Source organism: Citrus sinensis, chromosome 3 (assembly GCF_022201045.2).
Source record: "Citrus sinensis cultivar Valencia sweet orange chromosome 3, DVS_A1.0, whole genome shotgun sequence".
NCBI lineage: Eukaryota > Viridiplantae > Streptophyta > Magnoliopsida > Sapindales > Rutaceae > Citrus > Citrus sinensis.
In genome coordinates, this window is record NC_068558.1 from 47,969,386 (window position 1) to 48,108,722 (window position 139,337).

At 34.6% G+C, this 139,337-nt stretch overlaps 19 protein-coding genes, 2 non-coding genes and 1 pseudogene across 41 annotated transcripts in view; 15 read left to right on the plus strand and 7 right to left on the minus strand.

Moving 5' to 3' along the window:
• LOC102628492 (ethylene-responsive transcription factor ERF023) overlaps positions 1-174 on the minus strand; it is a 977-nt gene extending 803 nt beyond the window's left edge. Inside the window, exon 1 of the mRNA XM_006491416.4 lies at positions 1-174. This exon is cut by the window's left edge and continues 803 nt beyond it. Coding sequence (XP_006491479.2) covers positions 1-120 — 120 coding nt within the window. The 5' untranslated portion in view covers positions 121-174.
• An 11,392-nt stretch (positions 175-11,566) lies between these two features.
• LOC102626453 (transcription factor MTB1) lies at positions 11,567-14,341 on the plus strand. Its single transcript, XM_006491230.4, has one exon. It carries the CDS (start codon positions 12,207-12,209, stop codon positions 14,046-14,048), a length of 1,842 nt encoding a protein of 613 aa, XP_006491293.2. The 5' UTR covers positions 11,567-12,206; the 3' UTR covers positions 14,049-14,341.
• A 3,253-nt stretch (positions 14,342-17,594) lies between these two features.
• On the minus strand, positions 17,595-20,269 carry LOC102626154 (hypothetical protein). Its single transcript, XM_006491229.4, has 4 exons — positions 19,811-20,269; positions 19,592-19,697; positions 19,071-19,161; positions 17,595-18,848 (listed from the first exon to the last, which is right to left on the minus strand). The coding sequence occupies exons 1-4, from the start codon at positions 20,099-20,101 to the stop codon at positions 17,984-17,986; spliced, it is 1,353 nt and encodes a 450-aa protein (XP_006491292.2). The 5' UTR covers positions 20,102-20,269; the 3' UTR covers positions 17,595-17,983.
• A 40-nt stretch (positions 20,270-20,309) lies between these two features.
• Positions 20,310-20,381, minus strand: TRNAQ-CUG (transfer RNA glutamine (anticodon CUG)). Its single transcript has one exon. It is a non-coding gene; the product is annotated as a tRNA-Gln (tRNA).
• A 338-nt stretch (positions 20,382-20,719) lies between these two features.
• LOC127901300 (cytochrome P450 703A2) lies at positions 20,720-22,895 on the plus strand. The gene is made up of 2 exons (XM_052438319.1): positions 20,720-21,764; positions 22,000-22,895. Exons 1-2 carry the CDS (start codon positions 20,838-20,840, stop codon positions 22,636-22,638), a joined length of 1,566 nt encoding a protein of 521 aa, XP_052294279.1. The 5' UTR covers positions 20,720-20,837; the 3' UTR covers positions 22,639-22,895.
• A 922-nt stretch (positions 22,896-23,817) lies between these two features.
• On the plus strand, positions 23,818-25,939 carry LOC102624839 (cyclic pyranopterin monophosphate synthase, mitochondrial). 6 transcript variants are annotated; one of them, XM_025092583.2, is made up of 4 exons: positions 23,883-23,957; positions 24,070-24,134; positions 24,623-24,732; positions 25,131-25,939. In XM_025092583.2, exons 3-4 carry the CDS (start codon positions 24,631-24,633, stop codon positions 25,722-25,724), a joined length of 696 nt encoding a protein of 231 aa, XP_024948351.2. In that variant the 5' UTR covers positions 23,883-23,957; positions 24,070-24,134; positions 24,623-24,630; the 3' UTR covers positions 25,725-25,939. The 6 variants fall into 6 exon arrangements, with proteins under 6 accessions (XP_006491290.2, XP_024948351.2, XP_006491287.2 ...); XM_052438735.1 differs by lacking the exons at positions 23,883-23,957; positions 24,070-24,134 and adding exons at positions 24,141-24,310; positions 24,439-24,473; XM_006491227.4 differs by lacking the exon at positions 24,070-24,134 and having other exon boundaries at positions 23,818-23,957.
• Positions 25,940-37,508: 11,569 nt separating this feature from the next.
• On the plus strand, positions 37,509-39,339 carry LOC102624558 (aspartyl protease family protein 2). Its single transcript, XM_006491222.4, has one exon. The coding sequence runs from the start codon at positions 37,684-37,686 to the stop codon at positions 39,124-39,126; it is 1,443 nt and encodes a 480-aa protein (XP_006491285.2). The 5' UTR covers positions 37,509-37,683; the 3' UTR covers positions 39,127-39,339.
• Positions 39,340-45,095: 5,756 nt separating this feature from the next.
• Positions 45,096-47,969, plus strand: LOC102624271 (UV-stimulated scaffold protein A homolog). The gene is made up of 2 exons (XM_006491221.4): positions 45,096-45,561; positions 45,838-47,969. The coding sequence occupies exons 1-2, from the start codon at positions 45,385-45,387 to the stop codon at positions 47,626-47,628; spliced, it is 1,968 nt and encodes a 655-aa protein (XP_006491284.1). The 5' UTR covers positions 45,096-45,384; the 3' UTR covers positions 47,629-47,969.
• Positions 47,970-51,687: 3,718 nt separating this feature from the next.
• On the plus strand, positions 51,688-55,004 carry LOC102623798 (E3 ubiquitin-protein ligase SINAT3). Of its 2 annotated transcripts, none has more exons than XM_006491219.3 (3): positions 51,688-52,346; positions 53,410-53,796; positions 54,465-55,004. In XM_006491219.3, exons 1-3 carry the CDS (start codon positions 52,122-52,124, stop codon positions 54,825-54,827), a joined length of 975 nt encoding a protein of 324 aa, XP_006491282.1. In that variant the 5' UTR covers positions 51,688-52,121; the 3' UTR covers positions 54,828-55,004. The 2 variants fall into 2 exon arrangements, with proteins under 2 accessions (XP_006491282.1, XP_006491283.1); XM_006491220.4 differs by lacking the exon at positions 51,688-52,346 and adding an exon at positions 52,443-52,663.
• A 715-nt stretch (positions 55,005-55,719) lies between these two features.
• On the plus strand, positions 55,720-61,005 carry LOC102623508 (uncharacterized). Its single transcript, XM_006491218.4, has 5 exons — positions 55,720-58,166; positions 58,440-59,077; positions 59,392-59,601; positions 59,894-60,111; positions 60,283-61,005. The coding sequence occupies exons 1-5, from the start codon at positions 55,841-55,843 to the stop codon at positions 60,323-60,325; spliced, it is 3,435 nt and encodes a 1,144-aa protein (XP_006491281.2). The 5' UTR covers positions 55,720-55,840; the 3' UTR covers positions 60,326-61,005.
• Positions 60,145-63,895, minus strand: LOC102622631 (hypothetical protein). Of its 6 annotated transcripts, none has more exons than XR_008052783.1 (4): positions 62,993-63,895; positions 62,703-62,739; positions 61,649-61,760; positions 60,145-61,268 (listed from the first exon to the last, which is right to left on the minus strand). XR_008052783.1 is itself a non-coding variant. In XM_052436271.1 (3 exons), exons 1-3 carry the CDS (start codon positions 63,734-63,736, stop codon positions 61,153-61,155), a joined length of 972 nt encoding a protein of 323 aa, XP_052292231.1. In that variant the 5' UTR covers positions 63,737-63,895; the 3' UTR covers positions 60,145-61,152. The 6 variants fall into 6 exon arrangements, 4 of the variants coding, with proteins under 4 accessions (XP_052292231.1, XP_052292230.1, XP_052292232.1 ...); XR_008052782.1 differs by having other exon boundaries at positions 60,145-61,271; XM_052436271.1 differs by lacking the exon at positions 62,703-62,739.
• A 324-nt stretch (positions 63,896-64,219) lies between these two features.
• On the plus strand, positions 64,220-73,033 carry LOC102622328 (phragmoplastin DRP1B). Its single transcript, XM_006491213.4, has 16 exons — positions 64,220-64,754; positions 65,561-65,624; positions 65,724-65,828; positions 65,996-66,097; positions 66,462-66,512; positions 66,653-66,714; positions 66,999-67,089; positions 67,634-67,698; positions 68,453-68,647; positions 69,659-69,778; positions 70,011-70,081; positions 70,203-70,428; positions 70,929-70,979; positions 71,607-71,835; positions 72,307-72,446; positions 72,582-73,033. Exons 1-16 carry the CDS (start codon positions 64,626-64,628, stop codon positions 72,708-72,710), a joined length of 1,830 nt encoding a protein of 609 aa, XP_006491276.2. The 5' UTR covers positions 64,220-64,625; the 3' UTR covers positions 72,711-73,033.
• A 489-nt stretch (positions 73,034-73,522) lies between these two features.
• TRNAA-CGC (transfer RNA alanine (anticodon CGC)) lies at positions 73,523-73,595 on the plus strand. Its single transcript has one exon. It is a non-coding gene; the product is annotated as a tRNA-Ala (tRNA).
• Positions 73,596-76,877: 3,282 nt separating this feature from the next.
• Positions 76,878-81,806, plus strand: LOC102628199 (wax ester synthase/diacylglycerol acyltransferase 11). The gene is made up of 7 exons (XM_025092492.2): positions 76,878-77,276; positions 79,366-79,953; positions 80,119-80,185; positions 80,534-80,631; positions 80,810-81,019; positions 81,165-81,302; positions 81,413-81,806. The coding sequence occupies exons 1-7, from the start codon at positions 76,992-76,994 to the stop codon at positions 81,581-81,583; spliced, it is 1,557 nt and encodes a 518-aa protein (XP_024948260.1). The 5' UTR covers positions 76,878-76,991; the 3' UTR covers positions 81,584-81,806.
• A 742-nt stretch (positions 81,807-82,548) lies between these two features.
• Positions 82,549-84,243, plus strand: LOC102627907 (hypothetical protein). Its single transcript, XM_025092602.2, has 2 exons — positions 82,549-82,602; positions 82,958-84,243. Exons 1-2 carry the CDS (start codon positions 82,549-82,551, stop codon positions 83,624-83,626), a joined length of 723 nt encoding a protein of 240 aa, XP_024948370.2. The 3' UTR covers positions 83,627-84,243.
• Positions 84,244-84,582: 339 nt separating this feature from the next.
• On the plus strand, positions 84,583-87,004 carry LOC102622025 (cytochrome b561 and DOMON domain-containing protein At3g61750). Its single transcript, XM_006491212.4, has 4 exons — positions 84,583-85,177; positions 85,285-85,681; positions 85,808-86,100; positions 86,185-87,004. The coding sequence occupies exons 1-4, from the start codon at positions 84,866-84,868 to the stop codon at positions 86,464-86,466; spliced, it is 1,284 nt and encodes a 427-aa protein (XP_006491275.1). The 5' UTR covers positions 84,583-84,865; the 3' UTR covers positions 86,467-87,004.
• A 93-nt stretch (positions 87,005-87,097) lies between these two features.
• On the minus strand, positions 87,098-101,339 carry LOC102621342 (protein REDUCED CHLOROPLAST COVERAGE 1). 5 transcript variants are annotated; one of them, XM_025092553.2, is made up of 26 exons: positions 100,986-101,339; positions 100,643-100,729; positions 100,478-100,539; positions 99,817-99,909; positions 99,477-99,549; positions 99,049-99,360; positions 98,882-98,949; positions 98,488-98,619; positions 98,007-98,048; positions 97,306-97,827; positions 97,036-97,190; positions 95,862-96,417; positions 95,712-95,774; positions 95,468-95,569; positions 94,432-94,749; positions 93,903-93,995; positions 93,693-93,794; positions 93,066-93,170; positions 92,701-92,834; positions 91,947-92,130; positions 91,449-91,580; positions 90,926-91,038; positions 90,686-90,776; positions 87,949-90,266; positions 87,733-87,802; positions 87,098-87,378 (listed from the first exon to the last, which is right to left on the minus strand). In XM_025092553.2, the coding sequence occupies exons 2-24, from the start codon at positions 100,701-100,703 to the stop codon at positions 88,113-88,115; spliced, it is 5,667 nt and encodes a 1,888-aa protein (XP_024948321.1). In that variant the 5' UTR covers positions 100,704-100,729; positions 100,986-101,339; the 3' UTR covers positions 87,098-87,378; positions 87,733-87,802; positions 87,949-88,112. The 5 variants fall into 5 exon arrangements, with proteins under 5 accessions (XP_024948321.1, XP_024948320.1, XP_006491272.1 ...); XM_025092552.2 differs by having other exon boundaries at positions 100,643-100,735; XM_006491209.4 differs by having other exon boundaries at positions 100,643-100,749.
• A 6,121-nt stretch (positions 101,340-107,460) lies between these two features.
• LOC102620874 (histone-lysine N-methyltransferase ATX3-like) lies at positions 107,461-116,366 on the minus strand (annotated as a pseudogene).
• Positions 116,367-119,473: 3,107 nt separating this feature from the next.
• LOC127901092 (histone-lysine N-methyltransferase ATX3-like) lies at positions 119,474-129,031 on the plus strand. 5 transcript variants are annotated; one of them, XM_052437190.1, is made up of 23 exons: positions 119,475-120,747; positions 120,848-120,903; positions 120,986-121,181; positions 122,080-122,199; positions 122,321-122,389; positions 122,488-122,556; positions 122,655-122,746; positions 122,857-122,949; positions 123,289-123,424; positions 123,906-123,978; positions 124,213-124,312; positions 124,477-124,601; positions 125,170-125,315; positions 125,554-125,658; positions 125,867-125,931; positions 126,087-126,300; positions 126,469-126,555; positions 126,665-126,721; positions 126,826-126,915; positions 127,070-127,156; positions 127,451-127,509; positions 127,697-127,771; positions 128,477-128,577. In XM_052437190.1, the coding sequence occupies exons 1-22, from the start codon at positions 119,887-119,889 to the stop codon at positions 127,722-127,724; spliced, it is 2,928 nt and encodes a 975-aa protein (XP_052293150.1). In that variant the 5' UTR covers positions 119,475-119,886; the 3' UTR covers positions 127,725-127,771; positions 128,477-128,577. The 5 variants fall into 5 exon arrangements, with proteins under 5 accessions (XP_052293151.1, XP_052293150.1, XP_052293148.1 ...); XM_052437187.1 differs by lacking the exon at positions 127,451-127,509 and adding an exon at positions 128,676-129,031 and having other exon boundaries at positions 119,479-120,747; XM_052437191.1 differs by lacking the exon at positions 126,826-126,915 and having other exon boundaries at positions 119,474-120,747.
• Positions 129,032-132,267: 3,236 nt separating this feature from the next.
• On the plus strand, positions 132,268-134,414 carry LOC127901094 (probable F-box protein At3g61730). Of its 2 annotated transcripts, XM_052437194.1 has the most exons (4): positions 132,268-132,366; positions 132,794-132,964; positions 133,681-133,788; positions 134,023-134,414. In XM_052437194.1, exons 1-4 carry the CDS (start codon positions 132,300-132,302, stop codon positions 134,103-134,105), a joined length of 429 nt encoding a protein of 142 aa, XP_052293154.1. In that variant the 5' UTR covers positions 132,268-132,299; the 3' UTR covers positions 134,106-134,414. The 2 variants fall into 2 exon arrangements, with proteins under 2 accessions (XP_052293154.1, XP_052293153.1); XM_052437193.1 differs by having other exon boundaries at positions 133,681-134,414.
• A 177-nt stretch (positions 134,415-134,591) lies between these two features.
• LOC102619949 (putative RING-H2 finger protein ATL21A) lies at positions 134,592-137,435 on the plus strand. Its single transcript, XM_006491205.4, has 2 exons — positions 134,592-135,405; positions 136,910-137,435. Exons 1-2 carry the CDS (start codon positions 134,733-134,735, stop codon positions 137,344-137,346), a joined length of 1,110 nt encoding a protein of 369 aa, XP_006491268.1. The 5' UTR covers positions 134,592-134,732; the 3' UTR covers positions 137,347-137,435.
• Positions 137,436-138,403: 968 nt separating this feature from the next.
• Positions 138,404-139,337, minus strand: part of LOC127901093 (uncharacterized) — a 2,518-nt gene continuing 1,584 nt past the window's right edge. Inside the window, exons 2-3 of the mRNA XM_052437192.1 lie at positions 139,091-139,337; positions 138,404-138,813 (exon numbers count right to left, since the gene is read on the minus strand). The exon at positions 139,091-139,337 is cut by the window's right edge and continues 381 nt beyond it. Coding sequence (XP_052293152.1) covers positions 138,667-138,813; positions 139,091-139,337 — 394 coding nt within the window. The 3' untranslated portion in view covers positions 138,404-138,666. The remainder of the gene's footprint in view (positions 138,814-139,090) is intronic.

The window sequence follows — 139,337 nt, forward strand, 5'->3', positions numbered from 1 at the left end:
ATAGACAGGGTGTCGCGTGCCGCCTGTTTGTGAGCTGGATTTACGGTGAATTGCGGTGGCTGTAGCGGTGGCACTGTCAGTCAATTCATGTTCAGTGTATGTGTATGGTTGTTGCTCCATTTACATTTTACATTTAAGAGCTGCTGGCTTTGAGTGCATGTCAAAGACTCAAAGACAATTTATATTGTACAATGACGTTGTAACGGTGACTGCAATTACTATACTACCCATGTCTAATCTATCATTGTCAAAATTAAAAAAAAAAAAAAAACAAAAGAAGCATACAGGAGCCTAGCCTTAGCACATCTCACGCGCACTTCTCTTCCACGTGGAGAATGTCTGGAAATAGTGCGGTGTTAAACAATAATAAAAAGAGCACCACTTGTGGAAAAAAAGTTGAAAGCGCGTGGAGGTGTAGAGGGGCTGAGGGGTTGTGTTTCCTACCAGGATTGGTGGAGCATTGACACATTGGCACAATAATGACCGAGCAACCTTTTCAAGAAAGCTCGCTATCCAACTTCTTAAGACGACTATAGCTTTTGGTCGAGTAGAGAGTTCACATGACTGAGGGTAACACGAGAATTTAGTGATTAACTTTTGTGTCTTTTTTTTTTTTTTTTTTTTTTTGTGTGTGATTTTTTTTCATGATATTTTATACATTTTGTAGCGAGGAAGCTGCCTTGATTATGATACAAATAAATGTGTAGAGACATCCATTATTATTATTACATGTATAATATACGTCAACTAATTAATATTTTTGTCTTATTTCTTGGCCATACGAGACACCCTGTTTTCAAGGTCATGAACTTGCATAGATAGTGACTTGATAGGGACCGTGTATGATTACAAAAGCTCTCCGGGATTTCTAATCAACTTCATTATGCACTAAGCATGCGTAATGGCACAAATCAGTATTGAACATTTTGGTCGGTATGCATGTTTTGTAATTTTGAAGCGACACGAGAGAAGTTGAACTAAATTAACCGGGAAAGTGAAGTAAGAGATAACTAAGCGTAGAGCAAGATATAGTTATAATGCTTTGAGTGCCTGATGATGAGTTAGGGCTAATGACCGATGAAATAGACTAACCCTTGATCCTTATATATATTCAAAATACAGCTGGCTTCCTGTGATTTTATAAGGCAGCAGCTTCACTGGTTAAGCAATAAAAGTGGTACTTTTGATTGGCTAACCAAAGAGCAGAAGATCAGAGAAGTAGCTGTGCGGGCTCGACCAAATAATGATTTAGTTTCTTCGTAAAGAAGAAAGGAAAATACGTACTAATAAAACCAAAGACCTTCAACCACACTATTTACCCTAAAGAAAAGAACAGTAGATCTCGAATACGGAGTGAGAAATTCTCTTTTTCTGTTTCGGGAATGACCGCAATTTATATAATTTAATTTATCTTTTCCTCGTCAAAAATGGGCACCTACCATTCACCAATTGGAAGCTACCCACCAATAAAATCTTATCTTCTCTTCTCTTCTCTTCTCTGTAGAGATAATATGGCAATATCCTCACCTCACACTGAAGTCACATTTGCGTACATCCTTTATCCCTTTTCTTTAGTGTAATTGGGTAATTGCGTCCACTTCTTTTTGTCCTTAATCAGAGGCACCTACTGACTTTGTTCGTAAAAATTTCTCTTTAAACACATGCCATTATATTATACAGACTGTGACAGCTTTTAAGCTTCGACCACCTGTAACATTAATGAGATTAAAAATTTGAACTTTACTATAAATATACTTGACTTATAATACTCTCAATAAGTTTGTGATTGTAAATATAATATACATATCAATTTTTAAAAAAACAAACCTTGGCAGTTGGCATGGCGGGGATGATTGCACTTTGCTGTCCCGCTAGTACAATAACTTTACTCCGAAGGTTGCCACGTAGTTGTTAAATGTCTGCTTGGGATTGGCAGGGCGGGAATAATCCAACAACAAATGGGGTAGAGGACACTGTTAACGCGTTGTATAATTATTACAAAGAAAAAGACAGTATTTCTCAGCTCTCAAGTGCTTGCCCTGATTTTCCATTTAACATAATGCACGCATTCTGGAAATGCCTCTCTATCTTAAAACACAAATTGCTTGGCGGTTGGTAGAGACTAAAGTATATGTATATTAGTTATTTTGACGTAGAAATTTCATCACCAGAACCCTATAGCTCCTGGTCCTGGCTTGCCTTACCTGCATGATACAATTTCTTTCCTGATAAAGGATTTGTTTATTAGTCTTTGATAAGATTTATTAAGATTGATGATCGTTTGGGGTAGGGATTTCACCAAGCCACGCGTTATAAGGATTAACTCCCTCTCAATTGAAATAACAAATGAGGTTAGACTTGATTGAAAATTTGAATTTAGTAACCTACGATCTGCCTGATTCCATTATGTGATCTAAATAGTAAAATTCAAAAACATATTTAGGAGCTGATAAGGCCTATATAAGCTCCTATTGTAATTTTGACTATGACTATAGTTTAGTTGACTAGTAAATTTGGGTCTAAACAATAATGACACATGCTATGAACAATGGTGTGGGAGCATATTACACTACTAAATAATGAAGAGTCAATATTAATGTAGGATTATTATAGCCAAAAATATGTGATTAGGAAAAAAGTGAGAAACCAATATTATTGAAATTGTGTTTGGAAACTGTTAAAGAAAATGCTTCTCAAAATGAATTTGAAAATATTTTTTAGAAGAAATTTAAAAATATTTTCTTTGAAATTATTTTGGACAAAGTAATTAAAAAAAATGGTTTGAAAATGCTCTTAACTCTCTTCAATTCTCTCTTGGTTTTACTTGGCTCAGGGGAAAACAAAAAAATGAAGCCTTTGCTCTTCAATGCGAGCCTCTATTATATCCGAAATGCTGACTTCAATTTCAACAATTTCGGCTTATTGGAGAGCCAGACGGAGAAATAAATTCATTACTGCTGCGTTTACTTTTTGGATTGGAGTGAGAATCCTTGGATTAGGAGTGTGGAGTTGGAGTGGGAGTATGGTGTTTACTTAGACTAAATGATAGTATGGATTGTCAATCAGAATCTTAATTATTTGTTTACTTTGTCTTGGATTGAGAGTAAATTATTTTAAATTACTATTTTATCCTTATGTACATAATTATAATTTGTAATTAAAAAATTAATAAAAAATATATTTGGAAAATAAAATAAATATTTTATTATATTTATAAATTAATAATAATTACTAATATTCTTAATTATGTAAATCATAATTTTTTTATTAATTTAAATTTAAATTATGTGAATAAAAATTATTAATAATAGCAACACAAATGAAATATTATTATTGATAATATAGTACAAAATTAATATTTTTTTAGAATAAAATATTTATTATTATTAATTAAATAATTAATTAATATTTTATTAAAATTAATGTTTAATATTATTAATTTAAATATAATATTTATTTATTTTTATTTTATTAAATTTAATAAAATAAATATGATATAATTATTATTTTTAATAAATATGATATTATTTATTTTATTAAATATGATATTATTTATTTATTCATTTTTATAAGGATAAAATGGGAAGAGGGGGGAGTGGGAATCCCACTCCCCACTCCAAAATTGGGTGGGACCCACAGATTCCCACTCCCACTCCCTCATTTTTTAAGCTAAGTAAACACTGGAGTGGGAGGAATCCACACTCCACACTCCCACTCCAGAAAGTAAACACTGCCTACATGCATTTATTTCCATTCGTGCTTGCATTAAATCTTACGCATACTTTTCCATACATTAAGTTCTTCAGTGAGCATGCATTTAATAATGATACATGCTTATCAAAATGAGCCTCTTTAGCTTCTAATCCTTTATTTGTAGTTACTATATCCTTAAATTTTAATTAAAAATAAATAAAATAAATATTCAATGTATGTGAATCAGTAATGTATGTATGCATATTAGGATTTAGTGTTTTAGACTCGACTCATCTTTTAGAATGATTGGTACTCTACTAACTTGTTTCACAAAACATTGAATTGTTGGCTAAAGTCTCCTAAGTAGGCCTAGCTAGCTAAGAATTCAATGCAAATTGAGCCGTACTTTAGTGTATTTATATTTTCTAAACCATAGTCCACAATGATTTTCCTAACACAATGGCTTGGGTCTACCATGAAATATGTTCCTTATTGGTTGATTGGACTTTTTGATTAATAAATGTAATTTATAAAATAATATAATATTATTATTTAAATAAATATAATTTTATTTATTTTATTTAATTGAATATAATATAATATTATTTATTTTATGTTATTAAATATAAGGGTAAAAAGTGAAGAGAGATGAGTGGATTCCCACTATGGATGGCAATGGGGTGGGGTGGGGGTAGGAAGACCTATCTCATTCCCCACCCCATTTAAAATTTCGCCTCAATTCCTCACTTCATTACTCATTTATTTATTTTATAGTAGATATAGATTTATGATTTTAATAAACTAAAAATTAAAGACTCAAATAAAATCATTTCTATATTATAAAGTATTTAAATTATTTTAAAAGAATCTCTAAATGTTTGAAATAATATTAAAATTGAAAAATGTTTATAGGAGAGCAGTATTTTAAGAGAGAAAAGAAAACACAACAATGTTTTAGGTTGAATAAAAATTATATTATAATGTTTTCTTTTAGTTATAGCTCATTTATGTCAAGTAAAAATAAAATAAAATCTATTAACTAACATTGTAATTCATAAAATAAAAATTATTAAATAAAAATTAAAAAAATATTTATATATAATGGAGATTGAGGTTGGGGTGTGGTGGAGAGTACAAAATCAATCCTCACCCCATTAAGAATTTGAAAATTATTTTTTCCATATCCCCCTCCTCATTCTCCAAAAATTATTTAAAATTCACCCCATTTGGGGTGGAGCCCCATAAGACCCCAAACCCATGGAGAATTTTGCCATCCCTAATTCTCACTCCCACCTCTCTCATGGGAGTGAGAATCCAACTCTCCACTCCAAAATTATGTGGGGTCCACGGAGTGAGATTCCCACTCTCTCCTTAAAATTTATAAGTAAATACCGGAATGTGAGGAATCCACACTTCATAAAGTAAACACAACATTAATTAAATATAGGAGGTTGGAAAATTGCGCTTGCGTCCATGCATGATTTGTGAAACTACAAAAGTGCATGATTGATAAATGTTAATGTTTATTGCTCTTTTCAATTTATTATTCCAACTTCTTAATAATATATAATTAATTTACAAAAGAAATAATAATATGTATTAAGGCCTAAGATATATATAAACTATAAAAAGTTTAAGATGAAATAAATTTATTTTTCTAAATTTGTTTAGAACAATAGTTTATTCTTTAAACTTTCAATAATAAAATAAATTTGTCAATAATAATATGTACTTTTTGGTAATTTTAATGTACACCATATAATTAAGCATAATTTACCAAAACATGTATATCAAATTATTTGATAATGATTTCTTAAGAATTTAAATTTAGTAAACATATAATCAAATTATTAATCTATGTTAAAAGTGACTTTTTGGGAATATGAAGCAAACCCCAAAAATAGTCTAAACCAAGCTGCTAGTGTCGATACTGAAATTGCCAATTATTAATTAGAAGTATGAGCTGCATAAAGAGTTATCCTAGCATTTGAAGAAACATCAAAATTTTAAAATCAGAGTGTGGAGTAAAAACTTTTTTGCATCAATGACACAGTATTTCACACATTTGTATTCACATCTCAAATGTAACTAATTCAGAAGTTATAATAGGTGTGATTATTTGCAGTAATTTGCTTTTATTGAATATGAAATCAATAATTTGACTGCATAAACATTAGTGCAAATCGTATTAAGTTGGGTTTTGAAATTGATCCAATGATAATAATCTTTTGTGATTAAAGTAGTTGAAGCAGTACCACAGATGATAAATGGCAATAAGCCTAAAAAATTCATCCTTAAACTACTAGCCATAAACGAATGGTGTCGATATATTACGAAGTACACCGCACACGTGTATGGAACGGTCAAGTTTCTTTAAGCTAAATGCTGCGAGAACAAAACTACGAGAGTTTTGTTACCTTACATAATAAGCTAAATGCTGCGAGAACAAAACTACGAGAGTTTTGTTACCTTACATAATAACTTACATAATAAAGTAACAAACATCAATAAATAACAAGCGTTAGATTTCAATCTAACGGCTATAAAAATATTAGGTAACAGTAATAAAAGTGACGAGGAAGTAGGAATGCTTGCCAAGTCTACGATGTTTGTTATCTTATAATATAAGGTAATAACGGCCAAACTATAAATGCATCATCCATTTATGCTTCCTTCAAATATCACGAACAAAAAGGTGTGTAGTATTAATTTTTATTTATTTAATATTTAAAAAATTTGTATTGAACCTTCTCTTTAGGCGAATTAATCCATTCATCCTTCAAACAAGATCACAACAGAGAATCGCAGACTTGCACTGTTAAAACTCAAGGCCCAAATCCAATCCACAAAAACCTAATGGGCCTCTGGCACGAGTGGTTCGGCTTCTGGCATAAATTAGTAGTACGTGTGGATCTGTTCACACCCCATTCAAGGTCTTAAAAAACTCCTTTATCTGCAAGATTTCTATTTTAACGTTGGTTTGGCTCTGACTGGATTAAAACTTTAAAAACGAAAGGAAAAAGAAGACGAAGAAGATGAATAAGAAGAGGAGAGGGTTGAGATTTATTGGAACTAATACACGACTTTCTCTTTACGGGAAACCTATCATTAATGGGGTTCATTTAGAAGTTTGTTTATGGAACCTTAATAGTTATATTTAAAAAAAAAGGGGTTTCTTAAGATAAATTAAGGGGCAGCAACGCAACACCAGTCTCAAAGAAAAGATAAATTATTGTAGTTAATGATTGAGCATTTCTATTAATACTAAATTCTTATTTATACACACTAGTAGCCTCGTGAAGTTTAAAAGTCACTTTCATGCCACAGATAAAATCGTCAGCAGACGAATTCAAATGAGTATATTTATAATTAGAGAGCTATTGGGACCAATTATATCATTTTTTTTTTGTTATAGTGCAGCTCATAATTCTATTCTATGATTGACGTGTATCATGTTTTAATACCACAAGAGAAATACCAAGAGATTAGTTAAAAGGGTATAGACAATAAGATCGAGTTGACTTAAAAATGTAACATGTGTCGTATGTCTCTTGAATTTGCTGGCTTTTGAATGGCTCAAAAGATAGAGCCGGGCGTAATACTTTAATCACAACTCCCTTATTACAGCTAAAGCTTATAATTATTAATTTTTTTTTTTACACTTTAATTTTCTACAATCTCACTGAAAATAAGATAAAATCCCGAGAGACGAAAGTTATGTCTTTGGAACAATCGACAAATGTTTTGAAAACGAAACGACATCTCTTGACTCTTGCACACATGTGAACTAAAGGAAAAAGAAAAAAAAAAACACATGCTAAACATAGCATAGTAGATAGAGATGGATCAACCAGATGCAAAGGTTGTTGTTTGTGGATGGAAGAAAAAACTTAGAAAAATAAATAAATAAATAAGAGAAAATCCCTAACAATTGTTATTTTTTTGACTAATAATCAACGATTATTAAGTTATTTTACGGATAGCGAACGCCTTCCCAACCAACCCATTTCTTTAAGAATGCCACAGCCCGTTTCTTTAAGAATGCTACAACACAAACAATAGGAATCTGAAATAATTCAAATAATGTTTTTTTAGTGCTCTTAAAAAGTGTACAAAGTTTAAATAATGTGTGTACATAATTTTTTTTTATTAAAAAAAACTAATATAAATTGTAACACTGGGGTGTCCGTACACCACCCTCTTCTTTTTAATGCATGAAGTTTAGAGACCAAACGGCGGGTTGAGAGTAGAGACAAGTAAACCGAACAGAATTAGTATTTAAAATCATTTTATTTAATTATTGGAGCACAATTTGTTTAATGATTCCTTGATTACGTCACAGATTTTATCACTTGACATTGTGGGAACCGACTTGACTGTGTCTGGTTGCTTTGAATTAAAATCGCTTCGAATCTTGTTGACGGTGGCAAACCGTGTTGGACTATCGGACACCACACGGAACATGTTTTCAATTCTCAAATCGCAACCAGAATCACGCCGCCCGCGTGTAAAGCCTCAGAGACCAGACAATAGCACGTGAATTTGTGGACTTCTCTCTATAATCTATTCTTTGCTCACACTGATCAAATCTTGCCCTTAAGTTTTGTCAATATTTTCGTTTTCAAAAGAAAAATAAATTTTGATGCCGTCATGAATACAAAGGCTTGAAACTCATAACGAAAAGTGTTGTAATGTGTACTCCCCCCGACTAATTAAAGGAGTGTTTTTTTTTTTCTACGGTCTGGTAAAAATCAGATTCTTGAATTTTCCACATTTTATTTAAATAAAAACCGGTCTTATTTAATTTATAATCTGCTCTCAGTGCTTCCTCAGTGAACCGTCCAGATTATTTTCATATATTGAACTTTGATGTCACAAATAGCACGCAGAAAGCCTCTCTGGTACGTTCTACGGACGGTTTCTAGCATGTGAGTGACAGCATGTTACGCTAATTTATGTACACCATTTCACTTGTGCTGTCAAAAATTTCAGTTTGCAGGTGCAGCACAGAACTCGTGTATGCTGAGATATAATGGTGCTTTTAATTTCACATTAGGAAATCGAAAATCCGACGTCATAATAATGAATAGCGTTTATTTGTCAAAACGTAGGTGCCAAAATGTGAGTGAAATATATACAATCTACAAGTTTTTAGGATTAAGAAAGATTAACGTAATTTTCATACGAATAGGGAATTAAACTTTCATTCCTTAAATTTTCTATTTTATACTATCTAAATTTAATAATTTGTTGTTAATAATAACAACAACAACAACAACACCACCGCCGCCAACAACAATAACAATAATAATAATCTTATTATTATTGTTATTAACAATAATTATTTTGAATAATAATAATAATTATAATAATTATAATAAATAATGATAATATTTAGTAGCTTGAATCCCAAAATAACATAATTACATCACTAGTAATACTGCTTATTCTAATTTTGATTTATACTCCGAAATAAACAATTTATTTCAATTACTCGCATCATAAATGTTATGCATTTCAAGAGGAAAAGGACAAAATGTGGGAGAACAAATCATCAGCTTCCACGTAATACATTGAGGCAAAATTAACGTGGAAATATCAAATACAGGGCACACACCAAACACGTTACTCCCAAATTTTACGAAGCTCACTATTGAATGCTCATCACGTCCTTCTCAATTCTCATAACTCACCCTCGGTTCACGTTACTATCACGTGCTCTTCACGAGATGTAACAGTTGTCTTATTGTGGTGTTTACTTTTTTTTATGACTGTATTTTATTTTAGTAAGTTTATCGGTCGTTCGATTTGATCGAGGATGGATTGGATTTGGATGGCGAAAACGTGTTAAAAGTTTACTGTGGTGGACACGTGGCCTCGATTACTGTAATAAACGTGTATCATTTGCAGAGGTGTGAAACAGCCGCCCAAAACGCGTGTCCAAGAGCTGGATCGCGTAATGATTCTCATTGGACGGTCGTATTCACGCCAGCATTACCACATGTAAGGCGTTTTTGATGTTAAATAAAAGTTCTACTTCAGGGACCATTGGAGGGTGCCTTACACGCGCCATTTACTGTTTGGGACTTTCAAAGATTTAATTTATGGATGTTTCACGTTGCATCACGTTGATAATTTGTTTTACAATCTAAACCGTTAATCTCATGGTTAGTTTTGTCAATGCTCGGACCCACATCATTAATCAGAGGGAGGAAGATGTTAAATTATTTTATTTTACTTTTTTTTTTTAAATTATCATTTTATATTTTATAAATATATAATTTTTGTTATCACTTTCGATTTTTGTTTGCCTTAGATTCTACTCAATCTGGGGACCACGTTGTTCTATTATATTGCATTATGGCTCCTCAAAAATAAGTAATAATAATAATAACTATTCGGATTATAATATTTGATTAGCTTTCTAACCTCAAGCTTATCAAAAGTAATTGTAATGTCGTAGGAATTCTTTTTGTTTTTTTTTTTAACTTTCAACATCTCATGATAAAAAATTTCAAAAAAAAAAAAATGATGATGATCAACGGATGGAACAAAATCGAATGGTTAATAATGCGTAATCGTGTTTCCTTTAATTAATCCAACGTGCTTGGCTTATGGGTAGGACCCATTCTTGCTCTACTGAACCCTCGTTTTACCCTTTTTCCTTTTTTTTTTCGCATACCTCACAAATTTACCAACTAAATTTACAATCTAAAACACACGATACATGGTACGATGGAATATGTAATAGGCTATTGGGTGGCTTGTATGTTAAGAAATAATTTGAAATTAAAAACGGATCCAATGCCCTATCAAACATTTCCATCAAACATGTATTTCATCTCTCATAAATTTTTTTTAATGTAATTCTTTCCAAGAAAAAAGGATTCTAAGAGTGGGTTTAGAATTGAGGTTGGTCAGTTGTATTTTAAAAGTTACAGCACTAGAATTATATTGATATGAATTTTTATAGTGAAAAATCTATTATATCTTTAATAATTTTATTAAAATTATTATTTAAAATTTATATTTACTACATATTATTAATTTATATTTTATAATTATATATTTTTTATAATAATTGTACCTTAAAAATTACAGCACTTTAATTTTTTTAAAAAAATCTAAATAAAAAATCAAACATGTCAGGAGGAGCATATTAGATTTAAGCAAAAATTGGAGTTGTGTTTAGTTTCGGGACATAACATTTATTACTATTTCAAATAGCCATCTGCACAACACCTTACCATATACCCCAACACAGTGTGCAGTGTGCAGCCTATTTAACACTCTTGGGTTATTTTTAATTTTTGGTTATAATCAAAGATCTATAATCACTTTTAATTAACTATTAAAGACATGTAATAGACACCAATAGTTTCGGGACATAACATTTATTACTATTTCAAATAGCCATCTGCACAACACCTTACCATATACCCCAACACAGTGTGCAGTGTGCAGCCTATTTAACACTCTTGGGTTATTTTTAATTTTTGGTTATAATCAAAGATCTATAATCACTTTTAATTAACTATTAAAGACATGTAACGTATTAAATAAAATAAAAATAAGTGGAGTCACAAGGACTACGTGCATTCGAACTTAATGCGTGCCACTGTGAGACATGAGAATCACGCAAATTGATGATGGTCTTACTTTTCATTAAAATCATCAAATTTCTTATGGGAAAAAACAGTTGCTTTTAAAAGTCCCATGAATATGATAAGCGATCAAAGATGATGGGCAAGTGTAACGAACAGTGGACTCTCAAGCGTGTGAAAAAAGCCTCTTTTTTAAGTCATTAAAACATTTGAAAATCAACCAAAACAAAAACGTTGCCGACTGGTACCTCAACCTCCAACCATTGAGTTTGAGTTAACTCAAATGTCTTAACCATGGTTACTTTTTTAACTCTTTAGTCTACTTACTTAACCACGGTCCAATTATGCAGTGATGTAGAGAGAGCGAGCGAAAACAAAACAAAACAAAACGAAATCACCTGCATTTCTCTCTGGCACGCCCCTCTATTTCTCTCTCTTTCTGTTACCTTTTTCTTTTTCTTCATTTGGGAAAAAAATTCTTTAACCGATTGTGTGTTTGTTCTCCGGGAAAACTTGTTTCCGAAATTGAACTGTTAATTTTTTTCCGGGAAAATTTACAACTTCCTCAAGTCTCACCGCTCAGCTCTGCCTTTTGCTGTCTATCACTATCCCAAATTGCTTCCCTTGACCGGTGTGTATAAGCTTTTACTCTTTCGATTGATTTTAGTGTATTTCCTTATTTGGGTTTTATTTATTACTTAGCTCTTATATATAGCTTGTGAGATCTGAAATCATAGGGATATCCTCTCATGTAACAATAGCCATGTGGGGTTTTCTTATTTATTTGAATGTGTCAAATTTCAGTGTATAGGTATTGGTTTGTTGGGTTTTAGAGTAGATTTGATCTGGGTTTTTGAAAATTGTTTAGCATTAAATTGTTTTGGGGCCTTTTTTTTTTAAGGTTTAGATATGAAAATAGAGTTTAATATGGGAGGTAATTTGTGGAATGATGAGGATAAGGCTATGGGAGCAGCTGTTTTGGGAACAAGAGCTTTTGATTACTTACTGACGAGCTCAATTTCGAATGAGAACCTTTTAATGGCTGTTGGCAGTGATGAAGATTTACAAAATAAGCTTTCTGATCTCGTGGACAGGCCTAACGCGTCAAATTTTAGCTGGAATTATGCTATCTTTTGGCAAATTTCGCGGTCTAAGTCAGGTGATTGGGTTTTAGGATGGGGAGATGGGTCTTGTAGAGAGCCTAAAGAAGGTGAAGAATCAGAAGCTACGAGAATTCCTAATATCAGGCTTGAAGATGAAACTCAACAGAGGATGAGAAAAAGGGTTTTGCAGAAACTGCATACTTTATTTGGTGGATCAGATGAGGATAATTATGCTTTGGGATTGGATAGGGTTACTGATACTGAGATGTTCTTTTTGGCATCTATGTATTTCTCCTTTCCTCGTGGAGAAGGTGGCCCAGGCAAGTGTTTTGCCTCTGGGAAGCATGTGTGGTTATTGGATGCCTTGAAGTTGAGTTCTGATTACTGCGTGAGGTCTTTTCTTGCAAAGTCTGCCAGAATTCAGACCATCGTTTTGATCTCGACTGATGCTGGGGTTGTTGAATTGGGCTCTGTCAGATCAGTACCAGAAAGCTTGGAATTGGTGCACTCAATTAGGGCTACCTTTTCTTCAAACTCTTCTTTAGCCAGGGTTAAGCCAATGGCTGTTGCATTACCAGTTACAAGTGAGAAGAAAGATGAGAATGGTCTGTTTCCTAATTTGGGCATTTTGGACAGAGTTGAAGGAGTTCCAAAGATTTTTGGTCAGGAATTGAACAACTCGGGCCATGTTCATACCCATTTTAGTAGGGAGAAACTTGCTGTTAGAAAGATGGAAGAAAGGCCTTCATGGGAAGCTTACACAAATGGAAATAGGACTGCATTTCCGGGTATTCGAAATGGTGTTCATGGTTTTAGTTGGGGAAATGTTCAAGGAGTGAAACAAGGGATCGCAACTGAAATCTTTGGTTCGCAAACTAACAATTTGCAAGAGCTGGTTAATGGGGTTAGGGAAGATTTTCGGATTAACCACTATCAGTCACAAAAGCCAATGCAAATGCAGATTGATTTCTCTGGGGCTACTTCGAGGCCTAATGTGATCGCCAGACCACTGAATGCTGATTCTGAGCATTCTGACGTGGAAGCTTCTTGCAGGGATGAGCGTACAGGCACAGTTGAGGAGAGAAGGCCTCGGAAAAGAGGTAGAAAGCCCGCAAATGGAAGAGAAGAGCCTCTCAACCACGTGGAGGCGGAGAGGCAACGGCGTGAGAAGCTAAACCAACGGTTCTATGCATTACGAGCTGTGGTACCTAACATATCCAAGATGGATAAAGCATCGTTGCTGGGAGATGCCATTGCTTACATCAATGAGCTTCAAGCAAAGCTAAAGGTCATGGAAGCAGAGAGGGAGAACCTAAGTGGCAACTCCAGAGACTTGTCTGCCTTTGAGTCGAATCCTAATGTGGAAAGTCAGAACCGAGCCCCTGATGTTGATATTCAAGCTGCCCATGATGAGGTGGTTGTAAGAGTGAGCTGTCCTCTTGATTCACATCCTGCATCAAGAGTCATCCAAGCTTTTAAAGACGCACAAATCACAGTTGTGGAGTCAAAACTTTCTACTGGAAATGATATGGTATTTCACACATTTGTAATCAAATCTCAGGGATCGGAGCAGTTGACAAAAGAGAAGTTGATTGCAGCATTTTCCTGCGAATCAAGCTCAATACAGCCATTATCATCAGTTGGGTAGCGGCAGTAGCAGTAAGAATGGCATTTAACTTAGTGATAGCATAAAATGTAGAGAAGAACAATTCAAAAGTTTCTTCTTCGGTTTTGTTATACGGCAAAGGATTCTGAGTGGAAACAGCAGGTCCAGTTAGAATTAGAAAATAACTACTTATTGACATTTAGGGCAGCAATTTTTCTGTGAATGTTTATATTATACATATTTTGTCATAAGGAAGTTTTTTGCAAGATGAATTAAATTTGTAAGTTTAACCAACTCTATCATCGTTGGTTATTAAGAAACTGATATTACTATTATTGTTTTTTTTTTAATGCATATTGCTCCTGTATTTTGTTCTTTGCCAATTAATGTGCATTATCGGTAATTCATTGATGAATTTGATGTAATTTGAGTTCTGTTTTTCATCTAAGGATAAAGTGCTTTAGGATTTTTCACTAGTTTGCTTCAGTAATTGTCAGATTGAAGATGATAAAATAATTGATACCTTTGGAAATATACAGTTATTGCGTTTGCCTTAAAAATCTTTTCTATCTATTCCCTATTGATTGACTCACCCACTAAATGGGTAATTGGTTGCTGGCTTGTTCCAAATTTCGGATCATCAGCTTCATGATTTATTTGTTAAGTTTCCAGAAATGTATCAACAGTTGGAATCAACAGGAGAAAGCAATTGGAGGGAGGCAAAAAATGGTGAGAAAGTTTTAGATATAGCGCATCTCTTGAACTGTACTTTCCAATGATGCGCGTCCCATGATTTTTTTTTTTTTTGGTTTGTGTAAGACGTCATTAGACATAAACTTGGGACTGTTTGGCACACTTACCAATGATTTCTCTTCTGAAATGTTGGTAACACAAATCTTTCCTAATGGAAAGGGATGGAGGTGCTTCATTTGATCATTTGACCTCAATAATGGAGCTAATTCATGCATGAAAATGGGTCATTGATTGTGCTTCGGGGTCGAATATTCTATTTGGTTGTGAGGAATTGCTGGATCTTTATTTGATTCTCAAGAGATCGAAAACCCCCGTTGGATAAAAATGTATAAAAGTTTCTGGCAAACAAACAAACAAACAAACAAGCAAGCAAGCAAGCAATAATAGAGTAAGATTCTCAAATCAAGTTCTTTAGCTTTTTCTGTCTCAGTAACCAACGGAAAACGCCTTGAGAATTTAGATGCACATGGAAATGCGAAGGGAACCATTTTGTTGTTAAAATCTAAGCCATCCCTTTAAATTTCTCCTTTCTATAAAGAGGATTTGAGGTATCTCCACTCCAATCTCGGCAGAAAAAAAGATTGAAAGTAAAAGGTAAACGAATGAGAAAATCAGAGGGGAAAACCAAATGTGTCCGGAATAGCTTGTATAGCAATCAATGATTATTGATTTGCATAAACAAAATTGAAAACACTAACGAACACAAAAATTATGGTGTGGTCCATTGATCTCCGCGTTGCGCCCGTGAAGATATTTAACCAATGAACTAGCATTGACAAAATGTCATGTGGTACATGTGCAGTCTTCCAGAAAAGCTCTCAAGTCAAAACTTTGAAGAACTACACCTAAATGGGAACGCCATGTTGATTGGTAACCAAACCAAAACCCAAGAAGCCCGTGCCCGCTGCCATGCCACTCAAAAGTCATTGCATGATTATTTCTTTCCTTCCCATACCACAGTTTTAGGATGAATCTTTATCCTCAGTTATTCAATTATAACCACAAACTACTTGTTTATAACCCACAGTCACAGCATGGAAAATGGACAAAGGCTGATGAAAACATGCGGCCAAAACATGGCTCACAAAATTCCATATACTTTCATCTAATGTCCACCGACCCATTAAATCACATCTGGGTCCCCCTTATTTTTATTTTCTCTTCATTTATCTTGTTGAAATTTCTCTCTTTCCCTGAGACCCACATTGAGTTTCATGAGGATTACCAATGTGAGAAGTGAGAACGAGCACAAAGAGGCGCAAGAGCGTGCCATGTGATTGTTTAATTTGGCGCCTACGACTTTTAGTATAAATACAATTCTATCTCTATCCACGTCAAACCTTTAATTTAGTTGTGTGAACGCCTGTACCAGTTTGGTGTCATCTTGACAAATAAGATATTATGAATTTCAAATTTCATGATTATATTATGAATTTCAAATTTCATGATTCACACTTGAAAATATATAATTTATTTATAGCATTGATCATTGTTAGAGATAAGAAAATTTAACATGGCCCGATTGCCTAACATGAACGCAATACGAATAAAATATAATTATTAAATGGATCGGGTCTGAATCAACAAGTTTTTTCATGTTAGGTTAAGGTTAAAGTTCTTATTCCATTTATCCGATTATTATCAATAACATGTTTATATTTTCTATTCTAAATTAATTTAGAGATTTTTTTTATTAAAATTAAAAAAATTGTACATAATTCTCTCTTTTTGTTTTTATTTTTTTTGAGGATGAATATATACGCAGTGTTCCATTTTTAAATTTTTATTTAGATTTAGAACTTCAATAATATAAATATGTAAATTTTGATAGATGTGTATAAATATTAAGCGGGTTATTAGATAATTCACTTATTTTCCGTATTAGGTTAGAGTCCCAATATTTGGACACGATTACTAAATCGTTTGGATTGATATAAATTTGACACGATACAAAGCTAGCGCGACATGAACATGACCCAATGATCCATTTTGGCAGCTCAAGTTAGAGCGAGCTACCAGTATTTTAGTTTATACTAAATATTGTTAATGTCGAGAATATTGAAGAATTTGATTATCTTCTTTTTTATGAGGAACAAGATTCACAAAGGAAACGTTCGGGGAGCACATTTCATTGTGGCAAAACAGATTTAATTTCTAATGTGAAAATCAGTTTGTTTGTGTAGGAATAATTCCAACACCAGGTTCCTCACCATGATAGGTAATATTAAATGTTTAGGCTGCAACTGTTTCTGGATTTTTCAATTTTTACTCCAACTTCAGTTTCAGCTTTGAATTGACCTCTCCATTAATCTCCCACTGAAGAGAAAAAGCGAGAGAGCTCTTTCTGTAAATGATAACTTGATTTACCTGTACACAAGCCACGGAGAATTTGACTATTAAATATTATTTTAATAACTGAATTAAGAAACAAACGAAAAATGAATGTCCAGAAAAAACTCACAGATTGCCGAACACATCTTGGGACCGTTCGGCACTTGACATACAGAAGGCAGAAACAGAGCGTGGACTTCATGGAACTGTTTTCTTTCTTTAATTATAACTAATCATGTTGTTTTGTAACTCTGGTTTGAATATTTACAATAACAACAACAACAATAAAGTGTCGGTGGTAATGATCGGACTTTGGCTTAATTCCATTAATCGGATACAAATGATCATTAAGGTTACATCATTGCATCTTAATCAAATATTCATTGAACTCAATTCTAGCCAGACTAGTTGAGGACGAGCGAGGGTATCAACAGGCAAAAAAAAAAAAAAAAAAATCATGAAAATTTACAAAAAAGACTACGTTAGGCCAGCCAGGGAACAAAGTCAAGAAACCAAGATCCTTAGCAAGAATGATCAAAGCTTGGATAAAGAACAAAAGTATGCAAACCCAAGCCGAATACAATTGACAAAGACCATCCAAGGCTGATAGCTTGTCAAGACAAATAGGTTTGGCCATTGCAGTGGAATCTGCTATACAGTCTATTCATGTTCTTGGGTGAAAATTTTACAAGCAGCATTGCAGGATTTACATAAGATGAACACTTACTGAAAACTAGGGCTCAGCAGTCCAGCAATCTTCCTGTGGAAAATTATCCTGCAAAGCTTTGTACTCCCAACTCTAAATGAAATCAAACAGCTACACTGAGTTGGTTTTAACCTGTTAGTGGAAATCAGCTATTCTCCTACTCTTATCAAACTTGTTAACCTTTGTATCAGCAGGGGCAGTTGTCGTTAATTTCCTGGTGTAGCCTCTTATTGTGACAATGTTTGGCCACATGCCCCTTCTTCCGACAATTGTAGCAGACTACAGTCTTGCTATCCATCTCTGATTCTCGCCTCTTCTTGCTCATCTCTCTCATCCTTGGACCAAAATTTACAGCTGGAGATAACTCTACAAACTTGGAAGGCTCTTCTTGCTTGTTATGGCTACGAGATTCTTCCTCTGCCTTTATATGATCCATCAACATTGTGAAAGTAAGGTATTCCATTCGCATCAACTTAATGCAGAAGTCCTTCCAAGACAGGGGAAGCTTGGAAAGGATGACGCTAACATGAAAATTCTCATAAATCATCATGCCAGCAGCAACAATGGAATCAGCAATCTTATTCAGTTCTAGAGCTTGCTCAAAGACTGATTTCTCATCAAACATCTGAAATTCAATGTACTTCTTAACTTGAGATCTCTTTGTTCCAAATTCCTCATCAAGGTAAACTAATTTCAGCTCTTCCCATAGTTCTTTGGCACTACTGGTTCTTTTTGAGTACTGATAATAAAGGTGATCAGATAGAAAGTTTAAAATGTGGTGGCGACATATGTTGTTGTCATTCAACCACTTTCTTTCAGCAGCCTTGACTCTTGTTACTTCTTCAGAGCTAGCTTGAGGGCATAGAGTAACAATAGGGCATGGGTCAGTGAGGACATATGCAACCTTTAATTGCTTTAAAAGAAGTTCTATCTGTTGCGCCCAGACCCGGTAATTCTTCCCATTGAAACGGTGGAGCTCAGTGGGAAAAAGTTCAAGAGGTGAAGTCACTGAATTTGCCACATCTTTGTTTTGTTCACCACTGGATTCAGATCTACAGTATATCGATTACATGGTTGAAGTCAGAATCATTTTGTTACCTGCTTTATAGGCAGAAAGTGATTATAAAAAAAAAGCCTTTAAAATGAGGACATGCTCAAGTACATACTAGAACATCATTGTGTCCACTTGAATGTTTATTTCCATTTTAAAGCCAAGAAAACCCGCATACTTGATATCAAAAAATGACTTCAAACATCAATGCAGTATCTCTCACCTTAACTTAGATTGCATCTTCACAACAGCTTCATCTATTGCAGGGAGACTTTTACTGAAGGCTCTCCATTGTTCACTAGTCAACGCAATTCCTAATGTAGAGGGAGGAAAAATGCTTTTAGAAGTAAAACGTTAGTGTGATTAAAAAAAAAAAAGGATAGTTGATGATAGGCCCCAATAACTTCAAAGTTTATGACAAAATTAATATTATAAAAGAACGTAAATTGTCGAAGAAATGTACTGTATAGACAGCATACGGAAGGCCTCAAAACTTGAAAAGTATCATTGTAGCAAGGGTTCCAAGCCTGTGAGTGCAAGGTTAAATACAAGCTAACAAAATTTCTCATTCATAACAGGTGACGGGTAATTCTTGGAATACTGAGTACTAGTGGTACGGAGATTGTTAAGGCACCTACATGACAAACTCATAAGCGCACACTTTAAATATAAATGCATCAATAAATTATTTCTCAATGTCGCAGAGTTGTTGCAATTAAATATAACAGGAAATGTATAGTTCACCTTTAGCTGTAGGAACCAGCTTTCCGTCTCTTCGAAAATATTCCCTAATTGATACAAAAGCTCTCCCTTTGAATTCTTGAATTGCAACGGTCCTCTTGTTTGAGAGCTAAAGAAAATTTAAAAGAACAGCATATCTCTAATATATATAAAGGGGGAAAAAGAACCCAAAAAAATTATAAAATATGTCAAATATTTTAATTTTATATATGTTTTGTTTACCTTGCAAATAATCGAATCGCCGTCATCGTTAATGCGTTTCCCGATCTGGGCTCGTTGCTCTTCAACTTCCAAATCCGGTTCTATACGATTGTCTGTGCTTTCGGTGGTGGAGAGCAAAAACGACTCAACAACTCCTCTGATAAACCTCTTGTGATTGGCGTCAGAGAGGTCTATTCCCAGTCGCTCAGAGGCCTCAACACGGACTTTGAACTCAGTCATCTCCTCCATGTCGGAATTTTTCAGTACTTCCATCACTGTTTGTCGGATTCTTCCTTCATTTACTGTTTCCATCTTCCAGCAAGCGAAACGAATAGCTAAAGTAATAGAATTCCTAGTTGTAATTAATGTTTTGAAAGCAATTAGCAGCTAAAAGCAAAATATTAAAGCTAGGCCTGGGGTTTGAATCCCCCCCAATTTTACTTGCTAGGCTGGTTTATCACCCCCATGCAATTAATGTCTTGACTTTTGAGAGTAATTAACATCTAAAAGCAAAATAATAAGGTTCCACCGAGATTTGAACTCGGGTTACTGGATTCAGAGTCCAATGTCCTAACCACTAGACCATGGAACCGATTGTTGGTTAGGCTTTAAAATGTTTTTATCAACTTCTTTCTTGGCCGGGTTAGGATTGCATTTCAAGCGGGCGGGGTCGCGGGGGTATCATGTACTTTGAACTAGGGGTGGGCATAAACATGCAAACGCCATTTCTTTGAAGTTGGAGACCATTAAGTATCACCACTCATTGCATGTTCTACCAACCAATAAAATTTGAATCGATTTTTTACTTTTCTTCTTTTCTTTAATCAACCATTATCTATGGATAAAACACTGCATTTAAAGATTGTGGATGTTAATAATCTATATATATACAGACACTCACACAAACACACACACACACAGGAGCAAATATTTGAGATGAAAATTGTGACATCATGTTAGGCTTCTGACTGAAACACATTTTGCCAATAGATGAATGAACTAGACAAAAATATCTAGTTTTTATTAGCTCAATAAATCGGTAGTAGTCATGGACTTCGCTACATTTGCATTAATTCTTCTATTTTCATCTATCATCGCCGACATTATACGCCGTTTCCAAAACCAGAAGTTCTTTCACCAGACGAAAAGGCTTCCTCCAGGCCCACCAAAATTGCCCATCGTTGGCAACCTTCTCCAGTTGAGCCAACTGCCACACAGAGATTTAGCTTCATTGTGTGACAAATATGGTCCATTGGTCTACCTTCGTCTAGGTAGCGTCGATGCCATCACCACTAACGACCCCGACATCATACGTGAAATACTTCTCCGGCAAGATGAAGTGTTTGCTTCCCGGCCACGGACACTTGCGGCCGTCCATCTCGCCTACGGCTGCGGAGATGTGGCCTTGGCCCCGTTAGGCCCGCATTGGAAGAGGATGCGAAGAATTTGCATGGAGAACCTCTTAACAACCAAGAGACTGGAGTCGTTTGTGACACACCGGGCCGATGAAGCCAAACATCTTGTTCAAGATGTTTGGGGCCGGGCCCAGAGTGGGAAGCCCGTGAATTTGAGGGACGTGTTGGGTGCATTTTCTATGAATAATGTGACCAGAATGCTACTAGGGAAGCAATATTTTGGAGGCGGATCTGCCGGCCCAGAAGAAGCCATGGAGTTCATGCACATAACTCACGAGTTGTTTAGGCTTTTGGGAGTGATTTATTTGGGTGATTATTTGCCAATTTGGAGGTGGGTTGATCCTCATGGATGTGAAAAGAAAATGCGGGAAGTTGAAAAGAGAGTGGATGATTTTCACACCAAGATTATTGAAGAACATAGAAAGGCGAGAAAGGACAAGAGAAATTCAGTTAATGAAGAAGATGGTGAAGCGATGGATTTTGTGGACGTTTTGTTGTCTTTGCCCGGTGAAAATGGAAAAGAGCACATGGATGATGTCGAAATTAAAGCTCTAATTCAGGTCATTTATTTCTTACAACTTCTAATAATGTATATAATTGAGTGGCTTATATATATATAGTCATGATTTTATGCGCACTATTACTTATAGTGTGCAATAAGATCCATGTCGAGAATTTAATAGTAGAATTGTGAGACCGATAAAATATCTCCTACTAATAAATTTTAACACCCATAGTGTATGTTGGCAGATATATATATTTTGAATTATATGTGTAATTGTGTGGCGTTTTTAGGATATGATAGCGGCCGCAACTGACACTTCAGCTGTGACGAATGAGTGGGCAATGGCAGAAGTGATCAAGCACCCACGTATTCTTCGCAAGATTCAGGAAGAGCTTGATTCTGTTGTAGGTCCAAATCGAATGGTCAATGAACAAGACTTGCCCCACCTTAATTACCTACGATGTGTAGTACGTGAAACATTCCGCATGCACCCTGCCGGTCCCTTTCTCATCCTCCACGAATCTTTACGCGCCACAACAATTAACGGCTATCACATTCCAGCTAAGACACGTGTCTTCATCAATACACACGGGCTGGGTCGAAACACCAGGATATGGAACGACATTGAACAGTTTCGGCCCGAGAGGCACTGGTTGGCTGACGGGAGCCGAGTCGAGATAAGCCATGGAGCCGATTTCAAGATACTGCCATTTAGTGCTGGTAAGAGAAAGTGTCCGGGCGCGCCGCTTGGGATTACTTTGGTGCTAATGGCTTTGGCTCGGCTTTTTCACTGTTTTGATTGGACACCCCCGGAGGGTTTGAGGCCTGAAGATATTGATACAAGTGAGGTTTATGGGATGACCATGCCAAAAGCCCAGCCATTATTGGCCCTTCCAAGGCCGCGTTTGGCAGATCACATGTACCACTGATTGGTCCTCCAAATAAATAACACTAGACTTAAAAACCAGATTGGAGGCGATTTCACTTCTTTTGTTTTTTTAGGTCACTGAAGCTCACTTTTGACTTGTAGTTAGATTGCATCGTTATTTCCCTCGAAATTTAAACAAATCAGGACTCAGGAGAGCTTTTCGCGCAAGTGAGTTAAAGGGTGTGTTTGCCAGACAACTCAGAATAATGTATTAGAACCATGTGTAATATATATATATATATATATATTATAATCTCACGTTCGGTTTCCATACACATTGCATAAGTAAAAATTTAATGCAAACCCATATAATCTAAACGGGAATGGGGTCGGGTTTAGTAAAATCAGCATAAAAGTAAACATTTACATAGAAATTATTAAAATGGACTAATGTTATTATTTTGTTACACTAAAAATAATTAGAATTCATTTTAAAGCCAATTATTCAATAAAGGAATAGTTTTATTTTATTTTTTTCAACTTTCTATTTGTATGTTCCATAAATCATTAGCATTAAATACCAATTAAAATTGTTAAGATTTTGTTTAACAGATAAAAGTAGAAAGTCATTGTTCTGTTGTCGTAATCAGTGCTCTTGCCAGTGATCACGCAAGTATATCATCGGATTGGAAATTTAATGATCTACCCAACGGGGTTCATTTCATCGGCATTGGATGGGTGATAGAGGAGCACAAGTCTCTTGAAGAGTACGTGAAACTGTCATTCAATCGTCAAACAGCAGCTGGCACGGTGCACAATTACAGGAGCATTGGTCATCGTTGGCCAATCTATCATAAGAATGTATTGCTGCATCCCAGTTTGCTTCGCCGGCGTTTTGGCGGCCACCAAACTTTGGAGGCGCATGCGTAGCCACTACTTCCCATTTGCCCCTCGTAAAATCATCATTTTGCTGGGCGAAACATTTGGAGTTTGATCATTTGGGGTGTGTCGCAATAAGAACAGTTCATCGGTTGTTGTCATTGCGCCGGAGACAGTGCCGGTTTCCGACGATAATTTTCTTTTCTTTTTTTTTATATTCTGGTTAAATTCAAAAATCAAAATATTACTAAATTTCCTTATTTCAGTCCAGGGGTATATTTGAAAATATATTATTAAGTTGAGGATAATATTGGGATTATGCATTACAAAAATCAAATTGTTAAAAAGCCTAATTTCTAAAAGCAACTCCAATTAACTTTCAACATTTAGTACAAAAAGAGATTATTTGAGAATTAAATTTTTTATTATCTGATAATTTAAAACAATCTCAACCATGCTCTAACTTTGATTATATGAATAAAAATTAATAGAAGCACAGAGGTATGCTTCTCCCCCTCTCTCACTCTTTTTTTTTTTTTAATTAAAAAAAAATCTTTTAGAATATCACATTGTAATTATAATTTTCTTGCACCGGGGCGGGCATGGTTAGCAGCATAACAGCAAAACAAGAAAGGACTTGAAAGAAACATTAGGCTGCTGGCTGATGGTGGTGGAAGTGTGAGATAAAATCTCTCTTTTGTTTGGATGCTTCTTCCTAAATTCTCATGGTTCTGTCGTACGAAAAGTATTTCCTGTCTATGAAACGGCGTCGTACTACTGATTATAATATAGTTGCTTAATTCTCCTCTTAGTTGCTTTGTTTGGTGATGGTGGAGGAATTACAATTTACACAGGTCCTCGAGTCTCAAGCCTTCATCAACCTTCAGCCTCATTGATCGTTTCTTTTATCGTAAAACATTTTTTATAATCGCAATCGAATAACGTTGTTTTTTGCTTTCTCGCTGTTCTTGTAATTTCGTAGGTTGAGCTCCTCGTTTCTGACTCAATGACCTTAAGGTGTTCGCGAAAACGCCTAAATGAAAGCAGAGTTTAAAATGAAAATCTAATTAATACAGCAGCGATTCATCTCTTTCTTTCTTCAAAGTTCGCAGTTGATAACAGAACTTTCTTCGAGAGTAATGATGTTTTTCTCAAATTGCTTGCAGTTGCCATCATGATTCTTCGTCGACTTGCAGCTGCATTTCCTCACTCAAGAAGGTTCTTTAGTAGTAACAGTAACCATGATTTTGCAAGTGCAATTGTGGATCTCAACAAGGTAAGGCACTGTTGTATATTTTATCGAAGTTGATTCACAAAGTTTATTCTCGTAGTTGTTGATATATAATTTGATAAAGGTCATCACGTGCACACATCGCGCCAGCAACTTTGTCGCTGAATAAAAAGCATAATGAATCTTGAAGAGTTCCCTTGTGATTGATTTGAATGAATGATTGAAATATAGGATCCGAGAACTCAATTTGAAAATTAGTTAGTTAGATCCATTTAAGATAACAATAATGTTGGGGATCCCAGCAGCTTTGTCCCAACTTGAGTTCCAACTGTCATGTGTCAAGATTCTTCAAGTTATTATTTTCTTTTATGTATCTCGTTCAATTTCTGAGGTAGATTCTAATGTCAAGACTCTTTGAATTTATATGATAACCGGGGCCTCAGGAGATGGAATCAATCTTTGGTGAACCTCCTACTTCAAATGGGTTTTCTGGTTCTGTAAGTAATGATTTCATGGCTCAAGAAGCTCAGTTGACATCTCAAAAGATTTGTGATAGCACACCTGGCCTGACCCACATTGGCCGGACAGGAGAAGCACAAATGGTGGATGTCTCTCCAAAAGAAAATAGTCAAAGAACTGCCATTGCTAATTGCAAGGTAATTCTGGGCAAAAAGGTGTTTGATCTGGTCTTAGCAAACCAATTGGCCAAGGGGGATGTCCTTAGTGTAGCAAAAATAGCAGGCATTAGTGGAGCAAAGCATACCAGCAGTCTCATCCCACTATGTCACAATATCACCTTAACTCATGTTCGCGTTGATCTTATGCTGAACTCTAAGGATTTTAGTGTAGACATTGAAGGGGAAGCAGTGTCATCAGGGAAAACTGGGGTTGAAATGGAAGCTATGACGGCTGTAACTGTTGCCGGTCTAACAGTCTATGATATGTGCAAGGCTGCTTCAAAGGATATTCAGATTACAGATGTAAGGCTTGATAGAAAAACTGGTGGTAAAAGTGGGGATTGGTGCAGGGAGAAGTAATGATATGTTTGGTGGAAGAATTCAATGTTAATACTGTCAAAAATCATGGATGCCCATACTTATATGAGCTTCTAGGCTTCAGAATCAGAAGTAACATGGTTTATTTTTAATGAACTTTCATGGCAGAATTCATGCTTGAAGTGAATATTTGTTACGGTCAATTTAGTTTCTTCACCTGAAGCAAATATGAAAATTAATGGATTGCCATCCTCTCATTTATGTATCTTAAACTGATCTGATCCATGCTTCAAGATAGGTTTTTCCCACTTGCTTCTCTTTTATACATGTGTTGCCTACACAAGGCATAAGTAAATGATTTATTTTAGCTGGGTTGTATTAATTGAGGTAGAAGGGACTTCATAGTGGTGTAGCTATGATTTGCTTGGGGACTGATGAGCCCCAAATTTGTTTGCTTGAGTATTAACCAATCTACTCCACATTTTACTTCGCTTTACGGTAGATATTGTCTTCTGGATTCTATAGCAGAGAAAATGAGTTAGTTTCTTCCCGTGATAGATTTGTTTTTCAACCACCACATTAGCTTTTTTCTCTCCTATTTTTTTTAATTATATGAGACTAATGCTCATATTACAACTCATATTACATGAAACTATTACTGAGTATATTTACAATTATACAATTCCTGCGATTAGAGCTCAGGTTTTTACCGATTTACAATTAGACAATTCCTGGGCTCTAGAACCTATATTTTTTTACCCATTTACAATTAGATAATTCTTAAGCTCTAGAGTCTAAATTTTTACCCTTTAGTATTTAAGGGACGTTTACTCCACTTTCATTTTGAGAAGGAGAATATTGTTTTCATTCAAATTTTTTGAAAAAAATTTAGTCCCTACAATGCTTTTGTGAGGCTCGAACAACGACTCTAACAATTGTGAGGACTCTGCCACTTGTCCAAAGGTCAAGTCGCTCACCACATTAGCTTTAATACTTAATTGAGGAGGAGTTCTGCTATTTGAACTCCGCGAAGACAAAAGGATGACAGAAAAAATTACCACGTGAATCAACTGAGTTGTTTGCAACTGCTAGAGAGAGGACCTATTTATTTATTACGTTAATGGAAACCAAAAATTGGCACGTGAATCAAGCAGCTTTTGTCCCTTTGTCTATTACTTTTTGAGTTTAAAAAATAAAATAATCAAAAGAAAGGAAAAACTTCTCAGGCACTTTTTGAGTTCTGTAGTCTCTCTCTATTTCTCTCATTTACTTGAGCTCTCTGCGTTCAGGAAGGAAAAACTCAAACGAGTTCTGTCTCTGCATCTCAGAAAAAAAAGGGGCTCGGCGAGAACAAGAAGCGGCCGTCGTCCAGGGGGAGTCCGGTAACGAAGCAAATGGAGGGGGAGTCTGGTAACGAACGAAGCAAATGGAGGGGAGTCTGGTAACGAACGAAGCAAACTCAATGGAGGGGAGTCTGGCAACGAAACAAACTCAATGGAGGGGGAGTAAAATGAGTGGTTGGGGAGAGGGCAGAAATGACCATCGTTTTCTCATTTTTTTTTAATTTCTTGTGGATCCACGCAATATTAAAAAAAGCAGAAATCAACGCTTGAAACGAGTGAAACGGCAATTCAAAGTTGCGTTTCTATCGTCCCTTTGTCTTCATTGAGTTCGTTTATCATTTTCTATTGATGAGAACGTATTACATGGCATCTTCTTCATTATATACATTCCCCAGCCCCCACTTCAAAGTCAAATATCTTTATCAATTTACCATTACAAGCTAGTGAGCAAAACTTCAAACTTTTTGAGTAACTCATTCTACTAATTGATTATCCATGGTTTCTTAGAAGACTGAAAATGCAAGGTTAAACTGTTGAATTCCTTGCCTGATATTTTATGTAGGTACCAGAGATGCTGAGTTGGTTGACGTATTAGGAGTGGTACTAAAATCATATTATATAATTCCGCAAAGCATCATTTAACTTTAAAGCTTTAATCTGGATAAAAGCTTGTTTACTTAGGCACATCTCTCTACTATTTTGTTTTAACTTAAAAGTAAGTCTCAACGCTCATGCTTATTTCTAATGCTCCTTCGGTTGGTGATTCATCTTTTTCTCTGTTGCTCTTTTTTGCTTTCGAGATTCGTTTACCCCACACGGTCGATGAAACAGGCTTCAATTATAATTTTGGTTAACAGGCAAGAAAGTGCACATCTCTTCTGCCAGCGGCCTTTGCGCTGAGCCCACCTTCCAAGGAGACCTCTGTTCTATGAAGTGGAGGCTTTACCCCGCATTTTAAATTTGCCTGTGAGCTTCTATTATCACCTGAAAAAAGAAAAAAAATTAATTCACCCAATTTTTATCTTTAGGGAGCGCTTATAGTGAAAGAATGGTGATGGATAAGGAGACCATGACCAATGGCAGTTCTATTATTATATCCCACACATTTATGTACAACCTAACTCACCTAGAATGTTGGTAATAAATGCGATGGGCTGAGAGGATTATACCTGCAGTTTTGAAGAGTGGTGGTCTATATAAATGCATTGATGAGTAAACTTGCAGTAGATTTTGTGGCCTATTCGGCATGAGAAATTTTACAGTACTTCCAAGTTATAATCTATTGTGGAATCACCCACTAATGGCTGAGAGATATGTGGCACTGTATGTTAAAAAATTTAATATCAGATAAATGTAATATTTTCAGATTTCTAATGTAAAAGATGAGCAATTAGTTAGTGTTCTCTCACTTCATTACTTTTGATTATATTCTTTATCTTTCTCTCAGTTTTCATCCAAATTCTTGCCCACTAATTAATTGCAGTAATGAAGTGAGAGAGCACTAATTAATTGCTTGTCTTTCACACTTAGAAATTTGAAATATTGCGCAAAAGAAAAGTGAGAAATTTAATTTAATTTGATTTAAATTTTTAACTATATTTAATTTGCTTTAAATTTTTTAACATATGCCGTCACATGTCTCTCAATTATTAGTTAGTAGTTCCACATTAGAATATGACATGAAACATCTAATATTCTGTAGAATTTCTTGTTTGGTTTTTACTTTCTTTCTCTTGAGAAATTTTATAATATGTCAAAGATAATCTAATCGACTAATGTATGTATGATGTGTGTAATTAAATTTAATAAAACTATCACTTGTATGGTTATTTTTTAAAATAAATGTACACATATTACAATATTATTTACTTACACTTACATGTATGATGTGTTTAATTAAATTTAATAAAACTACCACTTACATAATTATTTTTTAAAGTAAATACACATATTACAACGTCATAATACCTCATTTGTATCTTAAAATTTCTCATCATTTCTCTTCTCCCTCGCCTATGCCTAACCAAATTATTTTATTGGGCAATGCAATTTAAACGTTGCCTGTTAACTCTTCCCTCTTGTATGACAGTACGACATCAACATTTTTTTTTCATTACCTAATGTTTGATGTTTCTTGAATTGCATGCATCACTGACATTTACCTATTTGTCTCATTTATCTTGCTTTTTAAATCATCAACTCCTAACAATCTTCACCGATGCTTTAATGGTTAAACACATCAAACCAAATGGCGATGCCTGCATTTCCCGTACTTTTAATAATCATCGTGCTAGAAGATGAAAATAGTTGTTCAGATCCACGGTTCAATGCACAAATCAAGCTAGTTGGTTGGGTGAGTGGGTCATCCAATTAGCTATAGTCTCTTAATGATGGGACCTACGAACATGTGCCTCGTGAGCTTTTCTGAAGCAAGGCATGACAAGCATGTGTCGCTTTCTAATGAAAGAAATTTTGACAAATTGGCCATCATGTCATGTTCACAAACCTTATATATCCCTTGAACCATTTCGACGAATGTATTCTTCACGGTCCTTGCTGTACCTACAGCAACAAATATTAATTACCGTATCACTCAACGGCCAGTCCAAAAGCAAAACCATTCTGGCAGTTGTGTGCTTTCTTTTAATGGAAAAGGAAAATAAAGAGTAAAGAAAATGAGGGGAGATTACACGACAGGAATCAGCGGAAGGTCAAGCCAGACCAGCTAGCTGGAGAGAGAGAATCACGAGGAAATTTCAATAATACACAAAGAAAGGCTTCGAAGAACATGAAAAGCATGAAATTACATCTTGGTCTTTCATCGGTGGATCTTACTTTATTAGGGTAATTTTTAAAAACCTCCCCTGAGGTTTGGGCTTGTTGCAAGTAGATGGCGATAATTGATTTATTTGTAAAAAACCCCCTACCGTCAGTTAAGTTTAACATTGACCGTTAGTTGACCATGCAAAGATAATATTACCCTTAACAATAGTTTGTAAACGAAAATAACTAAAAAAAAACTAAAATTATTGGTGCAAAAAGCACAAACCTTATTTTTTGACAATTTTATCCTTGTCAATTCTAAAAATTTACAATATCATAGATAAAGATTATAACTATTTCATTTTTAAATTTTTAATTTTATCTTTCTTGTAGGAATTTTAAGGAAATATCAATAATTTAAAGATGATTTTTTAATTTTTTAATTTTAACTTTTTTATAGGAACTTTAAGAAAATATCAATAATTTAAAAAGAGTAAAATAGCTAATAATTTTGGTTTTTTTTTAGTTATTTTCGTTTATAAACTATTGTTAAGGGTAATATTGTCTTTGCACGGTCAACTAACGGTCAATGTTAAACTTAACTGACGGTAGGGGGTTTTTTACAAATAAATCAATTCTCACCATCTACTTGCAACAAGCCCAAACCTCAGGGGAGGTTTTTAAAAATTACCCTACTTTATTAATTAGAGTTCAATTATGTTGAAACTCTTCCAAATAGGATTACTGTTGGATGATCCTATGATCATACAAACAAATATTAAATATTTATTATTATTGCAATCTAACGATCATTATCAATCAATTCTTTATGGTGAAACGAATCCACCATAGCTGCTACCTATTAATTCTTTTATTCTGTGAAGTCACTGCTATTATCATCAGTGGGAACATGGGAATGTCATTTTGCCATAAAGTAAAAACCAAGTGATGATAGATTAGGCGTTGAAACTTACTGTTACGATCTAACGATCATCATTAATCAATGTTTTACGGTGAAACAGCTCCACCATAGTTACTGCCTATTAATTATTATATACTTTGAAGTCACTGCTATTATCATCAGTGGGAACATGGGAGTATGTTTTGCCATAAAGTCAAAACCAAGCGATGATATATTAGGCATTGAAACTTATGTGCATGTACTTGGCGTTTTAACACTTCTACACTAAGAATGTTATACTTACCTTTTATTCCAACTAATATTACAAATGGTATATTACTATAAGATTAGTTCAAGTGATAGATAATTATTAAATCTTATTATTTTTAATTTAAATAGTAAATTTTTATTGGTAACACATCAATTGAGATACAAACTAAGTATCCTAATTAAGTAAGCATAGCCTTAATCTTCTACGCTACACTTACTAAGATTTCGTTTTCTTTGTTAAATAGCTAACAGTTACGGGTGATCAAGGGCCATCAAATCATGTTTTATTGATAAAGATATTTTACAATTGTCCATGTGTATATTGTATACTATATGTTTTAGGTTTATATATCCGTGGATCTTACTCTAATACATAAATCATGCATTTCCCAATCAACAATCAAATTAGACTAGAATCATAATGAGTTAGAGTGATATATGTTGTATTACTATTGATGTGTTTATTTTGTTTTGAAATCAGAATGGAATAGTTCAAGTTGTTAGAATGTCTTTAGTTAATTGTTGTTGTTGTTGTTATTAGTTTGTATTATGGTAATTGTGATTATTATTGTTAAAAAACTATTGTTTACAATAATAATAACAATCACAATAACAGTAATGATAACGACAACAAATATTACAAAAAATAAAATATATAACAAATTATCAATAATAACAAAACAAAAATGATGATGATGATTGTGATGATATGGCAATCTCCATGGCATGGGAGTCGGCAACAGTAGTAGCACGGGATAGTCAACGACAATAGTGACGAATGGGCAATAGCAGCGATGTCTGCGACAAGTGGCATGTGACACTTACGGTGTGAGGTTAACAAGGTTGATGGCGTGCGACATTCAACAATGTGCTGCACAACGACCTGTGATGCGAATCTGATGGTTTGACAAGATTAATGTTGCTGGTGGTGGTTAGAATTTCTAACGAAAGGAAATTAGGGATTTTTTTATTTTCATTGTTTTTTGAATATTCAAATTCAAGACAAAAGTGGAATTAAAAAATTTTGGTGAGAGTAAAAGAGTTGATCCTAGGAATGGAAACTTGATTCCTAACCCCTCATAGGAATCAAGTTCTCATTTGTCATTTCAATTTCACATGGGCCTTACAATTTCCATTCTACTCTCCTTTCAATTTTTGTAAGTAAATAACATGTATGATTATGATTTTGTTCACATTCCTTAAGTCTATAGGTAAACACACCCAAAGTTTCTAGATATAGTAATAATGGATGATGGAAAGAAGACAAGAGTAAAGACTCAAGAAAGAAAAATGAGTTTGTGATTAAGAGTACCTATAAGCATAATAAATGACTGTTGAACCAGAATGTCGAGAATACTATGGACACATTACATAAATTAATAATCATATGAAATTTCTTGTTGCATGTGCTCGATAATACAAGATGATATAAGTCTAGTAAGCTAACCCACAGTCTTGTGCAAGATAATCACTCTGTAAAATCAAAATGAAACTAATGTTATGATAAAATAAGGAAATCATACTTAACCAGACATATTTTAACAAACGGAATGGATCATTGCTTGCTCTATCCAAAATAGCAGCTAAGCTCAACTCCCCAAAATGTCCACTAGATTGTCTATTCAGATTCAGTATTCGCATAATAACAATACATTTGTATTAATTAACATCAATTAAAATTCAAATATCCAACATATTATTTAACCCTGTCTTTACTTTATTGCATTCGAAAGAATATTTTTGTCATCTCACCCTCTTTCTTTCTTTCACTTTATCCCCAATGAGTAAAATTTAGAAGGTTTAATTCAAATTATCCCATTATGAATTGATTATCTTTAAATTATTTCCTTACTTTTAGAAACTTCAATTTATCCCCTATTTAGTTAAGAAAAAAAAAAAATCAACACACCCTTATTTTTACCTTTAGCTTTTGAACAAAAATGGAGGTAATTTGTAATTTTTAAAAGTAAAGGGGTTAATTTAAATGTAGTCAATTTACAATGAGAATAATCCAAAATTTACCAAATTTAGGGTAAGAACTTGCTAAACCCCGTCACCCCCTACTAGGAAAAATAACCTCTCGTCATGTTGGAAGCTCTCATATGGCGGGAATATTTCCCCTTTTCCTTTCTTTTTGGCTTCCCTTGATTCCTCCTTCCTTAGAGAGGTTTCTCTCTCTTCCCTAGGGATGTCAATGGTCCCCGCCTTGAACCCGATTTCGGAAGCCATCCCCAAACCTACCTCATACCCGAAAAAGTTATAATTAGACAATTCAGGTATGTCTCCCAAAATCTCCGAATTGAGTGGGGTTTAAAGTGGGGAAGCAATCGCCATTTATTTTTTTCCAACAAAATATTAAGTATTGAATATTCGTCTCTTTTTCTCAAAAGAAGAAAAAAAATTAAATTTTAATATATAGATTTAAAAATTTAATTACAAATGATCAAATTTTAACAACCTCCAAAAAGTGAGAATATAATAATTTTAAGTCTTCAATATAATTATAAATGATCAAATTTTACAAAACAAATCAAAATAATGCTATACCTTCAACATAAACTTGCAGTAGCCTCTCAGTAATCATCACCGTTCATGCACATTCTAAAATTCTTCATAAACACACAACAAGATAAAAATAAATATAAATAAAAATATGTTTTAACAATTTTAACTTAACAAATACTTGATAAAATAATATAAATTAAAACGATATACCTTTACAACCTCTACATCTGTTTCATTTCAATTTTTAGATTTCCAAATAAATATAGACTTTTACAAATCATCATTTCAACAGTAGCCTCATGAATACAACCACACCCAAAATTAAGAAAATTTGACCTGCGCAATTAACAAAAAATTACTTTGATTGATCAAATGTCAGGGAAGGCCATGATGGGTGGTTGAGTCCAATGAGAAATGATAGTCCCAGTAAGAAAGGTTTAGCGGCTTACGGCAAGAGAGGAAAGTGACGTTCATAGCGAAGCTTGGTCTTTTTGCGTCAGACGTGACAGCCAGGAAAGGGAAGCTCTGTTGGAGACTTCGAGGTGGTGATGGGTAGAGAGCAGAGTTTTTGAGAGTAAGCTGAGAGTTTAAATCTAGGGTTTTGCTGTTTTGTTAAATTTTTGTAATTATTTAATTAAAATTGAAAATTTATTTTGATTTAAGAAAAATAAAAATATTTTCGGGTCAAGTTTGGGGTCCGATAAAATCTCCGAACCCAAACCTAAAATTTATTTTGTATTTAGACTTAGACCGAGACTATTGGCACCCCTTTAAAATTTTAATGAAACTCCTCTTCTAAAAAAACCTCATTAATTAATTAGAAGAATTCATAATTTATAAGAATATATATGTTCTTCCAAAATTATCCCTAATTCAATCTTTTTCCATCTTCTTTCTTTATGAAAGATGTCTTTTTCAAAAAAGAAAAAAAGTAATGCTGCATTAACACAAAAAATATTACGAGAGAGAACTACAAATTGCATAAGCTCATCCCCTAGCCAAATACACGATTAGCTATCATTTCAAACACCCCAAATTTCTTATCAACCTTTTCCTTAACAAAAGCAATGAGATTAAGTATGTTTCCAGAAGTCGAGTCACCGACATCTACCGAGAAATTGGCATGAACATTTGAAATCTCCTCTAAAATCTTGATGAAATTGAGCATAGGTTGAAAAGATGACTCCCTAATTGGCTGGAGCATCCCCTTAGGAAAAATTTAGTTTTCTTATAATGTTCTTTTTATTTTTTTGATGAATTATTAATTAAAAAAAAGAATTTGTTCGCAAAGAGAAAGAATCGATTTACTGGAATTGATATAGGGGCAATTTTGAAAGAATATAGATATACTTATAAATAATGAATTTTTTCCATCAGTAATGGGGTTCGTTTAAAAGAGAGATTTTATTAGGACATTAGAGGGGTGCCAATAGTCCAACTCTTAGACTTATCCTCAAAATTGACCTATTTTTAATTTTAAAGTTTTTAAGGAGCTTATACCCTACACGAATTAATTAGGTCCCTACTCTTCTTAAGTGGAGGTTATCTTTTCCACCTATTTGGTGGTGGTGGTGCTAGGATTGGTGGGTTTTGATGGTGGTGGTGGACTTGAATCTTGGTGGCCTATGCAAATTTGGTTCACATCTAATTATGGACACGAAAGGGCTCCTTGCTACTACCATTGTTCTTCCCACCCATGCAAGCGGTCGTTGTTCTTTTTTTTTTTTTATGTTGTTAGTGGAGGTGCCAGATTGGTGGATGTGCTTGCAAAATCTTGGTGGATGTTGCAGCTTTGCTGGCGAAAAAGAAATTAGGGGTGAAAATAGTGTTGCTGCTAATCCTGTGACTAGGTGGGCTTGCTGCCCCTATTCTACCCCAGTTTTATTGCTCAACCGCCGTATTTGCTAGGTTTATTGGTGTGGGGGGAGTTGCTATTGCTGTTGTTTTTTGTTTAATATTATGTTGTTTGTGCAATTTTGTATTGTTATGTATAACTAGATATTTTGATTTCTTTTCCCGATTGGTAAGGGATTTCACATACAGTTGTCGGGGGTAAGTATAATTGACCAATTCCATAATTTTCTTCCACTTGATTTTAGTACATTTAATAGGTGCAATATTTCCTCTCTGTCGAAATTAGAAATTTTTAGTGTTTAGTGATTTTTTAATATTTTAATATTTTATTGTTTGAGGCTGCATTAAATTAAGCCAGTCTTAAGTGTTTTATCATATTTGTAGTACTTAAGTCGAATGTAACCTTGTATTCATTGTGCAGTGACGTTTGTCTTGTGGCCTATTTTTATTTCACACCCTGTAGCATTAGTGCTGCCTGACTTTTGGCACCATATCATTTGTGTGCACATTCAATATTACATTTATTAATGATTCATTGTCTCATGTAAGTTTTTCTTAAAATCAAAGAAAATGGACTCAATTTAAAGCGAAGATTCTTTTGCATTATTCTAAATTATATGATTGTTTGTACCATTCAAATACTATAATATTGACAATTATAAATCTATTATAATGTTCTAGATCAATTATTTGATGGCATAATTTGAATATTTCAATTCAAAATAAATCGGCCTATCGTTAAATTAATTCGTCCGATATAAATGAAACTCAAAATCTCTCTCTGGCCACCAATGCCAAGAGAAGAAAAGAAGACTTATTGTTCAGTTATGGTAAATATTCAAAGTAAAAACTTAACATTTAGTGTTTCCCAACTATTGGATTATACAAATCATCAAATGAGAATTTATATCAAAATTTGAAGGAAAACTTTTAGATGCATGCTCCTCAAGCGTATATAAATACATGCTTCTCAAACATATGTAAGTACATGATCAGACTTAGGCACTTAGCATTAGTTTTTTTTTGGTGGGATAGAGGTAGTAAAAATATCCGCCCGGTCCGGACTCGAACCGTATCTGGGCGTTGTGGGTCAGGTATTATCCAACCCGAGTATGAAACCGGATCGGTCTTGGACATCACTTGATAAACTCGGATCGTGTCAAAATAATATATATTATTTTAAATATTTATATTTATTTGACTCATTTATTATACATATATAAAGTTTTAAACACTTAAAATTTATATTTTCATGTCAAATTTTATTGAAATAAATTTAAAACTTATAAAATTAGCAAAAAATAAAAAATATATACACATATAATATTAAAAAATATAAAATTCAGGTATCCAGATTAAAACCCAGCCCGAACCTGGACCTGGACCCAGACCGATTGCATCCGAGCAGGATCTAGTCATTGCAATACTCTAGACATGGCCCAAAGTTTTGCCATCCCGAGGTGGGGGGAGGGGAACAAGCTGAATTTCCATTAAATCAAAGAACGCACGAAACAATCGTGCATTGAGTACATTCATCATACTAGACCAAGTAGAAATAACTTATTACTAGAGATTTTAACGCTATTACGTATTTTACAATAAGAAAAAGAGTCTACTGCTACATTTCCATCATTAATCCATTCTATCGTAAAGAGTAGAGTTAGTAAAAATACCCGCCCCGTCCGGACCCGGACCGTACCCGGGCGTTGTGGGCCGGGTATTACTCGGTCCAGGTATGAAACTGAATCGGTCTTGGACATCACTTGATAAACTCGAAACCCGAATTTTATTAAAAAAATATTATAAAATATATATTATTTTAAATATTTATATTTATTTGACTCATTTATTATGCATATATAAAGTTTTAAACACTTAAAATTTATATTTTCATGTTAAATTTTATTAAAATAAATTTAAAATTTATAAAATTACCAAAAAATAAAAATATATACACATATAATATTAAACAATATAAAATTTGGGTATTCAAATTAAAATCTGGTCCGAACTCGAATCCGGACTAGTTATATCCAGGCAGAATCCGATCATTGCAATATCCGGATCCGGCCCGGGATTTTACCATCCCCAGTAAAGAGAGGGCACCGCACATAATAAATCCAAATGTAAAAAAAAAAAAAAAAAGGTTATTGACCCAAACCCCACCAACGGCCAACGGCCCACCCCTCAAAACGTGATAAGTGATAACGGGACTTTGAATCTTTGATTACCAGTATACCTCCTCCACCACTGTTTCTTTCAACAGTTATAAGTAACAATAATAATATTGTATCACCCTCATCAGTCTCTCTCGCACTCCAAAAGCAAAACACTCTGCTGTCCCTCAACTCTCCCTTCAATTTCAATGGAAGGGAAAGCAAGAAACCATCTTCTCCTTCTCTTCTCCTTCTTCTTCACCGCCGCTGCCTCTCTCCAGTATCAAACCTTCGTCCTTAACTCTCTCCCTACCCAATCCACTCTCTCTTGGCCTGAATCCGTATCCGTTTCCGAATCCGAATCTTCACTCCCTCTACCAGCACCTGACGCAGAATCCTCGCTCTCCCTACGTTTACATCACGTAGACTCTCTGTCCTTCAACAGAACTCCAGAGCACCTCTTCAACCTCCGCATCCAACGCGACGTCTTACGTGTCAAATCCTTAACCGCCTTCGCTGAATCTGCCGTTCGTGTTCCCCCGCGCAACCGCTCCCGCGGGCGTGCCAACGGAGGCTTTAGTAGCTCCGTCATATCAGGGCTCGCACAAGGCAGCGGCGAGTACTTCACGCGCCTCGGAGTTGGCACACCCCCTAGGTATGTCTACATGGTCTTAGACACCGGTAGCGACGTCGTTTGGATACAGTGCGCTCCGTGCAAGAAATGCTACTCTCAAACCGACCCTGTCTTCGACCCTGCCAAGTCCCGCTCGTTTGCTACCGTACCCTGTCGGTCCCCTTTGTGCCGCAAGCTCGACTCTTCTGGCTGTAACCGCAGGAACACGTGTCTTTACCAAGTCTCCTACGGAGACGGTTCTATCACCGTCGGTGATTTTTCCACTGAAACGCTGACGTTTCGTGGCACCAGAGTTGCGCGCGTGGCCCTCGGTTGTGGACACGACAATGAGGGCCTCTTCGTTGCTGCTGCGGGCTTATTGGGGCTCGGTCGTGGGAGGTTGTCATTTCCAACTCAAACCGGTCGCCGGTTCAACCGTAAGTTTTCTTACTGTTTAGTGGACCGATCCACTTCTGCTAAACCTTCATCGATGGTATTCGGTGACTCGGCCGTTTCACGAACCGCCCGGTTCACTCCGTTACTCGCAAACCCTAAGCTCGACACATTCTACTATGTTGAACTAGTTGGAATCAGCGTCGGCGGTGCTCATGTCCGCGGCATCACTGCTTCTTTGTTCAAACTCGATCCGGCCGGTAACGGTGGGGTCATCATAGACTCGGGTACGTCCGTGACCCGTTTGACCCGACCCGCTTACATCGCATTGCGTGATGCTTTCCGAGCTGGAGCATCCTCCTTGAAGCGTGCGCCAGACTTTTCGCTGTTTGATACGTGCTTCGATTTGTCGGGAAAGACGGAAGTGAAGGTGCCCACGGTGGTGTTGCATTTCAGAGGTGCAGATGTGTCGTTGCCGGCGACTAATTATCTAATACCCGTGGATAGTAGCGGAACATTTTGCTTTGCATTTGCAGGAACCATGAGCGGGTTGTCGATAATTGGAAATATTCAGCAACAGGGCTTCCGGGTTGTTTATGACTTGGCCGCTTCACGGATCGGGTTTGCTCCGCGCGGGTGCGCTTGAGGTTGCATTGCGCGTGGGTGTAGTTGTAAGGGAAAAACTCTCTTTTCCTGTTAATTATTCTGTCTCTGCGTGTTTTGTTTTATTTTATTTCTTTTTTTTTTGGGGAATATGAAAAAAATCTTTCCTGGATATGAGTCTGAGAAAGGAGATGGAGAAGAGAAGGGGGAAAAATGATAAAATAATCAGAGTGCAGGTGATCAGGTTTATAATTCACATATTTGTCTCTGTTAAATTATGAAATGCTTTTAATCAGTCTTCTAAAAGAAAAAAAAATCATAACTCTAGTACAAGGGTAAGATGGTTAATTTTAAAAAAAATTGTCAAATTGAACTTTTAATAATAAAATACTATTCACAGTTTTTTTTTTTTTTTTTCCTTTGCTTTGCTTTGATTTGGAAGTGTACACCGTTTATTTGCAATTTAACTGACGTCTAGTTCAGCAATCATCGGAGATTTAACTCCTGAGGATAGGCATTGATATTTGCTGCGTATGCTTTTAGGACGACCCACTACCCCCATTACACTATATATCATTTGGAGGGCAGTCGGTGGTGCCATCGCCACCCGGTCTGGCCGGTTAAATAAACGGCTGGAATGTCATTATATGTTTTCCTCCCCTCCCAGGAAGCAAATGAAATTAGTTGGTCCTTATTCACAGTTACATGGTGGCAAATTTCATTTGCTTTACATGTTTTGAAGTTCATTTGGTTGTGAAGCCTCTGTAAAGGGCCACCGCCCTGTGTTGCCTTCTTAATGATCTATTCAAAATATCAACCAAATTTTGGCAGCCTGAGGAATCTAATGTTGATTTACCATAAACAAATAGCCTTACTGTTGTGGACCTGTCTATCGTACAGATTCTGTAACAAACATCTCCCGTTATCCCACCATCCGATCTTCTATTGTTCAGTTTCTCACTCCACATCCAACCACATCCAACGGCTGATGCTGCAGTCTGTGGCTTACAGATTCTGTAAGCTAGTCAAGTCCTACTGTTGTTACCTGTTAGCCGCAGCCATACAGTTAATGGTCAGGCCGTGTCGGTGGTCCCTACAACTTTCGTTTGATTGTGTATTAATTTGTACTGGTATCGTCCACTTGCTTTTACCTTCTTTAATGCCCAAAGACAAAGCATTTGAGTGCATGCAGATCCAAGGGCCACTGGCTGTGTAACAAAACAGTTTTCCTTCTTTTTTTTTTTACCTTGTTTTTTTCCTTCTTTATGGAAGCAATTGAACAAAATTCAAGTCACACAAGCATCACAATAAAGTATGAAAAACTAGTCCATAAATCACATGCCTTTGCCATTTGCCGCCTTAATGATTTTTCTTAGTGCCCATATGGAACTTCGCAGAAACAAAGTCAAAAGAAGTTAGCGTGCACCGAACTCTCACCTATGTGGCGTTAACAGATGTGATATTGTTAAATAATGTGTTTTTTTTCCCAATTTATGAGTGGTTTAATAATAAGCCTTATGATCAAAGACCGAAGTGGTGCTGCCTTTGGAAAGAGCTGTCGATTGCCCATGTTAGGCATAGTTGGACTCTTAGCTGGTGACCACGGTATAAAAGTGAATGTGAACTACACAGTCACTATAAGATAATGCCCTTCATGTGGCTGTAATTATTGCTGTTGAAGCAGCACTGCTTACAATGAGGTTTTGGATATCACTTTTGATGCGATTTTTCAAAAAATAATTTTCAATACTGTTATCATAATATATTTTGACCAAGTGCAAGTAATGGTAGCGTTTACGTAATTGTAAGCAGCATCAGATTTCATTGTGTTCCTGTTTTTTGGATCTAAATTCTGTAATTTAGCACTTAAATTATCATCGTCGCCAATAATAAAGAGGTTGGATTATTATTATTTAGCAGCTGGTTAGATGTATTTAAATTTATTGAGAGGCTCAGATTTTCTCCAATTAACCTATTTTATTTATTATTTCTTATTTCTTTTTGTTTTTGTTACAAACTATTTGTGTATGTCACATCTTGCATCAAAGTTGGGTTACGTTGGGTTACTATTCATAAAATCAACGCCTACTCTCTCTTTCCATAGTTTGGTTTTCAAAAAGTGAAAAAATGATATGATCATTGGAAACGAAGTCCATTGTTGGTAATTGGCTACTGGAAGAGAACGACGAAAAGGTGATGGCATCGCAATGAGAATCAAGCTGGAAAAAAATGGTTGGATTGATTCCATTGAATGGATGCCGTGCTGGAGAGATCTAAATTTGGTGATGGGAAAATGCAATGATTAAAGGCAGACGATAAGACTTTTGCTTTAAAAATTTTACCCTCAAGGGAAAGAGTATTATCTAAGGGAAAAGTGAACGATTCGATCTTCTAAAAAATAATTTTTAAATAATTTTATTCATAAATTATCTTTCTCTTTTTTAGACTTTGAGTTGTTATCATAATATATCTTTATAATGTAAAAGTAATACTATAGTTTTTAGATCAGTTTGGTAATTCTATAGTTTTTAAAATAATTGGTGTTATTTGTACCGTAGAAATAAATAAATTAAATATTTTGTAAAATTTATTTTTAAAAGTATTGTGAGTTTTAAAATTAATCGTATGTATTGGTAAATTTTATTGTTAAATTATTATAAAAATACAAATAATCGAGTTAGATATAATATTGAATAAAATTTATCTACCCATTTATAGATATGTATATAAAAAAATTTTATTGTGTATATAATAATAATAATAATAATAATAATTGATAATTAAAATAAATATTTTAAATTTTTATTTTTATTTTTTATTTTGTTGTTTCAAGGGAAATTATCATTCATATACCCTATATTTATTCTGTTATAAAAAATACTACAATACTTTGAGGGTGTATCAATCGTCCACCCTTAGTTAACAAAATGTATCAGTTGACCACCAAACTGTTAGTTGTCGTTTGAAAGTTAACGGAGTTACACTGAATTGACGATTTTACCCTTAAAAATTATCACTTGTATACCCTTAAATTCTCTTTTTATCACTTATATACATTTAAATTATCACTTGTATCATATGAAAAGACCAAATTACCCTTCTGACGTCATCATACGTAAACGGCAACTAACGGTTTGGTGGTCAGCTGATATATTTTGTCAACTTAGGGTGGACGATTGATACACCCTCAAAGTGTTGTAGTATTTTTGATAATGGAGTAAACTAAGGGTATACAAATGATAATTTCCCTTGTTTCAATAAAATTGATAATAATGATAATTTTTTAAAGTTAATTATTTATTTTCTAATTAGTTTTAGATTTTTATAATGTATATGAGATATAAATGGAATTGTATAAAGGGAAATTATCTGTCATATACCCTTAAATGACACTAGTATCAAATGTGCTACAACACTTTTCGCTTATATCACTCGTATAACCTAAGTTGACAAAAGAGTTATGGCATCCACCTTTTCGTTTACTACCGTTAAGAACTTAACAGAATTTGAGCAAAATAACTATTTTACCCTTTAAACTCAAAATGAAGTAAAAATACAAATTTTCCTTGAAAATTAATATAAATTTTCAATACACAATTTTTTAATTTTGTTATTAACAATACATTTTTTTATTAAAAAAATGAATTATTAATGGTACATATTATTAACAATTATCCATAAAAAATATTCATCTTATACCATAAAAAATTATTAACAACATATTATTTACAATTATACATATTATACCATAAAAAATTCAAGTTAGAGCTTGGAGGAGTAGATCTTCAATAATTTAGATTAAATTTTGGAGGAATAGATTTGGTTGTAAAGTAGCCTTTTTTTTAGCAATTATTAACAATTATCCGATAAATGGGATGACATGTCATTTTTATCAAAATATATCATATGAAATGTCGTTTTTTACTAGGTAAATGGGATGACATGTCTTTTTTTTTAAAAGAATAGATTACCCTTACGATATCAGTGCTCGCAAACGACAGTTAACGGATTGGTGGACGGCAGAAGTGTTTTGTCAACTTAGGGTATACGAGTGATACACTTAAAAAGTATTGTAGCACGTTTGATATTAGTGTCATTTAAGGGTATATAACTGATAATTTCCCTTGTATAAAATATAAATCAACACAAGATAAACACTGCAGTTCAACTGTCGGTGAGATAAACACAGCGAGAGGAGAGCGAGGCAATAATGCTATGATTAAATGATAGATCACATGGGGATGAATAAGCACTTACGGAAAACATAAGAAAAGGCAAAGGCAAAAGATAATTAAAATGAAAAAAATAATAATAATCTGTGATTTAAACATAACTCATGACTCGTTCAAGAGTGCTTGCGGAAAGCCAGAACAAAGGTCCAAAACAGAACACGGTTCCTTTTTGTAGTCAATGTTTATTATTTCTGTTCAGATCGTCAAAACTTTGGAAACAAGCACATGATAAGAGTAAATGGCCTCAATCATCGAAATAGTTACTATTAATCAAGAAGCTTCTGAGTACTTGAAATTTTATATATAAAATTATCAACTCACATGGCAGATTATTATTTTACTTCTCTATTGTATATATAACCCTTGGACAATGTTGAAATTTTCAAAGATTTGCAGCAATATTTTCTTTTGTTCTTGTGAAAAGTCAGACCAAGTGTAGCTTTGTTTGTTTTATTCATTGATCTCGGGTATTAGTGTTACCTACTCTCTCACATTTACATAGGTATTATGTTGGGTATCCAAGGAAAAAAGTAACTCAGATAGAAAAAGAATAATTTTTTTAATACACCAACATTCATACATAGAAGGATTGGACTTTATTCATCATAGTAAAGTGCGACATGGACTTAAGGTCGGTTTTAGATTATTTGGGGTCTTAAGATTTTTTTTTTCGGTTGAGCCTTTTTATACATTTAACAACTTCAACACTTCAAGAAAAATAAAAGAGCTCAAAATTCATCACATCTATAATTATATTTTGAATTTTAACAATAATAAAAAAGATCTTAAAATTTTTTAAAATATAAATGTTAAGAAGAGAGCAATAAATTTTTTGAAAATTGTCGATTCTTTGTCTACTAAATTTTTTCAAATTATGGGGTTTTGAATAAAAATTAAAAGGAAAGTAAAAGATTATAACATAAATAAGTATTTAAAAAAATGAAAAGGAAAAGCTTTTTTTTTTTTTTTTTGCATTTGAAAGACTAATGAGGAATGAATTAATGCTTAGAGAATATTATTAGTAATAGCTATTTAACATCAACGAATATACAATTTGTATGAAAAATAAATATTAATTGTATGATAATAATTTTTTATTTGAAAGTTGTTTAAAAATAAATTTTCCTAGTACCTTAATAAAAAACATAAAATATTATTAAAAAATAGGGTCTCTCTAAAATATGTGTCCTAGGCGACAATCTTGTTCACATATACTTAAAAAATGTCCTAGGTTGGACCATTGACAACCATTTATTAATCTCATAAAGTCCTTATTTTATTGAAAATTGCATTTAAAGAAAATTACAAATAGAATTAACCCACTCTATTCGTTTTCTCTTCAATCTATTTTGCTTGCACTTTTTTTTTTCCTTTCTTCTTTCAATCTATATAATTATATATTATATTGGTTTGTAATTTTGCACAAACTTAAAACATTAGTATTTCTTTTTTCTCTTTCTTTCTATTTTCGTATATATTATTTTTATCTTTGAAAAACCATTTTTTTTTGTTTGTAGACAGAAAAAGTTCAAATAAATGGATAGAGATGTTAAAATTAAAAAAAGAAAAATATAAGAGTGAATTTAAAAAAAATTAAAGATTCATAATTAAAAAGAGTGTTTATTAAAAAGATATTTTTAATATTGAATAAAATATAATTAAAAAATAAATTTTAAAATGATTCTGGAGAGACGCGGATAGTCCAACTCTTTTAGCATGGAAGAGATCCAACACACGGTGGGCTCAGAATTGGCGGAAGCCCATTCAAATAAATATTCAAGCGGTGAGGATGAAATAGAGGGAGCGGTGTTTGTATTGTCAGTATTGATCTATCAATCGGCAAGGGGATAAGATACTTTTAGGCTGTATGTATTCTCTTGCCGTCGTGTTCAATAGTGGCTCTTATGTAAATTGATGGTACTAGGAGGCTAGAACTTGAAGAAGAAAACACCCAACCGACATCGTCATCGTGACGCTGCGGTAGCGCGCGTTGACCTGAGATTAGGGATTTGGATTTTGAAATTAAAATTAATATATCATGTTCGCGTTGGACTGATTGGCAAGCGAAAATGGAAGAGCAAGGAGGGAAGGTGAGGGCCTTGATAGACAAGGCGACGAACTCGACGGAACGAGAGGTGGACCCACGTCTCCTCAAGGCCATTAAATGGGTAGTTCGAAATTCGGATTCGGAGCTGCGACTCGCCGCTCAAACCCTCATGGACCTTATGAAACGCGACCATTCTCAGGTCCTTTAATTGTTTTCCTTTTATTATTTTCCTCCGTTTATTTATTAGTTTAATTGAATGACTATTTTTTATTCAATTTGGTGTTGTCGTATCTATTAAAATCTCTGATTTCGGGTTCTCTATATTATTCTCTTTAATAGCTTTCCAATTGATAATTTGCATAAAATTTAGTGTTTTTTTATTTTTTATTTTTTCACTTTCAATGATATACTAGGATTCTTATAAGGGGAACAAATTAGGGATTATTATGATTTTGTTTTGTGATTGGTCTTGCAGGTCCGATATCTCACACTTCTCATAATTGATGAACTCTTCATGCGATCAAAGCTTTTTAGGACCATTCTTGTTGAGAACATGGATCAGTTATTGAGTTTAAGTATTGGATTCAGAAGAAATTTACCACTTCCTGCGCCTCCAGCTATTGCATCTATTTTGCGATCAAAGGCTTTTGAATTTTTGGAGAAATGGAATGCTTCTTTTGGGGTTCACTACAGACAAATTAGATTAGGCTTTGATTACCTTAAAAATACTCTCAGGCTCCAGTTTCCTAATTTACAAGCAAATGCAGCTCGGATTCAGCGGGAGAGACGGGAAAGAGAGATGAGGACAAAAGAGATTTTACGAAACAAGTTTGAAATGCTGCGGCAAAATCTTTCTTCGATAAAGGAAGAAATACAGTCGACAATAGATGAGATTGGAGAGTGTTTAGACATCATTCGTGCCAAGGAAGAAATTATGCTGCTTGATCCCTTGGATGATGAAGATTTTGAGGAGTTCCATTCTTCTGAATTGAGGCAGATTCGCCTTGATTCATTGAAAGAAGGGGAAAAGGTTCACGAGGATGAAGATAATAAAGTAGTTTTTGATGCACTGAGGGAGTTGTACAAGCTTCTAGTGACAAAGCATTTGGTTTTGGTCCAAGAATGGATTTCTGTTCTTATTAGGGTGGAAGTGTCAGACAATAGGTCTAGAGATAAAATGCTGAAGGAGTTCATTGATATTCAAAATCGCCTCCAATTGGTGAAGAAGAAATGTGAAGACTCTGGCTGTGGTCTTATAAACAATGTGAAACCTCTCATAGAAGATGAATTAGAGGAAGATTTTTGGGAAGAGGGTAAGATTGGGTCTAGTGAGAGTGGGAGTTCGAATGCATCTAGTAAGCACAATAGTAATCTGTCCATGGTATTGGCCTCCAGTGAGGTCATAGGTAAGGCTTCTGAAGTCCCCAAACAGAAGTCTGATGGGAATGATTCTCTGGATAATGAAGGTAGTAAAATTGATTCAACATTGCTCAGAAGTAAGCTTCTGGCAGAAGCTCCAGTGATTGTATGTGGTTCTTTCTCAGATAATTTGAAAAGGGATGTTTTGGTTAATCAAAGGGGCATGGAGTTTGACAATCACTGGGGTAGGGTAGACTATGATGCAGTTATTCCAGCGGAGAAGATAGCAGAATTGAACCTTAGGGCAACTCTTTACAAAGAAGAGCAAGTAGAAATCCAACCATGCCGTGCTCCTTTGAGGAAAGGAGGCCTTTGTCAGAGAAGGGATTTAGAAGTCTGCCCATTTCATGGACCCATCATTCCCCGAGATGACGAAGGAAATCCTATCAATCAGAGCACATCATCGATAGAAAAGAGCTCTTTAACGGATGAGACTTTAACAGATTTGGGGTCTGATTTAGTGGAGCAATTAGCAAAACACGCTATAAAGAATGTAAGGGAGAGAGATAAAGAGGAAGCTAGGAAGAGGAAAATTGATAAACAGTTGCTGAATCGAGCAAAACTTGCAAAAGTACGGGAACACAATGAAGCAGTTTTACGGGATGCTGCCTTGGCTTCAACTTCAAGGTCTGCAACTGCAGGAGACGAGGCAGAAGATACAAATGGGAGGAGATCGTCATCAAGAAACAAGAAGCAAACTCTAGCTTCCATGCTGCGAAAGAAAGTAACTCCAAGAGATAGGTTAACTCGCAGACTTCTGAATACCCGAGCAAGGGATGCAACAATAAGACGGCTGAGAATGGGTGAGGATGCAATTTACAGAGAGTCCTTTCCAAATCAGTGGTAAATGTTTTGTAGTAAGGCTCTGGGATTATGGCGTGCACTCAGCACTGTGTTGATGAATAGACAGTTTCATTTTTCATTTGTATAAAGGGGAACAAGAACCATTTCATGTTGATCTCTCAACAGATTGTGTGATTTTGAAGAGCATTGCTGTTATCCAAGAAGTTGGAAATCTTTTGGATGCTGTTAGGCGTCCCTAGATATAGAATGAATAAGGAGCTTGCTTGTTAGCAAATTTTGTAAAATATGCGGTTGCTAGTTATTCTTTAAATGTTGTCACAGGTCTCATTTATTGGACATAAATAAAGATTTCAATTGCGTGGTAAAACCACGGCTTTACTCTGATATGTGAACTTGGTTTAACTTGCTCGTAGTGTATGTCAGACTCAAATTGTGTACTAGATGGATGGTGTTAAGGGGTGGGCAATTTTGGATTCGGATTTCGGATAATTCATACAGGAAAAAAATCCATCTGATTTCAATCTGAACTTCAAATCCGATTTGATCCGGATTATTTTGGATCGGATGAATATTTTGAATTTGGGATTTTTTTTTACAATTTTCACAAAAATTCATTAAATTTATAATTAATGAAAACATAAAACACAAGTAAAACCACCAAAAAGCATGTGGGTGAGTAATGTAAACCCTACAATTGTTAGTTGCTCGTCTCAAAATTGTAATTGGTGGCGTGCACGAGTCGTCTAGAACTTCAATGGTGTGCAGCATGCAACTGGTTGGCTGGACGTTGACATCGATCAAGACACGGCTGGAATCGATGGCTTGGGTCTTCACGGCATCGTGGGTATGGAGGAGGTTAAATGTTGTGGCGACTGGACGTGGATCAAGATATGGTTGATTTTGTTTGGTTTGTGTAGTCGACGGTGTGGGTCACAGTAGTTTGTGCTGGTTTGTGGTTGCTGCTATGTTGGTTTAGGAAGAGATGGAATTAGAGATTTTGTGCTAGTTTAGGACGAGATGGAATTAGGGATTTTGTGTTTTTTTTTAAAAGAATGACACAAATCTTATCCAAATCTGATCCGATCCGAATCAAATCCAATCGAATGACACAAATCTTATCCGATCAGATTTGAGGCCAAATTCAAATCTGATCTAAATTTATACAAATCAAATTGGATTGAATCAAATCTATCCAAATCCAATCCAATGTCTAGCCCTAGATGGTGCATTGCCTTACAACATGTTGCCTAACCATATAACTAATTTGGGCAATTGGCAAGCACAACTGATATTTTCAAAGTAATGCAAACTTAGATAAGATAAAAGTGTGAGACTGTCTTAGAATAAGAAACTCTTATCTTTGATGCCTTTATGGTATGTTTATTAATTAGTAATCGAAATGAGAAATGAGAAACAAAATAAATTATTTATTTTAGTTGTAGGAATCAGAATCGGAACAGACTGTTACAAGTTACTAAACTGATTTTAGTTGATTATTGTAATTATTTTATAATAATAATAATAATAATAATAATAATAATAATAATAATAATAATAATAATATAAGGAATGATAAAATGAGAATTTTAAGATTTAAGTAGAGAAAATGTAATCACTTTAAGGAATGAGATTTATGTTCCCACCTCTTCCATGAGAATGGGAACTCTAGTACTCATTCTCAATTTTAGGTGAGAGCCACCACTTTCATCCCTATTCTACCTCTTATTTAAGTAAGTAAATATATCATTCATTCACATTCTCAATAAGTAAATATACCATTAGATGTATGTATTTTGAATAGTAAGAACCAGATCCTAATCCATGTTATAGAAGAAATTAAGGTAAAATGAGACACAAGGCTGCGATTATAATAACAAATGAGGTGTAAAAATAGGACAAAATGCCAACATGTTATTAGCTGACAAATGACATGAAGAAAAAAGAATTGGCAACTCTTAGCGTTTGGAAAAAAGACATAAAACCTTTTAATATTTTAAAAAGATTTTTAACCTCTTTTCATTAATTAATTCCATTTATTTTAATTGAAAAAAGGATAATACTATATATTTATACAAAAATACATGAAAAAAATTGTTAACCTCTTAACATTTGAAAAAAATATATAAAACTCCATAATATTTTAAAAAAGACATGAAAGACTAACAAAATTTTGAAAAATTTTTAAATGCCAACAAAAAAATTTACAGGCCATAGTACACCGTAGCCTTGTCTTCCTCTTCGTCATTTTTTTTCTTTTGGTTGGAAATGCATAGCCTTATCTACTGTATTTGCCCAAAATTTCTCACCCATAAACGAAAATTGAAGTTGAAATTCAAACTCTGAGTTAGCACCAGCATCAAACCTATTTTAACCCATCATCATTTGAGCTTCAAGACAATCATAGCTTAATAGACTCACCAATTTCTATTTTTCTAATTTTTTTTTCTGAATTTAAGTTTTTTTACCGCAAATAAACCCATACCAAATACTCAGGCACAAGCATGACCAACTATCAACAAACTCATTCTACATTTTTTTAGTAAAGGCAGCATAAATATACACTAAATGAACCCAAACAAGACTTGATTTTGATACTGACCTGTTATAATTGATTTCCCAAAAACATTTTGAAAGAAATAAAATATTATGCTTAAATTACCAAGCAAACAACTCAAACTAACTGAATAAGTTTTATAAATTTATACATCGCAGCTGTTGCTACTTTGAAAATTAATAAGATTTGAGAATTTTACACGTCATTTCTTAAAAATGTAAGTTTTTTTTGTTCGTAAAGATAAAATATTATTTTTTCTCAGTTAAAATAAATAAAATTGATTGACAGCAAGGAAGTTATATGTATTTTTTTTTAATTTTTTTTTACATTAAGTGAATTAATAGTCCTTTTTCCTAATATAAAACAACTAGAATCTGTTATCCTCTATTTGTTCGAGCAATCCAGAGATAGGTTCAGTTCTAATCAACCTCTTTTTGATTCGTTACTTACGGTACAACAAATGAATCCCAGCAGATGAATCAAAGTCGTTATTATAGAGTGTGACATTCCTTCTTAAGCAAGGTTATAAAAGTAGTAAAATAGATGGTAAGATTCTTATGCACTAATAGCTTACATTGAAGTAACGTCGAACTCAAGTTTTCTTTTATATATCATCATAAATCTTCCTTGTAATCTCGATGGCGATAAAATAAAGTAAAAGCCCCATCCCATATTCATATTCCACAAACCACAAACACATTATCTTTTTGATAGCAACACTGATGATGATTTTATACCTGGACAGATCATCACATTAATAACCATGTGTCTAACTACGCTAAGGTTTATTCTTTTGTACGAATAATTAACCTTTCTTATTTGGCATTTTGGGTAATTGGGTTGTGGCCTTAATTTTTTTTTTTAATTTTATTATACACAGTTATACATATGGAACATTGATCTTTTTAAGATTTGAGGAGTTTACTTAATTATTTGATAATTGAAACTAATTTTTGTAAGAGCTATCTTATGAAAATTCGAATATTTGCTCTCACCAAAGTAAGTGTAGAAATTTTCTAATTGAACTAAAAGTTTATTGGTGTGGCCTGGACTTGAATAGGGACTAAATGCCCCGAATAATGGAAACATCGTACAGTAAAATTGTACGGAGAAAACTGTAGTATGAAACCACAAAATGCTGCCAAGAATTGAAATGGGCAATTGGCTGCCCGATTGAGTTAATGTAATAATTAGGGATGGCATAAGAATGCGCTCAGCCCAGAATAAATGGGAACAAACTACAAAGAAAATAAAAATTAAGAAAAAAAATCTTGTCCTTTCTTTAATAATGCCTCGTGTAGACTAATAATGTACACCACAGTGCCACACACATCCGAGAAACATCCTAATGTCTCTCCCTTTCGGTCCCATCCGCACCAATTAAAAAAAATAAAAAATTAAAGAAAAGGAAGGAAAAGGAAACAGTAACAGCTAACAACAACAACAACAACCAAGTGACCAACAGAAAGGATAGTTTAAATTAAAAAAGAGAAAAGAAAAAAAAATTATTACAGATATCCTTTTCATTATTCCACCTAATCACTTCTCAGTACATCAGAAACTTCGCTTATATTTTAAACTGAACCTCTTTTCCTGAAAACCGTTTGATGTTAATCAACTGACTCAAAACAATTTCAACGGTGCTTCGCTTTCTCTTTCTTCGAAACGATGAAGAAGAAAGGCACCTCTCTTAAATTAAACTCTTTCCTATATGCAGATTCAAATTGATCTTGTATCCTTTGTCTTCAAATTCTTTGTTTATTCTTCAATACACCCCCCCCCCCCCCCCCCCAAAAAAAAAAGACTCATCATTCACTCGCAATTTTACATGTAACAATCATACCCATCAAGCAAAATTGCCCTCTTTGTTCATAAATTCATCTTCGTCTGCGTTTTGTGCTTTCAACAGCCCCAATAGAATCATATCCTTGTACGAATTTGCCATAAACTTGGTGAATTTTGGTTCTCTTTCTGTTATATGAATGGAACTGCATAGCATTGAATGTGTGCCATCCTCAGATTTGACTGATGAGGATGAGATCCATCACCATCGCCCCCATCAGTTTCCTTCTATTTCAAAGCCTCACAATAACTGCAATAATAATAACACTAGTCTCGCTTCTGTTATTAATCCTGGCACCACCAGTGTCCATGAACTTCTTGAATGTCCAGTTTGTACTAATTCAATGTATCCTCCTATTCATCAGGTTTGTTCTTTTTCTGAAATTGGTTTGATGGGTTCCTTTACTTATTATTGTTTTTTTTTTCTCTTTCCGGATTTGTTATTATTTTCATGTTTTGTCTTTTTCCACCCTTTTTTGATGATACGGATGCATTTTTGGCGTTTCATAATTGGTATCTAGAATTAGGTAATTGTCGTTGACCTAGTTTTAGATTTTGGTGCTGAACCTGTTTTAGTAGTTAAACTATAAGAATTTGTCAGATAATTGTAGCTGGATTGCAGCTGGGGGATGCTAGTTTGGATTGTGTGTGTTTTGTTGCAGGAATTTTTGCAGTCATGAAGGTACATTTATTCTTGGAGGATATTAAGAATTATTGGTTGGTTCTAGCAAGATTTATGAATTAGGATTTTTCGATGCATGAAATTTGGGTTTTTTTTGGCTTAATTTATGAATATTTGGTCACTCAGTTTTTAGTCATTGGAAAACAAGGATCAAATCAAAGCCTTGTATGAGTGAAGCAGGCTCTAATTTAGTAATTTATAGTGATAATGTCCGAAGTGGTAGAGGACCAACTGTAACACATTGTGTAACTGCAAGAAATCTAAACGAGCTTTCTTCAAGTGAAGTTCCCTTCATTGGTGATGAAAACAGCATCCTAACAGCAACCATTAAGAATTGTGAAAATGGTTACTCTAATATTTTTCCTATGTTCTTTATTACCACTCAATATTAACCATGTAATTATTGGTCTGTTTCATTTTGCCATGAAAAGTTCCATATTTACCTTGTGGTTGTGGATTGGTCATTTTCCATCTGTGAGTAATTATTTCATTTTTGCCTATTTTTGGAAAATTTGCTTGTGGTTGTTTATGCATTTTCTTAACCTCTTGCATTGTCTTTATAGTTAGTAATCCTCTTTGGTCAATATGTTACAAGTTGGCTACTTGCTGATGGGATGCTTTTAAATTATTTTTACTTGGTATGAGAATGAGCAAAATTTCATATAAGTTTTGATATTTAAGAATTTTATCTTCACTTTTCAAATAAAAGTCTAAAGATTAGAGCTGATATTCCTTTTTCGCTGCAGTGCCACAATGGGCATACGCTCTGTTCAACCTGTAAAACAAGAGTACATAATCGGTGCCCCACTTGTAGGCAGGAGCTTGGTGATATAAGGTGTCTAGCATTAGAGAAGGTGGCTGAATCACTTGAACTACCCTGCAAATACATGTCGCTTGGATGCCCAGAGATCTTCCCTTATTACAGCAAACTTAAGCATGAGGCTATATGTAACTTCAGACCTTACAATTGTCCATATGCTGGATCAGAGTGCTCCATAGTTGGTGATATTCCCTTCCTTGTTGCTCATCTGAGGGATGATCACAAAGTAGATATGCATTCTGGGTGCACTTTCAACCATCGCTATGTCAAGTCTAATCCTCATGAAGTAGAAAATGCCACATGGATGTTAACTGTATGTACTCGTTTCTGTTATCTAAATTCCTTTAGACTGGGGACAGCATCATATATAATTTAGCATGGAACTATGAAATTGAATCCTTCTGGTTTTTGGTAAGCTCATGCTAAGACATGGAACTCTGGCATCGCGTAAATCATATGTGGTGGCCTAAAGTTTATTAATTAACCACAAATATGAACCTCAACATAAAATGCTGTGAGAGGATGATGGCATGGGTCAATGGTTAACCTTTGGTTTTATTATAACAACATTGTCACCAAAGGTCTTTCTTTCTTTTTCTCTTCTTTAACCTCTCTCTGTCGCACTTTATGTTTACTTTTGTTGTTACTAGTAACAGTTTACTAGTGTTCTGATGTTGTTGAAGTACATCTACAAATTTAGAATTGGAAATTATAGATGGTTGAGTAAATTATCAGCAGTTATTGGATTTTTCCTGCATCTGGGCGGTTGATTGGTATGTGGTCTACATGAAGGTGGGATTTTATTAATCTCTTCGTAGACCATAGGAGTTGCTTACCACCTAACTCATGTAAAAGTTCACTTTTGTACAATACCCTGAACATATTATTCCTTCATCTCCCCATTCTTGCACACAATCGTGGTTCTCATGACTTCCAATTTTCAGAAATGCTGAATTGTTTCATTTTGATGATATTTCTTAGGTTTTCCACTGTTTTGGCCAGTACTTCTGCCTACATTTTGAAGCTTTCCAGCTGGGGATGGCTCCAGTGTACATGGCATTCCTCCGATTCATGGGTGATGAGACAGAAGCCAGGAATTACACCTACAGTCTAGAGGTTGGAGGAAATGGACGGAAGCTTACTTGGGAAGGCACCCCACGGAGCATCAGAGACAGTCACAAGAAGGTTAGAGACAGTCATGATGGTCTAATTATACAGCGTAATATGGCTCTTTTTTTCTCTGGAGGGGACCGGAAAGAGTTGAAGCTGCGAGTTACCGGACGGATATGGAAAGAACAGCAGAGCCCAGAAGGCGGCGCCTGCATACCCAACCTCTGTAGTTAGCGACCGTTGGATCTCATGCATGTCCAGGCCCACTTGCAGAATTTGTTGTAATATTATTAGCAGATGCAGAAATTACTGAGGATATCTGAAATATGTATGGATGCTGGAGGCTTAAAGCTGTTATAAATTGTGAATAAGCTTCCTTTTTCATTGCAGAAATTGGAGTTCTTCTGGCTATATGGCTTCATCAGTGTTGGATGCTGCAGTCATGATCCTAGGCTATCATTTTTCTGACTAAGACCAACTTTTCTTGATGAGAAATTGCTCTGCTGGTTTCCAGTCAAACGTAATATAAAATGTTGGCAGGATTCCAAGCTGATAGCTAGCTTTAGTTAGTTTGTTTCAATCTATGATCCAAATAAATTTAGGTATTTTTGGAAGTCAAGATGCTGGTGGAGCTTTGAAGTCAAGTGCTGCCCTGGTTTTGACATTCGAATACAATCCCTTCAGTTTTGCGAGGTTGAACCAAACAGATTACCTGACAACATGAAGGGATTCAAATCATGGCTGAGCAAAAGACCTAGGTGGATGTTGAGTTCAATCTAAGTTTGTCACCTCAGTTTTTTGTGCATGGGCGAAGATTTCAGTTTTGAGTGTCAAATGCATTTCAATTTAGTTTAGAGCGAGGAAAATGATTTCCGTTGTTGAGAATACGAAGAGAGAAATGAAAAACATCAATATATGAGATTTACACACTTTTTATTCTCGGTACAATAATTATTTATCGGCATGTTATAAAATTTTCATAGTAGTAACTAAATTAACCGGGATCTAGCTCATGCGATGGAAAAAATGGATGTAGTTGTGAACTCTAATAAAATTTTCCCTCAAGAGATTAAAAGGGGAGGAGGAAAAAAAAAAGAAAAAAAAGCCCACTTTATCAGTTTACATCATGCTTTGTACTTGCTCAGTTGCTTGGTACTGACTACGGGAACGACGTCGTTTTACTTATCATTTCCAAATTATACGTCATTGATAAAACCCCACTAAAAACTCTCAAGTCTTCATCATCCATGGAGTTCCTCAATCCTCCAACGTTATCAACTGTCTCTCCCTTCACTCCCAAATTTTCTGCCAGAACCTGCAACAGCAAAAACTCATACATATTCCGAATACCAACTTCCAAATTTCTTAAAACACGCCCATTTCCAAGCTATTTATTCTTCTCTAACACCAGGAGTACGCAAATTTCCGCTCATTTTGGACGACCGACCCACCGCCGCAACTCGCTCAGAGAAAAGCTCGTTAATGATCAACAGGTGCATCCAAAAAATCCCATTTCTTTGAACCCAAGTTCTAGTGAGAATTTAAATTATGATAGTGTAAGAGAGAGTGATCTTAATTATGGGTTTGTTAATGATAGTGTTGTTGAGACAAGTAGTAGCGTTGAGGAATCAAAGTTGAAACCCTTAGGTAAATCTGTTTTGTCGAGTAAATTAGAGAACTGGACTGATCAATACAAGAAGGATGTTGATTACTGGGGTATTGGGTCAGGTCCTATTTTTACAGTTTTTCAAGATTCAGAAGGGACTGTGAAGAAAGTTTTGGTTGATGAAAATGAAATTTTGAAAAGAACCCTAGTCAAGAGACATGAATTTGAGGACTTGAGTAAAATCAATTCTAGAATTCTGTATGCTAAGAGTTTGGCCAGGGAGATGGAGAGTGGGGAAAATGTGATTCCGAGGAATAGTTCAGTGGCTAAGTTTGTGGTTTCAGGCGAGGAGTCTGGTTTTGTTGACATTGTTCGTGGTGTTATTCCTGGCCCTGAGTTTGTTCCGAAACTCTCTACACTTGGAAGGGTAGTGTTGTGTGGTTTGGTTGTATTTTGGGTGGGTAGGAAATTATTCTCTTTTAAAAAAAAGAGGGGGCATTACACTGAATTGGAGAAGGAAATGATGAGGAGGAAGATAAATTCAAGAAAGGAGAAGGAGATGTTGGAGAAGGGAAGTGTGCAAGTTGTTCAAGGAAATACAGAACCAGAAGGTGTAACATTTGAAAAGCCTAAGATAAATGAGGAAGAACTTATGAAGAATATTATGGAAGCAAATGGTTCCGAGGATAGGTTAGCACTGGAGAATTCTTCTTGTTCACAAACAAGGGGATCCAAGGGTTTTGATGATAAAATCCTGGAAATTAGAGAAATGGCCAGGAGAGCCCGTGCAGTTGAGGCTGAAGAGCTATCCCAGGCTGATGTCGTTGAAGAAGAATGGGTGGCTGTGGATGATGAATTATCTGATGAGATTGAAGAGGTCAAACAGAAAAATGAAGAATATGCGAGTGTTTTGAGTAATCTTTCAACTGGAGGTCTAGAACAAGGAAGTGACACTGATGTAACCGTAGTGACAACATTTTTGGATGAAGCAAAAAGTTTAAATACTGAATCTTCCAACAAGGTACCTTCTTCTAAGAAAGAGATCGTGCAAGCTTCCGGTGCGTCTAGTTTGGAAGTTTCAAGAGAATGGCCAAAAACCAACCTGGATAATGGGAGTACTTTAGGCTTAGCTGTCCAGTCTTCTGGTACTCTTCGAAGTGAATCATGTATGGCAGAGACTAATTATGAAAAAAGAAAACCAAAGGTGATAAGGTCAGTGAAAGAAGCTAGGGAGTTTCTTTCTAATATTCGTAACAAACCAGAATTTCATCAACCCCTAGTTAAAACTTTTTCAGAAAGTGGCAATGTTTTAACACAACCAAATGATATAGATTGTGACAGAAATACAAGCCAGATATTGGATGTGGACAATGTTGGATCTACCACTTCTGGTGGAGCATCAGACTCTAAGCCTGCTCCAGATGCTAGTGAAGATTCAACTTGGAAGAATATGGAGCATGTTCCTATGAAGAAACATGATCCTGAATATGCTGATGAAGTGAATGGAGGGGTGGATGATCAAAAGTCCCCAATTTCCTTTGATCATGAATTTATTAGTGGGAGTACAAAGACAGGACCATCTTTGAAGATGGAAAACTGGGTAGAAAAGAATTTTCATGAAATTGAACCCATGGTTAAAAAGATAGGAGTTGGCTTCAGAGATAATTTCATGGCGGCAAGGGAGAAAGTAAATCAACATTTAGATACATGTGATGATATTGCGCAGCTTATCTCTGGAGAAGATGATCGTGAATTCGAGTGGATGAAAGATGATAGGCTTAGAGAAATTGTTTTTCAAGTCCGTGATAATGAGTTGTCAGGGCGTGATCCATTTCATTTGATGGACGCTGAAGATAAACTTTCATTCTTCAAGGGCCTTGAGAAGAAAGTTGAGAAAGAGAATGAGAAATTATTACAGTTGCATGAATATCTCCATTCAAACATTGAAAATCTTGATTATGGAGCAGGTAGGTCTTTATATCATAACTATAGCAAATGGTCTCTTCTGTTTTCTTTTTCTTTTTGGAAATTTACTCAGATAAATTTGATTTTTTAGCAGTGCCGCACAGCGATTTTCATGCTTGTTTATCCTAGCATGAGCTATTGAAAACTGATAATTAGACTGGTTCAAAATGGACTGTTATCTGTCACCTGGTTAACTGCATAATGAATATATGCATCGGACAGAATTTCATATGTTTTACAACACAGATACTAATAGTGCTTTGCTTTTTCTGTAGATGGTATCAGCATCTATGATCCACCAGAGAAAATCATACCACGGTGGAAAGGGCCCCCTTTAGAAAAAAATCCTGAATTCCTCGATGACTTCCTAAAGCAGCGGAAGGCACTTTTTGTTGGAAACACTGGTTCTTCATATCCTGTGAAGAAAGATGAGGAGAACTTTCTTCAAAATCCAACAGAGTCCCCAACCCTTGAGAAAGATGCTACTTCCTTGGCAAGGAAAAAGGAAATACAAGATAATGATCCGAATCATTCCAAGACAGTTATAGACGGCAGTGATGGTTCTGTTAAGCCTGGTAAAAAGTATGGGAAGGAGTTTTGGCAGTACACAAAGAAATGGTCTCGTGGATTTTTGGAATCTTATAATGCCGAAACAGACCCAGAAGTTAAATCCGTCATGAAAGATATAGGAAAGGATTTGGATCGATGGATCACGGAAGAAGAAATACAGGAATCAGCTGATCTGATGACTAACCTACATGAGAGGAATAAGAGATTCATGGAAAAGAAGATCAACAAGCTCAAAAGAGAAATGGAATTGTTTGGGCCCCAAGCTGTTGTCAGCAAATACCGTGAATATGCAGAAGAGGAAGAAGAAGATTACCTATGGTGGTTAGATCTCCCTCATGTGCTAGTAAGTATGCAAGTATGCATGCTGTATTGACAATGATGCATAAAACACCCCTGGTTTCTGATGCTTGTTTTACTACTTAAAAATATAATTTCTGAAAATATTATGCTACATGTTAGTGCATTCTTAATAATATTGGTTTAAGAAAAAATTGATGGTCTTATATGATTACTAATATAAAATCTCATCATCTTATTTCATGAATTTCAGTCAGTGGAAAACATGTTCTCCTGTACAAGAATGCAACTTTTTGCCATGTCAACTGCTAAAACAGACAGATCAATAAATAAATTGCCCTTTTCTTGTTTATATTCCAGTGCATCGAATTATACACAGTTGACAAAGGAGAACAAAGAGTAGGATTCTATTCATTGGAGATGGCTACAGATCTTGAATTGGAACCAAAACCACATCATGTGATTGCTTTTGAGGATGCCAGTGATTGCAAAAATCTTTGTTACATCATCCAGGCTCATTTGGAAATGCTTGGAACTGGTCAGGCCTTTGTTGTTCCAAGACCTCCTAAGGTAAGATTTTATTATTTTTGGCTTTTTGCTAAATTTAAGTTACTTGGTAATTTATTAAGTTAAACAGAGGGGAAGTTCCATTAGGGGACTGGCGCTGACAAGGCCAGTAAGGAACTGGTCAGGCCTTCAGATTTTGCATGACTCAGTTTACAATTTTTCTTATTGTTGAATGTTGACTGCTGGTCTGCTATACTTTTTCGTTCCATTTTTGTTTTCTCAGTTACTCTTTACTTATCATTCCTTGGGGTGCAAAAGCTCATTATTTCTGATAACTCTCATTTATTGCTACTAGGATGCTTTTCGGGAAGCCAAAGCAAGTGGCTTCAGTGTGACCGTCATCAGGCGAGCAGAGCTGCAGCTCAATGTGGACCAAACACTGGAAGAAGTGGAGGAACAAATCACACAGATTGGGAGTAAAATATACCATGATGCAATTATGGAGGAACGATCTGTGGATATAAGCTCTATAATGAAGGGTGTACTAGGTGGCGGCGGCAAACCCACAAGGAGGTAATTTTGTTTAACTTTTGCAGACATTTTCTAAAAAAAATTGGCCTCAAAGATGAGAAAATCATAGTTTGGCTACATAATAGTAAAGGGCATTAGCAGAAAGAATATGGATGAGAAATTGTGTTCATGTTATGTATTACTGAGTAAACACCTTGGCTGTTCTCTCTCCAGGAGAAGGGCAAAGCGAAAGCTGAAAAGGCCGGGCATGAAATGAAGGTGAGGCAGGCCTGCTTCCCTCACTGGGTGAAGCTGATGAAGTGACAACAATTGACAATATAAGAAGTCAAAACAGCCTTGTGGCCTTCAAAGATGGAAATGGTCCTCCTCAACATTCTTATCTGTTGATCTGGCAAATTGCCCCTGAAGACACTGTAGCAACAAGTGGAGAGCAATTCTTCTTGATACATACTACCGACCTGCCATGTTCTATTCGACTCAAAATGCTGTCTGTTATGATATTTTTCTTTTGCTCCAGAGAAGGTTTTTGGGCGGAGGTAGCTCTAGTGCTCCTGCTAACTGCTGCATCCAAAATTATTTGTACAGCAGGCACTTGGTTGGGTTCTCTTCTGCTATTTGCCAGTGCACTCTACTTACACCTTAGAACCAATCAGAAGAACAGGTCAAGGCTTTATGTCATGCTCAAAGGTGGTCTAGCTCAGGCCGGTGCCTGGCTTCTGCTTAAGCTCTGCGCTGTCCACAATTGTTTCTTCTGATCCGTGAGTACCGGATTATATTTTTACAGTGTATTTGTAAATAATGTGTCCGGCGAAGCGTGTCGTGGCAATTTCTGTGTCACCCAAATAGAAACACGTTATTAAATTTAGAGTAGTTATCATTATTAAATGCTCGCGTATTTGAGTATGATATAATGGAATTGAATTTCTGCTTCTTCTAGAGACCCTCTCTTCTTGGATTATTAATAACGTGAATCAAGATTTTCAGACCCTCCTTTTCTGTGGGCAAAATCTAACCTCAGATTGGAGATGGTAAATTTTCTTAGCAGAGCAAAAATCACAATACGGATGGAAAATTTGCGTGTTATTATGGATCTTGGTGCAAAAAACATCTGAGCTGACCCCTTCTGCTTATGCATAAGGTTTTCTCCGTATCTCTTCGTTTTTCCATCTGAATTGAAAGGGAATGAAATGATTTCACCTCTGCTGCCGAATATTGGAGACAAAAACAATGTCAGAAGATGCCGCGCTTCCAACTAAGAAATCAAATTATTTGTACATGCAGTAAGATACAAAAACTTGTTAAGCACATTGTTCATACTGTTTATATTTGATTTGAATTACTTTTAAGCATCACAGTAGGGTACCAAGAAATATGATTCCAGTTATGGAAACAAAAAAATTCTACCATTTTTTACTACAGTTTCAGGTCATTTATACTCAATAGGATACAATATAACTCAGCAGGGCATACAAAAGAGCAAAAGCAATTTGACCATGACATAAAAAATCTTGCAAAATATTGCCTGCTTGTTAGGTTGCAACTGAGCAACTCTGACAGCAGAAACAAGCCACTAGAATACCTAGCATAGCTCCAGCAAAGACCTGGGATGGGGTGTGGCCAAGAAGTTCCTTAAGTTTTCTTTGACTGATGGGATGACCCTGAAACAAGTCCTCAACAATCATATTAAGAACCTGCAACAAGATAGTAAAAGGAAATGATTCAGAAGACATTTCAAACGTGTAGATTACTAGACACAAGTATCTAAAGAAAAATTCCATGCAGGCAAGGAAAAGAAACTATTGAGTAAAAACCAACAAAATTAAAACCAAAACCAACAGCTTTTCCGAGCCAATTTAGCTTGAATATGGCAGCTATGATCTCCTTGGAAGACTTTAGGGAACAAAAAGTTTTAATTTATTGCCCACAATGCAAACATAGCAAGGAACTGGTCAGCTAATATGTTTGATCTCTTGTCAGCACAGTCAGTTTCCTTTTTATTTTGCAGAAAGTGTTCTAAGATTATTTGATATGATTACTTTTAGCTCATCAGAGTATGCTCAAATCCACTCCAGAATAGCTTTTAAGAGATTACTGTGCTTTTAAGATATTTCCCATATAGAGCAAGCTTACAGCTATATGGTTCTGCCCACATTTTTGTGCCATGTACCTTTCTTCCCCACCTTTTTTATTTTGGGTTATAATTTTTTAACCTTACCTATGGGTACTCCTCCAAAAAAAAAATAAAAAATAAAAAATCCTTACCTTTGGTTACTTGTAATTGCATTATTGTTCATAAATCGCATTACGAACTTAGGATTGTGAAACATGAGTAATTTGATTAGTAGTGAATACATTGTTTCAGCTTATATAATTTAGACTACGGGGGAATCATCAAAAGCTGTCACTAGAGCTAAAACTTGAATGGCAACACAGGATCCTAAAGTTTGAAGTGTTATGCAGCCCAAGGTTGAAAGGATGAAAAAAAACACAGCCATTGAATGAAGCAGATGTAGCAAATAGATTATAGCAAGTCAGGGTCAGCAATGGTTCATCTCATGGTTTAATAAGAGCAATAGCCTAAGGATCATCTCATCTCAAATTTAGAAGGTACAATGGCAGAGCTTCTGGCATACTTGGCATTGCAACAGCTCTGGCAACAATGTTGGTGACCTGTTTTAACGAACAGAAAGAAGCATAATGATTTTAACCTTTAATTACTAAACAAGTTCTATACTATTACCAACACGAATGCAACAATACAAAGACAAACTGTTTACAGATTCATACCTCTAGCGGTCCACATATGAATAAAGAACTCAACCATTTCAAGAACAATTTTTCAGTCACCAATAGAGAACATAGGATAGCCAACGCAAGCATTAAACCAAAAACAACAGAGAGAGAGAAAAATTCATGTTCTCACCTCAGCTTGCATCCCAGCATGGCGTCTAACACCAATAGCATCATACATAACAATCAAACTAAACCCCAAACAAACAGGAAATAACGAGTCTGCCACTCCATGACAAAGCGCCACTGACGTAGTCAAAGCTGTACAAAGAGCCGAATGCGAAGACGGCATTCCTCCAGAAGCAAACAACAACCTCAAATCCCATTTTCTCTCCACAAAGAAATTCAAAAACACTTTTGTCGATTGCGCTATCATCCACGCAAACAAACCAGACACAAACGTGGGGTTCGCCGCCAATGTCGCGACGAAAGGACTGATTTTGACTTTAGCGGTTGACGTCACGCTTAATAAAGCCGCCCCAAACGCTCCGGTTTGTAAGTAGTCGTTGCTGTTTTGGTCTATGACATTGATGTTCTCTAACTGACTGCTATGAGCTTGTAAACGTGAAGCCCATTTCTTAGTTTGCGAAGAGGCCAAGCCTTTGATGGACTGCAAGATTGGGAACAAAACACAAAAAGGGTTTACAGGGAAATTCCTTTTATGATTATGATTATCAGTATCGTTGTTATTGTTATATTCTGGCTGGGGGTTTTGGGGATTTGAAGGTGTACCTTTGACGCAAAAGGCGATGACGGAAGAGGCTCTGAGTTTGTTAAAATGAGTGAATTTGAAGAAAGACAAGCGAGTTGGCGGCAGAGGTTTGGTTTTGCCGAAACGGAGAGAGTTCGAAGTTGGTTTTATTGTAAGAGCGTCCATGGAAGTCGGGAGATAATGTTTTTGCGTCTTAAAAGTTCAGATTGCATTTCAAGGAGAGAATTGGGAAGGTCGTGTACTTGTGTGTGAAGAAAAGAAACTGGCCTGGATTGTTGGAGAAGAGAGCATTTGCCGAATGGTGACTGAGATCACTATTATATCTTTAGAAGTGTTTATATGAGGTTACTTACTACCGCCACTAGATCATGCCAACATGATGTGGTGGATAAAGAGCCCTGGATGACCTTGTTATAACGAGGATGCCACTCAGGGCACATGTTTTTTTCTAAAGGAATATGCTTGATAAGCGGCTTTTAAGTTTTGAAATTAAATGGAAAAGGGCCTGGACTAGATAGAATCAGTGGACCGTATAAGATCCATTTAAATTGTGGATCGCTTTCCTATTCTTAACGCGGCTTTTGCGGTCCTCGTAGGCTTTATACAAAATTCTAATGACGTGTGAACCTTGAATTACAAAAAACAAAAATATTCTTTTATTTATTTATTTTTGTTAGTATTGTTTATATTTACATCTTACCAGCTACCACTTAAAAAAAAAATAAAAAAAAATCATATCATATGTTTAATTCCCTCCAAACATGAGGGGTACATTCAGTCAATTAAATGAAATTGAAATTGAAAGAAAAAGCTGGTTGTTACCGTTAGAAAATTTCCGCGGTCTCCGCCTCTCACGTCGAACTGTTCTATTTCCCCGGTTCGTTCACCGATCCAAAATCAACATGGCCAATCCCTCCTCCCTCCCTTTCTTTCTCTTTCCAAAGCCAAAATTTCAAATCAATACATCCGATAAACAACCCCCCGAGTCGACTCACTATCCGAGTCACACACCACCACCACCAATCAACTCAGCGATCAGAATCAGTCCACACTCATGGATAATTTGATCACATTAGTGAATAAGATTCAAAGAGCGTGTACGGCCCTAGGCGATCACGGCGAAGAAAGCGCGTTGCCCACTCTCTGGGACTCCTTACCTTCCATCGCCGTTGTCGGTGGCCAGGTAATGCCGACGGCTTGTTTTCTTGATTTTGTGTTACCATCACATCAATTTTTTCGACAGAAATCGCAAGTTTCGAGCTATATTGGGCGACTTTTTGTTTGATCTGAAACAATGCTTAACTTGTTATTGGATTGCATTTTCCGTGCCTAACGCCTTCTTTTCTGGCGCTTCAATTCGCTTTGCATTCTGTTGCACTGGCATTAGTTGCAGAAGATCTTGTCTTGTTCTCTATTATATTTCATTTTCATAATTTTGATTTGCTATCAATTATCGATCTTTGTTCTCTTTTCTCTGCAAATATTTTGGGATTTTGTTAATAACCGATGTTGACAAATAAGTACACTCTATGTACAAATTTAAATGTTTGCTTAAACGATACAAGAGATAATGGCTAATTGTAGGGTAGTTCATTTACTGTGAATGCATTCTATGATAATTTCTAGTACCCGATCCTTCTTGAGGAAGAATTTAATAACCAATGTTGACAGATAAGCACACTGCATATGCAAATTTAAATGTTTGCTTAAATTAGTTCATATATTATTCTTGACTATTCTTTGTTATACAATAGTTAATGGCTAATTTGTAGGGTAGTTGGTTGTAGCACAAAAGGATACTTTGAACTTGTGTAGCTGGATGTATGATGCTAACTAATATATAGCTTCTTCTCACAAAAAGAAATAAATAGATCAATAAACTAATATATAAGTTCATCTACTATGAATGCATTCTATGATAAATGCTATTATCTCATCCTTCTTGAGGAAGGATCTAATGAATCTTCATAATTCTTTTATGATTTATAGAGCTCTGGAAAGTCTTCAGTGTTGGAAAGTGTTGTTGGAAAAGACTTTTTGCCTCGTGGATCAGGTAATTTAAATTGTTACCTCTTTTCATTGTGCTGTGTATATGCAGATGATATTCATAATTTGTTTGGCAGCATCTAAAATGGAAACACCTCATGTGCAGGGATTGTTACTCGGAGACCTCTAGTCTTGCAGCTTCATAAGATTCAAGAAGGAAAAGAATATGCAGAGTTTATGCATCTTCCAAGAAAGAGGTTCAATGACTTCGGTATGTTCTTTTTTTTTTTTTTTGTAAGACAGAATAAAAGTGCCTTGTTTCATCATTTGTATTTGCTATTTGTGATTGTGAAACCCGTTCTTCCAATTCTTAAATGCAGTATCTATATTTTGGTTATTCCACCTTGGATGCTAATTTAATTGGTAGTTTGTATGTAGCTGCTGTGAGGAAAGAGATTTCTGATGAGACTGATCGAGAGACTGGTCGTTCGAAAGCAATCTCTACTGTTCCTATCCATTTAAGTATATTTTCTCCTAATGGTGAGTCAGGAAAGTTGTAGTACTGCTCATTATAAATTGTGTGGCTGCTATTAGTTTGTGGTTGGATGACTGAACTATTTATGGCTAGGTAATTTAATTTAATTCGTTGAAGAATAGTTCCCATTCTAGTGTTGGTCGGTCCAATTTGACTTGTCAAATACATATTGACATATGGTATATCAGGTGTATTAGATTAATAGAGGCTGCATAGAAACTGGCTCCTACAATCATTTCATTATTAGTTTTGATGTTCCTTACAATTGGTATGCATTTTTCAGTAAAATAGCTTTTTCTTAAAATTATTTTTACTATTATTATTTTTGCAGCTATCTGATACACATTTTACAACTGTTTCACTATGCAGTTGTGAACTTGACCCTGATTGATCTTCCTGGACTTACAAAAGTTGCTGTTGGTGGGTTATGTCCCTTAATTGTGTACTTTCTAGTTCTGTATTTAGTTTAGTATGAGAATTTCCTTAATTGTATATCCTCTAGTTCTGCATTTAGTTTAATACGAGAATTATTTATGAAACTGATGCTGATTGGTTTACAGACGGTCAACCTGAGAGCATCGTGCAAGACATCGAAAATATGGTTAGGTCCTATATTGAAAAGGTAATAATCATTAGAATTCTGAACTTTAAAGACCTCATGTAACCGTATAAAAAGTACTGTCTCATAGAATTTGTGAGACCTTTTGACCAAGTTTGGTGTTTCAAAAATATGCCAATTTTGGTATAGTTTCTAAGTTCAACGAGTTTGGAGTAATTTATATCATTTCATAAATCATGGAATTTTTATTTATTTCTATTAGTTTCTGTTCATCAGGGATGAATATATATATATATATTCTTTTTCAAGTTAAGCTTTTATTAATTTACTTCTGCACTGTAATGCAGCCCAATTGTATTATTCTGGCAATTTCTCCTGCCAATCAGGACCTTGCAACATCAGATGCAATTAAGATCTCTCGTGAAGTTGATCCTAGAGGTAGGATTTATAAAAATTCTTATGGACCATAATATGCATTTCACCTGTTACTCAAGTGGTTGCTTGATGATTCACATCTATGTTGACAGCATAGGTTGGCTTCAGAAAATATTGCAGAAAGAAAAAACTAGGTAGTCAGAGAAATCAGTTAAAACATTAATGACATAGGTTGTAGGAGGAAACAGAAAACTGATGAATTTTCATTTCTAGGGGTCAACTGTGAAGAGAAACTGCCCTGTTGATGGGTTGGATTTGGTGGGCCTCATCTTGCTGTGATGAGTCTCCAGAGGCAGTTGTTTTGTTGTAATAAGACTGTCCTTCAGTTATTTTGCTAGTATATTTATTATCTTGATTGGTTGTATGCTTAGCTTTTATTCTCATCTCATGCTCTCTTTGTGCGTATCATTTGTTGACTTTGTATGGACTACAAATACTTGCCAACTAAGCAAAGAAAAAAGAAAAAGAAAAAAAATTATGGGACAACGTGGATTTTAGCTTTCGTAGCCTCTTAACCATTTTCAGTTGTTTGGTTATCAAACTTCAGGGGACAGGACATTTGGTGTTCTAACAAAGATTGATCTTATGGACAAAGGTACCGATGCAGTTGATGTAAGTTTGTCTTCTGTTGGACAAGGCTAAGTTATCTGATGATATTTTGTAAACTTATTCTGAAGTCTGTTCTTCTGCATCACATTATGAAGCCTGCTGCATAAATAGAATTTATAGGGCATTGTTCTGTTCAAATGCAATGATTTTTTTTAACATATAAAATTTGGTTTGTTGAGTATAGTTCACATCATTGGGTCAAAAAGCTGATTTTGTTATTTTTGTTTGACATTTTTGAAGCTAGCAAGTAATCCTTTTATGATTTATGGGGTTTTACGTACTAGTTAGTATTGCATTCAATTGTATTTGCTGTTTTGCTGATGATCTAATTTTGTTTCACAAATTTTAGGTGACAGGTTTTAATTAGGTCATGAATAAATATATTTTAATCTAAAGGTTTTTCGACTAGCAGAACTAGTAAAACTTTTGGGCAGAACTAGGAAAACTTTTGGGTGCAGATGCAAAGAGTAATACCAAAATTATGATGACTCAGAGGTACATCATATGTGTCTTTTTACATAATATATGGTGTATGATTTGTAACAACAAGCAGGATCGCTATTAAAATTCCTTGCTGTTGCTCGTTTTTTGAATGTGATGATATCAATTTTTTCAGCAAAAAAGAAAAAGCCAAACATTTTGAACCAGCGTAAAGTCTTTACTCTATTTTTCTTTTTGATGCCGTTTGGGAATCTAATGACTGACATGTGGTATTCAATTCATTATTATGCTTTCCTCCTAATATTTTGGATTTTAGATCCTTGAAGGAAAATCATATAAGCTACGGTATCCTTGGATTGGTGTTGTTAATCGCTCTCAAGCTGATATTAACAAAAGTGTTGATATGATCGCTGCTCGGCGTAGAGAGCATGAGTACTTTAAAAACAGCCCTGAGTATGGTCATCTCACTGACAGGATGGGTTCTGAGTATCTTGGAAAAGTGCTTTCTAAGGTATGAAGGATTTTCATATTTTACTTTATGCGATTATGTTCTGTTGTTTCTTACCCTTGGCTTTGAGGTTAGTTTGATGAACAGAAATGTCTAATATTGAACAATAATAATTTGATTAGTACATTTGCCAACAGAAAACTGGACAACCTGGAAATACTCGTTCTTGTGCATTTAGATTGACAATTTCTTAGGGGTGGGCAAAAAAACCGTAGTGTTAAAAAAACCGAACCGAACCGACGGTTTTTTCTAATTCGGTTCGGTTTTTATTTTTTAAAAAACCGAATATACCGTTTGTAAAAAAAACCGAAATGTCGGTTCGGTATTCGGTTCACTTAGCTGAACAGAAAAACCGAACCGAAAAACCGAATTATTTTTTTATTTTATTCAAATCAAACATGATTTTATTCAAATCAAACATGATTTTATTCAAATCAAACATGATTTTATTCAAATCAAACATGTGTTATTTCTCTTTATAACATTATGATTATGTTTATATAGATGGAGTATTGGAGTTTGGTTATGTATTTTGAAATTTTAATATTTCATATTTTGGGAGTATCTTATTAATAGTTAGTAAGATATTAGTGATAAAATGTGTTTTGAATACTTTGTATTTATTGTTAATATTTGTAATAAAATTAGGATAAATTAATTGTTGAAAAAAATTATTACATTCATGAGGCCCAATGGACTAAAAAATTAAAAATTAAAAATAAGCTCAATAGGCCAAGAACCGAAAAAACCGAACCGAACCGAACCGATCCGAAAAGAACCGTTTGAGTTCGGTTTTTATTGAGTTCGGTTCTTATTCGGTTCTTTTTATAAAATAACCGATTTAAATCGGTTCTACTTAATTTCGAACCGAACCGAACCGAACCGTGCCCACCCCTACAATTTCTTCCCTTATTTTGTCAATTTCCCATTGGTGGTAGTCTGTATAAATTGAGTATTGTCGTTCTAGTGATCCGTTTCAACTCTTCACTAAACAAAACATGGTTAATTTTTCAGCATTTGGAAACTGTCATCAAGTCTCGTATCCCTGGTCTTCAGTCTCTGATAAGCAAAACTATTTCTGAATTAGAAGCAGAACTGACCCGTCTTGGGAAGCCAATTGCGAATGATGCTGGAGTAAGCATTTTGTTTTATTCTTTGCGTTTCATTTTTTGAGTTCCCTCTCTTCTCTCTAGACTTAGTTTAATACCTATCAATGTTTTTAGAGGATATTGGGCGCTTAGATATGAGATGATGATGTTTTGGATCATTTCTCTGCTCCACTATCTATTTTTCCTTATTTTTCATATCTTTGGAGGAAGCTTGCATAGTGAGATATTGTAATCTTCCCTTTTTTCCTCTATTGCAGGGAAAATTGTACACAGCAATGGAAATTTCCCGTGCTTTTGATCAAATATTCAAAGAACATCTTGATGGCGTGTATGTATTCTGATGTTGTGTTTTACCTTTATAAATTGTGTTTACTTATCTGGAGTGTAGATGCTAATCTTGTTGGTGTTTCTGATTTGATTTTCGGAATGATGATAACCAATGTTTTCAGCCGCCCTGGTGGTGATAAAATCTATGGTGTGTTTGACAATCAACTTCCTGCTGGTTTGAAGAGATTGCAATTTGACAAACATCTTTCAATGGACAATGTCAGAAAGTTAATTACTGAAGCTGATGGATATCAACCACATCTGATAGCTCCGGAACAAGGATATCGCCGTCTGATTGAATCTTGTTTAGTAACCATCAGAGGTCCTGCTGAGGCGGCTGTTGATGCAGTATGCATTCATTTTCATATCAGTCGTAATTTGACAATTGATGTCTTATGATTTATCTCTAAGCAATTGAGAAGGAATTTGGCTATTTAGGGATAAGTATGTGACGTATTCATTCCTAAATGATTTTTCCTTCAAAGGTGAACTTTTATCCTTAGAAAAATTTCACAAAGCCTGTGTTTCTTGTGTCAGAGTTGTCTTTTAAGCAATCATTCTGCTATCACATCAATCTGGGTTTTCTTGATGTAAAAAATTTGTACAATTTTCTCCATCTTAATTGGCTCATTTGATAATAGTAAGGAAAGTCACACTATTTGGAAAATGCTTTACAGAAAACCTTGTCAATTTTTTTGTAAGTACTTCGTCATTTATTTTTCCATGAATAGTATGAAATGTGGTTTGTGTTTATTGTGCACTTTTTCAGTACTTGCAACACTGTTGTCTTTCTGTTGCTTATTACTTCTGTTTTATTTGATTGATACCTGCTTTTGGAATGATTACAGATTCACGGTATACTGAAGGAGCTGGTTCAGAAGTCTATTAGTGAGACTGTGGCAAGTCCTTAACCATGCTAATCTAAGGAGTCCTGTTATCTTTGCATTTTTAAACTTTAATAATTCTAACAAACACAGTTTGATATGTTAATTAGGGGAAAAAAGAAACTAAGGCATAAAGGAGATATGCTGATTTATTATTATTTTGGAAATGATAAACTGTGTCGCTAGGGAGTTTTGAGTTTTGAACTAAGGTTATGTTTGGTATTAAGGTGCTATGACTTAAAGGTTGCAGTTGCTGTGGAAAAAAAATTGTAATTATGAAATAAATATTGATAGTGTGATGAATATGACTTAAATAATAAATTTGACAAAAATAATAAAAATATCATAGGTTTTTTATCATAAAAGTGTGGGATAAAATTAACTTAACTTTCAAAATACAACAGATAAAGTCTATCAAATATTGTAATGCTGTAACTTTTGAGCTACAGCTGCCAAATCATGACACCAAGCAGGGCGTAAATGGATATCACACAGACACTGTTACCTGAAATAGCTTTATTTTTCTTTGAAATATTTTTTTTCTATTAACAAGACATTCAACCACAGTCATCTTTTTGTTCCTTTTGTTTACTTTTTTTCAATAAAGCTAGCTAAAGGTATATCTATTCATTCTGCATATAGGAATTAAAGCAATACCCTACTTTGAGAGTGGAAGTAGGAAATGCAGCTATTCAGTCATTGGAAAGGATGAGGGATGAAAGCAGGCGAGCAACTCTACAGCTAGTTGACATGGAGTGTTGTTACTTGACTGTTGAGTTTTTCCGGAAGCTTCCTCAAGATGCTGAGAAGGGTGGCAATCCAACACATTCAATATTTGATAGATATAGTGACACATATCTCCGACGAATTGGTAAGTAGTAAAAAATGCCTGTAAGAATGGTGAGTTTGAGTTGAATGAATCTTTATTCTGAAAAAAAAAGTTTGGCAAAAACCCCTATCTATTAAATGAATCCCTCTAGTAGCTGTGATCCTATGGCCTCCGCCACTGTTAGTTAGTGTTATCTTGATGAGTTTTTTAAGGTTATTTTGTCTGCTGAACAGGTCAGGTCTACTTAGACTGAGATTTTACTTGCATGGTTTTCAGTTTATCTTACTGTTAAGAATTTGACCAATGCATGAAAATTTGGGGGGTTTTCCTATTCTGAAACACCTATCTATTCAAGAGACTGCATCACATTAGAGCTTGGCCACAGCATTTTACTTGGTTTGTGTGGTTCTGGTGGGTTACTTGCACTGGGAGTGATTGCGCGTTTTCTCACTTCCTAATTTGCGTTGGGCTAATATGGTTTCATTTTGGTATTGTTTCTCTGGAAACAAACAGGGAGCACTGTCCTGTCCTATGTCAACATGGTTTGTGCAAGTTTGAGACACTCTATTCCGAAATCAGTTGTATATTGTCAAGTACGTGAGGCCAAACGGAGTTTACTAGATTACTTTTTTGCTGAGCTGGGCAAAAAGGAGGTGGGTAATCTATGCTAGACACGTCACGCAGTCGCACACAGCTGCTTCCCCTTGTTTCACTTTCCTTCTTTCTTTCAAAGTAGAAAAAAAAAAGTCTGAATTCTAAAAGTCTCTCCTCTATAATTTTTATTGCAGATTAAACAGTTGTCTTCTTTATTGGATGAGGATCCAGCAGTCATGCAGCGCCGAACCAATCTTGCAAAAAGACTGGAGTTATACAGAAGTGCCCAGTCAGAGATTGAGATGGTTGCTTGGGATAAGTAGAGGGAGCATTTTTTTTCTTTTATCCCTAGAGATTTAAGACATCTTTTGCCTCTTACAAATGAGTACTGAATTCTACAGATAGACTCTGAGGACTGAGGGAAGGTTGCATTATTTCTTCGCTATAGCTGCCTTGGCTGGTATATATGTGGTTAATTGTATCAGAGCAGAGACGGTAGTTTCCCTCGTAAACGCCAATTCCGGATATTAACGGAGAGCTTTTCGCAAATTATAAGTTGTGGTTATACAAGGCCATAAGCAACAATGACGAGGGCTGGTTTTGTAATGCATTGCCTTATTATTTATTATTATTATTTTTTTCTAAACTTGGACGGAAATAGTCGAATAACTAAAACAAAATTGTGTTTCAGTTCTCCGCAGATATCTTGCATATAAAGCACGTATCAAGAATATCCCATCAAAGCCGATCAAATCCTTTTAACAATCAGATTACAAGTACTATTACTTATAAGTCTAAATGAGTGATAACCATAGAAATTAAGATGTAACAAAGTACTATTAACATGTAACAAAGTACTCATCTATTGGAGCACCGAATGTGAACGGTGAAAAAGATAAAGGAATTTTACGGAGTTGCGTTATTTTCTCCGGAATTATGCTTGACCACTCTCAATTCAAAAAGAAAAGCTACATCAATCTGTTGGCGAGCCCACGCTCAAAGTGCGACATGCACGTACGCCGTTAATCGCGTTACTGGCTACCTGCTAAGCGGACGGTTTTCGGGAAATTGAAATTTTTAAACCGCGTATACAGTTTTATTTTAATATATTCAGTAGGGCACAATGAACATATATGGGGGTGTAGCTCATATGGTAGAGCGCTCGCTTCGCATGCGAGAGGCACGGGGTTCGATTCCCCGCACCTCCATTGTTTTGTATATTTGAAATAGATATTTCAAATATCTAATGCTTTTAAGTTTACAAGATGGGTTATTTTTTAGCTTTATATTTGAAAGTAGGTCTTCCGATCATCTAATGTTTTTAAGTTACACAAAATGTATTACTTCACTTTTCTATTAATATTATAAAAGGACCTAACATAATAAAAATTATTTATTGGTTGTTATTTTGGATTTGATGAGAACAAATTAAATATCCATCGAATACTTAATGTTTCGTACTTTATCACAAATATATATATATCACAGGAATACCAGTTACAGTTTCTATTATCCAAAGGGGAATCCTTCCAGTAGTATCGGCCATTTATCCCGCTTCCTAGAAATATGGACAAACGGAAGTTTTAACTCCTAAAGAAGCACTTCATTTAATCAATTCTATTGGTAACTTGTACAGTTACCACTCTTCAGCTCTACCCATGAATTTTCTAGTAATAGGTCTTTCATAACAAGCTTATAGTTTCATGTTCTATTTCACTCCCTTATGGGGGTTCTTTTCACCCTTCCCTCACGGTACTACTTCGCTATCGGTCACCCAGGAGTATTTAGCCTTGCAAGGTGGTCCTACTGGATGTAGCCTTTCCCCCCGGCAAGATGCCTAATATTTACAATGCTCTGGTAGTTAAGGGTCGAGATACTGTCGATCAACCAATTAATGTGACTTGCGAGGAAAATGGCATCGTGATTTTTGGATCGGATCTCGATGAAAAAATACATCAATGAAAAGTTAGTTCGATAAGTCGATAAGTTTAGTGAATTTCTTTATATATGTGTGTGTGTGTGTGTGTGTGATAAAGTACGAAACATTAAGTATTCGATGGATATTTAGTTTGTTCGCATCAAATCCAAAATAACAACTAATAAATAATCTTTATTATGTTAAGTCCTTTTATAATGTTAATAGAAAAGTGAAGAAGTAATATATTTTGTGTAACTATATATATATATATATATATATATAGTTTTCCATATGAAAGTTTGCAAAATGTATTGCTTTTCTATTTTTCCATTAACATGATTAGAGGATTTAACAAAAATATTGATAAATTGACTTTTTTCCCCCTAAAAAAAAGTTATTTATTATCTTGGTTTTGATGGAAATAAACTGTAAAGTCTAAGTTCCCCGTAGCTGGTTTTATATTGATATTTTTTATTAACAAGAACAAATTATAATATTGAAAGTTTCCCATAACTAGCTTTATTTTTATTTTGAATGTATTCTGAATAAATATATATAACCATTTTTGTTGATGATTTATTATTGTTGTTGAAAATATGTTATTCAAGATGGATTACATGTGTAGGGTTCTTAACTTATGTTATAATATGTTTATTTTCGTGATTTCATATCTTTAAATTAACAAGTTTTATGAGTTTATAGTACTAATTTATAGTTGTTATTGGTTGCAACAACAATAAAATAAATATTCACGAAGATAATAAATAATTAGGATTAAATCATCTTTACATTCAAGGTAAAATAGTCATTTTATGAGGGTGCTAACGGAAAAGTGATACAGTTTTATAAACTTCAGATAGATAATTGCAAAAGAAGAAAAAAAAGTTTGTGCATTTTTAATAAAGTGCAAAACATTAAGCGGTCGGTAGATATTTATCCTTTAAAGTATTGTTTAAATGTTCAATTTACTTTTAGATGATGTGTGAGTTTGTGTAATAAAGAGTTGTTCAGTATCTTTGAAGGTTTTGATTAAGAGTAGTAATGATACTTGAACCCTTCAATTTATTTTATCAATCCTTACTTTTCAATTACCTCTAGTTATTCGCAAAATTACTCTTTGTTGAAAATTAAATTTTAATTTATTTTCTTTTCTTTTCTCTCTTATTTGTACCGTCTCTCTCTAAGCGTCACCATCATATAATCACTTATCTTCATGACCTCAAAGGTTTTTTCTTCTTTTTTTTTTCTTTTTCTCTTTTACATCAAAAACAAAAGGCCTGAACAATTTTAATTAGAAAATATCCACTAGAATGGCTTTAAGAATGTGATTGGCCATAATAATCTGGTCCATTGGTTTCTTGAATCTTGTTTTCCGGTTGTTAAAATTTTGATTACTAAGGACCTGCGTTGATAATGTTAGATTGAAATATACTTGATTTGGAGTTCATAAAGTGGATTCAAGTCCGTGGCTTTGAGTACAGCTCCTCCATCTCAACCTTAATCAGTCAATGAACCAAGACTTTGTTTTGATTTAAAACATGCTTTCAGTTCATAACAATCATCTAAATACTCTTCATTTTCCATTGCAAAACAAATTCGCCGCATCAACACGATAACTGCAAGAGCTCAAGTTTCTGCTAAATTGTAATTGAGACAAAATTTCAAAACTATTTACGAGATAATTGGCTAAAAATCAGAATTTAGAGAGCGAGAGAGAGAGAAAAAGAAAAAAATATTTTTATTATTTTTATTTTATAATAAGGATAATTTTGTAAATAAATACAGTTAGTTAGGAAGTGGTAGTTGGCGAGAAAATCTTAGCTTACTTTCAAAATGCTCAATTTTGATTAATTTCATTTTGAAAGTAAGCAAAGCTTAGGTAGATGATAGGCTGCCGCTGATTAATCAAGATAATATTCAGTAGACTATGCCAAGTTCATCTTGAAGGTGTGCTAATTGCGTGCAATCTTTGTTTCATTTATGGTATTCCCATATCCTAAATTTTAGCTAGATGATTAGATGACTAATCAAGATGGTGAGCTAGCTTAAGCTTAAGAAGAAGAATTAATAATGCAATTGGTGTGCTGATTATAATCAAGAAGCAATGTGAGCTCAGAATATGAATGATGCAATCCTTCGTCTCTCTTCTATGGTGTCCTAATTAATTTTCTTTCTTCTTCTTCCTTTTTTTTTTTTTTCAGGTATCCTAATTAATTAACATGCTTACGTTCAGGATAAGATAGAGCTAGCTAGCGCATGAATGATGCAATATCGATCCATCTTTCCTTGATGTTATTATCGCATGTATCTTTAAGATGAAGCCACCTCGCTGCTCTCAACTGTACGTGCAATAAAATGCGCATGCAATGCGGGCTCAAATGTGAAAGTTTGAAGAGTATGAAATTGCAAATGCAGATAGTACGCAATTGTTTTGTTGTAGTTTAGTGGAGAATGGATTGCTCATTTATTGGTATTTACTATCTCCATCAAAAAGACAAGAATTCTGTCAGCACGCATAAACATCTGTAAACAACTTGAAGTTATTAAAGCATAATTTTGAAGTCACACGCATTTGTTAAAATTCTCTCTCTCTCTCTGTCTCTCTCTCTAGTGTCCATATATATAATTAACCTAGGCAGGTCACAATCCAGCCAGGGTAATTGATTTAGAGCTTGGAGATCAAATAATGGAGTCTGACGAAAAGGGTGGCCGTGTGGGTCTCAGAATGAGAAAGCAACTTCTAAAACCAATTGAAACGAAGAAAGCATGCAAGAAGAACGAGGGCAAGGAGATGGAGATGGTCACAAGAGAAGAAGAGCCATTGAGCCCAGCTGCTCGGCTGTTCCATGAACCAAGCTTTAACTTGTACATCATAGCAATCATGGGGTGCAAGACTCGAATTTGCCCTCAAGTGGTTAAGGCCAACCTTGTGCACACCTTGCTTAAGCACCCCCGCTTCTATAGTTTACAGGTATTATATTGAGGCCAATGCTATCTTTCGTTTTAACGTAACATACACACACTCACAACAACAGTATTAATGGGGCCTGTTATTGTTGCTGTGAGTGTTGTGTACGTTACGTTAAACATAACATAGGGCGATCCTTATATTAATTCATCATTAATTCTTCTGGTTATGGGGATTATATATATATATATATATATATTCCTTGATTTATATATTATTAATTTAATAAACTTTTTGTTCTAACTAGCCAATAACATATGAGAAATTATTATTACATCACTTTTTTTTTTATTTATGTTCATCTAACCACTATAAAATTTTAATATATTTTTTATATCACTTTTTTTTTTAATTTTTATTAATTAAATCATTTTATATTAACATTATTAAATAATTTAAACAAAATAATAATTTTATCCTTAAATAAATTAAAACATCGTTAAAACACCATCTTTATTCGAGCTCTTGCTATTGATCTTTAATTACTGACAGTCTAAAGCGTGTCAAATTAAATAATTTTACTCTTTAACAAATTAAAACACCACCTTTATTCAAGCTCTTGCTATTGATCTTTAACTACTGACAGTCCAAAGCGTGTCAGAGAACAACAGAAGCTTTTACTTCGATAGAGACAGTTGTGGTCAATCAGTCATGCTCATGGTTACGAACCGAGGGCTTGCATGCTTGCCACGTGTTTATCGTAAACTGCTAGATACACTTAATTAAAACGACCCACACAAAATCCAGGCCAAGGGCCTAAATAGAACATTGGGATAATAACATCTATATCCCTTGATTGTGACGTTTCTATTAAATCAAGATATAATTTTTTTCATTTGTACCAAATAGGTCATTACTCTTTTCTTTTCTTTTTTAAACACCATATGTAATACACACATATATTTTAAAAAGTAGGAGGGTAAGTAAAATTCAAATTTATTATTTAATTTCTTATCTTTTTAAAATTTAAATCCGAGTGACTAATAATAAAATTGTTTGAAAATGATTCAATTTAAAAAAAATCTATACATACATGTGATTATGATTATGAAACTAAATTTCACCATCGGGAAAGGATCTACCAAAGTAGAGAGCTGTTGGTACAAATGAACAAATTAAAACCACATCTTTAATTGATAAAGCGTAACGAAGTTAGGGAATTAGACATTATTAGCCAATTTGTGTTGGAGAAATTTTAATTGGGGTGGGGATATTTCCACCCCATTATTTGTGTAAACCCACCTCACTTCTAAAAAATATTTACAATAAACATACTTTTATCTAATAAATACAAATCAACAAAAAAAATTATATAATTAATCAATTAAATCATTCTTATATTTTTTTCTTACTTAGTTTTTTATTACTATTAAAGTAGTTTTAATATAAGTTCTATTTAATTATTTTGCTTTATGACATAAAATGTCCCACTTGCCGAAAAATATATGTGTTCTTGTATCTAATACTTTGATACTTAATTTTGTGACTTATAATCTAACTTTTTAAATGAAGTCTAATAATTTTTAATATTTTACATGTAAATGACATAAATTTGAAAGCCTAATAATTTAATGAGTATTTTCTCATAAAGACATTATGTTAGTTTAATTAAAAATTAATAATCATATTAATAAAGTAGAATTAATTATTTAGAAACAATGAATTTTGTATAAAATAAAAAAAAATTTGTTGAAGTTAAATTAATTTTTTTTGTATTTTTACCCTTTAAGAATAAAATAGTGAATTTAAATTTAGGTTAAAACAATCTAATTAGTCAAATATAATAAAAAAATTAAGTCACAATAAAACAAATTAAGATAGATTTAATTGATTAATCTGTATTCTTCTTTATTTGAAATTTTTAAAAATAATGAGAACTTTTTGAAACTATTTTCTAAAGGTGGATGGTTTTATAAAATTTGTGGGGTGGAAAAAAAATCATCCATTCTAAGAATAATTAAATCTTCCATTCTACTAATTAATCAGCTGGTAATAAATTAATCATCCATTCTACGAATTCTGCCTGCTGCACATTTCCTTCAATTTTTATTTATATAAAAATAAAACTTTAAATTGAAAAGCGATCGTACAGGTCGGTGATGGAGAGATGATGAGATGGGTGGCCACAGAAGTAGAAATAGAAAAGCATGTAATAGTTCCCGAGGTGGATCAAAACATGGACATGAAATCAGCAGAGGAATTTGTAGAAGATTACGTGTACCATCTAAGCAAAACCAGGATTGACAAATCACAACCCCTTTGGGACCTTCATCTCCTCAACGTCAAGACCTCTTCAGAATCTGAAGCAGTTGGCATTTTCAGAATCCATCACTCTCTTGGCGATGGCACTTCTCTTATGTCCCTTCTCCTTGCTTGCACTCGACAAATCAATGACCCCGAAGCCTTGCCTACAATTCCAGTCAAGAATAAGAATAAGAAGCAGCAAGACAAGGAGCGTTATAGAGGGTTTTGGAATGTTTTGATGACATTTTGGTCGTTACTTCAGCTGTTTTGGAATACTGCGGTGGATATTTTCATGTTTATGGCCACTGCATTCTTCTTGAAGGATACTGAAAATCCTTTGAAAGGTCCAGCTGGCGTGGAATTTACTCCTAGGAGAATTGTTCATCGAACTGTTAGTTTGGATGATATCAAGTTGGTGAAGAATGCTATGAATGCTGTAAGAATGGAACAATATTATATTGTTTTAAAAAAAATTCAATTCCTCCACTTAGATATTTTTAATACACAGAGCTAACAGCAGCTATAGCGTCTGCGTTTTAATTAAAAATGTACCTATATAGTCTGACTGTCTGACTCGTTTTTGTGCTGTGCACGGATGCAGACCATTAATGATGTTGCCCTGGGAATGACACAGGCTGGCTTATCACGATATCTCAGCAGAATATACGGTGAGTTTTTCCCACTTCGCTTGGTATAACTAGAACTTTCTGAATAAAGCTTTATTTGTGCCAGTCCATCTTCTACTAGTAGAGCTTTTTGACAAGTATAAAAATTGGTTGTTTAATTTTGGTTGTCAAATGTCAAATGAAATTTTGTGATCATTAATTAAAAATCTCTTTAATTACTTTTGGTTGTTCATTTCTTTGATAAAATGTACACATGCAGTTCAATAGTTTCCTTGTAGTAATTACCAATATATATAACGGAACAGTGTAATGTGATTAATCAGAAAGTTAAATCGAGTGCTTGTTTTGAAGAATATTAATTATGAATTGATTCTTTCTTGCACTTCGCAGAAAAGGGTCAAACAACCCAGAAGAAGAATAATTTTCCAAAGAATATGCGGCTGCGATCGACTCTGCTCATTAACTTGAGACCTACCGCTGGGATTCAGGTTAATGCTGAATCTCTCTATCTGTGCTTTTCTCAAATTTAATTACCCGCCAAACTCCAGGCTCACGAGATCATCGGCATATTGAGCATATAAATTTTGGCTATGTTATATTTGTTAACACAATCATACTAGTACTGATGTGCATATTTATTACGTTGGATGCATGTGCATGTGTCAGGCATTTGCTGATATGATGGAGAAGGACACTGAAGCCAAGTACGGTAACTGGATTGGTTATGTCCTGCTCCCTTTCACCATCGGAATAAGAGATGACCCATTAGATTATGTCCGCGAAGCTAAGGCCACAGTTGATAGAAAGAAGCATTCTTTTGAAGCTATATTCAGTTTCTCCATTGCTGAGATTGTTCTCAAGCTTTTTGGCACTAAGGTATGATCCAATTAATGAATCACACACTGCAACCCTGACTTTGACAATCTCTACTTTAAAATATATATGTTAGGGACGCCAAATTGTCACTCCCATTAATTTGGAGAAACTTTCATTTGTTTCGTATTTTCCGAATGCTTAACAGGCAGCAAGTGCTCTATCCCACAGAATCATAGCGAACACAACAATGTGCTTCTCAAATGTAGTCGGACCCCTGGAGGAAATTGGTTATTATGGCATTCCAATGTCTTACCTTGCCGCAACTTCTTATGGTCAGCCTCATGTAAGAATTAATTGATCTAGAGCTAAAACAAAATCATTTGAAGAATAATCCACGGATATACATTTTAAGTTGCATTGAGCTGTTAACTCATACAGTGATTCGTGGTGCAGGCTCTGATGATTAACTTTCAAAGTTACGTCAACAAAATGACTACCGTTCTATCAGTTGATGAAGGCACAATACCTAATCCTCACCAGTTATGTGAAGATATAGCGGAGTCACTCAAACTCATCAAGGATGCCGTTGTAGCTTCAGGATTGCATGAATGTCAAGGAAAATAAACATATTAAGCTTTGAGGCAATGGGTTCTATATATATATGTATGCTTGAAAGTCTTAGTTGCGGACGATTAAATCGTCCAGACTTGCTACTATAGCATATAGCATTATAGTTAATTAAACAGAAATACGCTAACACTTGTAATAGTGAATTTTGATGAAATTCACATTTATGTATTTGTATTAAAGAAGCTTCGTGTGTGTATATATATATAATTTTTTTCTAGTGCGAATGTCCATATTTTTTTGAAAATGTGAATTTAAAATTTTTCTCTGTTGTCAAATGTTTTCACAAATGTTGTAAAATAATTTTTCTAGTGAAAACTTAAATCCACATTTTAAAAAAGTGCTGGTGCTCGGCCACACCAAACAATAATTTTATACATATAAATTTATACCGGCACAATGGTGGCTTTTTGATCATTCGCTTGTGGTTTACGTGCTCTTCTCATTCTCTTCAGATCTCAAGTTCTTGGTGCCTGTAATTTGAATAAAAATATTCGGTTGGCTGGCTGTGTATTGTATGTAAAGTCCATAATTTGTTCTATTAGTATAGTAGCGTTGCCTTTTGACCATACTTTCTTTTCCTTAACTCCACAATTTCAATAAACTCCATAATTTCAATTACAATGCGACGGTAGTTATTCAAAGTAGTTATTTAAATAATTAATTAATCTTTATACACATTTCAATTTTATTTATAATTACACAGACATGGCAGTTCACTCACTCCAGCAATTAGCTCTATTTTATGCTACAAGCCTACAAGGCTAGCCTTAGTAATTATTCATAGTAAAACAGGTAATTATTAATAGTAAATTCCACTGCTTAGATGTGTTAGTTTCCGCTGTTACAGGGCGGCCACATTAACCCAGCACAGCATTAACTGATCTTAATTAAGTCATTGATTGCCGTGTTCATTCTTCAATTTTTTAATTAAGTTATTAGATATTTTGATCCTTTTAAGGATGGAATGGTCAGCTACATCGGCTACAAAAGCTTTTCTTGATACCCTAAAACTGGTATGCTTCTTTCTTTTTCTAAATTATGATGAGATTTAAATCAAGTTCTTTAAAAAATAATTTTGTTTTTTTACCGTAATTTAGGATTTTATAATAAAACCCGTATACGCATTTACATAATAATGTAATTTATGTCAACTTAAAAATTATTTTAAATAAATAAAATATTGTTAAATTGTCAAATACTCTCTTGAGTTATTAGACACAACTCTTAAGTTATTATAAGTTATCACACCCGTCTTATAATTATCAATTTTTTTCAAAATTAATGTATATATGATAAAATTTTCTAATTGTTGGAGTGCGAAAGTGCATGCATTTCTTGTCTTTAGTTTGGCTAATTTGATGTTTACAGTGTAATGATTATAAGATACGATGTGATTCTTGGAGAACACAAGAGCCAGAAAGCAATGAATTCATATCAGCCTTAGCAGCTGGCATGAAATCAAAGCTCATAGTAGAGGTCTCACCCGGGGTGTCACCATCAACTTTAGCCCTAGCAGCAGCTGCAAGACACACTGGAGGCAGACTTGTTTGTATTCTCCCGGAGCGAGTTCTTGCCGAATCAAATAAAGTAATTAAAGACTCCGGTCTCAAAGACATCGTGGAACTCAAAACTGGAGACCCCGCAGAATTGTTATCGCACTACGGGAATATCGATTTCTCTTTGGTAGATTGCAAGAATGATGACTATGAAAGATTGCTGAAATTGCTAGATGTTAATCCGGAAAGGTCAGTAGTGGTTGCAAACAATTTGGTGAGTGAAAAAAGAGGACTGGAAGGTACGGTTAAAGGATTGGAAAGAGTTGAAGTGAGGTCTATGAAGCATCCGATTGGAAGCGGCATGGAAATTACCATGATTGGTAAGACTAATGACATTGAGAAGATTAGACCAAGTTCTCCAAAGGCAAGAAGGATTGATCGGGTTGATATCAAGAGGAAAACTTTTAAGAGCAATTGGGTTGTTAAGGTTGATGAGGAGAGCGGTGAGGAACATGTATTTAGGGTGCCTGAATATGCTTAAGAAGAAGACTGCTCATTCTTTCAAACAGAAATTAAGCTGGATGCTTCTCCTATAGCAAATATTGTTGTACTGCTGAGGCAAGATGAAACAAGCATCAGGGACCAGGATTGGGATCTCACTTCATGAATTGTGCAGCGGTAAATCTTGAATCAGGGACTCCGCTGATTTACCGACCAATATTAATTACCCTTAATATGCATTTGCCTATCCACAAGGCTCTCTGCTCATATGACTGAGAAACTTCTTTGGATTTTGATCCCAGTAAAATTGGTACCTCATCTTCACGTTGTGATGATACTGCATGTTGCAATCTACAGTGAGAGGAATTATGGAATAGTTGATTGAGTGTTCCTTATTATTTGTGTGGTGTTCCCTGAGGCGTGATATATTATGGGGAATGATTATGTGTAATGAGATGATTGTTCACATAATGACTGGAAGACATTTAATTAGTTTCTTGTTTTATAATTCGAATCAATGAATGTAAAAAGAAATGAGGCTGGTTATGAACTGTAGTTACCTTGATCTGATTGCATTTATGCCAAACTTGAATGCATGAAATCTCAGAAATTGACTTGGAATTTTCTGAGATAGTCTTTTAACTTTTTGTCAAAAATTATCCTCTGTTTCTTTCAATCAGCAATCGCGCAGATTAATTTTCTGAAAGATATTAAGCTTTCATAGTCATATGACTTTAAATGGGGATTTCTGTATTTTATTTCCCACTATTTATTCTTTAACATTCATTTGCGTTGAGCTGTCAAAAGATGAAGGTTACGTTAACTTGGAATGCAAAGCAAGTTTACTTCGAACTCAAAGCACCTTAATTATCTTTAATAATCATATGGCATACCAGAAAATTGTGAAAATGCTTAAATTTTTTGAAACCTGATTTGATGCTCCATCGAATCCAAAATTAGGTATTATTAATAAATGTAAAATTGGTGTTATCAGTGGTGATTCTTGCCAAAATTGATTCTTACATTCCCTCCAATCTTTACTGTATGACTTGTTGCTTGCTTAGATTACAAGGCTAAATCAATTGTATGTGATCTGAAAAATGTTATGATTGCAAGATTTGGGCGGGTTTCCAACTGCCATCACCAACAACCATAATGCAGCCTTCATGTTCAAGAAACTGGAACATCCCAACCACCACAATGTCTTCACTTTGACAATTTCTTTACCTAGTCATGTCCTTTTTGCCGAATGGCCAAACGTTAGAAATCTCAGATTGGAATGGAAAATTCAAGATTCCCAGTTCCGGATTCAAGGATTCTTGTCTTCTTATACCTTTTCAGCCTATCCCTGCGAGCAAATATTTTGGCAGTGGCTGACAATAAAGATGCTATTGTCGTGGGGATCAATAGAGAAGGTAACGGTAGTGCATTACCTCAAGGTGAGAATGCTGACGTTGGTGGCAGTGGTGGCTACAGTGGTGTTGAAATTTCAGAGCTCTGTAATATAGATATACAAGGTTTTCTTCCTCCACCATATGGTAACGTATCTGGCTTCATTTGCAAGCCTATTTGGAACACCTTCATTTTGAGGGTGAGTTTCATCTAATTAATCATCATCATAGCATCACCACATATGTATATTTAGACATAAACATTTGATTTTTGATGACTTTCATTAACCAACATTCTCTGTTGCAGTACGCGCAAAGAGATGATCATGTAATGACTATAATTTTATCTGCTATATATACCACTGGGTGGGTAGGCATGGGATTTTCAAAAGATGGAATGATGGCTGGCTCAAGTGCTATGGTGGGATGGTTCAATAAAAAAGGCCAGCCAAGAATCAAGCAATATTATTTGCAAGGTACCCGATCATCGCAAGTTATACATGACAAAGGTGAATTGCCACTTACAAATGTTCCTCCAGTTGTTGCAATTCATGGAGCCATGATTTACATGGCATTTCAACTGAAGTTTGAAAATCATCTTCGTCAGCAACCTATCATATTGGCTTTTGGAAGCAGATATCCGAAGCACTTTCACCTAACGCATCACGTGGACAAAAGAACCATCATGTTTGATTTTTCTGGAGGTTTGTTCATCTCCATTTGAACTGTTTTTGAGATTGTTTGTTTGTTCGTTGAGATTTTTTCAGCGCAAAAAAAAAACCTAGTCGAAGTTCAGACCCTGACTGATAAGAACCCTACTCTTTTTCCAGGTTCTTCATCAGTTTTATATGTAAGTTCTAGAGAGAAGAAGAATCATGGGGCGTTAGGTATGATTGGATGGGGTATAATTCTTCCAGTAGGGGCAATTATTCCGAGATATTTCAAGCATAAAGATCCCTTATGGTATTATCTTCATGCGATTATTCAGCTTGTGGGATTTATCTTTGGGCTAGCCACAGTACTACTTGGGATTCAGCTTTATAATAAATTAAATGTCAAGAATGCTAACATTTCAGCGCACAGAGGCATAGGAATCTTCATTCTTGTGCTTAGCATCCTTCAGGTTTGCTAACATTCTTGTTTATGTAGCACGACATAATTTTGACATATGTAAAGAAATTTAATTTGATTTCTTACTTGATTTCAGATTTTGGCATTTTTTCTTCGACCCAGCAAGGATTCCAAGTTTCGCAGGTTCTGGAATTGGTACCACCACTGGTTTGGCAGGCTTGCACTCTTCTTTGCATCCGTGAACATAGTGTTGGGAATCCAAATTGGATATGCAGGGAATGAATGGAAGATAGGCTATGGATTTTTGCTTGCTGTAGTTTTACTTGCAGTGATAGTTTTAGAAACATTATCGTGGATGAAGAAAAGATCAGATAAGACTACTGCACCTCCAACATTCCAAATGAATCCAGTACAATGAGAAATGTTGAAGTGATCTTGTTAGAGGACTGTGTTTCTCAATTGTGTCTTTAATTCAGATTTGTCTGGTGAGCATATGACTGATGAATATTTGAGCCTGAGAAATGAAAAAAGGCCAAGATGCCAAAGTGCAACCGATCCAAGGGATATGGCCGTATGGACTCCAAACTCGAAAGCTTCAGTGTTATGATGAATTTTAATTGCTATTCCCACGGACGAATCGTAAGGTATTTGCAGAGTGTTTTTTTTTTTTTTTTTGGTTTGCTTGGATAGGATACGTCGAGTTTGTTGATAGCAAGAAATTGTACATTGCACTCATGACCATCTACCTATACGATCAATCTACAGTCGATCTTCGCATTTTGTAACCCAACAAAAACCTGCTGTTATTGATTGGATTATGTATAGATCATAAATGGCACCTACCAGATTTTTCTTTTTTCATTTCGCCTTAAGGCAATCTGATATCCTCGACACTCATGTGAGTAGGTTCAAACCTCGTATCCCTTGCTTTAAAGACAAGTGATTTTACATCTCAACTAAATGACTCCGTCGTGGCATTTACAAGATTACAATTATATATGTGGAATAAATTGTTGATGCTATACAAATTGATGAAATCACAAGTCAACTTGAACAATGTGTCGATGCCGATTAAAAATGAGTCATGTACAACTAAATCAAATTAATTACTTAAGTCTTTTACTATAAGAAATCAGAAAACTCAAATGTCATTAAATGCTGTAATCCAAGATATCAAAATTTCCTAACCATAATAAGGAACCAAAAATTGTCACCTTGAAAAACATCCATGGGTCCCAGGAGTAATCCTATCATAAAGTTGCAAATCAAGCAAACGTTAATATCTATCAAGTCCTCAAGAGTAAATCTTTGGAATCTTCCTATTGTAAACCTGCATATCAAGCGGGGGAAAAAAAATCTTGATGAGCCAATAAAATAGTAAAAGCTACTTATGACTTACTTTCCTCGGCAGGTTTTAATTTCCTATTATTAAGCCGGTCATTTAGGACAGCCACTGAATAACAAGAGGATGTAAACTAAGATATTATAGTTTCCTTAAGGATTCATGCATAAATCTAGAGACATGTCTTGAAACTTTACTGATTAAATGATTTTATGAATTAGTTAACAAAAAACTAAGATCCACCAAAGACGAACCAGGACAAAATGGTGGTTTGCAATCATTGAATCAGTGTCAGATACACACAGACACAGATACTAAAGGACTGTAAGGATGAGACAATACCTGGTCCATAAAAATATTGCCTTTGCCCCGATCACCTTCAACCATATGGATACTGTCAACAGCAGATTATCTGCATGATTTCTGAGGATGTCAGTATGCAAGCTTTAGAAACAAATTTTATTCACAATATATTATTTCCAATGCAGTGCTGGTGAGAATGTTTAGATTTGAAAATTACTATGCATGGAATAACATATGCTTTCGTTATGAACTAACCTGCATTCTCTCTGAAGGTGTTCTGTTCATAAAACTGATGAGGCAAGGCAATTTGTTACCGATGACAGCCAGAACAAGAAAACCACAAATTATTCAATCCCCCTTTCTATATGACAGAATGAAGGCTTGTAACTTCTTAGCATGGTAAGAACACAAAACCTAAATTATACAGCAGTAGCTGTAGAATCTCCAGTTGAAGAAAAGCTGAAAGACTTTGGAGCTTCACTTCCTCTGATTACCCGGTTATATATAACTTTGAAGGACTGTGAGCCATATGGCCGACTGAGAAGACTAATTGGTATTCTCAAAGTCTGCTTTCGGTTTCTTCTTCCTCTTACCAAGATGCTGAAGGTTTTCTCACCTTCAATTTCCCTTTCAACATTTCTTCTCAAGCTTTGGTTCTGGCTGGTAAAGTGAACGGGTTCACTCCCTGCATTTTCAGTCCCACACAAATTTAAATGACCATTTTCCTTAACAAACTCCCCCCTAACAGTTTCCCGACCGATTCCAGCTACTTCATTTGCATTATCCATTGATTTAGATGCTAGAAGGTCCACTTCTTTCTCAGCATCTCCCACAGCATCAATGTTCTCTGGCAGAATCGATGCTGAACATGAACTATCAAGGTCGCCAGACTGTGCTTTCGGCTGCATTATGGGATCCAGAATTGGCTCAACAACAGGTGGTGGAACAGAAAACTCCATTGGATGGTAGCCAGGCAAAAAGGGCCCGGGAATGAACTCTGGTACATTGGAGTTCCCATTGCATTGCCATGAGAAATGATTGTGATGAAAGGCACTGGTAGTCACAGGAAATGTACTGGTTGGTACTCCTTGGGGTTGAGTGTAGGGAGGATACATAAACGGCAATGGCTGCATCATGTTGGGAGTTGAAGGAGGTGAGGGGTATGGCTGGTGTGGAGATGAGCACATTGGATTAACTGTAGGTAAGACAGTAGCAGGCCTTGGATGAAGAGTCATGTTTACAGGCCAAGGTGCAACAGCTGTAACTGCACCAGGACCAGGAGGCAAAGTCATATTAATGGCAACTGCTGAAGCACGTGCAACAGCTGGTGATGGGTTGAATGGTACTGCAGATGCAGACAACTTCCTATTAGGTAATCCCCGAGTGTCACCTGGATTGAAAACTGATGGTTTTTCCTTCAAATCATCCACTACTTGTAGTGTCGACTTTGTGTTATCATGGGATTCAATACTTTCAGATGAATCCTTCTCATAAAATTCACTTGTTGGAGAATCAATTGAGTTGGGTATACCATTAATCAATATGCCATCCTGAACCACTTTATGTATGTCAACAACAGATCCAACTCCTCGCTCACTCTCAGATACCACCACAGATGGGTTATCTTCCAATCCATCAGATATATGAGTTTCTTCCCTGTTCGGATGAACCCCAGTTTCCTCTTTTAAGTTATCTGTCGCATCCAATACAGAATCACTCTTCTCTTCATTTGTTTTTTCTGCCCCAGTCACATTGGTGTTAACATTTTCTTTTTCTTCCATCGTTCCATCTTCAGGTTTTCCAAAACTAAATTCCTGATTATCTGGATTATCACTTTGTGGAACCCTGACTTGCAACATCGCAATAGTACCAGGAGGGGCAACTGCTACTTCCTTGTAAGAAGGAGATTTTCCAAGACTGATTATTGAGTTCTTCACTGAGCTGGTATCATTTGGTGCAGAAGCAGGACGGGATTCTGAAGGAGAACTTGAAGGCTCACTCCCATTTATAGAAGCTTCTACTGTTCCAGTTTTAGCAGAAGAAGGCATGGACTTTACCCTGTATGCTACAGCCTTGACTACTCTCCTCCCAAATTTGGTACCATGGAAGGTAGTCACAGGGTGGTGATCTGCAGAACTTCCATGAGATACTGCCCTTTTCTTTAAGAGGTAATACCTACTACTGTGATGACTACTCTTGGCTGAAGAGTAGTCAATAACTGCATCCGCATTCCTTTTCTGATAGCTATGAACCTTGCCAATTGTTGCCCGCCGCTGTTTTAGCCGCCGCCCATATGAACCAGCTGATCTCAGCCTTTGAACTGGTTGCCATCCATCATCTCCTTCCTCGTGTATTGCAGATGAAATTTCTTCCGTGATGTTTGGTTTTTCTACTGCAGACTCTTCTACAACAAGCTCCTGCTGCTGAAATGGTATAGAGCTCCCCTGATTGACATCTGTGTCACTTTCTGGTTCAGGTGCATGTGTCTCTTCATCTGAACTTTCTCTCAGAACTTCCTTGGAAGATCCATCAGGACTTGTTAAATTGTTGTCTTGGTAGAAGTTTCCCTTCACCTATAACGGAAAATTTAGAAACACGATCAGGTCCAGTACAGAAGAACAAGGAGTTGAACACACACACAACACAAGGACAATGCATGTTAGCCACCCCATGAGGGGCTGCCTATTGATTTTGCTTTGACTAAAATGACAAATTGTTCTATCTCATGCCGGTTCCTGGTCAGTTCTTACTAATCCAGTTCCAGTCTGGTGTCCCACCAAATACCATGATTAGACCTTAAGGGATGATGTGTTACAACTTTTAATTAAAGTTTCTTGTTAATGTTGAGACTTCCCTCCCCTCAGCATCATCAATGTTTTTAACTAACAGATTCAGATCATGGAAGTTTCTCCACTCTCCACTACAACAAGAGCAGCAATAGGACAATTTGTCTCTTTCTCCTATTACCTAAATATATTTTTTACCAACATACCTTTGCAACATAGGTCTTTCTCTTCAATGTTGAGACATTTCTCCCCTTGGTATCATGACTTGGATTAATGTAGTCAAGTAAATCCGATACACTGGTATAGTAAAAAGACTAGCTATTAGCAATAAGGGTATGGATATTTCAATTGAAAGAAAAAAATGCACCAAATCCTGGACATCAAAAGTTCAATAATCAATTCAGTTGCACAAGGTTCCATATTATGGACGGTAATATAGAAATTACCTCAGATGGCCTTTGCTGGCTATGGAAGCATCAGGCTTCCTAGTACCATTTCGTGCAGCTTCTTGCTGTTCAAAAGCCTTGGACTCAAAGTACTCAAGCCAAGCGGCAGCATCCTGAAGCATTTTCATAAAGCTTATGACTACATATCAATTATGAGAAGCTAACCTCCCCACACTGAAATCCCAGCTCCACCCATCCCCACAAGAAGATTACATAAATGTGTAAGCATCGTGATTTGAAGTTAGAACTCATAATTTCAAGTTATTTAGTAAAAGTACCAACTCTCCGTTTATAGCTATATCCACTACCAACAAAAATGTATTATCAGCAAACCACATTGAGTAAATTTTAGGCAGTTTGAATTGTCTAGCAGTCATGAACGACGACCAAGAAGTACTCTCAAATATCTCAAAACAACAAACACACATAACACACTAAAGCCTGCCACATTCCCCCCCCCCCCCCCCCCGCCAAAAAAAAAAAAAAAAAGAATTGAGCACAACTAACTTGATACGTAAAATACCTGTGTACGCAGATCATCTGGGCCCAACTTTGCTCGAAGAATCTGCAAGGTTGTTTGTTCATGCTGAACACTCAAAGGGTAAGCCTCCATCAATGAGAGTGCAATTGCTATGGCATGGTAACTTGCTGCTGTCTGCAAAGCATTACAGAAACAGAAAATTCCTTAAAGCTATAAACAAAATTCCAAAACAAAGAAATGTAAAATGAAAATTTTTATCAGTCATTTATTTGCTCCCAATAGGATCTGCACTATCAGTTCTAACAGCACTACTAGAACTGTAAAATTACATACCAACTTCACCAGTTAAGCAGACAACATGAGTATGGATTTGTTTTTGCAGCATCTTATTTTAAACGTGGTCCAATAAGTCAGATCTAGGTTGACAATTTGAACATGAAACAATATGTTGAAATTTTTTTTGTATATTATAGATGGTATAACATTTAAGAAATTGGCTGAAACTGGTAAGAAGAAAAAAAATAATCAACAAAACAACACCTGAATATGATCTGGACCGAGTAACCTTTGGTTACACTTCAGGGCTTTGTGGAGATATCTGAGGGCAACATGTACATTCCCAAGTCCTTCCTCCATCATAGCCACATTGATGTATGTTGCAGCAGTGTTTGGATGAGATGGGCCACAAGTCAGATGTAAAAGATACAGAGCTCGCTTTACATACCTGATCAACAACAAGGTTAGACCTTCAGAACACAGAGAAGACACCCAAATATATAAAAAGGGTATAATCTTCATCATTGAAAAAGAAGACATGAAGAGGACATTTTAGAAAAGAAAAGTATTAGCAAAGATAAGATTGGATGTTAATTAAAGGAAACAAACACAATATAGTCTAGAAATAGGTTATCTTCTTAATACCATCCCTCGATCAAGTGACTTTGAAAGTCCACAGAATTGGTTGATACAACATGAATGGAAGTTCCAGTTATTCTAATAGCCAATATGTACATTATCAGCATGGAAAACACAATCAGTGTGATTTGGTACACCATTATAGTGAGAAACCCCTATATCCAGATAGCAGGCTGAAACATGTAGGCATAAGACACAAAATTATGAAAAATAATAGTTACAGTCAGGACCATCCATATAATACAAATAAAATCCACTCCTATAAGTTTTTCACTGGCCAGTGGAATATTTGAACCTTTAAAGGTATGGACTGAAGCTGAGCCCAGTAATATTACCTAAACCTAGAAGTTGATATGCTTTATGCAAGAATAAAACATACTTGAGAGCTAGCTCTGTGTGCTGAAGCCTATAATAGAATACAGCAAGATCCCCATAACTCTTCATTGTATCCGGATGATCAAGTCCTAGTTCTCGCTCATTGATATCCAAGGCTTTCTGCTGATAAATCGTAGCCTGAATAACAGAAAAGATAGTTGAGTATTGATTCAGCATCGTCTTGAAAACTTTTATTACCGATCAATCAAACACTAAAAATTTTACAGTTTTGTCTATAAATCGAAGCCCAGCAAAAATGAATTAAGTGCTTATTTAGAATGGTCTGAAAAGATTTGGCAATGAAACAAAAATATTGGTGTCATGGATGATGCCTCAGCAAGATTAAAACAAAATGGATATCCAACAAACCTGATTGAAGTCTCCAGTGTGATACAATACTACAGCAAGGAGGCTGTAAGCACCTGCAGTCATTCGATGGTAGGGACCACAAACTGCTACCAGCTTAGCAAGGGCCTTCAAACATCACAAAGGTAAACAAGATAAAAAAATACAAAATAAGAAAGGGTGAAGACATAGTTTCAGCAACTTTCCGTCACCAGGGATGGAGGATCTGAAACGGGCAGCAACTTTATTTTTATTATTTCTTTAATTGAAAATCTAAGATCATATTATTAAAATTTTGAAATATAAAATTTGAATTAAATTAAATAAATTTATCAATTAAAAAATATTTAAAATTATATTGAATAAAATTAATCAGTAATTAAAAATTTTCTTTTAAAAAATTGTTAATTAAAAAAAAAACTTTTTTTTTTTTTACTATAATGCTATATTACATATAACTTGTTCAATATATACCCATATCCATATCCAGCCTTTAAATCTGGACATGAATTTGAGTATGAACATATGATAAGTATGGATTTGGACATGGATATCAATTATCAATACCCAAGCTGAATGATTGCCATCTGTATGGTTGCTGGAATACCTTACTAACAGATTACATAGAAGAAGGATATATTTAAGTAGTACCTTGGTCCCATAGGTGACTGCATCTTCAAGTTTTCCCTTATCTAAAGCTGTTTTTGATGATTCCAGGAGCTGTCTTCCATCGGCAGATGAGCATGCCGCTTGCTGCAAAGAATTAATAAAAAACAATTCAAAAGAAGATACAAACAAACTCCACCATTTCAGAGAGAAGGAGAAAAAACTTGTTCCATCCTTCTTATCATAGTTAGGTACCTTATGCACAGGCACCAGGCTGACAACATCTATTTTTCGGAATGGACTTGGAGAATCCATGTCAAAATCCCTTGAAACCAACTCAATACCCACCTGAAACCAGTATTAGGAAACAAGAAATGAAAAACAATTGAGTGTTAGTGTTTCATTGATGGCTACAAAATTTATGGGCTATGAATTCTTGGCACAAGCAACATACTATTTGTGAACTATAAAAAGTATTTTTCTGATCTAATTATTCCAAGTTGAGTCAAACATTCCAATGTATCTACAGATTTCCGCCGAGGTAAACTTCTGCATAAATCATCTCAATGAGAGATACACCAGTTCAAGGATAACATCAATACTCTCCATATGAAAAAACAGTATTTTCTCAATAGAAATTAGATGTGTCCTAAATCAAGTTATAAAATCTTATACCCCTGCCCATTCTGAGGTTATATTAAGTTACAGAACTACAGATCCACAGTATTCATAGATAATTCCAGACACTCAAGAATTTTGAAATTCATGGATAAGTATCAAATACCTTGTGACACAACCCCCGTAGAATTGCAAATTTCCGCACATCTTTGAAGTTTAAGCCATTAAGATCCCACTCATATCGCTTCATCAAGAACAACTCCAGCCATCTCCACACAAGGGGATGGACATTATGAGACTTATTTAATCCATCACTTTCATGCACTCCAAGCATCAGATTCAGTGCAGCAGCTATTGAGACAGCCATTCTCTGAGTGTTACCGACAGCAGAGATCACTGCCTGAATAATGTGCTTAAATGCCCGAACTATCATCTCATGAATACAGAGTGATTGTACGTGTGACAGCTTTTCCGATAGCTTGACCTAGTACCAACACAAACAGCAGGCATTAGTCACCATGGACAAACCCTTAGTTGCAACATCTTAAAAATTATAGGTCTCTGCATCTTCATTAGGATTTAAGTTCTGATGATGATTCCCAGCAAAAGGATGCAAGGTAGTGCATGTGAAACTCAGCAACATGACAGAAATGCTAAAGGTAAGGCAACAGAACTCAGAAGGAGATGAGATTTCGATGCATTACCAGTAAAGATAGAAACAAGTTTACATTCTTAATTATTCTATATCTTGTCCTTACTTTCAGGGAGGTTTTATAATAGAACTTACAGATGGCCACTTATGATTCAATTCTATCTTATTTTGACAGTAGTGTGCAATTTATTAAAAGATTTGCTAGGCATGTTTCAAACATTGTTGTATTCAGTACTTCTAAAGACACATATTGCAGTTGACAATAATGGAAATACTCTAAAGAGTGGACAACAGCTGTCAATTTGTCATTACGACACATTAAGGTGTACATATGGAGTGGTTCTTCACACAGGCATGTATCATTCGAACAGAAGACCTCCAAAAGACTGGAATGGATTACTATAAATTACAGACAGATGTCAAAGCTTGACGCAATTACATTGTATTCAATATGGCATAGGTTACAAAATAAAGCTTCCTCCCTGTAAAGATATTATGATTATACATGTGTATCAAGGAAGCAAACCCTGATTTGAAATAAGGAACTCACCACATGTCCCAGAGAACGCATCTGAAGGCCTCTAGTATGCATGAAATCAGTAAGGGTTCGGCCATCAACTGGTGAAAGTTCCAGAGAACCAAAATCTGTTACCTGTATTGAAAGATAATTAAATACTGTAAACAGGAATAACCATAACCTTACCTTTTTTTTTTTTTTTTAATCTTTGATAAGAACCATAACCTTACTTACACGTAAATAAACAGAAAAACAAAGAAATACTTTCAGAAATTACCAGTTTTGGGAGTGCGACTTCAACATAATAGTTGTGAGACAAGTCAATTAATTCCTCCAAGGACTGTTAAACACGGTAAGTTAGTTACCACCATGTAAGACACACAGGGAGTTGTATCTTCCCTAGAAATCACATCAACAAAAATATTACCTTACAATGAAGTCCAGTTTCAGATTCTTTTAGCCGTGCAAATGCCTCGTCAGACAACAAATTCTTTAGTGCAAGCTCATTTTCTTTATCCCTGCTTTCAAGCCTAGCTTCTATAGAAGCTGAAGTAGCTTTTTCAGATTCTCCATTAACTCCATCTGCTTGAGATTTTAAAGTTTCAGAATGTATTTTGTGATTACTTCCTTCTGATTTTTTCCTGTTATTCTTAAGGGACTTAAGAGGTGTTCCGAGCCCCTCAACCTTCATTTCACTCTTAGCCTTCTCGTTTGATAGTTTCTTAGCTTTCTCTTTTGATAGTTTCTTATCTTTCTCAGCATTCTTTTGGTCCTGTAAATGCTGTATCCAGCAGGCTCCAAGTTCCCATCTCACAAAATGTTCCCTTTCTGGTTTCTCTTCCTCAAGCTTGGCAATGCTTTCTTCCAGCAGTCTCTCCACAAACATTTGGGAAGCATTAAGCTCTTCGCGTTCCAAATTTTGCAAATTTGGTGCAGGTTTATTGTCTTCTAAAGTTGTTGTCTCATGAATAAGTAATCTCAAACTGTAGGGAACATAGCATTATTTAAAACTTTCCCTGAAGAAGAAACATTACTAGAGGAAAACCACAAACTGAGTAGATGCTGTCATAATGAAAAGAAATTATGGAAATGCATAATAGTACTAACTGTAAAGTGAAAATAGCATGCATTTTTGTTTCAAAGACATACTTCAATGTAAATATATGAGCATGGAAAAACAAGCAAATACCAAATAGGATTACAAATGAAGCATAAGCACAGGCTGAACATAGAAAACTCCATATGATAATTTCCATCTCCAAACATTAGGGGGCTGAAAGTAGTCCTTCTAAAATGTTTGTCTAAATATGGTATATGTTCATAATAATAATGTAATAAATTAAAACTATTAAGATTACTTATAAAGTTAAATGAGGATTAAATTCATCATTCACCAAGGAGAGACCTGCGAAAAATTTCTATTGCATGCAACATACATTTGGTTGAAACTCAAACAATATAATGGGTCATGATTGTGTACTTATTCTTCTAAACGATAAAATTGTCCAAAACACCAGCTATTGGTTGAAATCTCACACAGACCTTAAATTATATGAGATACGTGATAATTTTAGAACACAGACCAAGGTTTCTAATCAAACCTGTTAATATTTAGTGCATTAGCACCGCCTTCAGGCTGTTCAAGTTCAATGCTTTGAAACAGAGGACCAACTTTCTTGTTCTCTCTCTCCTGAACCTTCACAACAGCTATGTAGCCACAATATCTTACATTGACAACACCAAGGGTGGCAACATCCTGCAGTCAAAATGTAACGATACGTTCAACCGTTTATAGATCACCTCAATGACAATTTGGGGAAAAAAAAAGGGATAATAACATCATTAACTCAGCAACTTAATATTGATCTTACATGGGCAGCGGTATTTTCATCAGCAGTAATCCCTTTCAGTAGGTTTCTTTCGACTAAATTATTTTTATCCACTCCAGTTGCTTGACTTCCATCAATTTTAGTATCCACTTTGCAGCATGCATTGGAAGCATCTTTCATGATGGCGATCCTCAAACCCCCTATTATCTCAGTATAGAGTATTTTACAGTTACTTGGATAGATTAGCTCGGGTTTTCCCATCACATGGTGCACAGCTTTGATGGCTCTGAAAATGGCAACATCAACAAATAAGTTGTGAAGAAGGAATGCTTTCCTGTCTCGAATCTGCCTTTCCTCTGCTGTCTTGCAAGGCATAGATGCAACAAACAAGAACTCATTGGCCCAAGGAATCAAATCACTTTTCCCATCTCTTCCTAGACCACCTCCATTTCCTCCCCATGCTTCATCTTCTGCAGGAAGAGGAGGGAAAACTGATGGTGACTGTGCTGCGATGGGAGGGATGAGCCATGTGTTCGCTCTGAAGCCATAAGGAAGATTCCCAAACTGCAAAGGGTTTAAAAGAGGAGGGTTAATAACATGACAAGGGAACTATAAGATTTGGAGAACTATAAAAACGTCTGACTCAAACAGATTTCATAGAAAGGTCAGTAAAAAGATGTTTGACCCATTACCCAAAAAAAAAAAGGAAGGGAAAAGAAACTAAAGCTGTGATGATTATTTACCTTATTACGTTCTGAGAATGCGTTCATGAGCTCATTGTATGCCTGCGAAATGATAGATGAGATATATAACTTCAAATATCCAGCACAGAACCGAACAGTAACACAGAATGAACTGAAATTTTACAAATGTACAGCCTATGTACAAAATCTCCATCCAGACAACTTAACCAGTCAAAGTAGGCTAAGGTAAGAAAGTCCAGCACTAGCATAAATCTCCATTTCTAAAAGAAACTACATGTGACCACTACTGGCACTGTCTAGATTTGGCAAAACCAAACCACTCTAACAATTCAAATCATTTTGGTGAGGCAAAAAATATTTGAAAAATCAATTGAATTGCAAAAGATAGTTAATCTATTTTACTGACCAATCTTCTGGTAAATAAAGCACAAGTATGAACATTGTCGAACTTGAAGGATAACAATGTAAGAAAAACTAAACCATCAAGGACGCAAGTTGAGCAAGGGGAAAAAGAACTGACATTGTCAAAAGCTCGGCTAAGCTGCCCCAACAAATCAACAATGTTGTGACAGAGGATCCGCTGCTTTCCTACACTATAAAACCCCTTCCTGCAAGCTTCAACATTAACCATCTTTCCATTACAAAGCTTCACCTGTGAATAAACCGAAGACCTCAATGAGAAATCTAAAGCAACATTGTAAAGAATAATAAGAATAATGCTATAATTTGAATTTGTCTAGGATGCCTTTTCGAGGTAAAGTGCTTCGAGTAAAAGCACTATAACTGGCTTCAGGTGTTTTTTTTTTTTTTTTTTTTTTTTTTTTGGGGTACTTGTTCGGAAAGCACTTGAACCAAAAAGAAAAAAAGAAAAAAAAAAGCAATCTAAGTGTTTTTTTTAACTAGTATCGTCTTACATCAAGGGATAAAAGATGATCATCAGGGGAAATTTCTTCAACCCGTCGCTTCGGTGCCTTCCTTATAACTGCAACCAACATTCAAAATAATCCACCGCAGTTTAATTACAAATACAAAAATTTAAAATAATCTTATATAAAGAGATGCAAGGGAGAGCGAAAAGTACATTGAAGAGGGGGAGTGAGATGAGAAAGTGAGAAGAACTCATAGAAACTGCTGAGCTTAGGGAAAGCGTGGCTCATCTCTCCATCTCCATCAACCGTCACGTCATTCGATGATTTTGAATTCTTGGATTGCGGTGAAGACGGTGGTTGCGATTGCTTGTCTTTTTCATTTTTGGCGGTAGTTTTCTTGGCGCTCTTACTATCAGGCACATTCTTTCCGGCGTCGAATCCGCAAGGGCCGAAGCTCGTCGTACACGCCACAATGTCCAGGACGCGCCTGACGTGCGCCGCTGCCCCCTCTTCATCGAAGTCCTCTGTTGGATTACACGGAGCAAGAATAACGGTCGAGTATAATCAAACAGGCGTTCCAAGAAACCGCGGGGTAATCTTGAAGCCAACAAATAATTACCGTCGGTTAAATAAAATTTACCTTCCGTTAGCGAAAGAACGCAGGGCTTCAGTGCTGCCACGTCGACCGCATCTTTTAACCGCGGGCCCCTTATCTGCTCAATTTAAAAACTCACAAAATTATTCTATTCTTTTTTTTTTTAGGCAAAACCGACATAAGAACTTAAAACGGATAAATATTTTTTTAATTACAGAAATACCCTTACGTATTTCACTCTTATTCCCTTTTGAGCCCAACTAAATTTAAACAGGTTACCGTTACGTATCAAGTTTTTTTGTTAAAATGAAATACACTTACAGTAAAATTTACAAAGAAAAATGGGAAAAATGGAATAGTTTCTCAAAATTTGCGAACTTTTTACCTCGTGAGATAATGAAAAATTGGTGATAGAGCAAGTTTCTGTGTTCACAGAGAGCAGCCGACGAACATCTATAATCCTGTCCGTTGATATTCCCTGTTGACAAACATTATCTTATAGGGTTAAGTCATATCTTTGGCTAGAAAATTAACAAATTTTATAATTACAATGACGCGACTATCTCACACGTAAAAAGCGTAAATTTAATTTACTAGTGAAATGAAAACGGATAGTTGTGTTTGCTATTGCTTGTATCAAAAATTCAGTCTCTAACAACAAACTCGAGATTCGAGTTCAGCTAATACAACTAATGGGGAAATTTGTTTAATATCATAATCGTAGCGTAGATTTCTTTTTTCTAAAAAAAAGGCATTTGCAATAAATATATGTGTATAGACACACACACACACACACACACACAGAGTCACACACAGACACACACACACAAAAAAAAAGCGCAAAGAGAGGAAAGATGCCCAAGAAAACAAAAGAGTGTGGACGCGCAAGCAACACCATCACAGAGTTGGTGCCGCTGACTTGTAACAGCAGCGAGAAAAATAAATATATTGACAATTAATTCAAGCTGAATATTCGCCCACGCAGAGTGGCTGGTTTCAACATGTACAAGTTTAATGAACTTAACCAAGGAGCACCAACACCAAACCTTTAAAATAACTCGAGTATCATCGGGAAGGTTTACGGTGATGTCCAGAACAACCGGAAGAACTGCAGAAACATAATCAATTTTATCAACACGTAGCTGATTATATAGTAAGCAAGAAGTTGACAAAGAACAACGTATTATTTAAAATGAATTGAGGATATATACCCTTCTCTTCTTTCTTCTTCTTCTCGTTTTTGGCCTTGCCGCGACTGTTCCTTGGAGCCATTTTCTACCTCTGCTAGCTTGACTGAGCTGAAACTATAAGCTCTTATCTGTTTAAGTTAACTTATTTCAAGAAATAGGATGAAACAGAACCGTATGCATTGACCAAAATAGAGAGTAACAATGATTAATAAAAAGCACGCATGTGTTCGCATACAATAGCAAGTGCCAATAAATAAACTTGACCTATGAATCTATCAGAGTTCAGAAATTAATCGATATCAATTAAAGTAGACATTAATTAACCGAAAACAATTACCAAGCAGCGGAAGAGAGAAGTACGTACGGGAATTTAATGCAGTTTGCAGTAGAGAAACCGACGGCTGCAGCAATAAGAATTAATACACCGTATATAAGGTATAAAAAGAGTATTAAGTAAATAACGAAGCTCAGGGAGCTGCAAGAATGGTGGGTTTTGAGTACGAGAAAGCTAAGTGGAGAATAATGAAGCGTGCTTAAGCATAAAAGAGATATGAAACCAAACGAAATGAAGGTCTCATCCACATCCAATTGAAGAAAACGGTGTGAGAGAGAGAGAGAGAGAGAGAGAGATTGAGAAAGAGAGGGGTGGGTGGGTACTAGGCCCAGCGGGTATGATAAGAAAGGAAGGGCGGAGATTTAACAGTCAGATGATATATGGCATTTTATGCCAGTTTCTGGCTAGATATATATATATACACCCACACACACACACACACACACCGTTTTCCTTTTTTTTTTTTATTGTTATAAAATTTCGATATATATTAAAAAAAATTAGTGAAAGTGATATAAATAAAATTCTAGAATTCAAAAGGCAGCTAGGGAAAAAAGAAAAAAATAAAAGAATGAAATTATCTGCACAAGGTAGTCAGCTTTAAGAAATGGTTCTGTTGGTGTTGCACTTGCAGATGAGCCAAAATCTCAGCCTCTGAAGTCTTGAGTATTACTTTCATAATAAATTGTTTCATTTGTGATATGTCAAAACAAGCAAACCCACATTGCTGTAATTCATTTTGCATAATTATCATATGGACATAGTATCTATATAGAACGTGATTAATAAAAATGCACCAAAAAGACCGAAAAAGATGTGCAGTAAATTTATATATATAAAAAAAAAAAAACTGAATTCCAGATTTACCATTTAGTTTATATGTTGTAACCAAAATCAGAAATAAATTTGGTATTTCTGCATTACCGTATCCGCTCATTAGTAGCTGATTTGAGACACTGCAATTTTCTTTTCAGTGTTGATTAAAATGCAGTGCAAGCTGCTGATTTTTTTTTTTTTTTTTTTTGTGGGTAAGTTGTGTACGTTCTCCCTTACCAAGATGGCAAAACTTGTTCACTATTATGTGATTATGTCATCAATCATTCAATCTGCAGCGCTTGAGAATCACTGATATCGCATTGCAGTGACCATTCTACAAGAATAGTGTTAACCACATCCTATTTTCTTCATCAATCTCACAGCTGCGAAAAATGAATTCCTTTTTTTTTTTTGGTTCTTTAATCCTCATGCAGGAAACAATTAAATGACCATAATTCCAAGTTTTTCAATTGACTTGTATGTGTAGCTAGCCGTGTTCCATGTGGGTGGATAACCCACCACCATGTCCATGTTGCTCCAAATTGATATTCAATGGCTAAGTTGACACGCACCTTTCATTTTTCTGGCTTCTTCTATCAAATTACCAAATTGTTGTAGTATTTTCTTTCCATCGATATTCTTCACATAATTTGTCCATTGTGTACTTTTTTTTCATTTTGAGTAATTGACCGTTGCGTACTTATTCTAAAGAATGGACGGAAAATTAATTATTTTGTCTTAATCGATTTAGCTAATCGAAGTTCGGTGACTCCGATTGATTAATTCTGCTGTTGCGTGACAAAATGCTCTACATTTCTTTCCATAATTAATTGTCAAATAATTTACTTGGTTCATAGTTTTTTCACAATATTATAGTACTGTCTATGAAATACGTAACTGTTTCTCTCTTTTATGTCAATGCATACCAACAAAAATGTCAATGTAATAGTTTTCATTATTATTTTTTTCCTATCAAATATCCAGTATCACACATTTTTTGATTGCCTAATCAATTAAGAGTGTGTTTGGAACTGAAGTTGAACAATTGTAATTTAACTACAGTATTAAAGTGTTTGGTAAACACTTGTTGTTGTACCTTAGAAACTATTTTAATAAGGTTTTTCACTTGTATAATAGAAAATCTATTATATTTTTAATAATTTTGTAAAATTATTTTTTTAAAATGTATATTTACTACAAATTATTAATTTTTGTTTCAAAGTTATAATTTTTTTTTTTCCACAGCAGCTGTAGCTTTTAAAATATAGTATCTCAATCCCAAACAGAACTTAAGTCATACAAGACCACAAGAGAAAGTGGTTCCTTGTTAATGCGACATGTCGCATACTACCACTAAGGGTGGTTAGTTAGTAATATTGTAACTTTTAAAATATTCATTGATAATTGTGATGAGAATTAGTTAAACATTCAGTAAAATTTATTTTTAAAAGTGTTGCGAATTTTAAAAATAGCCATATATATTATAAAAATTTTATTGTTAAATTACTGCAAGAGTGTAAATGATTGAATTAAAATAATGTTGAATAAAATTTATGTACACATTTATAAATATGTATATAAAATATTTTTATTATATATATACATAAAATAATAATTGATAACTAAAATAAATATTATATATTATTAATAATATTTTTTATTTTGTTATCTCAATATAATTGGTAATAATAATAATGATCTCTTTAAAATTATTAATTTTATTTTCTAATTAATAATGATAATTTTATATTTTTATAATATGTATGAGGATATATATAAAATTGTATTAAATATAAAACTGATTTTTAAAATCAGGTTTTGAAAAACGACTCATTCTTTGCTTTTCAAAATTTGCTATAGAATGAGGCAATTAGTTTAGAACATCACATGCCTGCCAATATGACATTTTTGTTAGAATAAACTTAGTCACGATATTATTATACATAATCAAAATAAACTTTAATGTATTAGACATCATTAATGCTACAATGATCAACCGGACTTGTTTGTGGATTGCTTGATTAAGGTATGGAGCCTTACTTATCTCTACTTTTTCTTTTTTTCTTTTTTTTTGGTTTTTCGAATGTCTATAAAATACAATGATACCATAGTAGAAGATAGTTTATGCAATTATGCTCCTCCCATTATATTAAGGGAAAAATTGCACTTAAAAGAGAAAGAACGCTTTTCATGTGAGTTTACCATCCAGTTAAGAAACAAGGTTGGGTTCTCCTGTCTCTTTATTTGCCATTCGCAAGTTTTAATTGCATTCAGATCAATAAAGAATCATGACACAAAAACCTTTTTTTTTTTAAAAAAAAAGAAGCTATAATTGAAATTATTAATTAAATGTTGATTTTTTTTACACCATGTATTTATGTAAAAGACACTTATGCTGTGTTTATTTTCTGGAGTGGGAGTGAGGAGTACGGATTCCTCCCACTCCAGTGTTTACTTCACTAAATTTGGGAGGAATTGGGAATCCCGCTCCGTGGGTCTCACCTATTTTTAGCGTGGGGAGTGGGAGTGGAAATAAAATAAAATAAATAATATTATATTTATTTGAATAATATTATTATATTTAACTAAATAATAATTTGCATTGATTCTAAGTTAAAATTATTTAAAAATAATATTATTATATTAATCGAGTAGTAATAAATATAAGATTAATATATTTATTTTAAAACTAACAGTACTATATTTATTTACTATTAATAATAATACATAATTGATTCTAAGAAAATATTAATTTTGTACTAAATAATATTATATTATTATTTTATATAATAATAAATTTAATATAATTATATTAAATAAAATAAAATAATGTTTCATTTTATATTAAAATTAAAATTAATAAAAAATTGTGATGTTCATAATTAAGAATATTAATAATTATTATAAATTTACAAATATAATAAAATAAATATTTATTCAATAAATATTTATTCATTAAATATATTTTTTATTAGCTTTGTAATTAAAAATTATAATTCTTTAAATAAAGATAAAATTATAATTTGAAACTATTTACTCACAATCCAAAACAAAGTAAACACATAAATTAGATTCTGATTTCCATTCCATGCTTCCATTCCAGTGTAAGTAAACAACCTACTTCCACTCTCACTCTACACTCCCAATCCTAAGATTCCCACTCCTAAAATTCTCACTTCTCAAGATTCCCACTCTAATTTAAAAAATAATCAGTACCTTTGGTAGTGGAGGAAATCATTGAACATAAATTAACATAAATGCAAGTAGTCCGTATTACAAGAGATATTATTTTCTAGCTACCCAACAAATTAACAAGCAACAAGCGTTACAAGCATAGCAGAGCTCCCTTAATGCGCAAACGTATATGGAGCGGCCGCTCCGCGGCTCCATTATCAGATTATCTCCATCAAATCAGAGTGTCAATAAAAATGTGTGCCTTCTTTTGTTTTTTTTCCTGCTTTAGGTAGCATAGAAAGAAAAGAGACATTAATCAACTGGCGGAGGCCACTTATGACATGGGATTGAGGGACCAATTCAAGCACTGAACTGAAATTGAGTGGGGCGGCAATAGATTGTGTTTTAATTTTGTTTATAAGGACACCATTTTTGTTAAATTACTAGATGTTTTTGGTTATGTGTAAAACCTTTTTCTCTATTGGTAGTGTTGCTCAAGTGTCGTCCACATGCCATTAATTAGTCTTACTTTTTACATGTAAATATATTTTGGAAACAGAAAGTTGTATCTAATTTTAAGCAGAGGGAAATGGGATTGGTCAAAATATGCCAATCAAATTACTGTAATTTTGTCGAAAGGCCAATGAAAGAACCCCGAACGATTAGCCAATCAGAAAGTAAATAAAAGCCACAAGCCGTTTCGTCATGGGATGGGAGTGGCATTTCATGATCAAGATTGAAACCAAATACACTCCATTTTGTCTCTTGACTAACTTTTCTGAAAGCATCTGATTGTAGCATACCAGTGTTTATGAATATGATGCGCATTAATTTTCTTTTGATTCCAAATTCACCAATTTTTGTGGCAATTTACGATCAGATAAGTTAGTCAGGAATGACGATATCTGAACAAGACAGTACCTAGACGGCAGCCAATGCGATATCATTGTGCAGAGAATAATGAGTCGTTTTGATACACTGCTTGTACCACTGCGCACTGTTCCTGTCGTCATCTTGTTACGGTGTCAACCCCCTTGTTTGAATTATCATTACTCAATGGCAATGACTGCATCATCCAAATGAAGATTCAACTTTTGGCAATGGTCAATGAATTAATTACAACCGTCCAAATCACAACGTAAAAACAGTTACCCAGAGAATTGATAAGGTATATCTTTTACTATTTTAAGATAGTGATTACATTTTGAATTAAAGTAGAAATACTGAGAAGTGGAGATTTTGGAATTAAGAGTATAGAGTGAGAGTAACTTGATTAATTATACTGAAATGGGAATATTTTCTTAGAATAAACTATTTATTATTATCAATTATTAATATTAAATAAATAAAATACTATTATTTTTAAATAAATAAAATACTATTATTTTTAAATAAATATAATAATATTATATTTTCAAATAATAATATTATATTTAAATAAATTTAATATTATTATTTTTAACAAATGTACTTTATAAAATAATATAATAATATAAATTAAATAAATATGATATTATTTATTTTATTTTATTAAATATAATTATATTAAATCTAATAAAAAAAGAAGTAAAAAAAAGAGATCGGAGTGGACTCCCCCTATGGAAGTGAGAATCTCACTCTCCACTCCAAAAAGAGATAGGGCCCACGGAGTGAGATTCCCACTCCTCCCTTAAAATATGTAAATAAACACTGAATTGAGAAGAATCAACACTCCTCACTCTCACTCAAGTACATAAATATAGCATAAATGTAAAATCATCCATACTTGTATTACGAGAAAAGAGGGAGCTTGAGCCTTGAGCAATAAACAGTTTCACCTAATGATTGTCAAAATGTAACTAAAATAATAATATAGGACATACCGTATTATGTGCAGCACCAAAACTTTTGATAGACAATTCCATACATGCACCGCATTTTCATATGCTATTTACTAAAGCATATGCTAATACTTAGCTTCAGACCTCAGGTAAAGGTGCAAACCAACACGAGCCTCAACAAAACAAATAACAAATTATGCCATGAAATCAGCTCCATCCGCGTAGAAAGTGCACTGACTTCAGTAAACTAGTTCAACAATAGATTCTGCAGATTAAATTCTTCTTGAGCTAATTAATGGTCATTGATAAATCTGCCAATATTGTTGTGATATAAAGGCAAGCACAAAAGGAATAAACAGCCAGGCAGCTAATAGATATGTTAACAAATGATGGTGCAAACCAACAAAGTAAATCAAACTATAAGCCCCACATGTATAAGTCACTATATGGTGCTGTGTAACTTTAACTGCTGCATGGTTAATCCATCTTAAAAGACTGTCTCACTACAATCAGACTGCAAGAGAAAGCGAAATGATAATCTCTGTAGTGGTTCTTGAAGGATTTCTATGTGTCCCTGGCCACATTGACATTGTAATTTAATAAGAAACTAGCTCACAAGTTTTTCTAAATTTCCTAATCTCATGCTTTCTGAGCAATGCAAAAAAAGGGCCCCAAAGTAGTAACCACACAGGCCATCAATGACAGTCTTCTCCAAGGTTTTAATTCTATGCATATGCTATTATCCAAAAGGTTAATAATTCAATGATCAAGCATATGTTGAGAGTACAACCATGGTGAATAACAAAGAAATGCACAGGGAAGAGGTTTCTCGACAAGTATAAATGTTTCTTCCCAAGGATGTAAATGTCTTGGCTTAACAGAAATGCAGACCCAGAAGAAGAGCTTTCTCATCGTTGAATATAAATCATTGGCCAAGACGCGAAAAACCTCATCTTGAAAATGAAAATCCACAACAAACAATAAACTTCTCATTATGGTCAAAGCTACTACCAAGCCATATAAATATGATACAATGAAACAACTGTTAGCATATGGCTTAAATAACATGTGCATAAGTGCATTACAAGACAAACCATGTATAAAACCTTTGCAATTTTAATCTAGCTCTATATAACATATGCTGAAAGAAGAGTTGTCTTTAAATAGAATGTAAATGTACCAACTGAAAATGCAGCAAATAGCGAAATGGGAAAAGATTCCTACCACCAAATCAAATATCAACATTAATTCTTCATTTCATTTGAGGAAACACACACACACATTTACATATAAATATGTCAAAAAGTAATGAACACAAGAATGATTGGGAAAAAGAAATAGATAAAGCTAGCAAACAAAAGAGTGCAAGAGGATCAGCAAGAAAATTTGATCAATGCAAGAAGTGCGTTGGCAGCTGACAGACGTGTAAAGTATGGGAAAAACAAAACAATGTTGGGAGAAGTCTAGGCTGGCAATCAATGCTAGAACGCAACCCACGCCTTTTTATTTCAACCCAAATGCCACCCATAAAGCATGGTGCAATCGTTGTAGGAGAGGTTGCGAAAGTCACAATGCAGTATCTCAAACAAGGACATGGGGCCCTCTCCATCTTAGGCCATAACTTCACATCATCAGTACCAACAAATACATGAACTTCTTGCTCAGACCTTTTACTTTGCCATCATATCCATTTTAACCGAAATTCAAATTTCTCTTTAATGTTGAGTATAAGGATATGGAACTAAATAATGTAATAGCAGTCGAATCCAAGTTTAAATTCTTTATTGTTTTGAACTGACCTGATAAAGCATAGCGTCACTTACCAATTGTGACTGAACTAGAATGGATTTGCCGTCAACATCTCAGAACTAGAAACGGACGCGCTCGACAGTCGGTCTAGCCACTTCCCAGCTGTGACTACTGTTCAGCGAGAGCCGTCATTGCACAAAATTAGGGTTTGAGCCACTCATAGCCTGTCTGCGGCTAAATTTAACCAAGTGTGAGAAACGATGTGTACTTCAATGAGCTCTTGGGCTGAAATAGTGGTTTAGACTTTAGACACAAGCTGGGCAGTATCCGCTTCCGAATCGAACCGACACCGATGGGTTCTAAATAATATAAACTGAAATTTAAAACAGAACCCGAATTCGATTTAGTTTGGCAAAAACAAAATCGAGCCCAAACCTTAGAGGATGCTTTTTACAATTCTCGAAATTTATAGTAAAACTGTTTTTTTAATTAAAATTATATAAATATTTTAATATAAATTAATTTATTGGAAATTTAATTAAACAAAAATAAATGATTCTTTTACCAATTTTTTCACATTCATTTTATTTTATAATTTATATTTATATTTATAATTTTAATTAAAAATATTTTTAAATAAAATATAAGAGTTTAGAGTTATAAAGATAGAAATTATATAATAAAAGAACAAATTAAAGATAAATTTACTATTTTATGATTTATTTATAATTTTTAAACAAATATTTTTAATTAATTTTTTATGAGAATATGGTTAATTTTAATATATGGATTTATATTTTATAGCTTATTTAATCTTTATAAATTCTACTAAAAAAAATCAAACAACAACTAAAATTTTGATAAGAGTTTATAAGAGCAAATAAACATTTATGACCATTAAATAAGCCATAGTAAACAAGTACTAAAGATGAAAGTAATACTTAGGAATATTCTACCATGTCATGATTAAAATTCCAGTATCAATGCTGTGATAAATATAAATTTTGTAAATTACTAATAAATGAAAAGTAAAACAATCAATTAATGCAAGAGTGGTAATTTGGCGTTTTCAAATTACAAACAAAATAAACATTTAAAAAACATGAAACTTGTATATCATTATTAAACTTTAATTTAAAAATAGTTTATTTATTTAATTTATTTAAGCAACAAAAATAACTCACCAATTGAAAACAAAAATTTTGTACTGAAAACAATTGGAATAAGTCTTATTAAATTGGTTCAACCATAAATTTTATATTCACACTAGGATATTTATAATCTTTTTTTTTTCATTTTCTATCGTAGTATTTGTTTATCATACAAGTTAATTAAGTAAAAGTATTATTTTTTGATGTGGGTCAAGCCAAAATAAAATAAAAAGACATTATATTACTAGACATATATAAAATATCAATAAATTTGGATCTAATTTTTAGTTTTATAAATATTTTATGTAGTTTCAAATTTTGCTTCTTATTTATTCTAAAACTCATTTGGGATTGCCATTTAAGAGATTTAGAATGATGCAAAATCAATTATCTTACAAATAGTTTTGAAAAATATAAATCAAATTTTAATTTTTAGAGTAAGTTTTATCCTTAATAAAATTTCACATATATCATCACATGTATTACATAAACCTAAATTTATTATTATTCAATTTAGAAACAAAAAACAGTAAATATATAAGGTAATCATTATCATAATGAGTTTTTATTATATATTTATAATTTTTTTAATAACTCTTGTAAATATTTACTTCCTTTACATTTCATTTATAAGTCTTCTATTTCATTTATATAATTAAATGTTATTTTACATTTAATATTGATTTACAAGTTTTATATTATCTATGTAAGTTTATGTTTTGTTTACCAATAATACATCATTTGACCATTCCTATATTAGTTTATTTATTTTACCTTTTATTTAGAGGTCTTATGTTTTATTTACTTAATTTATTTTTTATTTTACACTTAATGTTAATTCACAAGTTTTATGTTACATGTGTATTTTAAGTTTTGTTTACCAATAATACATCATCTTTACCACTTATATGTTAATCTACTTATTTTACATTTTATTTACAGGTCTTATATTTTATTTACTGAATTTATGTTTTATTTCACGTTTAATGTTGATTTACAAGTTTCATGTTATATTAATAAATTTTTATTTTGTTTAATAATGATATATCAATTTATCAATACAATGTTAATTTACTTATTTTACCTTTTATTTTTTAGGCTTATGTTCCATTTGCATCATTTATGACTTATTTTACACTTTTTGTTGATTTATAAGTTTTACATTGAATCTATAAGTTTTTGCTTTATTTACTAATAATACATCAGTTTAGCACACTTATATTGATTTACTTATTTTACCTTCTTTTTACAAGTTTATATTTCATTTACACAATTTATAACTACTACGATTGCAGCATCATCTAAATTAAATTGGAATCAACCAATATTTTAGAAGTCCTAAAAGAAGCCACATAACTCCTGTTTTGTTTTGCATATTTCCAAAAAAAAAAAAAAAGGTTTCACAAGACCATGCAGAAACTATAAATTATGGCACTGACCATTTTTTTTCCATTTCAACTACAGGTAATACTTACATGTGTGTAAATACACTATCTACGCATGCCATATACAAAAAAAAAAACAGAACAGTTAAGAACTATTACCACATTCAATTACGAGGACATACCTTTCACAGGACAGAGGCAACATTTCCTCACAGCATTAGGCATTTCGCATGCTCTACAAACCCATGAGGTAAAATCTTGAACATGAGTTACCCCATAGCATTCTTGGTGAACAGCTATCTGGCACTTGAACAAATAACAATGTCATTTAGGTTGAGAAAAAACTCAATAAATAAAGAAAAAAAACTCCAAAAGAATACAATATAAGCTTCAATCCCCTTGCCTGCAAATGGTTTATCATTTAACCACCCCAATCTACCTGGTATCAAGAGACAACCAATAATGACCTACCTATTGCAGATAATAATTTTATTGTAGTCCCAGTCTTCAACCCATCTACAGATAGCACATCTTTCAGTTGTCCATTTTACAGAAACAGGCTCGTACTTCTCTGTAGCAATAAAACACTGTTATGTAAGTTTCCCAATACTGAAACATCACAAAAATTTCTAGTTAAAATTTTTGAAACCCCTAAGAACACCACATCAACCCTCCCCCCCCCCCCCCCCCCCCCCCCCCCCCCCCCCCCCCCCCACCCAAAACAAAAAAAAAAAAAAAAACAAAAGCAACAACAACAATAATGATAATAATAATAATATCAACATGTAAATATTTCAAGGATGTGCCTATTACCTTTCATAAAAGCAAGTAGCTTTTTCTCATCTAATTTTACTGGATCCATAGCATCAGCATTAAATTCAGTGATCTGCATTGTCTTCGATGTTAATAAAAACCATACATTTAAGAATCAAAACTTAATATGTACATATATAGCCATAATGTTTTGTTAATTGACAGATCAGATGGCTATCGGGATGTTCAATTGTTCACATGTCTACAATTAGAAAATAAAACATAGAAAAGGGAAGAGGGGAGCAGGGTTACATTCTGTCCACAAAAATAATCCAATATTCCCTGATAGGAGCAATCACTATAGATAAGGTAATTACATTTCTTGCTGATTCACTAAAGTTGGAAGGGAAACTGATGAAGCAGCTATGGCTTTAAGGAAGGAAACTACATTTATGAGCAACAATCACTGAGAACCAAGATAGTAGATAGCTGTGATTTCTTTTAATCATCAATACATTAAGCCAATAGCCTCCAATAATGACCAAAAGTTCTAAACAATTTAATATACAGATAAAAAGAATTATAAAAACAAGATGAAAGAATCAATACGAACCCATTTCCCCAGTGGTAGCATAGTGCCCAGAACTTTCACGCTATACTTCCATTTTTTTGCTCTACAGCCAGTGTGGCGTTCCCATTCACTAAGTGTTAGCTTTTTCGGCCCACATGATCGACACCTACACACAACTCTAAAGGAAAAAGGGCAAAACATCAGTTTAGCTCAGCTATTTTTTAGAATATTCTATTCAAAACAACTTTGCCATAAACCAAAATAGTGCAACCAGAGTTCCCTACTGAAAAAACCAAGTCAAATAATCAAATAACTTGTTGACAATGTATGTGTGGCTATCAATAAGTATTTCCAAATAAAGAGTGTGAACAAACATTTTCCGAAAGAAAGAATGGGGAGGAGGATAGAAAATGTCAGCCCTAACAGAATTTTTCAACTTGATTCTTTTAACAAAAAGAAAAAAAAAATAACGGTCTTATTAAACTTATCAAGGACATTAATAAGTTCTGAGGCTTACAAATGAAGTTTTGGAAAATATGCTCCTTCGACGTCATTGCATACTACCATTATCTTGTCAGGCAGCACCATTTGCCCGTCATTTTCTACAGCACTGTCAAAAAATATTGTTTGGTATAATGTTTAAAAATTCACATCAAATGAACATCCATAATACATAGCCAAAGTAAAACATCAGATGTCTGTAGGATTAAGTTAACATACCTGACACCTGGCTGCCATTTTCCTATATTTGATGATTGAAATTTAAACTTTACTCTGCAATTCGGGCAATAATAATCAATGTGCTCCAGATCCTTCACAGCATAATCAAGTCAGTGAACCCCCAAACTCCATGAACATACAGAATAACATAAATAAAAACAAAATAAAATTACAAATTAGGTAGGTGTACCTTAAAATGTTTGCCAGAAATTTCGTCACACTCAGCATGCACCCAAACATTACAACCGTCACAACATACCTACTCCAGAGAAGTAAAACAATATTTTCTCAGTGTTTTTTACCCCCACCAAAAAAATATATATATACTAGCCCCACCGGAAGTGTGAATAATCTCACCCAATTCCCACTATCTGAATGGTGCCAAATATTCTTGCATATGCCACAGTACTGCTCTGATTTTTGTAACTGTAAAAGGAATAAATGTGGAGATCATGTTAAGAAAAACAGTTAATCTATTTCTTCCATCAATAGAAAAATAGACGCTACATTCATGTCAAATAAAATTCAAGAACAGAGTCTTACGAACCTTAGAACAATGTTTATAAAAACTGGGTTTCAGATACTAAGCCTTTCATTCTCTTCAACTTGCAAGGTCGAAATAAGCCACAACCGTCACACACTCTTGCAACCTTATAACATGCATTCTGCAGCAGTTGATTAAACAAATGAATTCTTGAAACACAAAACAAAACTATCTGATCACTACCTACGGAAATATATTATCCAATAACCCAAAGTAACAGCTGAAAATACAAACACAAACATCCAAAGTGTTAGAAAATAAGTGTTAAGGAAAGCAGAATTTTGTGTGTACAACCACAAACAATATTATTGAACGGGTACAGTCCCCGCACAGTCTAGTAGAGTGACTATCACACAGGATGAGAACCACTAATCCACTAGAAAACATTGCACGAAAATTCCACGATGGGAAAAGTGACTAAGATTGAATTTTAGCGCCTACGACAAGACATGAAAAATTTTAAAAAGTACAAGCAATCCTCCAACTTGAAGTAGGACTGCAACAGCAATGGGAAAGGGCCAGAAACAGCACAAAGAATATATCAAATGGTACCATCAGCACCACCTGATAACAAGACAAAAATAATTCAAATGCCAGAATATCAAAGTAAGAGGAGAGTGAGAAAAGAACAGCCTCAAACAAGTCATGAAGAAGGATATAACATTGTAGATGGATGGTAAACCTAAGCTAGTGTATAAACTTTCAATTCATCACCACAAATTTAAAAAAGCAGATTCAGTTCATAACTGCATGCAACATGTACATCTGTGTAGCAGTACTTTGAAAAGTTTACCTAATTTATTAACTTAATTCAGATGTTACACAAGCCTCTTCTGTGCAAATCATCCAAGAATTGAATATTTAAGTAACAGTTTTATGGTAAACAACAAGACAGAAAAACCAAAGCTAATTTAATTTAATCATATGCATGTGAATCTTGCTGAATAGTGATTAGAGCCTTGCAACGCATCCGTGAAATTTCAATGCACCACAAAGTAGTGAAATTATGAAGAACTTACCTGATTCTGAGGGCAGTATTCCAGATCCTGACCTGAACCCGTGGCCTCTTGGCCTCTGCGGGAATAAGCTTCTGGACCAATTTGCCCAATACCAAGGTTCAAGTCCAAAAAACCATTTTCTGCCAAAACTGCCTCCTCCAGGGCAATCTGAAAACCACTGATCTTGCTCTTGTGCAACTGGGTTGGCTCCTGAAATCTAAACAAACAGAAATCAAGAAAACCCTTTATACTCTAAAAATATTATTGTGCAATCATCCAAAAATGGAAATATACACACTTGTCCATGAATTCCGCAAAAGGGAATAGCATCCCTTGCTTCACCCATCCATAGTCCTGCCCATCAACATCATTACAAACAATTTAAGTGAAAACATGATGACCATATATTAAACAAAAGAAACCAACAAAATGAAAACATGAGAGACTTATATACCCTTTGTGTTCCATTCTTTGAGTAGCCAAAAAACATGACACAGAGGCAGCCAGGAATACAGCACCTCAACACAGCTTCAGGCGCTTGCAAAATGGGATCAATTACAACAGCAGGCCAAGCTGGATACGACCTCCCACATTTAGCCCAAACTAAATCACCCAGAGCAAAATCCTCAGGCTTGTAAACATCCTTCCTCTTTTTCTTTTTCTCTTTCTCTTTTGTAATTCTCTCTACATTCCTAGAACTAAACCCTGGCATAAACTGTTTCTTACCCGCCATTGGCAAAGAATTTACATTACCTGCCGGCATAACAGGGCGACGCGAAACCAAATACTCTCTCGGATCAAAACCATTATATCCTCTATAATTTGAATTTCCAAATCTATACTTATCCATGGTAAAACCCAACTTATCAAAATCCCCGTTCACTTCTATAATATCAACATCATCTTCCTCGTCAAAGCTTGAATCCGTGTCACCAACAACAAGAACCGAATCATCATATCTGGAAGGAAGTATTTGAGTCCTTCCTTTCGAAGGTTTCAATGCTGGAGGTCGAAACCTGTCGGAGCTCCGGTTTGTGCCTCTTCCTTTATAATTAAAATTGTTCAAATCAGGTTCAAATTCGGGGTCCCAACATGTGGCTTCCTCGCTAATAAAAGAACTTGAGCCACTGCTTAAATCATCGACTTCAACATGCATTAAGCTTTGATGACAATCGTCGCCTCCTCTTCTTCTTCGTTTCTTTGGATTTGCTACGTAAGCATACTCATCGGCGACTTCATTTTCCTCGCACGACTCTGCAATCTTGCAAAATTGTGGATTTGGCATTTCGAGTTTCGAAGGTCGTTTTATAATCATACCTTTCAGACAAACCCTAACTTCCCATCCAACACGGCAAATTATATACTCACCTTATCTAAACCAGCGACTTAATGTTTGTATTTCCGTACAATTAAATTTGTTAATATTAAAACCCTAGCCCTAGACTTTAACTCGAAACCCTAACTTGCGGCGCTGGCGGAGGAGACTTACGAAATACCGCACGTTTCTGTTTCCGTTAAGAAACGATTTAGAGATAATTGGATGAATATTTGTGAATAGCAATCGCCGAATTAGTAGCGACGAGAGAGAAAATCAATTTTCCCTGCAAAAATAATACAATTTTCTGAGAAACCCGACGAGCTGAGCGGAGGTGGTAAAGACGCAGGGTGCTGTTTGGCTAACGACGAGTTCTACACAAGGCACGAAGTACAGTGCATATATATTTTTTAAATAATAAATTTGATTAAAACGCAGTTATTATGAATTTATGAGATTAAAATATGGAGCTACGGTGGGGTCCATACCAAATATGACGTGCTTTGGCTCCAAATATTTGGAGAGGGAGGGAGGGTAAGGAATATTGCGTCCTCGAAAGCGCGAAGTGAAAAGTCGAGAGGTAGCATAGAAATTTTATGCTATGTTTCCGCGAGGATGCATCGTGCATCTTGTCGAGCACGTGGCCAACGGTTACTGACCTTACAGTTGCTTGTAAAATAATGTAGATGTATATTTTGTACGCTGTCACGACGAGAGGTAACGGCTTATTGCGTGACTTCCGTCTGTTAGCCCGCGGGTGCGCACCCGTACCGGTGGTGCGCAAAACTGATCTATATCTATATGGCTCGATACCCGACTAGTGACTGTAGAAGCCTGAAGGAGAATGCTTCGTTCCAGCGTTCAAAAAATAAAATAATATAAACTAAACATCGTGCCATTAATTTTAAATAATTATTAAATATTGGGTCATTTTATAGTATCATCATTAAAATTACAGTATTATTTTTGTAATTAAATATAAATTATATAAACAAAACGTAAGAAATATAAATTTAATATAAAACTTATAAATTAACATTAAATATAAAGCAATACGTAAATTATGTAAATGGAACATCGGATTTGTAAATACAATGTAAATAAGTAAACTAATATAAGAATGCTAAATTGATATACTATTGGTGGATAAAATAAAAACTTATAGATGTAATATAAAAATTGTAAATTAATATTAAGTACAAAATAAAATATAAATTGTGTAAATGAAATATAAAACTTGTAAAAAGAAGGTAAAATAAGTAAATCAATATAAGTGTGCTAAACTGATGTATTATTAGTAAATAAAGCAAAAACTTATAGATTTAATGTAAAACTTATAAATCAACAAAAAGTGTAAAATAAGTCATAAATGATGCAAATGGAACATAAGCCTAAAACATAAAAGGTAAAATAAGTAAATTAACATAGTAGTGATAAATTGATATATCATTATTAAACAAAATAAAAATTTATTAATATAACATGAAACTTGAAAATCAACATTAAGTGTGAAATAAAACATAAATTAAGTAAATAAAATATAAGACCTGTAAATAAAATGTAAAATAAGTAGATTAACATATAAGTGGTAAAGATGCTGTATTATTGGTAAACAAAACTTAAAATACACATGTAACATAAAACTTGTGAATTAACGTTATGTGTAAAATAAAAAATAAATTAAGTAAATAAAACATAAGACCTCTAAATAAAAGGTAAAATAAATAAACTAATATAGGAATGGTCAAATGATGTATTATTGGTAAACAAAACATAAACTTACATAGATAATATAAAACTTGTAAATCAACATTAAATGTAAAATAACATTTAATTATATAAATGAAATAGAAGACTTATAAATGAAATGTAAACGAAGTAAATATTTACAAGAGTTATTAAAAAATTATAAATATATAATAAAAACTCATTGTGATAATGATTACCTTATATATTCAATTTAGAAACAAAAAACAGTAAATATATAAGGTAATCATTATCACAATGAGTTTTTATTATATATTTATAATTTTTTTAATAACTCTTGTAATATTTACTTCGTTTACATTTCATTTATAAGTCTTCTATTTCATTTATATAATTAAATGTTATTTTACATTTAATGTTGATTTACAAGTTTTATATTATCTATGTAAGTTTATGTTTTGTTTACCAATAATACATCATTTGACCATTCCTATATTAGTTTATTTATTTTACCTTTTATTTAGAGGTCTTATGTTTTATTTACTTAATTTATTTTTTATTTTACACATAACGTTAATTCACAAGTTTTATGTTACATGTGTATTTTAAGTTTTGTTTACCAATAATACAGCATCTTTACCACTTATATGTTAATCTACTTATTTTACATTTTATTTACAGGTCTTATATTTTATTTACTTAATTTATGTTTTATTTCACACTTAATGTTGATTTTCAAGTTTCATGTTATATTAATAAATTTTTATTTTGTTTAATAATGATATATCAATTTATCACTACTATGTTAATTTACTTATTTTACCTTTTATGTTTTAGGCTTATGTTCCATTTGCATCATTTATGACTTATTTTACACTTTTTGTTGATTTATAAGTTTTACATTAAATCTATAAATTTTTGCTTTATTTACTAATAATACATCAGTTTAGCACACTTATATTGATTTACTTATTTTACCTTCTTTTTACAAGTTTTATATTTCATTTACACAATTTATATTTTATTTTGTACTTAATATTAATTTACAATTTTTATATTACATCTATAAGTTTTTATTTTATCCACCAATAGTATATCAATTTAGCATTCTTATATTAGTTTACTTATTTACATTGTATTTACAAATCCGATGTTCCATTTACATAATTTACGTATTGCTTTATATTTAATGTTAATTTATAAGTTTTATATTAAATTTATATTTCTTACGTTTTGTTTATATAATTTATATTTAATTACAAAAATAATACTGTAATTTTAATGATGATACTATAAAATGACCCAATATTTAATAATTATTTAAAATTAATGGCACGATGTTTAGTTTATATTATTTTATTTTTTGAACGCTGGAACGAAGCATTCTCCTTCAGGCTTCTACAGTCACTAGTCGGGTATCGAGCCATATAGATATAGATCAGTTTTGCGCACCACCGGTACGGGTGCGCACCCGCGGGCTAACAGACGGAAGTCACGCAATAAGCCGTTACCTCTCGTCGTGACAGCGTACAAAATATACATCTACATTATTTTACAAGCAACTGTAAGGTCAGTAACCGTTGGCCACGTGCTCGACAAGATGCACGATGCATCCTCGCGGAAACATAGCATAAAATTTCTATGCTACCTCTCGACTTTTCACTTCGCGCTTTCGAGGACGCAATATTCCTTACCCTCCCTCCCTCTCCAAATATTTGGAGCCAAAGCACGTCATATTTGGTATGGACCCCACCGTAGCTCCATATTTTAATCTCATAAATTCATAATAACTGCGTTTTAATCAAATTTATTATTTAAAAAATATATATGCACTGTACTTCGTGCCTTGTGTAGAACTCGTCGTTAGCCAAACAGCACCCTGCGTCTTTACCACCTCCGCTCAGCTCGTCGGGTTTCTCAGAAAATTGTATTATTTTTGCAGGGAAAATTGATTTTCTCTCTCGTCGCTACTAATTCGGCGATTGCTATTCACAAATATTCATCCAATTATCTCTAAATCGTTTCTTAACGGAAACAGAAACGTGCGGTATTTCGTAAGTCTCCTCCGCCAGCGCCGCAAGTTAGGGTTTCGAGTTAAAGTCTAGGGCTAGGGTTTTAATATTAACAAATTTAATTGTACGGAAATACAAACATTAAGTCGCTGGTTTAGATAAGGTGAGTATATAATTTGCCGTGTTGGATGGGAAGTTAGGGTTTGTCTGAAAGGTATGATTATAAAACGACCTTCGAAACTCGAAATGCCAAATCCACAATTTTGCAAGATTGCAGAGTCGTGCGAGGAAAATGAAGTCGCCGATGAGTATGCTTACGTAGCAAATCCAAAGAAACGAAGAAGAAGAGGAGGCGACGATTGTCATCAAAGCTTAATGCATGTTGAAGTCGATGATTTAAGCAGTGGCTCAAGTTCTTTTATTAGCGAGGAAGCCACATGTTGGGACCCCGAATTTGAACCTGATTTGAACAATTTTAATTATAAAGGAAGAGGCACAAACCGGAGCTCCGACAGGTTTCGACCTCCAGCATTGAAACCTTCGAAAGGAAGGACTCAAATACTTCCTTCCAGATATGATGATTCGGTTCTTGTTGTTGGTGACACGGATTCAAGCTTTGACGAGGAAGATGATGTTGATATTATAGAAGTGAACGGGGATTTTGATAAGTTGGGTTTTACCATGGATAAGTATAGATTTGGAAATTCAAATTATAGAGGATATAATGGTTTTGATCCGAGAGAGTATTTGGTTTCGCGTCGCCCTGTTATGCCGGCAGGTAATGTAAATTCTTTGCCAATGGCGGGTAAGAAACAGTTTATGCCAGGGTTTAGTTCTAGGAATGTAGAGAGAATTACAAAAGAGAAAGAGAAAAAGAAAAAGAGGAAGGATGTTTACAAGCCTGAGGATTTTGCTCTGGGTGATTTAGTTTGGGCTAAATGTGGGAGGTCGTATCCAGCTTGGCCTGCTGTTGTAATTGATCCCATTTTGCAAGCGCCTGAAGCTGTGTTGAGGTGCTGTATTCCTGGCTGCCTCTGTGTCATGTTTTTTGGCTACTCAAAGAATGGAACACAAAGGGTATATAAGTCTCTCATGTTTTCATTTTGTTGGTTTCTTTTGTTTAATATATGGTCATCATGTTTTCACTTAAATTGTTTGTAATGATGTTGATGGGCAGGACTATGGATGGGTGAAGCAAGGGATGCTATTCCCTTTTGCGGAATTCATGGACAAGTGTGTATATTTCCATTTTTGGATGATTGCACAATAATATTTTTAGAGTATAAAGGGTTTTCTTGATTTTCTGTTTGTTTAGATTTCAGGAGCCAACCCAGTTGCACAAGAGCAAGATCAGTGGTTTTCAGATTGCCCTGGAGGAGGCAGTTTTGGCAGAAAATGGTTTTTCGGACTTGAACCTTGGTATTGGGCAAATTGGTCCAGAAGCTTATTCCCGCAGAGGCCAAGAGGCCACGGGTTCAGGTCAGGATCTGGAATACTGCCCTCAGAATCAGGTAAGTTCTTCATAATTTCACTACTTTGTGGTGCATTGAAATTTCACGGATGCGTTGCAAGGCTCTAATCACTATTCAGCAAGATTCACATGCATATGATTAAATTAAATTAGCTTTGGTTTTTCTGTCTTGTTGTTTACCATAAAACTGTTACTTAAATATTCAATTCTTGGATGATTTGCACAGAAGAGACTTGTGTAACATCTGAATTAAGTTAATAAATTAGGTAAACTTTTCAAAGTACTGCTACACAGATGTACATGTTGCATGCAGTTATGAACTGAATCTGCTTTTTTAAATTTGTGGTGATGAATTGAAAGTTTATACACTAGCTTAGGTTTACCATCCATCTACAATGTTATATCCTTCTGCATGACTTGTTTGAGGCTGTTCTTTTCTCACTCTCCTCTTACTTTGATATTCTGGCATTTGAATTATTTTTGTCTTGTTATCAGGTGGTGCTGATGGTACCATTTGATATATTCTTTGTGCTGTTTCTGGCCCTTTCCCATTGCTGTTGCAGTCCTACTTCAAGTTGGAGGATTGCTTGTACTTTTTAAAATTTTTCATGTCTTGTCGTAGGCGCTAAAATCCAATCTTAGTCACTTTTCCCATCGTGGAATTTTCGTGCAATGTTTTCTAGTGGATTAGTGGTTCTCATCCTGTGTGATAGTCACTCTACTAGACTGTGCGGGGACTGTACCCGTTCAATAATATTGTTTGTGGTTGTACACACAAAATTCTGCTTTCCTTAACACTTATTTTCTAACACTTTGGATGTTTGTGTTTGTATTTTCAACTGTTACTTTGGGTTATTGGATAATATATTTCCGTAGGTAGTGATCAGATAGTTTTGTTTTGTGTTTCAAGAATTCATTTGTTTAATCAACTGCTGCAGAATGCATGTTATAAGGTTGCAAGAGTGTGTGACGGTTGTGGCTTATTTCGACCTTGCAAGTTGAAGAGAATGAAAGGCTTAGTATCTGAAACCCAGTTTTTATGTAAACATTGTTCTAAGGTTCGTAAGACTCTATTCTTGAATTTTATTTGACATGAATGTAGCTTCTATTTTTCTATTGATGGAAGAAATAGATTAACTGTTTTTCTTAACATGATCTCCACATTTATTCCTTTTACAGTTACAAAAATCAGAGCAGTACTGTGGCATATGCAAGAATATTTGGCACCATTCAGATAGTGGGAATTGGGTGAGATTATTCACACTTCCGGTGGGGCTAGTATATATATATTTTTTTGGTGGGGGTAAAAAACACTGAGAAAATATTGTTTTACTTCTCTGGAGCAGGTATGTTGTGACGGTTGTAATGTTTGGGTGCATGCTGAGTGTGACGAAATTTCTGGCAAACATTTTAAGGTACACCTACCTAATTTGTAATTTTATTTTGTTTTTATTTATGTTATTCATTATGTTCATGGAGTTTGGGGGTTCACTGACTTGATTATGCTGTGAAGGATCTGGAGCACATTGATTATTATTGCCCGAATTGCAGAGTAAAGTTTAAATTTCAATCATCAAATATAGGAAAATGGCAGCCAGGTGTCAGGTATGTTAACTTAATCCTACAGACATCTGATGTTTTACTTTGGCTATGTATTATGGATGTTCATTTGATGTGAATTTTTAAACATTATACCAAACAATATTTTTTGACAGTGCTGTAGAAAATGACGGGCAAATGGTGCTGCCTGACAAGATAATGGTAGTATGCAATGACGTCGAAGGAGCATATTTTCCAAAACTTCATTTGTAAGCCTCAGAACTTATTAATGTCCTTGATAAGTTTAATAAGACCGTTATTGTTTTTTTCTTTTTGTTAAAAGAATCAAATTGAAAAATTCTGTTAGGGCTGACATTTTCTATCCTCCTCCCCATTCTTTCTTTCGGAAAATGTTTGTTCACACTCTTTATTTGGAAATACTTATTAATAGCCACACATACATTGTCAACAAGTTATTTGATTATTTGACTTGGTTTTTTCAGTAGGGAATTCTGGTTGCACTACTTTGGTTTATGGCAAAGTTGTTTTGAATAGAATATTCTAAAAAATAGCTGAGCTAAACTGATGTTTTGCCCTTTTTCCTTTAGAGTTGTGTGTAGGTGTCGATCATGTGGGCCGAAAAAGCTAACACTTAGTGAATGGGAACGCCACACTGGCTGTAGAGCAAAAAAATGGAAGTATAGCGTGAAAGTTCTGGGCACTATGCTACCACTGGGGAAATGGGTTCGTATTGATTCTTTCATCTTGTTTTTATAATTCTTTTTATCTGTATATTAAATTGTTTAGAACTTTTGGTCATTATTGGAGGCTATTGGCTTAATGTATTGATGATTAAAAGAAATCACAGCTATCTACTATCTTGGTTCTCAGTGATTGTTGCTCATAAATGTAGTTTCCTTCCTTAAAGCCATAGCCTGCTTCATCAGTTTCCCTTCCAACTTTAGTGAATCAGCAAGAAATGTAATTACCTTATCTATAGTGATTGCTCCTATCAGGGAATATTGGATTATTTTTGTGGACAGAATGTAACCCTGCTCCCCTCTTCCCTTTTCTATGTTTTATTTTCTAATTGTAGACATGTGAACAATTGAACATCCCGATAGCCATCTGATCTGTCAATTAACAAAACATTATGGCTATATATGTACATATTAAGTTTTGATTCTTAAATGTATGGTTTTTATTAACATCGAAGACAATGCAGATCACTGAATTTAATGCTGATGCTATGGATCCAGTAAAATTAGATGAGAAAAAGCTACTTGCTTTTATGAAAGGTAATAGGCACATCCTTGAAATATTTACATGTTGATATTATTATTATTATCATTATTGTTGTTGTTGTTGTTGCTTTTGTTTTTTTTTTTTTTTTTTTGGGTGGGGGGGGTGGGGGGAGTTGGGGTGGCGGGAGGGTTGATGTGGTGTTCTTAGGGGTTTCAAAAATTTTAACTAGAAATTTTTGTGATGTTTCAGTATTGGGAAACTTACATAACAGTTTTTTATTGCTACAGAGAAGTACGAGCCTGTTTCTGTAAAATGGACAACTGAAAGATGTGCTATCTGTAGATGGGTTGAAGACTGGGACTACAATAAAATTATTATCTGCAATAGGTAGGTCATTATTGGTTGTCTCTTGATACCAGTTAGATTGGGGTGGTTAAATGATAAACCATTTGCAGGCAAGGGGATTGAAGCTTATATTGTATTCTTTTGGAGATTTTTTTCTTTATTTATTGATTTTTTTCTCAACCTAAATGGCATTGTTATTTGTTCAGGTGCCAGATAGCTGTTCACCAAGAATGCTATGGGGTAACTGATGTTCAAGATTTTACCTCATGGGTTTGTAGAGCATGCGAAATGCCTAATGCTGAGAGGAAATGTTGCCTCTGTCCTGTGAGAGGTATGTCCTCGTAATTGAATGTGGTAATAGTTCTTAACTGTTCTGTTTTTTTTGTATATGGCATGCGTAGATAGTGTATTTACACACATGACACATGTAAGTATTACCTGTAGTTGAAATGGAAAGAAAATGGTCAGTGCCATAATTTATAGTTTCTGCATGGTCTTGTGAAACTTTTTTTTTTTTTTGAAATATGCAAAACAAAACAGTAGTTATGTCGCTTCTTTTAGGACTTCTAAAATATTGGTTGATTCCAATTTAATTTAGATGATGCTGCAATCGTAATAGTTATACTTCCATTTATGATTTCTCTTTGCCTATTAGCAAATATAAATGTGATGATGTAGCATTTTGATTATGTATTCTGAGCATTAGTATTTAATGCAGTTATGATTTTCTCTGAAAATGTTGGCTCCAATCTCAATGCTTGTCTGTCTCATCATATTTAGAACTGATTTTTGATTATGCATACTGAGCAATGTAAGTCAGACTACATGTCTACCTATGTCTGACAAAGGGCTTGTCTTCAATGCCAGCTTGTCTTAACATGTTGAAACTGCTTTTTTAGGGGGTGCACTGAAACCAACAGATGTTCAAACTCTTTGGGTTCATGTTACATGCGCTTGGTTCCGGCCTGAGATTGGTTTCTTGAATCATGAGAAAATGGAACCGGCAACTGGAATTCTTAGAATTCCAACAAATTTGTTTTTAAAGGTATGATGTGGTTATGATGATCATCTAATGAGCTTTCTTTCCTCCTACTTCAATCAAGCATCTTTTTAAGGCAGTGCTTAAAGACTGTCCCTGCCATGCTTGGGTTCTATTTCGCATTCATTTAAAGAAAGTTCTCTTGGCATTGGTTTATTTATTTATTATTATTATTTTCTTTTAGTGTATGGGTGTTGAGTTGACTGCTTGTCTCTGAAATTTTTCTTAAATGTATTGACTGCAGAGTTGCATAATCTGTAAGCAAACTCATGGTTCGTGCACTCAGTGTTGCAAGTGTGCCACGTATTTTCATGCAATGTGTGCCTCAAGAGCAGGATACTGCATGGAAGTAAGTCTTATTGTTCTTTGCTCGTAAACAAATTCATTTTTTGAGAGTTGTAATTTCATGGAATATGTCTACAATGGAAGATAGTGATTAAAAATGATTTTTTTTTCTTATTTTTCACACATGATTTTGCTTACAATGGTCAGTGCATTAAGGAAATGAGGGTTGAACGTTGTAAATTATTTCATTAATTTTTAATATTGAACTTCAGATACACAGCTTGGAGAGGTATGGCAAACAGATAACAAGGAAGTTGATATACTGTGCTGTCCACAGGTTGGAAAAATTTACTGTTCATTGGTTTCTTTATTTTTCATATTTTCTGATTTCAATCTGTTCTTCCATTGAAAGACAAAAGAATTGTCCAACTTTATGCACCATATCTTATGGTTTTTGGTCTTCGTTCCTTCGTATCTTGATTTTTGGTACAGGACCCCAAATCCAGATGCTGTTGTAGCTTTCCACACTCCAACAGGGGTTTTTGCTGGTAGAAGCTTGCTTCAGAACCAGAGAGGCTGTTTCCGTGGTTCAAGGCTGGTTTCAGCTAAGAGAACAGAGGACTCTGAATCACCATCCCCTGATACTAATGACTTCGAACCTCTATCTGCTTCAAGATGTCGTGTTTTCAAACGATCAAAGAATAAGGTGATGAATTTGGGAACCTTATACTTTTTAAAAAAGGAATTGTTGAAATTTTAGCCATGCTTTTTTCGAGGTTGCGTTTCTTTTGGTACAAAATGTCATGTCAGATGTGACTTTTGTTTAGTTTGTAGCTGACTTCTTGTGATCTATCTCTTTTCTTCTTGTTTGCAGAGCATGGAAAGGGAGCCGATATGCCACCGACCAATGGGGCCAAGACATCATTCTTTGGATGCAGTTATTAGCTTGAACACATATAAAGTGATATTCTTGTCTTTGTTTTATTTTTTTCTCATCGTTTCCTTAGATTGTTTTTGTTTGCTGGTAATATTCCATTTTATACTTACATGCTTATTTTGTCTTATGACAGGAAGTTGATAAACCTGAGATTTTCTCTTCATTCAAGGAAAGACTTTACCACTTACAGGTACACCATCATTTTTAATGTGAAATGACTGATGCCTACAGGCCATCATCTCAAATTTTTTTTTGTTTGGGTGGGGGGGGGTGTGGGTGGGTTGCTGTCCTCAGAGAACTGAAAAGCATCGGGTTTGTTTCGGGAAATCTGGCATACATGGATGGGGCCTCTTCGCTCGTAGACATATTCAAGAAGGAGAAATGGTACTAAATTAAGATTTTACAATTATCCATTTTCAAACTTGTGGGTTTAAGTATTCAACTTGTCTGGAATTTTTTTGATACCTCGAATAAGACAATCAGTGTCTGGTTTCCTCATTAGTGATGTGATAGTTATAGAAGGCATTTATATCTCCAGGTTGTTGAGTATCGTGGTGAGCAGGTAACTCAAAGCATTGCTGATCTAAGGGAGAAACAATATCGTAAAGAAGGCAAAGATTGCTATGTGAGTTCCTTATTCAGTAATCCATGGCCGTGACCATGGGATTGTTGTGGCAGAGCTTGTATTATTTGATTGCAATTATAACTTACTGTTCCTTTCTTGTGTGATGAAGAGTTTGAATTTCTCAATGTGGTGAACTATCTATCCTTTCCTAGGTGTTTAATGGTAATAATTGATTTGTTTGAAACTTGGGCTTTTGGGACTTTTGAAAAGTCTGTCAATAGTATAAATATGATGTGAAAATTGTAGATGAGAGAAATTGATAGGCATCTTCCTAAAAGAAAAGGTTCAATGTAGGGCAATGGAGATAATGGAGTTCACAGCATTCACCTGTCTGGCAAGCAGGTGCCAACATGGTATATTTGTTGAGGACTTTTCCTGCTTTGGTTTCTGTGGGCTTTGTGAAAATGGCTACCTCCTTTTCATCCACCTTGCTTCAACCCCCACTTGATTTAGGGCAGAACAACTTTTTATTATTGCTGCTATATGCTTTGTTTTAATATTTATTGGATTATTTAATCTTTAAATTAATGGTTCCTGCAGCTATTCAAGATCAGTGAGGAAGTGGTAATTGATGCCACAAATAAGGGGAATATAGCTCGCTTAATCAACCATTCAGTAAGTTCTTGTTACAAAAGTTAATAACAAAATCTTCAAGATTCTCTTTGGGGTGTTTGTCTCTCTCTCTCTCTCTCTATATATATATATATGAAGCTCTACCCTAACTTGTAATTTCCTCATTCTTTTGCCTGATCAATTAGTCTGAGTTTGGATTTGGTTGGCTTGGGTTAGGTTAGTGAAATTTGTGTTGACCGTACACAGATTCTGTCAATTAATACTTATATCGGTGCATGTGGTTGTGCAAAGGCATTGTATACCCTGCTTTTCTTGGTTCTGCTCTCCTGGTATCTGAAGTTCTCAGACCCTGGTTACTTGCATTGCACCATTTGAGCCTACGACAAAATAACGCCAAAAAAGGAAAAAAATGCATTATTTTAAGGAAAGTGATTATAAGGAGACAACAATTTTGATTTGGTCTGGATCTTTCAGGTTCTAATGATTAGTGTTGCTTTTAGAACCTGAGCTTCACGCCTGTTTCCACCCATTGGTCTTGTTGTAGTCACCAAAAGTTGCTTCTATTTTGTGCTTAAGTCAGTAATTGTTGTTGCAACTGTTTTATGAACCAAAAATTACTTCTGTTTCATTAATTGTAGTTGCAACTGTTATATGAAATTCGACCTTGATTCTTAGTTCATACATTTATTTGGCCCTATGTGGTAGCATTTTTAAAATGATGTTAAAAATTTATTCCTTCTGTTGCAGTGCATGCCTAACTGCTATGCAAGGATCATGAGTGTGGGAGATTGCGAGAGCCGGATAGTTCTTATTGCTAAGACCAATGTGTCAGCTGGTGATGAATTAACGTATGATCTTCCCCACCACTACCCCCCAACAAACAATATAAATTTTGGTTTCTTGGTTGAGGAATAAATTATTGTGCTTTTATTTATTTATTTTACAGGTATGATTACTTATTTGATCCGGATGAGCATGACGAATTGAAAGTCCCTTGCCTATGTAAAGCTCCTAACTGTCGGATGTTTATGAACTAGGTTCTATCTTTCTGCTAAGAGTAACCACCTTATCTTCATTTTTGTGAATCTCACATTGCCAGTCTAGCTTTGTAATTTTCTTTTTCTTCTTGTCTCGAAAATATTTGGTCCATTTTTTTGTAATTCTTTAGATGGCAATAAAAATGTAAATACATCAATCGCCGGCTGGCTGTTTAGTGGTGGTATTTTTGTAAATTGATGTAGACTTTATAGAATGTTCAGATTCCGATTCGTCTTGTGAATGTTACTTTGTTTTCCCGTTGAAGTGCTCTGCGAATTGACCATGTTTCAACTTACCAGCACATTTTCCCTTTTTCCTCGGATGAACTGCAAGTTTAATATTTTTATCTTATGGTGGCGAGATTTGCCCCCATTTTTTGTCATTTTGTTTAAATAAGGTGAATGAGTAATTGTTAATTAAATTATTATCTGTATTACAATTTAGAAGTTAAATTTTTTATACTGTATAAATCCATAAGTTTTATGTTTAACTCTTCTAAACTTTTAAATGGGGGGGGGGGGGGAATTGGGAGAACTTAATATTGCATTCCATTGATGGAGATGGAAGATATGCAATGATAAGAATCTGAAAAAGAAAAAAAATATTTAATATTGCTTTGACGGAGGAACAAGAAAAGATAAGAGAATTTGAAAAGGAAAAAATTCCTACCTAAAAAAAAAAAATTATAAATATTAAATTGACAGGTACTTTTAGTATTGATTAGATCTAGTTGCAAAATATGTTCATTTTCAATTATCGGGGTGGGTTAATAATCAACAAGGGTGGTTTTATAGGAAAAAAAGGGGGCCATCCTAATCTTATGCTTCTATACTCCATTTTGTTGAGATTTTCACATGGCCTGGCAGAGCGCCAATCTCCTGGTAATGGTGGAACCGAAACCACATACGTCAATTTTCACCACGAGATTCGTAGCCTTGCGGCAGTAATGGCTAAAATTCAACAAACCGTGATGAAGCAATTCTTATTCTTAATGGTGTTAGTTATCTTAGCAAACCCCAAAAAATGGGTGAAAAAAAGGAATCAAAGGAAAATTGATAATATAGGTGGGCGGTAAATTGTCTTAATCAGGACTTTAGGTGGACGTGTAGTAATATTATTGGGATATCCTTGAGGCATGCCAGGCCCGGCCCATCACGAGAACCGGAATTCCGATCCATGATGAACTACTTGAATTTTACTTTCTTTTTAAATCTTGCATTTGGCGCGCCTATATAAAGCGGAAGACTGAGAGTTGAAGTCATTTTGAAATTTCTCAGAGAGAGAAACAGAGAAATGAGGAAGAGATTGAAAAGAAACAAGGGACTTTGCGTTTGCAGCTCTCCTTGCTGCCCTTACCATGCTTCTTTATCCCTCTTCAGCTGGTACTTTCTCTCTATAGACTCTCCTTCAACAATGAACTTTGAATTCGAGCCATATCTCCACTTCATTCCAAATTCTTACTCTCATATTCGTATACTTTACGCTTGCATATTTAATCAATTTTAGTGAAATTTAAATCAATTCATGTTTTTCGAATTTTGATTTAAAATTCTGAGCTCTTGTTTTGTTTCATTCAATTTAACTGAATACGAGCTTTTAAGGTACTCTGGAATCTGAATTTCGAAGACAATAACCGTTTCATCATATTTGATCTCCGAATCTGGGATGATATGATCTTCAATTATCAGATTATTTGAAATTTTCTCAAGCTTGAGATCTGTTTGTTTTCAAAATCTATTTGACGAAGTTGTTTGTAGAAGAAGGTTGTTCGGTTGTTTACCAGTTGGTATGAGATGTTTTTAGGAAAAAATTTGATGTTCTACTTTGAGAAAGCAATTTATCGTTTCCAAACATTATTCCCAACCTCTATAAACAGATCGGTTGAGAATCGTTTATTCTTATTCTTCTGTTTCAAAACAGTTTTCCATTTTGATTCTTGACAACTGTTTGGTAGCTGCGAAAATAATGTGTTTAGAAATTTAACAAGATATTGAATCTCATGTTCTCTGTTGTTCCAGTTTACTGACTAAGCAAAAAATAACCTCGTCTGAGAATTAGAAGATTCTGTTATCTCATATTTGAATGAACTCTTTTAAGTTTTGAGGCCACAATTTCTTCAATTTTCCTCTGTTTTCTCTTTAGCCAAACAGAATAATCATGAGAATTTAGTTTTGAAATTAACTCGTGAATTTTATGTTTTCGAAATTGGAGTGCTAAAACTGGCCATTCTCTTGAGCTTTTTGCTAGCCTGCCAAATTAATCTTCAAAGCACAGATCTGCGTTAAATTTGAAATGAGTCAAATTGTTAAATCAGTTTTGCAGTTGATGTTATTTACTCGGTTTAGCTATTATTATTTTTTAAAAAAAAGATAGTATTAAATAATTTTTTTTTGGGCTAAAAAAAGGTATGACGTGGACATATGGACATACATAGCGAGGTTTTTGGACGGAAAATCTCTGCTGAAGCTGGCGTTGACGAGCAAATGGTTCCACGACGTTATTATGCATGACTGCGTTTGGAAGTTCGCGTGCCTGCGTGATCTTCAGGTCCCCGATCCACGCCACGTGTCCTTTAACTGGACCAAGATCTACGCTACGGCTTTTGGTATAGACGAAATCCCTTTGGTTTTGCCTTTTTAATATGCCTTTTTTAATACTGTCACTATCATCATCACAGTCTTATCGCTATAATTCATTATTGCAGATGGGAGTCATTCTTACTTGTTTCGTCAGCCGGACAAACATCTTGGTAGTTCTTTCTTTCAGCATTTTCTGTTTAAAGAATTATAGTTGTATAATTAAAACTAGAAAGGATTCAATAAATAAAGCTCAAAGTTTGTAACCATTTTCAGTTTTTCACCCTTGGATTACCCTTATCAGATATATGGAAGAAACTTGATAGCATCCTGGTTGGTACAATGAAGTGAACAGGAACTTATGATTTTATATTGGGCTTTAACTGTTAACTGCGTTAGATAGATTATATCATGATTAAGATGATCTCATTTGGGTTTCTAAGTGGCAATTAAGAGTAATGGCAAACTAATTGCCCATCAGTTCAAATTTCCTCTCAACCTGCCATGCCTACTTATATTGTTAGTCCACGAACGCATTTCATGCCTATAGGTTTAGTAAGTATATGAGTAGCTTGCCTTTTTATGCAAAATATTTGTTGTACCAACAATAATAAATGTGGAAGCTCATGCTTCAGTGCATCTGCCGGCTAATGAAATTTCTTCACTGTGTTTCGTCTTTTTACCGAACGAATCAGATTGGATGCGAATTGGTGCATTTCTATTCGATTCACAAGAAGCACTCCTGACGGACAAGCTGGACTTGCCCGTTAGAATCATAAAAGAAAAAACTATTGAGAAGATGCTGAAGGCCTGTGGATCCTGCTTGTTGAAAAACATTAAAACTGGGATATGGATAGCTGGTACTGTAAAATCGATTGAAGTATCCTGCTGTTACTTTTAAATTGCGTTCATATTTGGAATGTCATAGTCATTAGCCCAACTAATCGTGCACGTCAATGTGGTTGATTCTTTCAGATTTGCAGCTAGTTCGATGCCCTGCTTGTAACCTTGATACATGTGAAGGTGAGATTAAATGCCTAATTGCTCATAAAAGCAGGGCATGGATTTTTTTTTTGGTTGTTAGATTAATTTGTTAGATAAGATGTGTGGTTAGGGTTGTGATCACTAGATATGTAACACTGCTTTGGTAATAAGCCTAGTGCTGGACCGTAGGTCCAGATCACAGAATGTGAGATTACTTTTAAAATATAGTGCAATATACTTCATGTGGTAGAACCCTGTCACTGAGGATTAGAAATCCATGAGGACCATGACCTTCAAGATTCTTCAACTAACAATTTGTGATGTGCTCTCTTTCTTGGATATTTGTAGCAGGCGATTATTGAAAGAGATACCGAGAAATTTTTTTTTTCATTTAATTTGTTTCATTATTTAGTAAAAAGGCATACCACGAGTTGTGAAGCAAGAAAACTCGCATTTTTCCGTGTAGGAACAATGCAGATGCTAGAAGCCAGGCATATAGAGCTGTTCTTGAGTGAGGGTTTCCTGAATAGAAGCTGGGAGTATGAGCTTATTGGATCTCATAAAATTGAAAAGGATGTACGGGCAGCTTCCGCAGGAATTTTTGATGTGGATCACTTCAAGGACTGTCAATCAGCAGGTAAATCTTCATTTTGTACACTATACTCGTCTAACTCACCGTGTTCAGTCCATATCACCAAGAAAGATTCACAATATGCTCATTAGTCATAACAAGACAAACCCGCAAAAATAAAGTCTGCTTCAGCCACTGGATAGGAACGTTGTCTCTAAAGTTTTCATGTGAAAGGTGTAATAATATTTTCCACAGCATCAAGGAGCATGAGTTAGGTGAAACTGAAAACTATTTGGTAGAATGCCTGATCAAAGATGATCTAAGAATGCAAATGAGGTACTTTGGGTTTAGAATAGCTTTTCACTGACATATTCTCAAATAGCCGATATGGCTACCCTAAGATTTCAAGCTTTCCTTTATCAACAATGTCAATCCAATTGAATGAAAGATTAATGCTGTTAAAGAACTTTCGTTTGATAAGAACCTAACATTTAGCTTTAACTTGCTCTTGAATCGCTGAAACACTTGGGACTTTGTTGACATAAAATTGAGGAAACCATGAGGTGCATGGCCATATGAATTATGAAAATGTGTTTTACATTGTGTACAGTAACAGAACTTTATCAGAAAGATCATAACCGAATTTTCCAACGGATGACAACTAGAATCTATTGGGCTGGTTACTCCGGGATATGGATCGGGATAGAGCTTATGACCGAGAAAGGATTATTTCTGATATTGAAGGTGGAATGAATATAATTCAGTTTTGAAATATTTGGCAGGGGTGTTCGATCTCAAGAGATGGGCCGGCAAACCAAACGAGATGCTACCAAAAGCCATAATTGCTTTTCATGCAGTTGCTATCAACACCAATTTACAAAAGAACGAAGGTACATGTTTACAATGTGTGAAGATCCATAAAAATTTGTTTGAATGTTCTCAGCTCTTCACTTCCGCCTCCCCATTGTTACTAGTGGTCTATTTTTCAGATAGGCCTGCTGACTTCTTCTTCTTCTTTTTTGGGCCTATTGCCAGTACATTCTTTGATTGCCGTTCATATAACATGATTGAACTATACAAACTACATTTTTTCAATTATTTTCTTTTTGACTTTCTGGGAGTAGGAATTCTTGTCAAGTACCACACCATGAAAGCTGGGCCCGAAGGCGATATTGTATCGATCCGAATCTCACAGCAGCTTTTGTAATTCTGCTTAATTCTCACATATATATTAGCAAATATCAGATAATTCTAACTTCGGGACAATTGGTATGCCTAACTCAAAGTTCAGAGGGGATCATTCTTCAGCAATCATTCCGATCTTACCCCTCATTGTAGAAATTATTACAAGATACTGGACAAGTCTTATCTACGATTCAAGATTTATAGCCACTAGTTAATGTCTGTAATCGTGAAGTTCAGTTTTGCTGTAGAGTTTTTCAGGTAGTTATGCTTCTTAAAATGAAGGAGCCATAAGTTCATTTCTTAATTTCTTTTCGTTTGCCTTCAAAATTAGCATAGGCTGATGAATATAGAAGTGGTTTCAGTTTTCACTTTTTAAAACATTAAAGGATTTCTATTGTCAAACTATACGTCGGCATGCCGTACTACAAATTGTATGCATAGACTTTTCCCCTTGTACTTGCCTTGAACTTATTGCCTATGGGCAAATTTACAAAGAAGTTGCTGTCATAGAAAGCTAGAGCAAATAAAATAGTCTTTGACTTCAGGTTTGTTTTTTAGTTTAATCAACGAAGTCCCGAAACCAAACATCTTTAATTATCCACTAGTCCTGCTCGTCTCTGGAATTAGTCCTTCATCATTCATCATCAATATGTGTATCATACAAGTTTTCTTCTTTCTCTTCTTCCTTTTTTCCTTTATACATTCAGAATCTTGCCAAGTTCATTTTTGTGCCGATAATATCCCCGTACGATTCCCCTTCCAACTTCACGGCAAGCAGCCCGAAAACTGTAGCTATCCTGGTTTCAATCTTACTTGCACTAGCCAAGGCATAACAGTGCTCAAGCTTCCTAATTCTGGAGAATTTTTTGTCCGCAACATCAATTACATCACTCAACAAATATACCTCTACGACCCCGAAGACTGCCTTCCCAAACGGCTCCAAAGCTTCAATCTCTCCGGCTCTCCTTTCGTTGCTACTTTTGTTTCTCACAACTACACTTTCCTCAGCTGCCCAGCTCAGGTCATAAAGTCCCGCTTCACCACCATCGATTGCCTCAGCAATTCAACAACTTCAGTTTTAGCAACTTCTTCCGTGAGTTTTGTGAATTCAATGATATCTTCATGCCAGATAATTTCAACATTGACAGTTCCAATTTCGAGGCCGGTTCACTATGACGAAGGATTCATAATTGACCTTAATAGTGACCTTCCGTTAACATGGAGTTTGCCTGATTGCATTGATTGCGAAGCAAGAGGTCAAATTTGCGGGTTTAAGAGCAGAAATAGTCAAGAAATTGGTTGTTTCAACAATTCTAAACCAGGTAATTATCTTTCTTAATCTTGATTAATCGAATGCTAATTGCCATCAGAAGAAGGGCCACAGAAACTTAAATACAGGGGATACACACACACACACATGCAAATTTCTTTTCCTATTAAAGCAATTGACTTAACTAAAGACACTGTTTTGATTGCATGTCAAGCGTTTAAGCTATTGGCATTAGATTAAAGAAAAAGTGACTATCGAAATACAATGTCAGATCCTGGGGATGTGGGAAATGAAAACGTAATTACTTAAATATAATATGATCAGTGCTATATTACGTTGAACCTAACATACACATACTCACAGCAACAATGCTAATGGTGAGGTCCATCACTGTTGCTATGAGTGTATGTATATTACATTCAACGTAACATAGGATAATCCATATAATATTGTTCCTTCTGATTTACAAGACAATGTCTACTCTTCATAAAGCCAAAAGTCAAAACCCAAAATTTCTATGTTGGTAATTTGTGGTCAAGCATTATTTTAAGGTGCTCTGAGTTGGTGGTGATGGTCGCTTTCTTTATTGGTTTTACTTGGTACATTTTTTTTGGGCCCTTCATTTTTCTTAGGTGCTGAATGTTACTACGTAAATCATAGACTTCATAGCATCTGAAAGGGACCAAATTAGTCGCAGACTTCTGGATGACCATGTTTTTGTTGCATTGTTTCGCCGCCTATGGGAAAAATACAAGGGTGCTTTTACGTTGCATCGAGATACACGTTGGGTGCTTTTACGTTGCATCGAGATACACGTTGAACTCGTTATAAATTTTCTGTTATTGAGTCACACTTATTCCGACATTTCCATTCACATTTGAGAAGTATAATAAAATAGTTGTCAGTTGAACCTCGTTAAATTAGTATTTAGTAAATTTATAATTTTGATTAAATAATAGTTTTTGTAAATTTTAACTTGAGACCACGTGGTAAATTAATAATTTAATAAATTTTTAAAATATTTTATTTTTTATTAAGACACAATTAATGTATAAATTAACTAATTAATTAATTTAAAACTAAATAATATAAAAATATATGTCAATGATTTTCTTTGTTGTTCGTGTCGTCATTAATTTTTTTACACTTTTCATATGAGAAGTCGTTTTAACTTAACATATGAAATAAGACAAAGATCAACCAAATATAATGCCTCTATTTTTTTTTTCTTTTTAAATGAGTTCCATGTAATTGTTTTATCAAATGATTGATTTATTCAATTAAGATCAAATTATAATTATATTATAAAGTTTGATAAAATCACTATATTATTTAATTATACTACATTTATACTTCATAAAAAAATTTATTATGAACGTGAAATAATCTTTATAAATTAATCACTAATTTATCGATATATTAATATTCACTATATTAATAAAATTTTCATAATCCCAAAGTTATTAATTTATCAAAATTCTTCTACGTACACTAAACGGCCTGATTATAGGTAATAAACAGAAGGGTGGCTGATCCTTAGTGATGTTAATTTTCAGGGGGATCAAATGGTGGTCTTCAAGTGTTCAGAATACTTGCGCTGTCGATTGCGATACCAGCTCTAATATGCGCTTCTGCAATCGGAATTTGTGCATGCTGCACGGATAGGAGTCGCCTTGGCAGCATGCAGCTTAACTCGACCCCAACAGCAGTAGTACCTCAGCCACCCATAATGACGGTGGGTCTGGATGAATCCACCATTGAATCATTTCAAAAGCTAGTCCTCGGAGAAAGCAAGCGACTGCCTGGACCGAACAGCAGCGCTTGCCCTATATGTTTATCCGAATTCCTCAGCCAAGAGACAATCAGATGCATACCAGAATGCAAACACTGCTTCCATGCTGAATGCATTGATGAGTGGCTCCGATTGAATGACAAATGTCCTGTTTGCAGAAATTCTGCAACGCCTGTCCATGCCAGTTCTGTGAACCCCTAACATTGTAGAATAGAACCGACCTTTTCTTCTCTGTAATTGCATCCGGCACTGTTATATAATTTGTGTTTATTTTTTGGAGTAGGAGTGTGGAGTGTGGATTCATTCTACTTCAGTATTTACTTACCTTAAAAAAGGAGGGAGTGGGAGTGGGAATTCGTGGATCCCATTCAATTTTGGAGTGGGGAGTGGGATTCCCACTCCCATGAGAGGAGGTGGGAGTGGGAATCCACTCCCCCCACTTCCCATTTTATTTTTATAAAAATAAATAAATAAATAATATCATATTTATTAAAAATAATAATTATATCATATTTATTTTATTAAATTTAATAAAATAAAAATAAATAAATATTATATTTAAATTAATAATATTAAGCATTAATTTTAATAAATATTAATTATTTATTTATTTAATAATAATAAATATTTTATTCTAAAATAATATTAATTTTGTACTATATTATCAATAATAATATTTCATTTGTGTTGCTATTATTAATAATTTTTATTCACATAATTTAAATTAAAATTAATAAAAAATTATGATTTACATAATTAAAAATATTAGTAATTATTATTAATTTAGAAATATAATAAAATATTTATTTTATTTTCTAAATATTTTATATTAATTTTTTAATTACAAATTATAATTCTGTACATAAGGATAAAATTATAATTTAAAATAATTTACTCCCAATCCAAGACAAAGTAAACAAATAATTAAGATTCTGATTGACAATTCATACTTTCATTTAGTCTAAGTAAACACCCTACTCACACTCCCACTCCACACTCTTAATCCAAAAATTCTCACTCCAATCTAAAAAATAAACGCGGCATTTTATTATTGAGCGTTTTCGGGTAGAAATTGCAGTTTGGCGTGTTTATTATTGAGCGTTTCGGGTAGAAATAGCAGTTTGGCGTCTTTTCTTTTCCTTTTTTTTTTGCCCTTTATTGATCACGTGAAGTTTTCTTATTTTTAGTCCAAGCAAAATTAACTAACCAACCATCAAGTTGCTGCAAAAAATTAACTAACCAGTCATAATCAAAGAAGAGGAACAAACAAACTATTTTCTTATTACTTCCTCACTTGATAGGTTTCCAACATCAACCATCAGAGTATCATTACTGCAGTTAACCAAAACATATCAAGCATCAGAGTATCATTACTTCAGTTAAACAAAACATCTGGTAACATTAGATGCCAACACATGATACATACACTTAAATCTAGTCATGTTCTTTTGAAGCAAACAAAGTGCTTGAGAAAGGCTACAGCGGCACCAGCTCAGATAAAAGGCCGACTGGATAAAACTCTCATTTCTTTGCAAGCAACTTCTTTGGAAGCTTCTCCACAGGTGTAGATTTAAGTAGGAAAAGCCTGGCAGCACGTTCTTGCAAGGTACCCCCACATTTCAGCCCACGCGCTTGAAGTTCTGACTTCAATCTTTCGAGGCCAAGAACCTATATCAGGCGAAGAAAGACAATAAAGGAGTTAGTGGCTGTTGAAGCCAACGGGTGTTCTCATTGACTAAAATATTAAGCAATAAGGCAAGCCAATACTGTTCTCATTAACAGAAATCAGCAATAAGGCATAATCTCGTCTTATTTTTGTTAAACGAATACTTCAATGCAATAAAAGTAACTAGGTTGCATCAGAACGCTAACAGACTAATCAATTATGTCAATCACAAAAATGATGAAAAAGAACAGAAAAAGAAATTTAACTACACAAGCATACCTCCATCTCAGCTGCTGAATTGAATTCATCAAAATTTAACGGCCTTTCCAGCTCTGCCAATGTTGTATTTGCTACAATTGCCCCATCATTAATTGCAGATTTAGAGTCAGAGGAACCACTGGGTTCAGCATCAACAGATCTCTTTTCACTACTTTCCTCATTTTCTGAATTCAAGACATTTGGGATTGGGGGTTGACCAATTATTTCCTCCACACTTTCAGATGCAAATTCACCACAGCAATCATGC

Bases quoted from the DNA above. Each gene is read 5' to 3' on its own strand.
- LOC102622328 (XM_006491213.4), top strand. From the start codon at position 64,626: ATGGATAATTTGATCACATTAGTGAATAAGATTCAAAGAGCGTGTACG. The intron at 64,755-65,560 runs GTAATGCCGACG...TATGATTTATAG, and splicing joins TCGCCGTTGTCGGTGGCCAG to AGCTCTGGAAAGTCTTCAGT. The intron at 72,447-72,581 runs GTGGGTAATCTA...TTTTTATTGCAG, and splicing joins CTGAGCTGGGCAAAAAGGAG to ATTAAACAGTTGTCTTCTTT.
- LOC127901094 (XM_052437193.1), top strand. From the start codon at position 132,300: ATGTGGTTGATTCTTTCAGATTTGCAGCTAGTTCGATGCCCTGCTTGT. The intron at 132,367-132,793 runs GTGAGATTAAAT...TTTTCCGTGTAG, and splicing joins TAACCTTGATACATGTGAAG to GAACAATGCAGATGCTAGAA. The intron at 132,965-133,680 runs GTAAATCTTCAT...AATATTTGGCAG, and splicing joins CAAGGACTGTCAATCAGCAG to GGGTGTTCGATCTCAAGAGA.
- LOC102624839 (XM_006491227.4), top strand. From the start codon at position 24,631: ATGATTCTTCGTCGACTTGCAGCTGCATTTCCTCACTCAAGAAGGTTC. The intron at 24,733-25,130 runs GTAAGGCACTGT...CCGGGGCCTCAG, and splicing joins CAATTGTGGATCTCAACAAG to GAGATGGAATCAATCTTTGG.
- LOC102624558 (XM_006491222.4), top strand. From the start codon at position 37,684: ATGGAAGGGAAAGCAAGAAACCATCTTCTCCTTCTCTTCTCCTTCTTC.
- LOC102628199 (XM_025092492.2), top strand. From the start codon at position 76,992: ATGGAGTCTGACGAAAAGGGTGGCCGTGTGGGTCTCAGAATGAGAAAG. The intron at 80,186-80,533 runs GTGAGTTTTTCC...TGCACTTCGCAG, and splicing joins ATATCTCAGCAGAATATACG to AAAAGGGTCAAACAACCCAG. The intron at 80,632-80,809 runs GTTAATGCTGAA...TGCATGTGTCAG, and splicing joins GACCTACCGCTGGGATTCAG to GCATTTGCTGATATGATGGA.
- LOC102623798 (XM_006491219.3), top strand. From the start codon at position 52,122: ATGGAACTGCATAGCATTGAATGTGTGCCATCCTCAGATTTGACTGAT. The intron at 52,347-53,409 runs GTTTGTTCTTTT...TTTTCGCTGCAG, and splicing joins TGTATCCTCCTATTCATCAG to TGCCACAATGGGCATACGCT. The intron at 53,797-54,464 runs GTATGTACTCGT...GATATTTCTTAG, and splicing joins ATGCCACATGGATGTTAACT to GTTTTCCACTGTTTTGGCCA.
- LOC127901300 (XM_052438319.1), top strand. From the start codon at position 20,838: ATGGACTTCGCTACATTTGCATTAATTCTTCTATTTTCATCTATCATC. The intron at 21,765-21,999 runs GTCATTTATTTC...TGGCGTTTTTAG, and splicing joins AAATTAAAGCTCTAATTCAG to GATATGATAGCGGCCGCAAC.
- LOC102627907 (XM_025092602.2), top strand. From the start codon at position 82,549: ATGGAATGGTCAGCTACATCGGCTACAAAAGCTTTTCTTGATACCCTA. The intron at 82,603-82,957 runs GTATGCTTCTTT...TGATGTTTACAG, and splicing joins TTCTTGATACCCTAAAACTG to TGTAATGATTATAAGATACG.
- LOC102626154 (XM_006491229.4), bottom strand. From the start codon at position 20,101: ATGGAAACAGTAAATGAAGGAAGAATCCGACAAACAGTGATGGAAGTA. The intron at 19,698-19,810 runs GTAAACAAAACA...AATTTTCTTTAG, and splicing joins GCGATTCGATTATTTGCAAG to CTCTCAAACAAGAGGACCGT. The intron at 18,849-19,070 runs GTGAGAGATACT...GATATACTGTAG, and splicing joins AAGATGCAATCTAAGTTAAG to ATCTGAATCCAGTGGTGAAC.
- LOC102622025 (XM_006491212.4), top strand. From the start codon at position 84,866: ATGGAAAATTCAAGATTCCCAGTTCCGGATTCAAGGATTCTTGTCTTC. The intron at 85,178-85,284 runs GTGAGTTTCATC...TCTCTGTTGCAG, and splicing joins GGAACACCTTCATTTTGAGG to TACGCGCAAAGAGATGATCA. The intron at 85,682-85,807 runs GTTTGTTCATCT...CTCTTTTTCCAG, and splicing joins CATGTTTGATTTTTCTGGAG to GTTCTTCATCAGTTTTATAT.
- LOC102621342 (XM_025092553.2), bottom strand. From the start codon at position 100,703: ATGGCTCCAAGGAACAGTCGCGGCAAGGCCAAAAACGAGAAGAAGAAG. The intron at 99,550-99,816 runs GTAAAAAGTTCG...TAAATTGAGCAG, and splicing joins ATTTTTCATTATCTCACGAG to ATAAGGGGCCCGCGGTTAAA. The intron at 92,131-92,700 runs GTATGTTTTATT...GTTGTTGATCAG, and splicing joins CACACAGAGCTAGCTCTCAA to GTATGTAAAGCGAGCTCTGT.
- LOC102624271 (XM_006491221.4), top strand. From the start codon at position 45,385: ATGGAAGAGCAAGGAGGGAAGGTGAGGGCCTTGATAGACAAGGCGACG. The intron at 45,562-45,837 runs GTCCTTTAATTG...TTGGTCTTGCAG, and splicing joins TGAAACGCGACCATTCTCAG to GTCCGATATCTCACACTTCT.
- LOC102623508 (XM_006491218.4), top strand. From the start codon at position 55,841: ATGGAGTTCCTCAATCCTCCAACGTTATCAACTGTCTCTCCCTTCACT. The intron at 59,078-59,391 runs GTAAGTATGCAA...TTTATATTCCAG, and splicing joins TAGATCTCCCTCATGTGCTA to TGCATCGAATTATACACAGT. The intron at 59,602-59,893 runs GTAAGATTTTAT...TATTGCTACTAG, and splicing joins TTGTTCCAAGACCTCCTAAG to GATGCTTTTCGGGAAGCCAA.
- LOC127901092 (XM_052437187.1), top strand. From the start codon at position 119,887: ATGATTATAAAACGACCTTCGAAACTCGAAATGCCAAATCCACAATTT. The intron at 125,316-125,553 runs GTATGATGTGGT...TATTGACTGCAG, and splicing joins CAACAAATTTGTTTTTAAAG to AGTTGCATAATCTGTAAGCA. The intron at 126,722-126,825 runs GTACACCATCAT...TGCTGTCCTCAG, and splicing joins AAAGACTTTACCACTTACAG to AGAACTGAAAAGCATCGGGT.
- LOC102622631 (XM_052436270.1), bottom strand. From the start codon at position 63,736: ATGGACGCTCTTACAATAAAACCAACTTCGAACTCTCTCCGTTTCGGC. The intron at 61,761-62,992 runs GTGAGAACATGA...ATCTTGTTGCAG, and splicing joins ATGCTGGGATGCAAGCTGAG to GTTCTTAATATGATTGTTGA. The intron at 61,272-61,648 runs GTATTCTAGTGG...AATATTCGGCAG, and splicing joins CTTTGCTGGAGCTATGCTAG to CAGAGGTGAAATCATTTCAT.
- LOC102619949 (XM_006491205.4), top strand. From the start codon at position 134,733: ATGTGTATCATACAAGTTTTCTTCTTTCTCTTCTTCCTTTTTTCCTTT. The intron at 135,406-136,909 runs GTAATTATCTTT...GTTAATTTTCAG, and splicing joins TTTCAACAATTCTAAACCAG to GGGGATCAAATGGTGGTCTT.
- LOC102626453 (XM_006491230.4), top strand. From the start codon at position 12,207: ATGAAAATAGAGTTTAATATGGGAGGTAATTTGTGGAATGATGAGGAT.